Source organism: Somniosus microcephalus, chromosome 5 (genome assembly GCF_052327205.1).
Source record: "Somniosus microcephalus isolate GS21.2 chromosome 5, FLI_Smic_1.0, whole genome shotgun sequence".
Classification (NCBI taxonomy): domain Eukaryota; kingdom Metazoa; phylum Chordata; class Chondrichthyes; order Squaliformes; family Somniosidae; genus Somniosus; species Somniosus microcephalus.
Window position 1 is genome coordinate 3860178 of NC_140991.1, and position 144179 is coordinate 4004356.

Here is a 144179-nt window from a genome sequence, read left to right on the forward strand (position 1 = left end):
CGTCCACAGGATTGTGGCAATCCAGGTGATCAGTCCCATCGCCCCTGGAGAGGTCGACCACGTTCGGGACAGCAATGGTATGGTCATCAGCTTTCTCTCCTCTCTCATTCCACTTGTCCCTCACAACACCAGCCTTTGACACTTTCAATCCAACTTACTAAATTGCTACACTCCTTCCTCCCTTACTGCCCCCCTGTCCTCACGCTAAAGCCACTCTTGTACCTCCCTGCTTTCAGCTGCTGATTCACCAGCTGAGGAGACGAACCCTCAATCTGCCAGTGGGAGTGAAGCCACAGGCGAGGAGGAAGAGGAAGCCGGAGCTTCAGCGAACCCTCTCCCGAGGAAGCCCATGTCCACACTGGGGCCACATCTTCCCTGGAGGGTAGCAGGGGGGAATGGCCTGATGAAGGTGAAGCTCCGGGACCCAGCGGGTTGCAGCAACGCGATGGGGGTAGGGAAGCTCGCGGGCCCTCTCCCCAGAGGAAGAGTAGGCCAGTGAGTCCTGCTGCACTGGACACAGAGGAGGAGCGGCTCATCTCTGAAATGAACACCCAGGCGGTGGACAGGCACACTCAGCTCATGGGTGCTGTGGGAAGGGTGCCCGAAAGCATTGATGCACTGGCAAGGAGTGTGGAGCACAAAGCTGCAGCACAGGTGGACACCACGTAAATGCTCAGTGCTGCAATTCAGTCACTGGCTGCCGTGATCCAATCTCGGACTGCTCTCGTGCAGTCCCAGATTGAGGCAACGCAAGCACTGACTGCTGCCATCATCACTGCTTTGGCCACATTGCCCCGGGGCTCTCACGGTACCCAGGCCAGCAATCTGTGCTCCAGCAGATTGCTCCAGAAGCTGAGGTACTGCCCCGTGGGAGTGCCAGTGTGTCGGCCGAGCAGAGAGGTGCTTTCCACTCTCAAGATGACAGCATTCCTGCTCTCACCACTGGCACTTCCCCATTGCACTTGCCACCACCTGTAGCCCAGACTGCTGCTGCCCATGCAGAGTTGGTGCAGTCTGCAGCCGGGCCCTCCAGGCCCAGAGCTGGTCAAGGGCGTCCTTCAAGGGCGTCTGTAGTCACAGGATCTGACATTCAGCAGCCTTCCACCAGCGTGCTGCAGCCACTGGGGCCCCATTATGGAGGAGCAGTAGAGTGGGAAGGGGGCAAGTGGCCAAGGGAAGGAGATCACCCTCGAAGGGCAAAAGGTAGGAGGTCTGACAAAATGTTGGGAATGTTTTTATTAAAGGCCGAGGTTTGTGTAATTCCTTTTGTTTAGTGTTTTGGCCATTATCTCCAGGTTGTGAGAACCAGTTATGTTAATTGATGATTTGTTGTGTTTGTTTCTATTAGTTTGTCATGAATAAATGACACACACAGAGTTTGTAAAATAAAAAAGATGTTGTATTCAAAATGTACATGTTTGGCCTTTGGAATCATTGCTGCCTCTTCTTCCTCCTCTTCCTCCTCCTCATCTGCTGGTGCACCAAGGCCCGGTGGCATTGGCTGGGTCCTGAGGATTGCCAGGTTATGAAGAATGCAGCACACAACTATGAAGAGGGAGACTCACTCAGGCGAGTACTGCAGGGCTCCTCCTGTGTGCTCCAGACAGTGGAACCGTTGCTTAAGGATGCCGATCGTCTGCTCAATGATGTTCCTGGTGGCGAGATGGCTCTCATTGTACTGCAGCTCAGTAAGGGTGTTGTGGTAATGGAGCCGTGTCATCAGCCAGGTGCAGAGTGGATAACCCTTGTCCCCGAGGAGCCAACCAGCTGGCTGTTGCATTGCCTGGAAAAGCTCTGGCACACCAGTCTGGCGCAGGATGGAAGCATCGTGGCTGCTGCCAGGATAGCGGGCATTGACAGCGAGTATCAGCTTACTGTGGTCACACACCAACTGGACATTTAAGGAGTTGAACCCCTTGCGGTTTCAGAAAACCTCTGCATTTTCATGCGGTGCCCCCAATGCCATATGCGTGCAGTCAATCGCGCCCTGCACCATGGGGAAGCCCGCTATCCTCGCAAAGCACAATGCGGGTTCATGCTGTTTCACCTGGTTCATCGGGAAAGAGATGTACTGGCGTCTCCTTTTATAGATGGTATTTCTGATCTGCCGGATACAGCAATGGACCGCGAACTGGGAGATATTGGCAATGTCCCCAGTAGCAGCTTCAAAGAAGCCGGTGGCATAAAAATTCAGAGCCACTGAGACCTTCACTGCCACCGACAGAGACGTCCTGGTCCTCAGTTGAGGCTGCAGATCTGGCTGCAGCAGGTGGCAGAGCTCAGTGACCACCTCCTTGCTGAAGCGCAGCCTGCACATGCACTGCTCCTCAGACAAATGAATGTAGGAGAATTGTTCCCGGAATATCCTGGGAGGGTAAGGTCTCCTGTGCACAGGCCTGTTGGCCCTCCTCCCTCTGGCCATGATTGCCACCCTCTCTCTGTGTCTCTGATGCCTCCGAATCTGCAGGTGCAGGACGACGCCCCGAATCAGTGCAGCCCCCAAAGTCTCTTGACAGTTGAAGTAATGAAGGTCAAATTCAAAAGAACCTGTAAAGTGCTGCTCAGTAGCCGAAACTACTTCACCCAGCGTTGACTCTCTGCAGAAGTTTCTCTCTCTCTCAGAATCTCTCTCTCTCTGTCAGAAGGAGTGGTGCAAAAATGTCTCCCACAAAAAAAGGCAGGAAGAGGGTGCTTTTAAATACTGCTCCCCCAGTCCCTTACCGACTGGAAAACGTTCCAGTCTCCCTGTCGATGCTTGCAGCAGGCGGAAAGGAGGGGGGAGCCACGCAATATCCGGTCCGGGGCACCACCGGGGCGTTGCACGCTGGACTGACGTCAGGATCTGCGGGCGCAGGAGATCGGGGCGGTAGAGTTTAGCGCTGCCGCAAAAACTCAGGTCAATTTCGCGAGCGGCGCAAACATCGCCGTGCCCGAGCACTAGTTGCATTGTGCCCCATTTGTGCACTCTTAGGGTGCCAACGGGAGGCGCTAAGCAACTGAATTGTTCCCCCTTTATCTATTACTGGAAGCAGTAATGACACTTTCACTAAAAGATAATATTGGAGGAGGCTCATTATGGGGCAAGATTTTAAACAATCTCAAATTCGCTAATCATTGACTTGATGCAACATCTAAGACAGATTAGCAGAGATTGACTGATAAGGTGTTTGTGGAGAGTAGAATATATGGATTACCGATTCACAAAAAGACAAAGGTGATGTCATTTGGGAGGCATCGGGAAGATACTGAGATTACAATTGGAGGGGGAGCCGTTGAACAGGTGGAAAAGGTTGTACACCTTGGTGGGTTAGTGTGCTCCTCTAATTCTGGTGCACCCTCGGAGGTCAAACTCCAAACCATCGTCAACTAAGGGAGTTAGGAGGTAAATTAAAAAATAGGATCTCAAAGGTAGTAATCTCAGGATTGTTACCAGTGCCACGTGCTGGTCAGAGTAGAAATAGAAGGATATTTCAGATGAATACGTGGCTAGCGGAATGGTGCAAGGGGGAGGCATTCCAATTCCTGGGACATTGGAATCGGTTCTGGGGGAGGTGGGACCAGAACAAAATGGACGGTTTGCACCTGGGCAGGACTGGGACCGATGTCCTAGGGGGAGTGTTTGCTAGTGCTGTGGGGGAGGGTTTACGCTAAAATGGCAGGGGGTTGGGAACCTGTGCAGGGAGACAGAAGAAAGGGATACAAGGATAGAAGCAAAAGACAGGAAGGAGAAAAGCAAAAGTGGCAGTCAGAATAATCAAGGGTTTAAATCTAACATGGCCAGAGTAAATAATAATTCTAAAATGTCTAAGAGTGTTAAAAAAACAAGCCTGAAGGCTTTGTGTCTTAATGCGAGGAGCATTCATAATAAGGTGGATGAATTAGTTGTGCAAATAGATGTAAACAGATATGTTATGATTGGGATTACAGAAACATGGCTCCAGGCTGACCAAGGCTGGGAACTCAACATCCAGGAGTATTCAATATTCAGGAAAGATAGGCAAAAAGGAAAAGGAGGTGGGGTAGCATTTCTGGTTAAAGAGGAGATTAACACAATTGTAAGGAAGGATATTAGCTCTGATGATGTAGAATCTGTATGGGTAGAGCTGAGGAATACCAAGGGATAGAAAACGTTACTAGGAGATGTATACAGACCCCAAGACAGTAATACGGAGGTTGGGGATGGCAACAAATGGGAAAATAGAGACATGTGCAATAAGGGCACAGCAGTTATCATGGGTGACTATAATCTACATATAGATTGGGCTAACCAAATTAGTAACAATACTGTGGAGGAGGAATTCCTGGAGTGTATACGGGATGGTTTCCTGGACCAATATGTCGAGGAACCAATTAGAGATCAGGCCATCTTAGGCTGGGTATTAAGTAATGAGAAAGGATTTATTAGCAATCTTTTTGTGCGAGGCCCCTTAGGGTGGAGCGATCATAATATGATTGAATTCTTTATTAAGATGGAGAGTGAAGAATTTGACTCAGAGACTAGGGTCCTGAAATTAAACAAAGGAAACTACGATGGTATGAGGCGTGAGTTGGGTAGGATCGATTGGGGAATGTTACTCAAAGGGTTGACAGTGGATAGGCAATGGCAAACATTTAAAGATCACATGGATGAACTACAGAATTTGTTCATCCCTGTTTGGCATAAAAATAAAACAAAAAAGGTGACTCAACCGTGGCTAACAAGGGAAATTAGGGATAGCATAAGATCCAAGGAGAGGACATATAAATTGGCCAGAAAAAGCAGTAAACCTGAGGATTGGGAGCAGTTTAGGATTCAACAAAAGAGGACAAAGGGATTAATTAAGAGGGGGGAAATAGAGTATGAGAGTAAGCTTGCTTGGAACATAAAAGCTGACAGGAACAGCTTCTATAGATATGTGAAGAGAAAAAGATTGGTGAAGTCAAGCATAGGTCCCTTGCAGGCAGAATCAGGGGAATTTATAATGAGGAACAAAGAAATGGCAGACCAATTAAATACATACTTTGGTCTGTCTTCACAAAGGAGGACACAAATAACCTCCCAGAGTTGTCGGGGAACATAGGGTCTAATGAGAGTGAGGAACTGAAAGAAATCAGTATTTGTAGGGAAATGGTGATAGGGAAATTGATGGGATTGAAGGCCGATAAATCCCCAGGGCCTGATAATCTACATCCTAGGGTACTTAAGGAAGTGGCCCTAGAAATAGTAGATGCATTGCTGGTCATCTTCCAATATTCAATAGACTCTGGCACTGTTCCCATGGATTGGAGGGTAGCTAATATTACCCCACGGTTCAAAAAAGTTGGTAGAGAGAAAACAGGGAATTATAGACCGGTAAGCCTGACATCGGAAGTGGGGAAAATGCTAGAGTCCATTATAAAAGATGTAATAGCAGAGCACGTGGAAAACAGTGACAGGATCGGACAAAGTCAACATGGATTTACAAAAGGTAAATCGTGCTTGCCTAATCTAATGGAATTTTTTGAGGATATTACTGGTAAAATAGATAAGGGAGAACCAGTGGATGTGGTGTATTTGGACTTTCAGAAGGCTTTTGATAAAGTCCCGCATAAGAGATTACCGTGTAAAGTTATGGCACAGGGGATTGGGGGCAAGCTACTGACTTGGATAGAGAACTGCGTTCCTTTAATTCTGACCATGGCACATCCCCGATTTTAATCCTTCCACCACTGCTGGCCGTGCTTTCAGCTGTCTGGGCCCTAAGCTCTGGAATTCCCTTCCTAAACCTCTCCGCCTCTCTACCTCGCCCCTCCTTTAAGACGCTCCTTAAATCTACCTCTTTCACCAAGCCTTTGGTCATCTGCCCCAATATGTGGCTGGGTGGCAAATCTTGTTTGCTAACACTCCTGTGAGGCGCTCTGGGACGATTTACTACATTAAAGGTGCTATATAAATACAAGTTGTTGGCTTTGTTGTTGTGAAGAAGACAACAAAGAAGGATTGGACTTGGATCAGCAGCTTTTGGCAGACGTAGTGGGATACGGAAGGCTGAAGATATTTTGGTGAAACAAAGACGAGAGTTTATGAAGCAATATTATCCCCATATTATTATTCAGATCAGAGAGCTGGAACATGAGAAAAGTTGATGAGCAAAAGACACCAGGAGCAGAGATGAATAGTTGGAGAGGAATAACGGGAGTTTCCGGGATGCAAAAATCAGAATGTTGCACACAGAGGCACCTGGAACAAGAAGCCGAGGAAGACCAAGGAAGACCAAGGAGGTGCTGGATAGACAATGTCAGGAGTGACTTATCACAGAAAGGGATACAGGTGAGTGGAGTGGTCAGTCTAATTTAGAACCCACAACATTGGTGTCAATAAATTCAGCCCCATTGTCGCTACTGAGCTGATGGACGAGGATTTAGTAATAATATTAAACTTGTACAGCAACAATGTTATAAACGCAGAGCAGGACTGAGCCCTTGGGCATGGTGGCAACTCCCAGTAACCTTTTATAAGGTTTAGATTCATTTGGTGCCCCGTAGTTTCTCAATTATATCCTGTGTGTGAGGAATAAACTGAACTTTTTCAGGTTGGCAGGCTGTAACTAGTGGGGTGCCGCAAGGATCAGCGTTGGGGCCTCAGCTATTTACAATATATATTAATGACCTAGATGAAGGGACCGAGTGTAATATACCCAAGTTTGCTGATGATACCAAGCTATGTGGGACAGTAAGCTGTGAGGAGAACACAAAGAGTCTGCAAAGGGATATAGGTAGACTGAGTGACTGGGTAGTAAGGCGGCAGATGAAGTATAATGTAGGGAAATGTGAGGTTATTCACTTTGGTAGGAAGAATAGAGAAACTGAATATGTTTTTAAATGGTGAGAAACTTTCAAATGTTGGTGCTCAGAGAGATTTGAATATCCTCGTGCAAGAAACACAGAAAGCTGGCATGCAGGTACAGCAAGCAATAAGGAAGGCAAATGGCATGTTGGCCTTTATTTCAAGGGGATTGGAATATAAGAGTAAGGAGGTATTGCTACAATTGTACAGGGCATTGGTGAGACCACACCTGGAGTACTGTGCACAGGTTTGGTCTCCTTATCTAAGGAAGGATATACTTGCCTTGGAGGCAACAACGTTTCACTAGATTGATTCCTGGGATGAGAGGGCTGTCCTATGATGAGAGATTGTGTAGAATGGGCCGATACTCTCTGGAGTTTAGAAGAATGAGAGGTGATCTCATTGAAACATACAAGATTCTGACAGGGATGGACAGGGTAAATGCTGAGAGGTTGGTTCCCCTGGCTGGAGTGTCTAGAACTAGGGGGCATAGTCTCAGGATAAGAGGTAGGCCATTTTAAACTGAGATGAGGAGGAATTTCTTCACTCAGAGGGTTGTGAATCTTTGGAATTCTCTGCCCCAGAGGGCTGTACATGCTGAGTCTTTGAGTGTATTCAGATTTTGGACCCATGGGGAAGCAAGGGATATGGAGATCGGGCGGGAAAGTGGAGTTGAGGTCGATGATCAGCTGTGATCTTATTGAATGGCGGAGCAGGCTCGAGGGGCTGTGTGGCCTACTCCTGCTCTTATTTCTTATGTTCATATGAATGGGGCGGATGTCAGCTGCTGTTAGATCATTTGAGTTTTTACAAATCTATCTGGAACCATATGTCCTTTTTAGCGATCGGTACCTGTGGAGTGGCTCAGTGTAGTACGGCCCAGATAGTGCCTGCTCCAGCGTATCCTGCCCTTCTCTGGAGATTGCTGTGGTCTCAGCATTGATTGATGAAGCAGTTACATTTATTGTCCATCCCTCGTTGCCCTGAGACGGTGGTGGTGATGGGTCTTCTCCTTGACCCACTGCAGTCCTTGTGGTGATGGTGCTGCCGTATTGAAGCTCAGCAGAGAATTCCAATACTTTGACCCAGGGACAATGAAGGAACTGTTCTATATAGTTTAGGCGGGGTGGTGTGTGACATGGCGTGGAACACGGAGGTGATGATCTTCCCACACCGTTGCTGCTCTTGTCCTTTCCAACGATGGAGGTAGCAGTGGAGGGAGGTGCTGTTGAAGTAACATTGGCGAGTTGCTGCAGTGCATTGTATGGGCCATGGATACTGCAGCCACAGTGCAGTGGTAATGGAGGGCTGAAGATTAAACCCAGTGGCTGTGAAGCAAACCGACCTGTGCTGGATGGTGTGGAACTGGATAATGGTTTTTAGCTGCAGCTTTATCAACCCAGGCGAGTGTTCCATCACACTCCTGCTGTGAGCGTTATACCTGGAGAGACTTTGATCGGTCAGTAGGTCAGCCAATCGTCAGAGTAGCCAGCCTGGGCCCTGCAATCCAGAGTTACTATGATTGGCCCGGTAACAATACTGGAAGAATTCCTGCTGGCTGGGGTCCTGCTGAGAGTGGTACTATTGAAGGACAGAGATAGTTTGCTGTGCTTTCTTACTCCAGGTGATCATTAGTTGCATTTAAGGGGCATACTGTTTACAACACAGCACCTTGACAAGCTATCCAGGCACTTGAAACAGCAATATGTAGGGGGAAGCAGACAACAAAGGGATTGGTAGCTTGATCAGAATATTAATCAAGGATAGACAGATCCTAATCAACTTTCACCCCCGTCCCCCACTACAGGCAGTGCCTGGGGGGGGGGGGGGGGGGGGGGAGAAGAACGATGGTTATTTGGTTTGCCAAACTGTCCCACATTAACTGGCTTAGATTAATTGAGTATTTCCACTGCCACCCCCTCATTACGATACACTGACTGACTGGATTTACTCTTGCACAAGAAACCACACAACTGAGGAATTGTTTATTAATTACATAAGCAGCACTTAATTAAATCCAGAGAGCAAAGCCATTCGACTACAGCACAGTAATTCATCAGAATCCAGTTTGATTATCAATTTCCAGTTGGGATGAGTAATTTCATCTTAATAAATTGGGACAACTAGTTTACTATCAGACTCCTCAGATAGCTGACACGTTAACATCCTTTGATATTGGAGAGCTAGTCTATTGGATAGAATCGAGATTATAAAGCCACACTTGTGATCTCAGGTGAAGTGTGAGGATGGTGTAGCCTCGACAGGTCAGTGATGGACATTCAGCTGAAGGCTCGGTCTATTCTTCTTCAATGCTCTGCTGCTGGGACCATTCACTATCTACACCATTACCTGGATAAGCGGTCTTCAATCTCACTTCACTTGCTCTTCAGGAAACTCACTGACTAACTGGTGTCGTTATAAAGATTTAGCTAACGGAAGCTCTCACAGCACAAGGGGCGATTTGCCTGGAAATAAACACCACCCTCTACCTACTCTAAAGGACCCCTACAGGTAACAGGTTCATGTCACTACAATACACCCATGCACCTGCTGTAAACATACTGTAGTGTGAAAACACCAACTCACGTTTGGAAATGTCCTGCTCCATTTCACCAATAACCAATCGGAGCCACCTGCTTCAGGTGTCCCTCACTGAAGCAGTTATGTTGGTACTACAGAAGACCTCAAGCTAATGAAGAATTACAGTCCAGAATGCTCAGGTTATGTGTGCAGCCTTGGTGGCTTGAGCCGGCCACTACTGGCAAGGAATACTTTGCATACACGGGCCTGCACTAAAATTATCATCTTAACTTCCCTGAATGCTGGTGGATTTAATTCATTGCGATGACCCGTCCTGCAATTCTTGGGGCATTTTCCTCACAGAAACTATGAACAGAGATTAAGGCAGTGATCAAAACCATGGTCAAAATCAGTTGAGTGAGAAACAGAATCACCAGGGGAGCACCTCAGTGCTTTAGGGCAAGAGTTACATAAGAATTAGGAGCAAGAGTCGTCCATGTGGCCCCTCGAGCCCACTCTGCCATTCACCAAGATCATGGCTGCTCTGCTCTTGGCCTCAACTCCATTTTCCTGCCTGTTCCCATAACCCTCGACTCCCCTGTAGCTCAAATATCTGTATCTCCACCTTGAATATATTCACTGACTCAGCCTCCACAGCACTCGGATACAGAATTACAAAGATTCACAACTCCGGAAATTCCTCCTCATCAGACTTAATGGGCGACCCCTTATCCTAAAACTATGCCCCCTAGTTCTCAATTCCCCATGAGGGGAAACATCCTCAGCATCTACCCTGTCAAGCCCCCTCAGAATCTTATGTTTCAATAAGATGACGTCTCATTCTTCTAAACTCCAATGAATATAGGCCCAACCTACTCAACCTTCCCTCATAAGGCAACCCTTTCATCTCAGGAATCAACCTAGTGAACCTTCTCTGAACAGCCTCCAATGCAAGCATGTCCCTCCTTAAATAAGCTGACCAAAACTGTATGCAGTGCCCTAGGTGTGGTCTCACCAGTGCCCTGTACAGTTGTAGCAAGACTTCCCTACTTGTATACTCCATCCCCTTCAAATAAAGGCCAACATTCCATTTGCCTTCCTATTTACTTGCTGTACCTGCTGGCTAACTTTCATGTACAAGGACTCCCAGATCCTTCTGTAATGCAGCATGATGCAGTCTATCTCCATTTAAATAATATTTTACTTTTCTATTCTTCCTACTAAAGTGGATAACCTCAGTTTCCCACATTATACTCCAGCTGCCAAATCTTTGCCCACTCACTTACCTATCTATATCCCTTTGCAGACCGTCATCCTCAACTTGCTTTCCCACCTATCTTTATAGCATTACAAAGTTGACTACAGTACTGTCCCTCATCCAAGTCATTAATATAGATTGTAAATAGTTGAGACCCCAGCACTGATGCTGTGGCACCCCACCAGTTACAGTTTGCCAATTGCCAAATGACCCATAGAAACAGAGAAGATAGGAGCAGGAGTAGGCCATTCGGCCCCTCGAGCCTGCTCCACCACTCAATGCGATCATGGCTGATCATTCAAATTCAGTACTGGTCCCTGCTTTCTCCCCATATCCCTTTAGCCATAAGAAATATATCCAACTCCTTCTTGAATATATTTAGTGTATTGGCGTCTACTGCCTTCTGTGGTAGAGAATTCCACAGGTTCACCACTCTCGGTGAAGAAATTCCTCCTCATTTCCGTCCTAAATGGCCTACCCCTTATCCTTAGACTGTGACCCCTGGTTCTGGTCTCCCTGACCATCAGGAACATCCTGCCTGCATCTAGTCTGTCCAGTCCTGTCAGAATTTTATAAGTTTCAATGAGATCCCCTCTCATTCTTCTAAATTCCAGTGAGTACAAGCCCAATCTCTCCTCAGAAGTCATTCCTGCCATCCCAGGTATCAGCCTGGTGACTCTTTGCTGAACTCCTTGCATGGCAAGAACATCCTTCCTCAGATAAGGCAACCAAAGCTGCACACAATAGTCAAGGTGTGGTCTCACCAAGGCCCTGTACAACTGCAGTAAGACGTCCTTGTTCCTGTACTCATACCCTCTTGCTACGAAGGCCAACATACCATTTGCCTTCTTAACCACCTGCTGCACCTGCATGCTTACCTTCAGCAACTGGTGCACAAGGACACCCAGGTCTTGTTGCACTTCCCCATCTATTGCCATTCAGATTATAATCTGCCTTTGTTTTTGCCACCAAAGTGGATAACCTCACATTTATCCACGTTATATTGCATCTGCCATGCACTTGCCCAATCATCCAACCAGATATTTCTCAGCATCCTCCTCAGCACACACCCAGCTTTGTGGCATCTGCAAATTTGGAGATATTACATCTAGTTCCCTTGTCTAGATTAATATATATCTAGATCATTAATAGATAGTGAATAGCTGGGGTCCAAGGACAGATCCCTCCAGTACCCCACTAGTCACTGCCTGCCACTCAGAAAAAGAGCCGTTTATTCCAACTCTTTGCTTTCTGTCTGCCAACCAGTTTGCTATCCAAGTCAATACCTTGCCCCCAGTCCCATGTGCCTTAACTGTATACACTAATCTTATGCAGGACCTTATTAAAAGCCTCCTGAAAGTCCATTTATCCCAACTCTTTTCTGTTAGCCAATCCTCTATCCATGCTAATATTACCATCAACACTGAGCTCTTATTTTGTGCAGTAACCTTTAACGTGGCACCTTAGCGAATGACTTTTGGAAATCCAAATCACCCTGCTCATTACATACGCAAAGAATTCATATACATTTGTCAAACACTATTTCCCTTTCATAAAACAGAACATAATAGGAGCAGGAGCAAGCCATTTGGCCCTTTGGCCTGCTTTGCCATTCAATAAGATCATGGCTGATCTTCTACCTCATCTCCACTATCCCCATATCCCTTGATTCCATTGATAGTCAAAAATCCATCGATCTCAGTCTTGAATACACTGACCGACAGCCTCCACAGCCCACTGGGGTGGAGAATGCCAAAGATTCACCACCCTCAGTGAAGACATTTCTCCTCCTCAGTCCTAAAATGGCCAACCCCTTATCTTTAGACTGTGACCCTGGTTTTGGACTCCCCAGCCAGAAGAAACATCCTCCTTGCATCTAGTCTGTCAATCCCCTCAATCTACTAAACTCTAGGGTATATATTCCCAGTCTACTCATGACAAACCCATATCCTAGGAACCCATCTGCTGAACGTTCATTGCACTCCCTCTATGGCAAGTACATCCTTCCTTAGGCAAGATGACCAAAGCTGTACACAATACTCCAGGTGTGGTCTCACCAGGGCCCTATTTAATTGCAGTAAGCCATCTTCACTCATACGCAAATCCTCTTGTAATAAAGGCCAACATACCATTTGCTTTCCTAATTGCTTGCAGTTCCAGCACGTTAACTGATTTGTGTATAAGGACACCCAGGTCCCTCTGAACAAACATCTCCCCAATTGCTCCATTGGTTAACTTCACATTTCTCTACATTATATTCCATTTGCCATGTTCTCGCCCACTCACTAAGCCTGTCTAAATCCCCTTGAAGCCTCCTTGCATCCTCCTCAACTTAGTTCTCACCCAGCTTTAGATCAGCAAACCTGGATATATTCTATTTGGTTCCTCATCCAAATCATTGATTAGATTGTGAATAGCTGAGGCCCAAGCACCGATCCTTGCGGTACCCCACTAGTTACAACCTGCCATCCCAAAAATGACCTGTTTATTGCTGTTGTTTTCTGTCCATTAACCAAGCCTCAATCCATGCTAGTATATTACCCCCAATCCCATGAGCTCTAATTTTGTTTAATAACCTACTGTGGCACCTTAGCAAATGTCTGCTGAAAAGCCAAATACACCACATCCACTGGTTCCCCCTTAACTATTCTGCTAGTTACAACCTCAAAAATCTCCAACAGATTTGTCAAACATGATTTCCTTCAAATCTGTGTTGACTCTGCCCAATCCTGTTATTATTTTCCAAGTGCCATGTTGAGTTCAATGAAGAGGGACCAAGGACCAAGGCAGCTGAATTACATTCTAACTTTGTATTTGACACCAACATTATTCTTGCTCAACCACATTTAGTGCACTCCCTCCATGTATTGAAGATGCAATACTTCACCTTTCCCTACATTGAACCCAATGTGCCACTGACCCATGATCCTGGACAATCCATGGCCCAGAACACACTACCCACAGTCCCAGTTTGGGGGGCTTGGATTGAAATGTTTCAATCTGCATCATTGCTGTGGGTCTTGCAGAAGCCCCACAGTCCCCACTATGGATCTACCGGCACCTGTCAGTGGGTGAAACATGGGGCCTCTGCCCCATTACCACTAACCATGTGCCACAGTGGCTTTGCTTCTGTAACCATCATCTTTCCATAATTCAGGCCACATCTTGAAACTAGATCAATGAAAAGCAGAGCATTTCTTTCATCAATACTCCTGTCAGTTCTGTGCAGCAGCTCAAGCACCACCTGGCTTTGGGAAATCTCTGCCGACTGATCATTGTTAACTCAGGATTCTCCAAAGCCAAACTCAAAGTATCCTGTATTGTCAAAACTAGTTTCTCAGCAACTGAAACTAGACTAGCCAACTGATAATGACCTACCCTCAATCCCCGACTTCCTGTAGAGGTTGTCCCCACAATAAAGGCTCCTTCAGACACCAGTGATTCTGGGGAAAGCCTCTTGTGCAGGAGTTCCACTCCGCACTGTGGGCATCACACCCCACATTGAGTGGGGTGACTGGATTAGTGCTTCCTACAGTTCCAGATCAGTAAGGATAAGAAAGGCCACGACACCTCCACCCTCAATTGATGTGCTAATACTCCCCCTACTGCTTTATTGAATTGACTGGAGTTTTGATCGATACTGGAACTGGATTCCAGACGGATGCTGGAAGGCTGTTCAGAGCAGCTGCTGAAGACCAGGAGTGAGCTTCCCACTGCCGGTCTAGCGAGGCCCAAAACAACCCAACTAGTGGTTGAATAAAAGCAGGAAATAGGCAGGTCAGGCAGCCTCTGTGGAGAGAAACAGAGTTAATGTTTCAGGTCAATGACCTTTCATCAGAATGGGTAAAAGTTAGTGATGTAACAGAGTTTAAGCAAGTACAGGGGCAGGGAAAGGAGTGTGATAGACTTCAAGACAGCCAGGCTGGTGGAATGGGCAGACAGATGAAATTTAACACAAACGTGCAAAGTGAAACATTTGGTAGGAAGAACGAAGACAGGCAATATAAACTAAAGGGTACAATCCTAAAGTGGTTGCATGAACAGAGAGACCTGGGAGTATGTGTGCACAAATCATTGAAGGCGGCAGGGCAGGTTGACAAAGCAATTAAAAAAGCATATGGGATACTGGGCTTTACAAGTAGAGGCATGGAGTACAAAAATCAAGGAAATGAACTTTTAGAAAACACTGGTTTGGCCTCAACTGGAGTATTGTGTCCAATTCTGGGCAGCGCTCTTTGGGAATGATGTGACGGCCCTCGAGAGGGTGCATGGAAGAATGATTCCAGGGATGAGGAGGTCAGTTACATGGATGGCGAGAGAAGCTGGGGTTCTTAGAGCAGAGAAGGTTCAGAGAGCAGATTTGAGAGGTTTTCAAAAGCATGAGGCGTCGAGACAGTAGATAGAGGGGCACTGTCGCCATTGGCAGAACGGGCCAGAGCCAGAGGACACAGATTGAACGTTAGTTGTAAAAGATCCAAAGGAGACATGAGGAAAATCCTTTTTTTGTTTTTTTACTCGGAGTGGTTAATAACTGGAATGCACGGTCTGAAAGGTTGGTGGAGGCCGATTAAATCGTGGATTTCAAAAGGGAATTGGATAAGTTACTGAAAGAAATAAATTGCAGGGCTACAGGGAAAGGGCCGAGGAGTGGGACTAGCTGAAGTGCTCTTGCAAACAGCAGGCACGGGCTCAATGGTGACAGCACAGAAGGAGGCCATTCTCTGATTCTATGAACACAAGATCAGGGTTCATGTATAACAGGGTTTTATTGTCCAACAGACATCTACAGTTCCATGGAGCTGCACTCGGAGCCCACCCTGCGGCGATGGTCCATTTTCCACATGGCAACAGTCCCGACCAACAGGGCCACGGAGAGCAGAGCTACCCCAACCGCTGCTCCAGGAAGAACACGGGAGGGGGAATCAGCAGCAGCATCTGTGGGGAGAAGGGAGGGTTAGATAGGCACCAGTTACTCCATCACTAGACAGTAGCAGGGGCCTCCTTTACCTTTCTCTTCCTGGTGGATCCCAGCAGCCAATCTCTCATCTTCCAGGAAAATGATGGCTCCATCAGAGGTCACCAAGGACCCAACCCGGTCATCGGCGCTTCTTCGCCTCTCTGGGGGAGACAAGAGACAAGAGTTCAAGGTGGGCAATTCAATGTGCAGCTGTCTGAAGCGCTGAATCAGGTGTACAATCCGATGGCCCAATGCAAAAACCCTCGGGCAGTGAGTACCGGAGAGATTGGACTGTAGTTAAACACTGTTCCCTCACTGTCAGACTAAGATTCACTCCTGATTCTCAGAAGGAGCCGCATCAACCCGGCAAGGTTTGCAGTCGTTGACGGGTCCAATGGCCAGGCTGGACTCCTGGGGAAAGAGACCCGTTTTAAGCACGAGTTTGACGAGCGGTTACACTGGACAGACACACATTGCCCAGGTCTCCCCGCCCCCAGATATCGGTTCAGTTCCACCCTGGAACTCCTGGTGACAGCAGGATGCTGGATCAATGTTCAAGGCCAGAGGTGGATTCCATTCAGAACCAGTGCAAGATGTGCTCAGAGCCCCGGAGCCAGATTGCTATTCTGCTGTAGACTAACTGGGATAGAGTTGAGCGGGCAGATTGAGGACACTGCTCCTGTGCCCACTGTTGGGCCCAGTGTCCAGATGCCCCACACCCACCCTTCCCCATCAGGGTTCAGTTTCTAGTCAGATCCCAGCTACTTACTGGGGCTGCAGGGAGCCGTGCAGTTCTCTCGGGTGGAAGGGAAGCAAACTTCAGCACTGCAGTGGAAGTGAACCTGGAAAGAGAGACAGTGCGGTGTGGTCAGTGCCACAGCTCCCAGTCAGGAGATTCATGCTTCTACAGTCAAAGGGTCAACAGGGGCCTCCTCACTGTGAGCAAGACCCAGGGAACAAGTTCAACCAAGAGAGCAAGACTGAAGGAAACTCACCTCCCCGCTGAGAGCCCGGCCCGAAACTCGGTCCCAGAAAGCGAAAGTGCTGACTACAAACCGATTCTGGTGAGTTGGGAACGGCGAATGGGAAGCGGCGTCTACCGGGAGGAGGCGGGTTTTGTAATTGTCTCCAGTAAAGGGGCACCTGGAACAGAGAAAGAGCGGGTTATATGGAGAGGGCACCTGGAACTCCCAACTACAGAGTTACAGCGGCACATCAAAGCAAAGTCCCGAGATTAGACGAGATAAAGAAACCAGGTCATTCAAGTCATCAATCGTCAACCTGGAGCTGATTGGTTTGATTATTGGCCGTTCCTTCACCCAGTCCATGTCGCCCCCCTCCCCGATCACCAGCCTGCCCCAAGGTCCCTCACTCGCTGCCTTACCTGCCCACCAGGAGGTCCCATCGGAGCCCCGAATGCGGCTCGGGGGTGGGGGTCGCCCAGCAGTCATTGAGCACCAGCACAAGGGACGGATCGTTCCGGTTCAGGACTCGAACCTCCACAAACACGGGGTCCCGGAGCACACTCAGGATCGGGTAGTCACTGGCCACGTACCAGCTCCGGTAGCCACCATCTGGAAAGAGAAGACGATGAAGGACGGCCACTATTTGGAGAGAGAGCCTGAAGTTGGACACTAACCATCAGCAGCACTCGCTACCTCTCGCTATTCTCAGCTCCAGAACCAGGATCCCGGCCTCAGTGGCAGGCAGTGGCGGAGAAAGGCTGTAAACTCTGGGCTTCACCTGCAATTCAGACTCCTGGCTCCCCTTGTAACTGCACTGGACATGGAGCCTGCAAGAGAACGGACACGGCTGGAGAATTCAGCTCCTCACCTTCTCTACCCGCTCCATGTGCTCCCAGTCTCACCTGAAGGGGCTGTCCCGGGTCACCGATCCCAAAGCTCCATCCAAGATCTCAAACTGACCCAACACATCCGTTTCATAGACGGCGTTCACCCCGTCCAGCTACAAGAGACAGAAGACCATCATTACAGAGAAATTGAGCAAGTCTGCCATTGCCTTATCACATGTAGTGTCTTTAAGGGCCCCCATTGCCCTTTAGACCCCCTCTTTCCCACCCGACTGACAGCCATTGATGGGGCTCCCAGCCCACAATACCTACCCGCTGAGTAGTGCCACACTCAGTGACTGCGAACTGAAAGAGCACAGTGTCTGCAGAGGCCACGGTCGGACTGCACTCCGCTCCGTGTCCATCCTTCAGATGGACCGTTGTCAGGTTTACAGGAGGCAGCGTCAAATCCTTGGAGATGGCGATCAGGACCCGCCCATCCTTGGTGCACACTGCAGGAGAGAGTCAATGAAAGGCGGTTAGTTGCTGCACGGGGAATGGCAAGGGAACCGTTACCGGGAGGGGGAGAAACTCCGCCCAGCGCAGCACCAGCTTCTAGTTTCCTTCTCTCCCCGTCCACACCCCAATTCTCCATCTAATGGAGACGGGTCACCAACTCCATCCCTACTGGACTGGTTACACAAGACCGGCATCAAATCCACAGCCTGTCCGGTCAGTGCCAGCCAGGGACTGATCTTCACTCTGCCCTCCTATCCTGGGGCGCAATTCAACCATCAGAAGTCCCAAGTCGCATAGAGAAGGAAGGAGAGATCCTGGGTCAGGATCTCAATGATCAGACTTTCAAACTGTAGAACTGAACACACTTCCTAAACCCGCCAGCTCCCGGACTGGAGAGGTTGGAGACTCCAGCTGATGTTTCAGGACAGGAGGAGAGAGAGGATACTGTCCAGGGAATCCCCAGTGCAGTTGGATTGCGACTGGTCCTGGGAAGCCCTGGCCCAGAATATAGGCGAGCCGAGAATACACCCACCTGGCAGATTGTGGAGTGAATAGAAACACGACGGCACATCCCGGCTCCCGGCATCAAAGCAGCAGCCTCTCCGCACACACTCACTGCCTTCAATTCCCCCAAACCCGCAGTCTTGGCGGAATTTGGGAGACAGCCAACATTGATCGGCGGGGAGAAGGAGAGAGGGCGGCTGAGATGAACAGATTGTAAGAAAGAACAAGCCCAGAACCCGCAGCCCCTCCATTCTAACAAGCAAGGCTCCCAGGTAAGTGAGGCTGTAGAGCCGACTCCCCCTTTTTATCCCCTGTTTAACCGGCAGTAAATGAATGGTCTCATTGGCCCACGGGCTCCCCATGTGAACCCGCATTCCCACGGGGCACACGGAGATATTGGGGCCTTGTTTAAACTTATTTTTTTCTTTTTTTGTGTCGAACATATTTATTTAAATATGGTAGTACTAATCTTTTATTTAAATCTGGTAATACTTATTACAATACATCAACTTCATAATAAATCCATTACATTCAGTAACCACAATAAGGCTAATTTTAACAAAAAAGCAACTTTAAGATTAACAATACAAATAAAATAATACATTTTTTCAATATGGTAGTACTAATCTTTTATTTAAATCTGGTAATACTTATTACAATACATCAACTTCATAATAAATCCATTACATTCATTAACCACAGTAAGGCTAATTTTAACAAAAAATCAACTTTAAGATTAACAATACAAATAAAATAATACATTTTTTCAATATGGTAGTACTAATCTTTTATTTAAATCTGGTAATACTTATTACAATACATCAACTTCATAATAAATCCATTACATTCATTAACCACAATAAGGCTAATTTTAACAAAAAATCAACTTTAAGATTAACAATACAAATAAAATAATACATTTTTTCAATATGGTAGTACTTGTCACAACTCATCAATTACATAGTAAATCCATTACATTCATTAGCCGCAATAAAACAAAGCCTTAAAAACAGCTTTAGGACTAACAGTACAAATGCAGTGGTAAATTTTACAGACAAATCAACAATATTAACAGTACAGGTACCCATAGTGAAAAACAATTTTACGCCAGTCCTATTGGCAATGTAGTAACTCTTCATTTTTGCTTGGTATTACCTGCTGTCCTGTTTTAAAATTTTAATATTCATGTACAACATTACTTATGCAACTCATCAGTTACATAGTAAATCCATTACATTCATTGACCACAATAAAAAGGATAAAGCCTCGAAAACAGCTTAATGGTCAACAATATTGATACGCTTATCAATTACTCCATAAAAGACGATGAATCAGGAAGGTGATGAAAAGGCTTTTATTAACTAGAGAACAGAGCATGCCTCTCGTGGGTGGCTGGTTCCAAGAAGGAAGTGAGTCGGCGAAACCCCCACCTTTATACCTGGTCATGTGGGCGGAGTCAGCTGAGGCATGCCTTGGTACACAGTGCCACCCAGAGGTAACAATATACAATAACAGTGGTTTACCACAAATATAAATACAATAATACATTTTTACAGGTAAATCAATAATGTTTACAGTACAAACTGCCACTGTTTAATAAACCAAGAAAAGAAAGAACCCGTATTCGCCAGTCCTACTGGCATCGCTGAATCATTCAGTCATTCATTCCTCTGTTCGTTCGCTCAAGTGTAAATTCCATCGTGAATGTCTGCGTGCGTGCGTGTCATTTGTCTCCCTGCGTGCATGCGTGCGTTCGTTCATCTGTCCAGACAGGCCTCACGCTCACCCAATAGGATGCCGACCTCCATCCTGGGGAGCGAATTTGAAGGGGCTGCTCCTCGATTATTGGCTGCACTTCAGTCCCACGCTCCTGATCTTCGGTCACCCGGTGCGGAAGGGAGCGGGCAGGTCGGCGGACCTCCTCGTGGGACTGCTCCTGGGCGCCAAAGTGGCCATTAACTGGTCCAGGCAGCGGGCGGTCCAGGGGGTCATTCGGCCCGACTGCCTGCCTCCCTTCCGCGGCCACGTTCACCCCTGGCTGGCCCTGGAGATGGAGCACGCGGTGTCCGCCGGCACGCGCGAGGCCTTCCGAGACCGGTGGGCACCGCAGGCACTGGAGTGCTGCATCACCATAAGGAACAGTACTTTAATTTAATTTGTTCAATTTCCTTTTAACCTTTTTCAAAGTTACAGCACATGGTCATAGAACCATCGAATCATAGAATGGTTACAGCGGGGAAGGAGGCCACTCGGCCCGTCGAGCCCGTGCCGGCTCTCTGCAAGAGCACTTCAGCCAGTCCCACTCCCCCGCCCTTTCCCCGTAGCCCTGCACATTTCTTCCCTTCAGATACTTATCCAACTCCCTTTTGAAAGCTGTGATTGCATCTGCCTCCACCACCCTTTCAGGGAGAACATTCCAAATCCTAACCACTCGCTGTGTAAAAAAGTCTTTCTTACGTGGCCTTTGGTTCTTTTGCCAATTACCTTAAATCTGTGTCCTCCGGTTCTCCACCCTTCTGCCAATGGGAACAGTTTCTCTCTATCTACTCTGTCCACACCCCTCATGGATTTGAACACCTCTATCAAATATCCTCTCAATTCTCTCTGCTCCAAGGAGAACAACGCCAGCTTCTTCAGTCTTTCAACGTAACTGTACTCCAGACTGGGGAATGAGGTTGGTCAGGTGGAGCAAGTTTCAATAGGTGAACATTTAGGGAACAGTGATCATAATATCAGAAGATTTTGGTTAGCTATGAAAAAGGACAGGGAGCAATCTAGAGTAAAAATGTTTAACAGGGGGAAATGCAATTTCAGTGGGATGAGAATGGATCTGGCCCTCGTCAACTGGAATCAAAGATTGGCAGGCAAAACTGTAATAAAGAAAAGGCTGCCTTTAAAGAGGAAATAGTTCAGGTGCAGTTGAGGAACTTTCCAACGAGGGGGAAAGGCAGGGCAACTAAAGTCAGGGCTCGCTGGATGATGAAAGAGATAGAGAATATGATGAAGCAGAAAAAAGAGTGTGTATGACAGATGTCAAGTTGCAAATGCATCTGAGAATCTGGCTATATATTGAAAGGTCAGAGGAGAAGTGAAAAATCAAATAAGACGGGAAAAGAGAGGGTATGAGAATAGAATGGCAGCCAACATAAAAGGTAATCCAAAAGTCTTCTATAGGCATATAAGTAGTAAAAGGGTAGTAAGAGGAGTGATGGGACCAAAAAGGAGACCTATTCATGGAGGCAGAAGGTATGGCTGAGGTACTAAATGAATACTTTGCATCTGTCTTCACCAAGGAAGAGGATGCTGCCACAGGCATAGTAAAGGAGGAGGTAGTGGAGATAGTTGATAGGATAAAAATTAATAAAAAAGTGGTATTAGAAAGGCTGGCTGTATTTAAAGTAGATAAATCACCAGGAGTGGATGGGATGCATCCTAGGATGCTTCGGGAATTTAGGGAGGAAATCGCGGTGGTACTGGCCATAATCGTCAAATCCTCCTTAGATACGGTGGTGGTGCCAGAGGACTGGAGAACTGCAAATTTTATTCCCTTGTTCAAAAACGTGTGTAAAGATAAACCCAGCAACTACAGGCCATTCAGTTTGACCTCGGTAGTGGGGAAGCTTTTAGAAACGGTAATCAGGGACAAAATTAACAGTCACTTGGACAAGTGTGGTTTAATTAAGGAAAGCCAGCACGGATTTGTTAAAGGCAAATCGTGTTTAACTAACTTCACGAGTTCTTTGATGAGGCAACAGCGAGGATTGATGAGGGTAATACAGTTGACGTAGTGAACATGGATTTCAAAAAGGCGTTCGACAAAGTGCCACATAATAGGCTTGCCAGCAAAGTTGAAGCCCATGGTATAAAAGGGACAGTGGACATGGATACAGAATTGGCTGAGTGACAGGAAACAGAGGGTAGTGGTGAACGGTTATTTTTTGGACTGGAGGAAGGTATACAGTGGTGATCCTAAGGGGTCGGTTCTAGGACCACTGCTTTTCTTGATACATATTAATGACTTGGACGTGGGTGTACAGAGCACAATTTCAAAATATGCAGATGAGACTAAACTTGGAAGTATAGTGAACAGTGAGGAGGAGAGTGATAGAAGTCAGGAAGACATAGACAGGCAGGTGAAATGGGCGGACACGTGGCAGATGAAATTTAACGCAGAAAAGTGTGAAGTGATACATTTTGTTAGAAAGAATGAGGAGAGGACATATAAACTAACTGGTACAATCCTGAAGGGGGTGCAGGAACAGAGAGACCTGGGGGTATGTGTGCACAAATCGTTGAAGGTGGAAGGACAGGTTGAGAAAGCAGTTAAAAAGGCTTACGGGATTCTGGGCTTCATAAATAGAGGTGTAGAGTACAAAAGTGTGGAAATTGTAGTTGACTTTAAATTGGCAATTGCCAGTAATAAGAAGAGTCAGCTCCACAAGTGTCCCTCTTAAGGAGGCAGCACCAATAGAATTTAGACACCAAGGCCTAGAAATTCAGTATAGCCACGTTTGGGGCGCTACGGCATGGCGTTCGCTAACTTTTGCGCCCGGCGCAACTTAGCACCACCTTCGCCGATATTCAGTTGCATCGCCCCAAGAGGTTGCTGCTGCGCTAAAGCAGGCGATGCACGACTATCATTAGGCGCTAAGCCGGCGATCCAGGGCGCAAACACCGAGGGTGGGCGCAGCGCAGGTGCGGCGAGTTGCTCATCGAGGGCAGACAGTCAGGCGCCGGTCAGCACTTAAAGGGGGAGGGTGGAATTGCTTGGCTGCCACGCCCTGCACACTGCAGCCCTAAGGCAAGACCTGAACACTGCTTCTGGAACAGCTCCATGCCCAGGAGAATGGAGAAGGCCAGGGAGAGAGTGCAGCGCTTCGGCGAGGGTGACCTGAGGCTGCTGGTTGGTGCAGTGGACCGCAGGTGCCATATCCTCTTCCCTGAGGGTGGCAGGAGGCCGCTGCCCTCCGAATATTGGAAAGCATGGAGGGATGTGGCAAACAAGGTCATGTCCAACAGCGTGGTTGGCAGGACACCAACCCAGTGCCGGAAAAAATTCAACGTCCTCACGCGGGTTGTCAGGGTGAGTACCCTTTCCAGTATTCTCCTCATCCCTGCATGTGCACCTCACTTTATGGCCAAACGAGTCTGAAAGCTCTAATGGCCAGCCCTCATCCAGCAGCTATGGGACTGTCATGAAAAGCACTTGCACATTCAGGACTTTAGACACTGTCAGGGCTATTCGACCATGGGAGGCAGTGCGGGCAATATCAGGGCTTGACACTGCACTTAGAGGCGGTCCTTTCTCTTGCAGTCCAAGCTGGCGCATAACAGAAGACAGCAGCGACAGACCGGGGGAGGCCGTCCTGACCTGAAACAGCTGAGCGACCTCGAGCAGAGAGTGGAGCAGATCATGGCAGGCCGACTGAGTGGCCCCGTCGCCACTGGAGATGCTGACCCTGTTCTGGGCACCAATGGTAAGGTCATCACCTTTTTGACCTCTCCCTTTCCACTTGCGCCTCACACCAGCATCCTTTGCCACTATCGAACCAATGCAGTGCACAGCAGCTCTCATGCCTCCCTCGCTGCCGCCCTGTCCTCACTCTAAAGCAACTCTTGTGCCTCCCTGCTTTCAGATGGTGACTCGCCAGGTGAGCAGGCGGCCCCTCAAGCTGACACTGTGTCCGAGTCAGACATAGAGGAGGAGGAAGAGGTGATTGGGCAAAAGATCCATCTGTGTGGAGTTTGCACATTCTCCCCGTGTTTGCGTGGGTTTCCTCCGGGTGCTCCGGTTTCCTCCCACAGTCCAAAGATGTGCGGGTTAGGTTGATTGGCTATGATAAATTGACCCTTATTGTTAGGGGGATTAAATACGTGGGGTTACAAGGATAGGGTGGGATATGTGTTGGTGTAGGGGTTACGGGGATCGGGTGGGATATGTGTCGGTGTAGGGGTTACGGGGATCGGGTGGGATATGTGTCGGTGCAGGCTCGATGGGCCGAAATGGCCTCTATCTGCATTGTGGGTTTTCTGTGATTCTGTGATTCTGTGAAAAGCATGGCAGATGCAGTATAATGTGGATAAATGCGAGGTTATCCACTTTGGTGGCAAAAACAGGAAGGCAGATTATTATCTGAACGGCAATAGATTGGGAGAAGGGGAAGTGCAACGAGACCTGGGTGCCCCTGTGCACCAGTCGCTGGAGGTAAGCATGCAGGTGCAGCAGGCGGTTAAGAAGGCAAATGGTATGTTGCCCTTCATAGCGAGAGGGTTCGAGTACAGGAACAAGGATGTCTTGCTGCAGTTGTACAGGGCCTTGGTGAGACCACACCTTGAGTATTGTGTGCAGTTTTGGTCGCCTTATCTGAGGGAGGATGTTCTTGCCATGGAGGGAGTGCAGTGAATATTCACCAGACTGATACCTGGGATGGCAGGAATGACATATGAGGAGAGATTGGGTCGATTGGGCTTATACTCGCTGGAGTTTAGAAGAATGAGAGGGGATCTCATTGAAACTTATAGAATTATGACAGGACTAGACAGACTAGATGCAGGAAGGATGTTCCCGATGGCCGGGGAGTCCAGAACCAGGGGTCTCAGTCTAAGGATAAGGGGTAAGCCATTTAGGACAGAGATGAGGAGGAATTTCGTCACCCAGAGAGTGGTGAACCTGTGGAATTCTCTACCAGAGAAGGCAGTGGAGGCCAATTCATTAAATATATTCAAGAAGGATTTAGATATATTTCTTAAGGCTAAAGGGATCAAGGGATATGGGGAGAAGGAAGGGACAGGGTACTGAATTTGGATGATTAGCCATGATCTCATTGAATGGCGGAGAAGGCTCGAGGGGCCGAATGGCCTACTCCTGCTCCTATCTTCTATGTTTCTATGACTGTCTGCGAGGGGCGCTGCTGTAGATGAGGCTGCAGTACCGGCGACTGTCGGCGAGGGGGCGCTGCTGAAGATCAGGCTGCAGTACCGGCGACTGTCTGCGAGGGGGGCGCTGCTGTAGATGAGGCTGCGGTACCGGCGACTATCTTTTTTTTTATTCATTGATGGGATGTGGGCGTTGTTGTGTCGGTACCTTTCTACCTAGACACAATTTAGGACTCAGAGATTCAAACATGAAGTGCTTTATTGGAAGGAAAGGAAGTTCTGGAAAGTTCCAAACAAAGAGAGCTAAACTTAACAGAGAACACCCAACCATTTATCTCCTGTGACAGCGGCACCACAGGTGGGAGGAGAACACAAAATACATAACATTTCCTCCCCTCTTAAATGGAAGGTCCACATTATTCCTCAACAGGTAAGTTACTTTCATTGCACTCAACGAACCTAGGGTAGAGGTAGACTGCCTCAACCCCTGACTTTACCCTGGGGTTTATTCTGCCCCAGTCTTGTGGGTAAGTCACTAAGCCTACAGATCCAAGCGTCTTGGAGGCCGCCGCTCTCTGACAGGATACCGGCGGTCATCGCTGGCTTCCACAGCAGTAGGCATTGACACAGGCCTGGATGGAGAAGGTGCCTGTGTCAGTCGAAAGTCAGGAGTTTGCACAGGTGGAACAGTCTCATTGACTTCCTGTGTTGGAGAAGAGCACTGTGGCAAAGGATGCTGGTTTGCGGTATCATCTGGAAACAGTTCAGGCCAAACAGCCGTTGGAGCCTCTGTGGCTGTCTCTGCTCCTACCAACAGTTGATCTGTGTGTCTTCTCCAGACGACGTCCTCAGCAGTCTCAACCGTGTAAGACACAGGGCCTGTCTACACGATCACTGTAGCAGGAACCCATTTCGGTGCAGTGTTGTAGTTTCGAGCTAGGACGTGCTCTCCCGGATGAAACCGTCTCTCCTTGGCTCTTTTCTCTCTCTTTTCAACTTGAGCTTGTTGTTGACGATGGACAACCTGCTCTGCCCTTGGAGGTTTGAGTAAGTCAAAACTTGTCCGCAACTGCCTCTTCATCATGAGCGAAGCGGGGGAAGTTTTGGTTGTGGCATGCGGCTCGTTCCTGTAGGACAACAGGAAGCTGTTCAGACGTTGGTGGATTGTGTCCTGACCTTGCGATGCCTTCAAGGCGTGCTTCAAAGTTTGCATGAACCTTTCTGCCTGGCCGTTAGTAGAGGGATGATAGGGCGCAGACCTGATGTGTTGGACACCATTCACATGCAGGAAGGTTGCAAACTCCTGTGATACAAATTGTGGACCGTTGTCACTTACGAGTTGTTCCAGTGAGCCATAACGGCTGAACATCTCACCAAGTTTCTCAATTGTTTTCTCTGCCATGGTAGACCTCATTACAGCGACCTCCGGCCACTTGCTACGAGCATCTACAACCACCATAAACATCTTCTCTTCGAAAGGACCGGCGAAGTCCACATGTACTCGCTGCCACACTTCTGCAGGCCAATCCCAGGGGTGTAGGGTTGCCAGCTGTGGAACATTCTGGACCCTTTGACATGGGGAACATGTTTTGGCTTTCTCCTCAATATTCCCATTGAAACCTGGCCACCAGAAGTAGCTTCTTGCCATTTCCTTCATCCGAACCATCCCACTGTGGCCTGTATGAAGTTGTTGCAGTATAGATTCCCTCAGAGGTGGCGGAATGATGACACGGCGTCCCCAAAGAAGACAACCTGCCTGGATGGAGAGCTCATTTCTTTTTGAAACGTAAGGTTTCAAACTAGGAGAATCTCCTATAGCTCTCCCTCGAATGACATCGTCCATTACCTCAGACAGGACTGGATCGTTGCGGGTGTACCTTCGCACCTGAACTGCAGTGACAGGTGCTCCCTCCACTTGTCTAAAGTAGAAGATGTCTATCTGACGAGGCTCTGGGGGAGTAACAGGCAAGGGTAGCCTCGAGAGACCGCCTGCGTTGCCGTGCAAGTCTGATTTGCGATATTTGATGTCGTATGTGTGTCCTGACAACAGTAAAGCCCACCTTTGCATCCTGCTTGCAGCGAGAGATGGAATTCCGGTGTGGGGCCCGAAGATTGAAGGCAATGGACGGTGGTCTGTCAGGAGTGTGAACCTTCTCCCAAACAGGTACTGATGAAATTTTCGAATTCCAAAAACGATTCCCAAGGCCTCGCGCTCGATCTGCGCATAGTTACTCTCGGCCTTGTTCAAGGTGCGTGATGCAGAGGCGATAGATTTCTCTTCACCCAAAGGCATGATGTGGGATTTGACTGCTCCCACACCATCTGGTGATGCATCACATGCTAGCTGCATGGGTAGCTTTGGGTCGAAGTGTGTCAGGACCTCCGATTTCAGCAATGCTTTCTTTGCTTGGGCGAAAGCTTCGTTGCACAGTTCAGTCCATTTCCATGTTTTGCCTTGACATAGCAACTGATGTAACGGCTTCAGCAATGTTGCTAAGTCTGGAATAAACTTCCCATAGTAGTTAAGTAGCCCCAGAAATGAACGTAACTGGCTCGCATTCTGGGGTGCTGGGGCCTCCACGATCGCCTTGACCTTTGACGGCGCCTTATGCAGGCCAGTAGCGTCAATCACATGCCCCAGGTACTCAACTGAAGACTGAAAGAATTCACATTTGTCTTTACGAACTCTGAGTCCGTACTCTTTCAGTCGTTGTAGTGTCGCATCCAAGTTCAGAAGATGATCCTCCTCATTTGTCCCAGTGACAAGGATGTCGTCCAGGTAGCACTGGACTCCTGGCAGTCCACTCAAAATCTGATCCATTGCCCTTTGGAATAGAGCAGGGGCCGACGTAATTCCAAACGGAAGACGGCAGTACCTGTATAGCCCTTTGTGTGTCACAATTGTCAGCAGCTCCTATGATTTGTCATCGACATGCATTTGTAGATAAGCCTGGCATAAGTCTATTTTGCTGAACTTTGGCCCTCCGGCCAGGCCCGTAAAAAGATCGTCAATGAGGGGAAGAGGGTACTGTTCCGCAAACAGCACCGGGTTAATAGTCACTTTAAAATCCCCGCAGATTCGAACAGATCCACCCTTTTTCAGGACAGGAACAATGGGTGTGGCCCATTTGCTCATGCTCACAGGCTCCAGGTCTCCATTCTCGACTAAGGCCTCCAAGTTAGCCTCAACTTTTGGCCTAATTGCATAGGGTACAGGTCGGGCTTTGTGAAACTTCGGCTTGCTGTCAGGTTTAAAGTCCAGCCTCACGCTGATCTTTTTCATGCTCCCAAGTTCCCCATTGAAGAGTTCTGCATGTTTGTTTAACACTGCAGTCAGACCTGACTCCCCTTTTGACATCATGCGGACTGCAGGCCAGTCCAGCGTGATTTTCTCTAGCCACGCACATCCCAGTAGCGATGGGTAATTTCCCTTTACCACATGTAGTGGCAGATTTGCAGTCTGTCCGTTCAATTTAACTGTCACCTCAATGACGCCTCTCATGGCCACAGGTTCGCCGGTATACGTCTTTAGCACAATGTTTGTCGGCTGAAGGGTAAGATGCTTTAGCATTTTGTTGTAGACAGTTTCTGAAACAAGGGACACAGCCGCGCCTGTGTCCACCTCCATCCGCACTGATTGTCCCTCCACCAGTGGTGACACTGATATACCTATCAATTCCTCCAATAAAAGGCGAAGAGTTACGAAGGTGACTAAAGGTTTTTATTGACTAAATAACAGAGCCCACTCTCGTGGGTGATCCGATCCAAGCAGGAGGAATACCAGCCAGTCGCTCACCTTTATACCTGGCCTGGTGGGTGGAGCCAAGGCGGAGTCGGCAGTGGTCATCCCAGGTATAGCAGTGTGGCAAGAGGCGACCTCGTACCGTGATACAATAGTGGTCAGTGATACAGTTATAACGAACAGTGGTGAACAGTGCTAACTACTAACAGTGATACGATAGTGAACGTGGTTTACCACATTCACCCCTTGTTTAGAATTAAGTCCGGCGGGGTGAAGTGTACTACCAATTCTGGTAGGTCAGTCTGTCCGGAGGCTTCGTGAGCCTCTCCGATCGCCGCAGCGGTGGTGTTGCCTTATCCGGTGCTGGTGCCTTATCCGGTGTTGATGCTGGTGTTTGCGTGGTCGGCGAGGGCTCGTGGGGTTCCGGCATGCCGTCTACCTGGACTGAGGTTGGGGGGGGTGGTGGCGGTGTTTCCGGATCGGCTGAGGGTGCGAGGTCTCGTAGGGAGACAGTGTCCTCCCGCCCATCTGGGTACGCCACGTAGGCGTACTGGGGGTTGGCGTGCAGGAGGTTCACCCTCTCGACCAGGGGGTCCGTTTTATGGGTCCTCACGTGTTTCCGCAGCCAGACCGGCCCCGGGGCGGTCAGCCAGGTTGGTAGAGTGGTTCCCGTAGTCGACTTCCTGGGGAAAACGAACATTCGTTCATGGGGGGTGGTGTTAGTGGCCGTGCAAAGTAATGACCGGATGGAGTGCAGCGCTGTCGGGAGGACTTCTTGCCAGCGGGAGGTTGGGAGGCCCTTAGACTTTAAGGCTAAGAGGACAGCCTTCCATACCGTCGCGTTCTCTCTTTCCACCTGACCGTTACCTCTGGGGTTGTAGCTGGTGGTCCTGCTTGCTGCAATACCTCTCTCTAGGAGGAATTGCCGGAGTTCCTCGCTCATGAAGGAGGAGCCCCGGTCGCTGTGTATATAGTTCGGGAACCCGAACAAGGCGAAGAGGGCATTCAGGCACTTAATGACCGTGCTACTGGTCATGTCGGGGCAGGGGAAGGCAAAGGGGAAACGGGAGTACTCATCAACGATGTTGAGGAAGTACACATTACGGTCAGAGGACGGGAGGGGCCCCTTAAAGTCGATGCTCAGGCGCTCGAAGGGGCGGGTGGCCTTGATCAGGCTTGCTCGGTCCGGCCTATAGAAGTGCGGTTTGCACTCCGCACAGGTCTGGCAGTTCCTGGTCATGGTCCTGACCTCCTCGATGGAGTAGGTCAGGTTGCGGGCCTTAATGAAATGGTAGAGTCTGGTGACTCCGGGGTGGCAGAGCTGGTCGTGGAGGGTCTGAAGCCTATCGATATGCGCGCTGGCGCATGTCATTCATGAAAGGGCATCAGGGGATTCGTTCAGCTTGCCTGGCCGGTACAAGATCTCATAATCGTAGGTGGAGAGCTCGATTCTCCATCTCAAAATCTTGTCATTCTTGATTTTGCCCTTCAGCTTGTTATTAAACATGAAAGCCACCGAACGCTGGTCGGTGAGGAGGGTAAATCGTTTGCCTGCCAGGTAGTGCCTCCAGCGCCGTACTGCCTCCACGATCGCCTGGGCCTCTTTCTCGACCGACGAATGTCGGATCTCGGGGCCCTGTAGGGTCCTTGAGAAGAAGGCCACTGGCCTCCCCTCCTGGTTTAGGGTGGCGGCTAAGGCGAAGTCGGATGCGTCGCTCTCCACCTGAAAGGGGATGGACTCGTCCACTGCGTGCATCGTGGCCTTGGCTATGTCTCCCTTAATGAGGGAGAAGGCCGCGCACGCCTCCTCCATGAGGGGGAAGGAAGTGGCTTTCAGGAGGGGTCTGGCTTTGTCCGCGTAATTGGGTACCCATTGGGCATAGTAGGCGAAAAGCCCCAGCGTTCTCCTAAGTGCTTTAGGGCAGTGGGGGAGGGGTAGCTCCATGAGGGGGCGCATTCTTTCTGGGTCGGGGCCGATGATTCCGTTCTCCACTACGCAGCCGAAGATGGCAAGGCGCGTGGTGTTAAACACGCATTTCTCCTTATTGTAGGTGAGGTTCAGCCGTTGGGCCGTACGGAGGAATTTCTCCAGATTCGCATCATGTTCCTGCCGGTCGCGGCCGCAGATAGTGATGTTATCTAGGTAGGGGAATGTAGCCTGCAGTTCGTTCTGGTCAACCATCTGGTCCATCTCCCTTTGGAAGACCGAGACCCCATTAGTGACACCGAAGGGGACCCTAAGGAAGTGGTATAGGCGCCCATTCGCCTCGAAGGCGGTATACTGGCGGTCCTCAGGGTGGATAGGGAGTTGGTGGTAGGCCGACTTCAAGTCGATGGTCGAGAATACTTTATACTGTGCAATCTGATTGACCATGTCAGATATGCGGGGGAGGGGGTATGCGTCCAGCTGGGTATATCTGTTTATGGTCTGGCTGTAGTCGATGACCAGGCGGTTTTTATCGCCGGTCTTTACGACTACGACCTGGGCACGCCAGGGGCTGCTGCTCCCCTCGATAATGCCCTCTTTCAGGAGGCGCCGCACCTCAGAGCTAATGAAGGCTCTGTCCCCGGCGCTATACCGCCTGCTCTTGGTAGCGACGGGTTTGCAGTCAGGGGTAAGGTTAGCAAACAGAGAGGGTGGCGGGACCTTGAGGGTGGAGAGGCTGCAGGTGTTACGCGGTGGGCGGTTTAACGTTTGCTGGTTGTTGACTGTGAGTGGGGGGAGGGGTCCACCGTATGCTAGGGTTACGCTTTGGAGGTGGGATTGGAAGTCCAGCCCTAGTAGGACGGCAGCGCAGAGATGGGGGAGGACGAGGAGTTTAAAGTTTTTATACTCCGTGCCCTTAACCGACAGGGTCACGACACAGTAGCCGCTGATGTCCGTGGCGTGGGACCTCGATGCCATCGAGATTCGGCTGCGCGTTGGTAGGACAGAGAGGGAGTAGTGGCTCACCGTGTCTGGGTGGATGAAGCTCTCCGTGCTTCCGCTGTCGAACAGGCAGGTCGTGGCGTGGCCGTTCACTTTGATGTCCATCATTGACTTGGACAGATGGTGCGGGCTGGCTTGGTCCAGGGTGACGGAAGCTAGTGTGTAGCTGAGCGAGTCGTTGTCATCTGCGGGCGAGGTGGTCGGGCGTGGTGAGTAAAATGGCGTCTCCCACGAGGTAGGGCCCCATGAGGCACTATTGGGGTCGGTTGCCTTAATCAAAGATGGCCGCCCCCATGACTCATGTGTGGGGATGCTGGCCTCAGTTGCCCTGAACAAAGATGGCCGCCCCCATGACTCATGTGTGGGGATGCTGGCCTCAGTTGCCCTAAACGAAGATGGCCGCCCCCATAGTTCGCATGCGGCACTGCTGGCCTCTGAGGATCCGCTCCTGCAGGCCTTGGAGAAGTGGCCTTTCTTCAGGCAGGTTTTGCATATGGAGTTCTTCGCTGGGCAGCGCGACCTCGGGTGCTTCTCCTGGCCACAAAAAAAACAGCCGGCGGCCCGATCGCGGATGCCCGATGTCGGGGCCGGTGCCGGGGGTGGCGGGGCCGGTCGGGTCCGGGACGCCGACGCAGAGGTAGGTCCCGGGGGCGGCGCTGGGAAGGGTGCTGTGGTAGGGGTCGGGCCCGAGTCCCAGGGTCGCGAGCAGTACCTGGTGAATGCTTCCTGATCTTGGTGGGCCACTTCCAGGGAGATAGCGAGGGCTTCAGCTTTTTGCATGCTGAGGTCTTTAGCTTCCAGCAGTCTTTGCCGTGAGTACTCGGACTGTAGGCCTTTCAGGAATGCGTCGTGGATATTATCTTCAGTATTTTCGGCTGCCGACACCGATTTAAAGTCACAGTTCCTGGCGAGTGCATATAGTGCCTGTGAGAATTCGGCTACTGATTCTCCTGGCTGTTGCAGCCGTGATCTTAGGAGGTGCCTAGCGTACATGTAGTTTACCGGGGTCCGGTACTTCTGTTTCAGCAGGTTGATGGCGGTCTCGTAGGTAGTCATGTCCTCGATGAGAGTGTATACTCTCGGGCTCAGTTGTGCCTGCAGGACACTTAGTTTGGATGCCTGAGGGACGCTGGATTCTCTCAGGTATGATTCGAAGCAGACCAGCCAGTGTTTAAAGTCTGCGGCTGAGTTTGCTGCTCGTGGGTTCAGGTCCAGGTACGGCGGTCTGAGGGCTCGCAGCCAAGCTGGCTGGTGTGGCTGTGCTCCTGGGAGCTGCACTGGTGGCTCGTCCGCCGGTTGTGACTCGTTGTCGGACATCATTAAATTTAGTCAATAAAATTGATATACCTATCAATTCCTCCAATAAAAGGCGAAGAGTTACGAAGGTGACTAAAGGTTTTTATTGACTAAATAACAGAGCCCACTCTCGTGGGTGATCCGATCGAAGCAGGAGGAATACCAGCCAGTCGCTCACCTTTATACCTGGCCTGGTGGGTGGAGCCAAGGCGGAGTCGGCAGTGGTCATCCCAGGTATAGCAGTGTGGCAAGAGGCGACCTCGTACCGTGATACAATAGTGGTCAGTGATACAGTTATAACGAACAGTGGTGAACAGTGCTAACTACTAACAGTGATACGATAGTGAACGTGGTTTACCACAGGCACCCAGTAGCCATTTGAATCACCTGCAACCATCAGTATGTGCACCTCTTCCTCCTCAGAGGTGTCGCTCCCCTCTGTTTTGCTTGTTCCATCATACTGCACTGAATGAACACTCTTTTTCCTCTCTTGTACAAATACAGACATTTTGCTTCCATGCTTCCCAGCTCTGTCTGTTCTTTTTTTACCTCTACAGGCGCGTTCAATATGACCCTTTTTGCCACAATTTTGGCATTCCAGGTCCGTACACCAGCAGTCATTAGCGTGATGGCCCATTTTCCCACAACGGCAACATGTGCCGTTCCGCACACCTTTAGGCTCAGACGACACCTTGTGAACTCTCCCTGTTGAACTCGACTGGTGAGCCTCCTTTTCTGCCATCTCCATGGAGACACTAACTTCAATGGCCTTTTCAAGAGTAAGGTTGTCCTCAGTAAGAAGGCGCTTCTGTGTGGCTGCATTTTGCAGACCACACACGAGTCTGTCTCTAATGGTGTCCTTCAGCACCTCCTTGAACTCGCAGTGTTCTGATAACCTTTTTAAAGCAGCAATAAATATCGTCACTGATTCCCCCTCCTCTTGATTCCGTTTGTGAAATCTAAATCTCTCAGCAATAACCAGAGGTTTTGGTGAAAAATGTGCTCCAAGAATTTCCACTAGTTGCTTATATGTTTTAGTTCCTGGCTTATCTGGCTGCACGAGGCTGCGAAGTAAATTGAATGTCTTCGGCCCGATTACTCTCAAAAAGGTAGGCACGACCTTTTCATTTGCCACCGCATTCGCCAATACAAAATAGTCAAAACGTTCCGTATATGCGCTCCATTGCTCCACATTTTCATCAAAATCACCGATGTTTCCTAATATAGTAGCCATCTCACGTTTCAAATTAAAATTTCTGTTTACTCGCTGCACCCGTAACGTACACAGATTCATCCGCTCCTTGTTGCCACTTGTTGTGTCGGTACCTTTCTACCTAGACACAATTTAGGACTCAGAGCTCAGAGATTCAAACATGAAGTGCTTTATTGGAAGGAAAGGAAGTTCTGGAAAGTTCCGAACAAAGAGAGCTAAACTTAACAGAGAACACCCAACCATTTATCTCCTGTGACAGCGCCACCACAGGTGGGAGGAGAACACAAAGCACATAACAGGCGTCGCTGGCTGGCTTGGCCTGCATTTAGTGCCCATCCCTAATTGCCCTTAAGAAGATGGTGGTGAGCCACCTTCTTGAACCGCTGCAGTCCATATGGTGTAGGTACACCCACAATGCTGTTAGGAAGGGAGTTCCAGGATTTTGGCCCAGTGACAGTGAAGGAACGGCGATACAGGTCCAAGTCAGGATGGTGTGTGGCTTGGAGGGGAACTTGTAGGTGGTGATGTTCCCATGCGTCTGCTGCCCTTGTCCTTCTAAGTGGTAGAGGTCGCGGGTTTGGAAGGTGCTGTTGAAGGAGCTTTGGCGAGTTGCTGCAGTGCATCTTGTAGATGGTACACACTGCAGCCACAGTGCGCCGGTGGTGGAGGGAGTGAATGTTGAAGGTGGATGGAGTGCCAATCAAGCAGGCTGCTTTATCCTGAATGGTGTCGAGCTTCTTGAGTGTTGTTGGAGCTGCACTCATCCAGGCAAGTGGAGAGTATTCCATCGCACTCCTGACTTGTGCCTTGTAGATGGTGGAAAGGCTTTGGGGAGTCAGGAGGTGAGACATTCGCCGCAGATTTCCCAGCCTCTGGCCTGCTCTTGTAGCCACAGTATTTATATGGCTGGTCCAGTTCAGTTTCTGATCAATGGTAACCCCCAGGATGTTGATAGTGGGGGATTCAGCGATGGTAATGCCATTGAATGTCAAGGGGAGATGGTTAAAGTCTCGCTTGTTGGAGATGGTCATTGCCTGGCACTTGTGTGATGCGAATGTTACTTGCCACTTGTCAGCCCAAGTCTGAATGTTGTTCAGGTCTTGCTGCATATGGACACGGACTGCGTCAGTATCTGACGAGTCTCGAATGGTGCTGCACAGTGTGCAATCATCAGCGAACATCCCCACTTCTGACCTTATGATGGTGTCGAAGTCTCGACTCCCGAGTAAGACTCTTAAACACAAAGTATCGTTAAAGACAGGCTTTATTTGCTTGCAAGGGAAGAGTTGTGTAGACAAGGGCTACATCAGACCTCTTCAAAGTAATACAGGAGTTGTAGTATATTTATACAGTACAGAAGCAAAACAGGCTTTCTATGCCACATGACATAGTATTGAATCATAACTGATTACAAAGGCACAGACCTTGCGAATTATTGAAACAACGTATTCCGGGCTGCGTTAGAATAACGAACGGAAATACCTTGGGATAAGATTAACTAATCCTTTATTATGGGATCTCTCTGTTCCCTCTGTTCTCTCACTGTACCAACTGGGCCTGTGGGCCGATGTTTACCTTATCATGTCCTTGGCTGTTTGTTTGGTAAATGAGGCTCCTTGTTAAGCTTATCACAAACAAGGAGTACGTATATAGCATTCCTAAATTATCTCGTTCCCTTGAAACATGATTAGTGAATCATGCTGTTGGCCATTTTAAAGTTTAAATGGATTTCATTCTATGCCCAGGAAGCCATTTTATGTCTAAATGAGAAACTGTACTTCCACATTGGAGGGAAGGTCATTGATGAAACAGCTGAAGATGGTTGGGCCTAGGACACTGCCCTGAGCAACTCCTGCAGTGATGTCATGTGATTGGGATGAATGACCTCCAACAACCACAGCCAACTTCCTTTGTGCTAGGTATGATTCCAACCAATGGAGAGTTTTCCCCTTGATTCCCATTGACTTCAGTTTTGCTAGAGCTCCTTGATGCCACACTCGATCAAATGCTGCCTTGATGTCAAGGGCAGTCACTGTCACCTCACCTCTTGAGTTCAGCTCTTTTGTCCATGTTTGGACCAAGGCTGTAATGAGGTCAGGAGCTGAGTGGCCCTGGCGGAACCCAAACTGGGCGTCAGTAAGCAGGTTATTGCTGAGTATGTGCCACTTGATAGCACTGTCGACGACACCTTCCATCACTTTGCTGATGATTGAGAGTAGACTGATGGGACGGTAATTGGCCAGGTTGGATTTGTCCTGCTTTTTGTAAACAGGACATACTTGGGCAATTTTCCACATTGCCGGGTAGCTGCCAGTGTTGTAGCTGTACTGGAACAGCTTGGCTAGGGGCGCAGCTAGTTCTGAAGCACAAGTCTTCAGTACTATTGCCGGAATGTTGTCAGGGCCCATAGCCTTTGCAGTATCCAGTGTCTTCAGCTGTTTCTTGACATCACGTGGAGTGAATTGAATGGGCTGAAAACCGCCATCTGTGATGCTGGGGACCTCAGGAGGAGGCCGAGATGGATCATCCACTCGGCAATTCTGGCTGAAGGTAGTTGCAAATGCTTCAGCCTTGTCTTTTGCACTCACATGCTGGGCTCCACCATCAATGAGGATGGGGATATTTTTGGAGCCGCCTCCTCCTGTTAACTGCGAGGGGCGCTGCTGTAGATGAAGCTGCAGTACCGACGACTATCTGCCAGGGGTGCTGCTGTAGATGAGGCTGCGGTACCGGCGACTGTCTGCGAGGAGCGCCGCTGCAGATGAGGTTGCAGTACCGGCGACTGTCTGTGAGGGGCGCTGCTGTAGATGTGGCTGCGGTACCGGTGACTGCCTGCGAGGGGCGCTGCTGTAGATGAGGATGCGGTACCGGCGTCTGTCTGCGAGGGGCGCTGCTGTAGATGAGGCTGCAGTACCGGCTACTGTATGCGAGGGGCGCTGCTGTAGATGAGGCTGCAGTACCGGCTACTGTCTGCGAGGGGCGCTGCTGTAGATGAGGTTGCGGTACCGGCGACTGCCTGCGAGGGGCGCTGCTGTAGAAGAAGCTGCAGTACCGGCGACTGTCTGCGAGGGGCGCTGCTGTAGATGAGGCTGCGGTACCGGCGACTGTCTGCGAGGGGCGCTGCTGTAGATGAGGCTGCGGTACCGGCGACTGTCTGCGAGGGGCGCTGCTGTAGATGAGGCTGCGGTATCGGCGACTGTCTGCGAGGGGCGCTGCTGTCGATGAGGCTGCGGTACCGGCGACTGTCTGCGAGGGGCGCTGCCGTAGATGAGGCTGCAGTACCGGCGACTGTCTGCGAGGGGCGCTGCTGTAGATGAGGCTGCGGTACCGGTGACTGTCTGCGAGGGGCGCTGCCGTAGATGAGGCTGCTGTACCGGCGACTGTCTGCGAGGGGCGCTGCCGTAGATGAGGCTGCGGCACCGGCGACTGTCTGCGAGGGGCGCTGCTGTAGATGAGGCTGCGGTACCGGCGACTGTCTGCGAGGGAAGCTGCCGTAGAAGAGGCTGCAGTACCGGCGACTGTCTGCGAGGGGCGCTGCTGTAGTTGAGGCTGCGGCACCGGCGACTGTCTGCGAGGGGCGCTGCTGTAGGTGAGGCTGCGGTACCGGTGACTGTCTGCGAGGGGCGCTGCTGCAGATGAGGCTGCGGTACCGGCTACTGTCTGCGAGGGGCGCTGCTGTAGATGAGGCTGCGGCACCGGCGACTGTCTGCGAGGGGCGCTGCTGTAGATGAGGCTGCGGTACCGGCGACTGTCTGCGAGGGAAGCTGCTGCAGAAGAGGCTGCAGTACCGGCGACTGTCTGCGAGGGGCGCTGCTGTAGTTGAGGCTGCAGTACCGGTGACTGTCTACGAGGGGCGCTGCTGTAGATGAGGCTGCGGTACCGGTGCCTGTCTGCGAGGGGCGCTGCTGTAGATGAGGCTGCGGTACCAGTGACTGTCTGCGAGGGGCGCTGCTGTAGATGAGGCTGCGGTACCGGTGACTGTCTGCGAGGGGCGCTGCTGTAGATGAGGTTGCGGTACCGGCGACTGTCTGCGAGGGGCGCTGCTGTAGATGAGGCTGCAGTACCAGTGACTGTCTGCGAGGGGCGCTGCTGTAGATGAGGCTGCGGTACCGGCGACTGTCTGCGAGGGGCGCTGCTGTAGATGAGGCTGCGGTACCGGTGACTGTCTGCGAGGGGCGCTGCTGTAGATGAGGCTGCGGTACCGGCGACTGTCTGCGAGGGGCGCTGCTGTAGATGCGGCTGCGGTACCGGCGACTGTCTGCGAGGGGCGCTGCTGTAGATGAGGCTGCGGTACCGGCGACTGTCTGCGAGGGGCGCTGCTGTAGATGAGGCTGCGGTACCGGCGACTGTCTGCGAGGGGCGCTGCTGTAGATGAGGCTGCAGTACCGGTGACTGTCTGCGAGGGGCGCTGCTGTAGAAGAGGCTGCGGTACTGGTTTATTTCTGATAGCAAAATACTGCGGATGCTGGAAATCCGAAATAACAACAGAAACTGGTGGAAAAACTCAGCAGGCCAGGCATCATCCATAGAGAGAGAAACAGAGTCAACGTTTCAGATCAAAACCCTTCGACAGGACTCAGAAAAAACACAGGAAATGAAACAGATTAAAAGGCCAGTTTGGAGGCTGGGAAATTGGGATAAAGAACAAAAGAGAAGTGAAGAGACATTAAGAGATATTCAAAACCAGACGAGATGGTGATGGGACCAGTAAAGAGACAAAAGACGGCTCTAGATTAAGACATGTCGGAAGCACTGGTGTGGAAGGTGGCATTGTCGGAGCAGATGCGGCGGAGACGGAGAAACTGGGAGAATGGAATAGAGTCCTTACAGGAGGCGGGGTGGGTGGAAGTGTAGTCCAGGTAGCTGTGGGAGTCAATGGGCTTATAGTGAATGTTGGTCAGTAACCTATCCCCAGAGATGGAGACGGAGATGTCGAGGAAGGGAAGGGAAGAGTCAGAGATGGACCATGTGAAGGTGAGGGAAGGGTGGAAATTGGGGACAAAGTGAATGAAATTGTCTAGTTCAGGGCGAGAGCAGGAAACGGCACCAATACAGTCATCAATGTACCGGAAAAAGAGGTGAGGGAGGGGACCCGAGTAGGACTGGAACAAAGAGTGTTCCACATATCCCAGGAAAAGGCAGGCATAGCTAGGACCCATGCTGGTACCCATGGCAACACCTTTGATTTGGAGGAAATGAGTGGAGTCAAAGGAGAAGTTGTTCAATGTGAGAACAAGTTCAGCCAGGCAGAGGAAGGTGGTGGTGGATGGGGACTGGTTGGGCCTCTGTTCAAGGAAGAAGCGGAGCGCCCTCAGGCCATCCTGGTGGGGGATGGAGGTGTAGAGGGATTGTACGTCCATGGTGAAAAGGAAGCGGTTGGGGCCAGGAAAGTGGAAACTGTTAAAGTGGCGGAGGGTGTCAGAAGAGTCGCGGATGTAGTTGGGAAGAGACTGGACAAGGGGAGAAAAGATAGAGTCGAGATAGGAAGAGATAAGTTCCGTGGGGCAAAAACAGGCTGAAACGATGGGTCTACCGGGGCAGTCCTGTTTGTGGATCTTGGGAAGGAGGTAGAAGCGGGTTGTGTGGGGTTGGGGAACTATGAGGTTGGTGGCCACGGGGGGAAGATCTGAGGGAGTGCTGCACTGTCGGAGGATCTGTACTGAGGGAGTGCTGCACTGTCGGCAGGTCAGTACTGAGGGAGCGCTGCACTGTCGACGGGTCAGTACTGAGGGAGCGCTGCACTGTCGGAGGGGCAGTACTGAGGGAGCACCACACTGTCAGCGGGTCAGTACTGAGGGAGCACTGCACTGTCGGCGGGGCAGTACTGAGGGAGCGCCGCACTGTCGGAGGGACAGTACTGAGGGAGCGCCACACTGTCGGCGGGTCAGTACTGAGGGAGCACTGCACTGTCGGAGGGGCAGTACTGAGGGAGCACTGCACTGTCAGAGGGGCAGTACTGAGGGAGCGCCGCACTGTCGGAGGGACAGTACTGAGGGAGCGCTGCATTGTCGGAGGGTCATTACTGAGGGAGCGCTGCACTGTTGACGGGTCATTACTGAGGGAGCGCTGCACTGTCGACGGGTCAGTACTGAGGGAGTGCTGCATTGTCAGAGCTGCTATCTCTTTGATGAGACCGTAGCCGAAGGTTCCATTTATGGGTCAGGTAAAGGACACTATTGGAAGGATAGGGAACATTCTGCTCTCCACTACCACCAAACAAATACAGACCAACTGGTTTTACATCCCATTGTTGTCTGTGGGATCTTGCTGTACACCAATGACTGCCATGTTTAACTGCACCAGTGTCAATACTTCAAAAGTGAGCCAGTGGTTGCGATGTTGGGCTATGCTGGTGAAATCCTGGATCACTGCACATCTGTTCTTTCTTCTGGAATTGAGGAAGCCAATTCTAACGCTCTTTATTTGTTCATTTCAGATCTCGGGGTGCGATTTCTCAAGGGCAGCTGATTGGCTTGTGTTGGAAAGACCATTAACAGCAGCTGCATTTACTGATGCATCGCAATGATTTAGTGTAACACTGACTAACTCTAAACTAATCCAAAATAAACTTCTTGAATGTGCTGTACGCAGACCAATCGTGTCCTAATAGTTTTATCATTAAGTCTATAATGGTTCAAAACCGCAAACAAAGGAACACTTTTCCCTGGTATAATCCCATGGAGTCCCAAGTACCCCTATTGTCAGCCTTGGTTCAGTGAGTAGCTCTCTCACCCCTGAGTCAGAGTGTTGTGGGTTCAAGCCCCGCTCCAGAGACTGAAGCCTATAATCCAGACTAACACTTCAGGGCAGTACTGAGGGGGTGCTGCACTGTGGGAGGGGCCATCTCTCTAATGGTGCCCTCTCAGGTGGGCATACAAGATCCCAGGGCACTGTCAACCAAAAGCAGGGGAGTTCACCCAGGTGTGCTGGCCACACATTTACCCCCTCGACCTACATTGTGAAAGCAGATTCTCTCATTGCTGTGTGTGGCAGCTTGCTGTGCACAAATTGGCAGCTGTGTTACCTACACTTCAACAGTGACAACACTTGAAAAATAAAAGTACTTCTCTTGGCTGTAAATCACTTGGGACATTGTGAAAGGTGCTACAGAAATGCAAGTCTGCCCCTTTCCTGCAAGGACCCTTATTGTTTGCCAGTCAGTGAGACCAGCATCAGTCCTTCACCCTGCAGCCACAGGTAGCCCCAGTCTGGGGGTTCCAGCAGTAACTTGGATGGTCAGCAGACTTTGTGGGGGGGGTGGTTAGGGAGCAGCGGGCAGGGCGGGGGTCAATGAGTTTGCGCACCTAGCTTTCTCTTGGGGGCCCAGGACACTCAGCACCAGAGCTCTGAGGGAATTGGTTCCAGAATTATACAGCAGTGAGGCTGAAGCCCCTTCACATGGGCAAACACTGAAGGTCAAATTCTCAGCTTGAACTTTTAAATTTCATACAGACATTCTCTGCATTAACAGCATTCTCTCTGCGCTTCTCACAAGAGCTCCCCCTTGCCCACGTGTAGGGGCGTGTAGCTTCTCTCCACTACTTACACAGGTCCCATGAGAAAGATCAGGGATTTTGAGCCTGTCCCAATGGGTGCAGCAAAAACCTGGTGGCACTACAATCCTCCCTTAGGGAGACCACTAGGAACGCTGGTGTGGGAAATGGAAAGGAGGGTAGATGATGCTGAAGAGGGAGCATTAAATCAGATTTCCCATCCACTGGACATGAAATGGACAGCAAGTCCAAGTTACAAAGCCCTGTGCCATACTTGACCTGGAAGAGACTGATGGGACAGTGTAGAGAGGTTATTGGGCTGAAAGTGGCGTACTGTGGCTGCAGTGTGTACCATCTACAAGATGCACTGCAGCAACTCGCCAAGGCTTCTTTGACAGCACCTCCCAAACCCACGACCTCTTCCACCTAGAAGGACAAGGGCAGCAGGCGCATGGGAACACCACCACCTCCAAATTCCCCTCCAAGTTACACTATCCTGACTTGGAAATATATTGTCGATCCTTCATCGTCACTGGATCAAAGTCCTGGAACTCCCTAATAGCACTGTGGGAGCACTTTCACCACACGGACTGCAGTGGTTCAAGACGGCAGCTCACCACCTCCTCAAGGGCAATTAGGGATGGGCAATAAATGCCAGCCTTGCCAGTGACACCCACATCTCAAACACAATTTTAAAAACTGACCCGAGAATGCTGGCCATCAGTGTCATTTGCCATCGTCTCTCCGGCCCGTGTTCCAGTGCACCATCAGGAACCAATTAGAAATTAGTTTGCATTCCCTTCCTGGGTCCCTCTCAAGTTAGATATTTCATCAGTTTTGCACCAAAAGAGCAAATTGTATCAGTGAGTGAACACTGAACCGAGCCCATTCGATTTATATCCCTCGTTACCAGAGTTAAACCTGAAGCTCAACCTTGGCCATTCCAATTGTCCTAACATTCGCAGCCCTGGGGGCATTGGAGGAAAGAAAGTTCAATGGCCTAGAAATTCAGTATCGCCACGTTTGGGGCGCTACAGCCGGGCGTTCGCTAAATTTAGCGTCCGGCGCAACTTAGCGCCACCTTCGCCGAAATTGAGTTGCATCGCCCCAAGAGGTTGCTGCTGCACTAAAGCAGGCGATGCACGCCTATCATAAGGCGCTAAGCCGGCGAGCCGAGGTGCTAACACCGAGGGCGGGCGCAGCGCAGGTGCGGCAAGTTGCTGATTGAAGGCAGACACGCTGGCGCCGGTCAGCTCTTAAAGGGGGAGGGTCGATTTGTTTGGCTGCCACGCCCTGCACACTGCAGCCCTGAAGCAAGGCCTGACCATTGCTGGTTCAACAGTTCAATGCCCAGGACAATGGAGATGGCTAGGAAGCGAGCGGAGCGCTTCAGCGAGGGTGCCGAGGCTACCGGTTGGCGCAGTGGAGCGCAGGCGACCTGTCCTCTTCCCTGACAGTGGGAGGAGGCTGCTTCCCAGCAAGTACCGAAAAGCCTGGAGGAAGGTGGCAAACAGGGTGACCACCAACAGCATGGTTGCCAGGACTCCAGTTCAATGCAGAAAAAATTTCAACGACCTCACTCGGGTTATCAGGGTGAGTACCCTTTCCACTATCCTCTTCATCCCGGCATGTGCACCTAAGTTTCTGGCCAAAGGGACCTGAAAACCCCAATGCCCAGCCCTCATCCAAGAGCTATGGGACTCTCATGAAAACCACTTGCACATTCAGCACTTTACACACTGTCAGGGCTATTCCACCATGGGAGGCAGTGCAGGCAAGATGAGGGCTTGACACTGTCAGGGCTATTCCACCATGGGAGGCAGTGCAGGCAAGATCAGGGCTTGACACTGTCAGGGCTATTCCACCATGGGAGGCAGTGCAGGCAAGATGAGGGCTTGACACTGTCAGTGCTATTCCACCATGGGAAGCAGTGCAGGCAAGATCAGGGCTTGACATTGTACTCAGAGGCCGTCCTTTCTCTTGCAGGGCAAGCTGGCCCACAATCCCAGGCAGCAGCTACGGACTGGGGGAGGCCATCCTGACCTCAAACAACTCAGCGACCTGGAGCAGCGTGTGGAGCGCATTATGGCAGGCCGGCTGATTGGCCCCGTCGCCAGTGGAGATGCTGACCCTGTTCTGGACAGCAATGGCAAGGTCATCACCTTTTTGACCTCTCTCTTTCCACTTGTGCCTCACACCAGCATCCTTTGCCACTATCGAACCAATGCAGTGCATAGCAGCACTCATGCCTCCCTCGCTGCCGCCCTGTCCTCACTCTAAAGCAACTCTTGTGCCTCCCTGCTTTCAGATGTTGATTCGCCAGGTGAGGAGGCGGCCCCTCAAGCTGCCACTGTCAGTGATTCTGAATTCAAGGAGGAGGAAGAGGAAGCTGGCCCATCAGTGACACCCTCAGCCGAGGCAGCCCATGGCCATGATGGGGACACGTCTTCCCTGGAGGGGAGCAGGGGGGAAGGGTCTGAGGAGAGTGAAGCTCCTGGGCCCAGCGGGCAGCAGCAACGTGGGAGCGGTGGGGAAGCTCGGCGGCCTTCTCCCCGGAGGGTGAGTGCGGCCTCCAGTCCTGCTACGGTGAGCGCAGAGGAGTTGCGGCTCCTTGGTGAAATGGGCATCCAGGCTGAGCGCAGGCACACTGAGCTCATGGCTACAGTGGCAAGGATGCCTGACTCCATAGAGTCACTGGCAAGGAGTGTTCAGGAATTCGGGGCAGCACAGGCCAGGAGTCTGCAGGAATTCAGGGCAGCACAGGCCAGGGGTCTGCAGAAATTCAGTGCAGCACAGGCAAGGAGTCTGCAGGACTTCGCGGCAGCACAGGCTAGGAGTCAGCAGGACTTCGCTGCATCACAGGCGGCTTCCAGCCAAGTGCTCAGTCGTGCCGTGCATTCAATGGCTGGTCTGATGCAGACACAGATCAGGGCCACACGGGCACTAACTGCTGACACCCTCGCTGGATCGGCGAGGCATCGCCGAGGTCTCGCCGTGCCGCAGAAGCCCAGCAGTCTGTGCTTCAGCAGATTGCTGCGCATGCTGCAGTGCTGGCCCGTGCGAATGCCAGTGTATCAGCCGACCAGGGAGTGCCTGTGCTCTGTCAGGTTGGCAGCATTCCTCCTCCACTGCAGCTGCCATCACCCGTAGGACAGACTGCTGCCGCCCAAGCAGAGTTGGAGCAGACAGCAGCCAGGCCCTCCAAGCCCAGAGCTGGTCCAGGCCGTCCCCAAAGGGCATCTGCCGTCTCACCATCTGACCCTCAGCAGCCTTCCCCCAGCCTTGCTGCAGCCACTGGGGTCCCATTGAGGAGGAGCTGCAGGGTGGGAAGGGGCCACTCGCGGAAGTGAGGCAGATCACCCTCGCAGGGAAAAAAGTAGGTGTGGCCATATGTTGTGTTTACATATGAAGGCCGAGAATGTTCTTTTTATATATGAAGGCTGAGACTGTTGGGTTTGTTTTTTATATGAGGGCCAGGAATGTTGTGTTTGTTTTTTATATGCGGGGCAGGAATGTTTGTTTTTTATATGAAGGCCAAGGATCATGGTCATTTTTGTTTAACTGTTTTTTTGATTTTCTGAAGGTTGTGAGAGCCAGTTATGTCTCTGACTGTTTTTTGGGGGGTTTATCTGAATTAGTTTGTCATGCGGGAAGGGCACAGAGTTTGCACAATAAAAAATTCCCTTTATTCACATTGTCCATGTTTGCACTTTGAACTAGTTGTTGCCTTAACCGGCTGAGGGCTTGCGGAGCAGCTCCATTCATGTTCTTTCACTGGCACAAGCCATTCCCGGAAAGGGGGCCTAGAACTGAGTTGCAATAAGCCACCGACGGACGGCCCTTGCACTTTGTGCCTCCCTGCCGTCTTGGTTCTCCTCCTCTGGTGGTCCTCCAATGTCTGCTGGCAGTGGCTGAGTCCTGAGGATAGCCAGGTTGTGCAGCATGCATCACACTACAATGAAATGGGAGACTCACTCAGGCGAGTATGGTAGGGCTCCTGTGGCACATAGAAGATAGGAGCAGGCCATTCGGCCCTTTGAGCCTGCTCCACCATTCAATGAGATCATGGCTGATCATCCAAATTCAGTACCCTGTCCCGGCCTTCTCCCCATATCCCTTTAGCCTGAATATATCCAACTACTTCTTGAATATATTTAATGAACTGGCCTCCACCACCCTCTGTGGCAGAGAATTCCACAGGTTCACCACTCTCTGGGTGAAGAAATTCCTCCTCATTTCAGTCCTAAATGGCTTACCCCTTATCCTTAGACTATGACCCCTGGTTCTGGACTCCCCGGCCATCGGGAGAATCCTTCCTGCATCTAGTCTATCCAGGCCTGACAGAATTTATAGGTTTCAATGAGATCCCCTCTCAATCTTCTAAACTCCAGTGAGTATAAGCCCAATCGACACAATCTCTCCTCATAAGTCATTCCTGCCACCCCAGGTATCATCCTGATGAATCTTTGCTGCACTCCTTCCATGGCAGGAACAGTCTAGACAGTGGAACCGTTACTTGAGCATAGCAATTGTGTGCTCAATGATGTTCCTGGTAGCTTGATGGCTGTCATTGTATCGCTCTTCAGCAGGGGTGCTAGGCGCAGGGAGCGGGGTCATCAGGCAGGTGCACAAAGTATAGCCCTTGTCCCCGAGAAGCCATCCTCATGGGTGAGCCTGGGCTTCGAAAATGTATGCCACAGAAGTCTGGCGCAGGATGAAGGCATCGTGGCTTCTGCCTGGAAAGCAGGCATTAACAGCCAGTATGAGCTGCCTGTGGTCACACACCAACTGGACGTTGAGTGAATGGTAGCCCTTGTGGTTGCGGTAATCCTCAGCATGCTGTAAAGGTGCCCGTCAAGCCACATGCGTGCAGTCAATGGCGCCCTGCACCACGGGGAATCCCGCTATTCTCCCAAATCCCATTGCACGCTCTTGCTGCTTGTCCAGGGTCATGGGGAAGGACATAAGAAGTAGGAGCAGGAGTAGGGCATACGGCCCTTCAGGCCTGCTCCGCCATTCAATAGGATCATGGCTGATCCGAATCTAGATTCACGTCCACTTCCCTGGCCTCTCCCCGTAACCCCTAATTCCCTTATCTGCTAGGAAATTGTCTATCTCCATTTTTAATTTATTTAATGTTGCAGCTTCCACAGCTCTCTGGGGTAGCAAATTCCATAGATTTCCTACCCTGAGTGAAGAAGTTTCTCCTGATCTCAGTTTTGAAAGCGCAGCCCCTTATTCTTAGATTATGCCCCCTAGTTCTAGTCTCACCCATCAGTGGAAACATCCTCCCCGCATCCACCCGATCAAGCCCCCTCACAATCTTATATGTTTCGATAAGATCGCCTCTCATTCTTCTGAACTCCAATGAGTAGAGTCCCAACCTACTCAACCTTTCCTCATACGTCAACCCCCTCATCTCCGGAATCAACCGAATGAACCTTCTCTGAACCGCCTCGAGAGCAAGTATATCTTTTCTTAAATATGGAAACCAAAACTGCATGCAGTATTCCAGGTGTGGCCTCAACAATACCCTGTATAACTGCAGCAAGACTTCCCTGTTTTTATACTCCATCCCCCTTGCAATAAAAGCCAAGATTCCATTGGCCTTCTTGATCACCTGCATACTAACTTTTTGTGTTTCATGCACCAGGACCCCCAGATCTCTTTGTACTGTAGCACTTTGTAGTTTCTCTCCATTTAGATAATAACTTGCTCTTTGATTTTTTCTGCCAAAGTGCATAACCTCACACTTTCCAACATTATATTGCATCTGCCAAATCTCTGCCCACTCACTTAGCCTGTCTATGTCCTTTTGCAGGTTTTTTATGTCCTCCTCACTCATTGCTTTCCCTCACATCTTTGTACCGTCGGCAAACTTGGATATGTTGCACTCGGTCCCTTCCTCCAAATCGTTAATATAGATTGTAAAGAGTTGGGGTCCCAGCACTGACCCCTGCGGAACACCACTAGTTACCGATTGCCAGCCCGAGAATGAACCATTTATCCCAACTCTTTGTTTTCTGTTAGATAGCCAATCTTCCACCTATGCCAGTATATTACCCCCAATCCCATGATTTCTTATCTTGATCAGTAATCTAGTGTGGAACCTTGTCAAATGCCTTTTGGAAGTCCAAATGGACTACATCCACTGGTTCCCCTTTATCCAACCTGTATGTTACATCCTCAAAGAATACGAGCAAATTTGTCAAACATGACTTCTGTAATGAAATGTGTTTGGCTTGCCTGTATTCGTTTTGCACTCATGTATATTACCCTCCCCCACACGGTGTATAGTTTCACTTCCTCTTTCCTGACTAACCTGGAATGTTCCAGGTCTTGGCTCTTGGCTCCGCCCCTGACTTCTCTTACATAAAGATCCCAGGATCTGTATGACTCATTCCTGCGAGCCAGTCAGTGTGTTGAGATGTTAGCTCTGATCTTAGTGATTAAAAGCCAACTTGTTAAAGTCTAAAACTTCTAGTTTTGTGGTTATTGAAGGCACATCAATTTTAATCACTGAAGAATACTAGGGTGGATCGACTCCTAAAACCAGAGCGTCTGGACTTGGATCCATATTCTGCTGAAGCATCAAATCAATTTGGACACTGGCTCAAATGCTTCGAACTCTTCGCGAGGGCCTCATCCGCTAGCAAGGTAGATAAACTGAGTCTACTGACTACTCACGTTAATCATCGGATTTATTCGTCCATCCGGGACGCCACCTCTTACATGGAGGCCATCACTATCCTGAAGGCCCAATACCAGAGGCCAGTAAATGAAGTGTACGCCAGACACCTGCTGGCTACACGCAAGCAGCAACCTGAGGAATCAATGGACGATTTCTTACAGGGCCTAAAGGACTTGGTCCGGGACTGTAACTGCAAGGCCGTGATGGCCAACGCGTACTCTGACGAATTGGTCCGCGATTCCACACCCGTTGACAAAATCCATGATGGACATACAGGTAAACGGGAATTTAACGAAATGTTTAATTGACTGTGGGAGTACCGAGAGTTTTATCCACCCTAGCCTGGTACGGCAGCACTCATTAACGGTAACCCCTACACGGAGCAGAATTGCTATGGCTGCTAAGCCCCACATTTCGGACATTTTGGGCTACTGTGTGGTAACACTGACTGTAAAAGGCACGGACTACAAGGATTTTAAACTCCTCGTGATGCCAGAACTCTGTGTTAATGTAATCTTGGGCCTGGACTTCCAGTGCCACCACGAAAGTGTCACGCTAGCATATGGCGGGTCTCAGCCGCCGCTCACAGTCTGTGGCCTATCAACCTTAAAAATCAGCCCGCCCTCTTTATTCGCTAATCTCGCTCCGAACTGTAGGCCCATAGCGACCAAAAGTAGACGGTACAGTCTGGAAGACAGACACTTTATCAAGGCGGAAGTGGACAGACTCCTGCGGGAAGGCATTATTGAATGCAGTACCAGTCCGTGGCGTGCCCAAGTAGTCATAGTTAAAAATAGCGAAAAGAAACGGATGGTAATTGACTACAGCCAGACTGTTAATATTTATACCCAGCTGGATGCCTACCCTTTACCCCGCATATCAGAAATGGTCAACCAGATCGCGCAATACCGAGTCTTCTCGACTATCGACCTCAAATCCGCGTATCACCAGCTCCCCATTAGAACGGAGGACCGCCCATACACCGCCTTCGAGGCGAACGGATGCCTCTACCATTTTCTCAGAGTGCCCTTCGGGGTAACAAATGGGGTCTCGGTCTTCCAACGTGAGATGGACCGCATGGTTGACGAGAATAAACTACAAGCTACCTACCCCTATCTGGAGAATGTCTCTATCTGCGGGCACAACCAGCAAGACCACGATCTAAATCTTGCGAGATTTTTAAAAACTGCCCTAAAGCTGAATCTAACCTACAACGAAGACAAATGTGTCTTCAACACAACCTGTCTCTGTATCCTCGGCTGTGTGGTGGAAGATGGTGTAATTGGACCGGACCCTGACCGATTACGCCCCCTAAAAAGAACTGCCCCTGCCACACAATCCCAAAGCTTTAAAAAGGTGCCTGGGATTTTTTTCGTATTATGCCCAATGGGTGCCCAATTACTCTGATAAGGCCCGACCCCTCATTAAATCGACGTCCTTCCCACTATCAGCTGAAGCTCGGGAGGCTTTCACCAGTATCAAACAGGACATTGAAAGGGCTGCACTGTGTGCAGTGGACGAAAGCATTCCCTTTCAAGTCGAAAGCGACGCGCCAGGCTTTGCTTTAGCTGCGACCCTCAATCAGGCTGGGAGACCTGTGGCCTTCTTCTCCCGAACCCTTCAGGGACCTGAAATCAGGCACTCTTCTGTCGAGAAGGAGGCACAGGCTATAGTGGAGGCAGTGCGGCACTGGAGACACTACCTAGCCGGCAAACGTTTCACCCTGCTCACCGACCAGCGGTCGGTGGCTTTCATGTTTAATAACAAACAAAAGGGGCAAAATCAAGAATGACAAAATACTCAGGTGGAGGATCGAACTATCCACGTTCGACTATGATATTATGTACAGGCCGGGAGCCCTTAATGAATCACGGGGAATGTGTGCCAGCATTCATACGGAGAAATTACAGGGTCTCCACAACGACCTCTGTCACCCAGGGGGTCACCCGACTATACCATTTTATAAAGTCCCGCAATCTACCCCACTCCATCGAGGTGGTCAGGGCAATGACCAGAGCCTGCCGCATCTGTGCGGAATGCAAGCCTCGTTTCTACAGGCCTGACCGTGCACACCTTATCAAAGCCACACGGCCATTCGAGCGCCTAAGTCTGGACTTCAAGGGACCCCTTCCCTCTGCCGACCGTAACGTATACTTCCTCAATATCATCGATGAATATTCCCGCTTCCCCTTCGCCATTCCCTGCCCAGACATGACCAGTGCCACGGTCATCAAGTGTCTCTGTCATCAAGTGTCTCTGTAATCTATTCTGCATGTTTGGCATGCCGAACTACATACACAGCGATAGGGGGACGTCATTTATGAGTGACGAACTGCGCCAGTTCTTGCTCTCAAAGGGGATAGCCACTAGCAGAACCACTAGCTACAACCCCCGGGGTAATGGGCAAGTGGAAAGGGAGAATGCTACTGTTTGGAAGGCTGTCACGTTAGCCTTAAAGTCAAAAGGCCTTCCGACCTCCCGCTGGCAGGAAGTCCTCCCAGACGTGCTCCACTCCATAAGGTCTCTGTTATGTACAGCCACTAACGCTACCCCTCACGAAAAGATGTTCGTTTTCCCCCGGAAATCTACCTTGGGCATATCTCTACCCGCGTGGCTGATGTCTCCGGGGACAGTACTATTGCGGAAGCACGCGAGAGGCCATAAAACACGGACCCCCTTGTGGAAAAGGTACAGCTCCTCCATGCAAACCCTCAGTACGCCTATATCGAATACTCTGACGGGTGAGAGGACACTGTTTCCATAAAAGACCTCGCTCCCTCGGGGAGCGGAGAGAACGATGAGAGACTACCCGAGGAAGACCTACACCAAAAAGAGACAGGACGCCCAGAGGTATCAATACCCAACTTTAACCTGGAGGACACTGCAGATAACCTGGAAGACACTGCGGAGGCCCGGACAGCGGAGGAACCAGAATCCACTCCCCTAGAGGCACCCCAACCGGCTTTGCGCCAATCACCGAGAACCGCAAAACCTCCTGACAGACTCACTTATACCAACTTTGAAGAAACATCACCCCAATGGGCTAAATCTAAAGAAGGGGTGAATGTAATGAAATGTGTTTGGCTTGCCTGTATTCGTTTTTGCACTCATGTATATTACCCTCCCCCACACAGTGTATAGTTTCACTTCCTCTTTCCTGACTAACCTGGAATGTTCCAGGTCTTGGCTCCGCCCCTGACTTCTCTTACATAAAGATCCCAGGATCTGCAGGACTCATTCCTGCGAGCCAGTCAGTGTGTTGAGATGTTAGCTCTGATCTTAGTGATTAATAGCCAACTTGTTAAAGTCTAAAATTTCTAGTTTTGTGGTTATTGAAGGCACATCAACTTCCCCTTCATAAAACCATGCTGACTCTGTCCTATTAAATTATGTTTATCCAAATGCTCTGTTACTGTTTCCTTAATAATGGACTGCAACATTTTGCCAACCACAGATGTTAGGCTAACTGGTCTATAGTTTCCAGCTTTTTGGTCTACTTCCCTTCTTAAATAAGGGTGTTACATTAGCAGTTTTCCAATCTGCCAGGACCTTTCCCGAGTCCAGGGAGTTCTGGAAAATAATCACCAATGCATCCACAATCCCTACCGCCACTTCTCTCAAAACCCTAGGATGTAAGCCATCAGGTCCGGGGGATTTATCCGCCTTAAGTCCCATTATTTTACTGAGATCATCTCCTTAGTGATTTTAATCGTCTTTAGCTCCTCTCTCCCCCCTCATTGCCCCCTGTTTGTCCAGTGTTGGGATATTTAGTGCCCTCTACCATAAAGACCGATACAAAATATTTGTTCAGCATCTTTGCCATCTCCATGTTCCCCACCAGTAGTGTCGCGGTCCCATCCTCTAAGGGACCAACGTTCACTTTAGCCACCCTTTTTCTTTTCCTAAATATAGCCGTAGAATCTCTTGCTATGTTTTTATATTTTTTGCTAGTTTACTTTCATAATCTATCTTCCCTTTCTTAATTAATCTTTTAGTTATTGTTTGCTGGCTTTTAAATGCTTCCCAATCTTCTATCCTCCCACTAGATTTGGCTACTTTATATGCCCTTGTTTTCAGTTGGATACTATCCTTTATTACTTTACCAAGCCACAGATGGCTGTCTTTTCTTTTACTCCCTTTTTCCTCAGTGGAATATATTTATCTTGAAAGATGTGAAATATCTCCTTGAATGCAGACCACTGCTCTTGTACCGTCTTACACTTTAATCTGTTTTCCCTGTTTTCCCAGTCCACTTTAGTCAATTCTACTCATACCTTCATAGTCTCCTTTATTTAAGCTCAGTATGCTGGTTTGAGATCCAACTCACCCTCAAACAGAATTTGGAATTCAACCATATTATGGTCACGCATTCCAAGGGGATCCTTTACTAGGACATTTTTTATTAATCCGGTCTCATTACACAGGACCAGATCGAAGATTGCCTGCCCCCTGGTTGGTTCAGTTACATACTGCTCAAGGAACCCATCCCTAATACACTCTATGAACTCTTCCTCAAGGCTGCCATGCCCAATTTGATTAGTCCAGTCAATATGAAAGTTAAAATCCCCCATGATTATAGCTGTTCCCTTATTACAAGCCCCAACTATTTCCGGATTTATAATCCGACCCAGAGAGTTACAACTGTTAGGAGGCCTATAGACTACGCCCACTAGTGACTTTCCCCCCCCCCCTTCTTATTCCTCATCTCCACCCAAATTATTTCACTACCCTGATCCTTTGACCCAATATCATTTCTGACTATTGCAGTGATTCCATCCTTGATTAACATAGCAACCCCACCTCCCTTTCCTTCCTGTCTGTCCTTCCTAATAGTTAAATACCCTTGTATGTTTAGTTCCCAGTCATGATTATCTTGCAGCCATGTTTCCGTAATGGCCACCAGATCATACCCATGTGTAGTTATTTGTACCGTCAACTCGTCAATTTTGTTACGAATGCTGCGTGCATTCAGATAAAGAACTTTCAAATATTTTTTGGCAATTTATTCCTGCTTTTACTACTTTACCTTTATTATACATTCTGTCCCTTCCTGACACGCTCTGGTTTTTAATTCCCCCACTGCTACCTTACTCTATTGCCTTCTCTGCTGTCATTTTTAGCTCTTAAAACCTCCCCCCCCCCCCCACTAATTAGTTTAAAGCCCTCTCTACAGCCCTAGTTATTCGATTCGCCAGCACTCGTCCCAGCACTGGCCAAGTGAAGTGCATCCCAACAGAACAGCTCTCCCTTGTCCCAGTACTGATGCCAGTGTCCAAGGAAGCAAAACCCATTTCTCCCACACCAGGCTTTGAGCCACATATTTAACTAATTTTATTTACCCTAGCCAAATTTGCACGTGGCTCAGGTAGTAATCCAGAGATTATTACCCTTGTGGTTCTGCTTTTTAATTTGACCCCTAGCTGCTCAAACTCACTCAGCAGAACCTCGGTCTTCTGACAAGGGCATTGGTCACCTGCTAGATGCAGCAATGTACCGCGAACTGGGAGATATTGGCAATGTCCCCAATAGCAGATTGGAAGGAGCCAGTGGCATAGAAGTTGAGCCACCATCACCTTCACTGCCACCGACAGACATCCTGCTCCTCATCTGTGGCTGCAGATCTCTGCGAAGCAGGTGGCAGATCTCAGTGACCACCTCCCTTCTGCATCACAGCCTCCAAACACTACTCCTCAGACATGTTCAGATATGAGAACTGCTGGCGGTATAGCCTGGGTGGGTAAGGCCTCCTGTGCCAACACCTGTTGGCCCTGCTGTCTGGCCACGATTGGCACTCACGGCATCCAAGTCGTTTGAATGCAATGCAGAAAGCCAACGTTTCCACCCATTGCAGCCCCTATTAGATGTGGTGACTCTAGGCTGTGGCACTGAAAGTTAAATCCAAGTACAAAGCTCTGGCCTAAAGCCAGAAGTACCTGTGCGAGCACTGAGTCAAAGCAGAAAGCTCTCCCCTTGTCTCTCCCAGAAGGATTGGCACAAAATGGCTGCCACTTATAATGCAGGAGGAGTCCCCTTTAAATAGCACCCCCCGCAGCAACTGGGAACCGTTCCCCCTACCAGTCGCTGGGGCGCCAGGCGCACAGAGGGGGTGCCACTGAAGTTCCAGATCAGGGAACACCAAGGGCATTGCACCATGAAATGACTTCAGGATCTGTGCGCGCTTCTGAGTGGGCGCTGCAGTTTTGCGCTGCCGCTAAATCTTGACTGAAGTTCACGAGAGGCGCAGATCGCGCCATGCCTGGGTGCTAGCTGCTTTGCGCCCCACTTCTCCGGCGCTAACAACTGAATTTCTAGCCCAATGTTTCCACTGCCGCTTTAGTGAGGCCCAACCCAACCATTTATTGTAGTTTATCTGTAGAGAATGCCAGTCACATGAACCCACATCACCCCTGAAACAACGGGAGCCTGGAGACCTGTATCTCTGCCAGGCTCCAGTCACAGATCCAGTAATCTCCAAGCATCTGGACTTCAAGACTAAGTGTGATGGAATACTCTCCACTTGCCTGGATGAGTACAGATCCAACACCACTTGAAGCGCTACTCCATCCAGGACAAAGCAGCCCACTTGATTGGCACCCCATCCACCATCTTACACAATCACTGCCCCACCGGTGCACTGTGGACCATCTACAAGATGCACTGCAGCAACTCGCCAAGGCTGCTCCAGCAGCACCTCCCAAACCGGTGACCTCTTCCACCTAGAATGACAAGGGCAGCAAGTGCATGGGAACACCACCACCTACAAATCACAACATCCTGACTTGGTAATACAGTATCGCTATTCCTTCATCACTGGGTCAAAATCCTGAAACTCCCTCCCTAACAGCACTGGGAGTGTATCTTCACCACAGACTGTAGCAGTTCAAGAAGGCACCTCACCACCACCACAAGGGCAATAAACGCTGCCCTTGCAGTGACACCCACATCCCAGGAACGAATAGAAAACTGCTCTGGAACTCAAATTTGGCTGATTTCTTTTTGGGAGGCACAATTGTTAAGGCAGCTGAGAGAAGCGGCCCAATAGATTCCCAAAACAGGCTACCAATTAACACAAGGACAGTAAAATCCAGCCAGAACTTTGAATATAACGAGATCAGGTTTCATGTATAACAGGGGTTTATTATCCAACAGACACATCTACAGTTCCACGGAGCTGCACTCGGAGCCCACCCTGCGGCGATGGTCCATTTTCCACATGGCAACAGTCCCGACCAACAGGGCCACGGAGAGCAGAGCTACCCCAACCGCGACTCCAGGAAGAACACGGGAGGGGGAATCAGCAGCAGCATCTGTGGGGAGAAGGGAGGGTTAGATGGGCACTAGTTACTCCATCACTAGAGTGTAGCAGGGGCCTCCTTTACCTTTCTCTTCCTGGTGGATCCCAGCAGCCAATCTCTCCTCATCTTCCAGGAAAATGATGGCTCCATCAGCAGTCACCAAGGACCCAGCCCGGTCATCGGCGCTTCTTCGCCTCTCTGGGGGAGACAAGAGGCAGAGACAAGACTTCAAGGTGGGCGATTCAATGTGCAGCTGTCTGAAGCCCCAAATCAGATGGTCAATCCGATGGCCCAATGCAAAAACCCTCGGGCAGTGAGTACCGGAGTGAGATTGTACTAGTTAAATACGGTTCCCTCACTGTCAGACTAAGATTCACTCCCTATTCTCAGAAAGACCCGCTTCAACCCAGCAAAGTTTGCAGTCGTTGACGGGTCCAATGGCCAGTCTGGTCTCCTGGGGGCGGGGGAGGGAAAGTGACCCGTTTTAAGCACTAGTTTGACCAGCGGTTACACTGGACATACACACATTGCCCAAGTCTCCCCCAGATATCGGTTCGGTTCCACCCTGGAACTCCCGGTGACAGCAGGATGCTAGATCAATGTTTAAGGCCAGAGGTGGATTCCATTCAGAACCAGTGCAAGATGTGCTCAGAGCCGCTGAGCCAGATTGCCATCCTGCTGTAGACTAACTGGGATAGAGTTGAGCGGGCAGATTGAGGACACTGCTCCTGTGCCCACTGTTGGGCCCAGTGTCCAGATGCCCCACACCCACCCTTCCCCATCAGGGTTCAGTTTCTAGTCAGATCCCAGCTACTTACTGGGGCTGCAGGGAGCCGTGCAGTTCTCTCGGGTGGAAGGGAAGCAAACCTCAGCACTGCAGTGGAAGTGAACCTGGAAAGAGACAGTGCGGTGTGGTCAGTGCCACAGCTCCCAGTCAGGAGATTCATGCTTCTACAGTCAAAGGGTCAACAGGGGCCTCCTCACTGTGAGCAAGACCCAGGGAACAAGTTCAACCAAGAGAGCAAGACTGAAGGAAACTCACCTCCCCGCTCAGAGCCCGGCCCGAAACTCGGTCCCAGAAAGCGAAAGTGCTGACTACAAACCGATTCTGGTGAGTTGGGAACGGCGAATGGGAAGCGGCGTCTACCGGGAGGAGGCGGGTTTTGTAATTGTCTCCAGTAAAGGGGCACCTGGAACAGAGAAAGAGCGGGTTATATGGAGAGGGCACCTGGAACTCCCAACTACAGAGTTACAGCGGCACATCAAAGCAAAGTCCCGAGATTAGACGAGATAAAGAAACCAGTCCATTCAAGTCATCAATCGTCAACCTGGAGCTCAGATTGGTTTGATTATTGGCCGTTCCTTCACCCAGTCCATGTCGCCCCCCTCCCCGATCACCAGCCTGCCCCAAGGTCCCTCACTCGCTGCCTTACCTGCCCACCAGGAGGTCCCATCGGAGCCCCGAATGCGGCTCGGGGGTGGGGGTCGCCCAGCAGTCATTGAGCACCAGCACAAGGGACGGATCGTTCCGGTTCAGGACTCGAACCTCCACAAACACGGGGTCCCGGAGCACACTCAGGATCGGGTAGTCACTGGCCACGTACCAGCTCCGGTAGCCACCATCTGGAAAGAGAAGACGATGAAGGACGGCCACTATTTGGAGAGAGAGCCTGAAGTTGGACACTAACCATCAGCAGCACTCGCTACCTCTCGCTATTCTCAGCTCCAGAACCAGGATCCCGGCCTCAGTGGCAGGCAGTGGCGGAGAAAGGCTGTAAACTCTGGGCTTCACCTGCAATTCAGACTCCTGGCTCCCCTTGTAACTGCACTGGACATGGAGCCTGCAAGAGAACGGACACGGCTGGAGAATTCAGCTCCTCACCTTCTCTACCCGCTCCATGTGCTCCCAGTCTCACCTGAAGGGGCTGTCCCGGGTCACCGATCCCAAAGCTCCATCCAAGATCTCAAACTGACCCAACACATCCGTTTCATAGACGGCGTTCACCCCGTCCAGCTACAAGAGACAGAAGACCATCATTACAGAGAAATTGAGCAAGTCTGCCATTGCCTTATCACATGTAGTGTCTTTAAGGGCCCCCATTGCCCTTTAGACCCCCTCTTTCCCACCCGACTGACAGCCATTGATGGGGCTCCCAGCCCACAATACCTACCCGCTGAGTAGTGCCACACTCAGTGACTGCGAACTGAAAGAGCACAGTGTCTGCAGAGGCCACGGTCGGACTGCACTCCGCTCCGTGTCCATCCTTCAGATGGACCGTTGTCAGGTTTACAGGAGGCAGCGTCAAATCCTTGGAGATGGCGATCAGGACCCGCCCATCCTTGGTGCACACTGCAGGAGAGAGTCAATGAAAGGCGGTTAGTTGCTGCACGGGGAATGGCAAGGGAACCGTTACCGGGAGGGGGAGAAACTCCACCCAGCGCAGCACCAGCTTCTAGTTTCCTTCTCTCCCCGTCCACACCCCAATTCTCCATCTAATGGAGACGGGTCACCAACTCCATCCCTACTGGACTGGTTACACAAGACCGGCATCAAATCCACAGCCTGTCCGGTCAGTGCCAGCCAGGGACTGATCTTCACTCTGCCCTCCTATCCTGGGGCGCAATTCAACCATCAGAAGTCCCAAGTCGCATAGAGAAGGAAGGAGAGATCCTGGGTCAGGATCTCAATGATCAGACTTTCAAACTGTAGAACTGAACACGGTTCCTAAACCCGCCAGCTCCCGGACTGGAGAGGTTGGAGACTCCAGCTGATGTTTCAGGACAGGAGGAGAGAGGATACTGTCCAGGGAATCCCCAATGCAGTTGGATTGCGGCTGGTCCTGGGAAGCCCTGGCCCAGAATATAGGCGAGCCGAGAATACACCCACCTGGCAGATAGTGGAGTGAATAGAAACACGGCGGCACATCCCGGCTCCCGGCATCAAAGCAGCAGCCTCTCCGCACACACTCACTGCCTTCAATTCCCCCAAACCCGCAGTCTTGGCGGAATTTGGGAGACAGCCAACATTGATCGGCGGGGAGAAGGAGAGAGGGCGGCTGAGATGAACAGATTGTAAGAAAGAACAAGCCCAGAACCCGCAGCCCCTCCATTCTAACAAGCAAGGCTCCCAGATAAGTGAGGCTGCAGAGCCGACTCCCCCTTTTTATCCCCTGTTTAACCGGCAGTAAATGAATGGTCTCATTGGCCCACGGGCTCCCCATGTGAACCCGCATTCCCACGGGGCACACGGAGATATTAGGGCCTTGTGTTTTCTGCTCCTTGAGTTGAGGGAACTGTGTTTTTTAACAAAATATAGATGTGTATTTATTTGAAGTTGTAAAGTATGATTAAATTTACATCGGTTGAATACAATGTCTGTTCTTTAAGAGGCGGTACATGTTTCTTTCCTTATATTCTGTTTCAGTTCATCAATAAAGAAAGGCTGAACTTGTCTCGTTCCCATAGACCCAGATTGTCCATGTTTATACGGAGTGTGAGAGGTTGCAGTCCCTCTTCCATTATTTGAAGGGGCTGATCCTCGATTTTTGTCTGCACTTCAGTCCCACTCTCCTGATCTACGGCCACCCAGTGCGGAGGGGAGCGGGCGGGTCAGGGACCTCCTCGTGGGACTGCTCCTGGGCCTGGCCAAAGTGGCCATTAACTGGTCCAGGCAGCAGGCGGTCCAGGGGGTCATTCGGCCCACCTGTCTTCCACGGCCACGTTCACCCCTGGGTGGCCCTGGAGATGGAGCACGCGGTGTCTGCCGGCACGCTCGAGGCCTTCCGAGACCGGTGGGCACCGCAGGCACTGGAGTGCTGCATCACCATAAGGAACAGTACTTTAATTTAATTTGTTCAATTTCCTTTTAACCTTTTTTAAAGTTACAGCACATGGTCATAGAATCATCGAATCATAGAATGGTTACAGCAGGAAAGGAGGCCATTCGGCCCGTCGAGCCCGTGCCGGCTCTCTGCAAGAGCACTTCAGCCAGTCCCACTCCCCCGCCCTTTCCCCGTAGCCCTGCACATTTCTTCCCTTCAGATACTTATCCAACTCCCTTTTCAAAGCTGTGATTGAATCTGCCTCCACCACCCTTTCAGGGAGAACATTCCAAATCTTAACCACTCGCTGCGTAAAAAAGTCTTTCTTACGTGGCCTTTGGTTCTTTTGCCAATCACCTTAAATCTCTGTCCTCCGGTTCTCCACCCTTCTGCCAATGGGAACAGTTTCTCTCTATCTACTCTGTCCACACCCCTCATGGATTTGAACACCTCTATCAAATCTCCTCTCAATTTTCTCTGCTCCAAGGAGAACAACGCCAGCTTCTTCAGTCTTTCAACATAACTGTACTCCAGACTGGGGAATGAGTTTGGTCAGGTGGAGCAAGTTTCAATAGGTGAACATTTAGGGAACAGTAATCATAGTATCAGAAGGTTTTGGTTAGCTATGAAAAAGGACAGGGAGCAATCTAGAGTAAAAATGTTTAACAGGGGGAAATGCAATTTCAGTGGGATGAGAACGGATCTGGCCCGGGTAAACTGGAATCAAAGATTGGCAGGCAAAACTGTAATGAACAATAGGCTGCCTTTAAAGAGGAAATAGTTCAGGTGCAGTTGAGGTACTTTCCAACGAGGGGGAAAGGCAGGACAACTAAAGTCAGGGCTCGCTGGATGATGAAAGAGATAGAGAATATGATGAAGCAGAAAAAGAGCGAATATGACAGATGTCAAGTTGCAAATGCATCTGAGAATCAGGCTCTATATAGAAAGTTCAGAGGAGAAGTGAAAAATCAAATAAGACGGGCAAAGAGAGGGTATGAGAATAGAATTGCAACCAACATAAAAGGTAATCCAAAAGTCTTCTATAGGCATATAAATAGTAAAAGGGTAGTAAGAGGAGGGATGGGGATGATTAGGGACCAAAAAGGAGACCTATTCATGGAGGCAGAGGGTATGGTTGAGGTACTAAATGAGTACTATGCATCAGTCTTCACCAAGGAAGAGGATGCTGCCATAGACATTGTAAAGGAGGAGGCAGTGGAGATACTTGATAGGATATAAATTGATAAAAAGTGGCATTAGAAAGGCTGGCTGTATTTTAAGTAGATAAATCACCAGGAGCGGATGGGATGCCTCCTAGGATGCTGCGGGAATTTAGGGAAGAAATCGCGGCGATACTGGCCATAATCTTCCAATCCTCCTTAGATACGGGGGCGGTGCCAGAGGACTGGAGAACTGCAAATATTATTCCCTTGTTCAAAAAAGTGTGTAAAGATAAACCCAGCAACTACAGCCCATTCAGTTTGACCTCGGTAGTGGGGAAGCTTTTAGAAACAGTAATCAGGGACAAAATTAACAGTCGCTTGGAAAGTGTGGTTTAATTAAGGAAAGCCAGCATGGATTTGTTAAAGGCAAATCATGTTTAACTAACTTGTTTGAGTTTTTTGATGAGGTAACAGGGAGGATTGATGAGGATAATGCAGTTGACGTAGTGAACATGGATTTCAAAAAGTCGTTCGAAAAAGTGCCACATAATATGCTTGCCAGCAAAGTTGAAGCCCATGGAATAAAAGGGACAGTGGACATGGATATGGAATTGGCTGAGTGACAGGAAACAGAGATTACAGGGATTACAGCAACAACTAGACCTACTCGACAAATACTGCCAAAATTGGGCTCTAACAGTAAATCTAAAGAAAACCAACATCATGATTTTTCAAAAAAGGCCCAGATGTCAGGAAAACAAATACCAGTTTACCCTCAGTGATACCACTATAGGACACACTATGAGCTACACCTACCTTGGTCTAACTATTACAGCATCAGGGAGCTTCAGCATAGCAGTGAATGCACTAAAAGAAAAAGCCCGAAGAGCCCTATATGCAATAAAAAGAAAATTCTACAACATCCAAATCCCAATCAAAATCTGGCTCAAAATATTTGACAGCATAATCCTGCCCATTGCACTGTACGGTAGTGAAGTATGGGGCCCGCTAAATCACCAAAGCTACACTAAATGGGAAAAACACACAATAGAAGCCCTACATGCAGAATTCTGCCGAAGCATCCTTCGCACCCAAAGAAAAACGCCAACAAATGCATGCAGAGCCGAACTAGGCAGATACCCACTGATAATAAACATCCAAAAACGAGCACTAAACTTCCTAAATCACCTCAAATCTAGCTCCCCAGACACCCTTCATCACAAAGCCTTTCAGACCCAAGAGCTAAACCCAGAAAAGAGTCCCCTGAGTCAGCTGCTACTGAAACTAAGTACTCAGCCGGACCCTGACCAGCCCCAGACCAACACAGCCGTCCAAACACCAATCCGAGTGAACCAAATCATTAAACAATGCAAAGAAACCTACCTGGAACATTGGAACAAAATAACCGAAAGCCAAAGCAGATTAGAATGTTACCGGGCCCTAAAAAGAGAATGTAAACTGGCAGACTACCTCACGACCATCAGAGACACAAAACAGAGACAGACCCTCACCAGGTACAGACTAAGCGACCACCAACTGGAAATTGAAAAAGGCAGATACAAGAAATCCTGGCAGCCTAGAGAGAATAGAATATGCGATCAATGTCTGGCCGGCGAGGTTGAAACAGAAATGCATTTCCTCCTAAAATGCGAAAAATTCAACACATCAAGAAACATATTATTCAACAAGCTAAGCCAAACAACCCCAGATTTCAAGGAATTGGATGACCTGTCAAAATTGAGATTAGTCCTGGGAGAAGGAGACAGACCATACCTTGGGGCCAAATATGTAACAACATGTCACAACCTGAGGACTGTTTAAAATTAAGATTGTTTAAAATTAATATTGAACGTACCAAATGAAGTAGAAAGACTGTTTAAAATTAATATTGTTTAAAAGTAATATTGTATGTACCCAACAAATGTCAAATCGATTGACACCTACAGAATGTTGGAAAACTGTACCTTTTTGCTATGTAAGCTTTGGCAATATGGTTCTCTGTAAACTTTCATGCCAATAAAGCATTTGAATTGGAATTGGAATTGGAATTGGAGTAGTGGTGAACGGTTGTTTTTTGGACTGGAACAAGGTATACAGTGGTGTTCCTAAGGGGTCGGTTCTAGGACCACTGCTTTTCTTGATACATATTAATGACTTGGACATGGGTGTACAGGGCACAATTTCAAAATTTGCAGATGAGACTAAACTTGGAAGTATAGTGAACAGTGAGGAGGAGAGTGACAGAAGTCAGGAAGACAGACAGGCAGGTGAAATGGGCGGACACGTGACAGATGAAATTTAGAACGGAAAATTGTGAAGTGATAGATTTTGGTAGAAAGAATGAGGAGAGGACATATAAACTAAATGGTCCAATCCTGAAGGGGGTGCAGGAACAGAGATACCTGGGGGTATGTGTGCACAAATCGTTGAAGGTGGAAGGACAGGTTGAGAAAGCAGTTAAAAAGGCTTACGGGATTCTGGGCTTCATAAATAGCGGTATAGAGTACAAAAGTGTGGAAATTGTAGTTGACTTGAAATTGGCAATTGCCGGTAATAAAAAGAGTCAGCTCCACAAGTGTCCCTCTTAAGGAGGCAGCAATAATAGAATTTAGACACCGAGTCTCATTAACTCGAGAAACGTATAATTCTAAATGATAATCGTGTTGTTTGTGTCAATGAGACACTCGGTACCTTGCGGTGCAGAGAGGCAGCTTCCATCCCGTGGACATTGGGGAACATTGATTCAGCACCACACCTAACCCCTCTCAGAGACCCCATCTCCTGGAATCAGAGTGATACAGCACCGAAGGAGGCTGTTCGGCCCATCGTGTTTGTGTCGGCCTTTGAAAGAGCTATCCAATAAATCCCAGTCCCTGCTCTGTCCCCATGGCCCTGCTAATTGCTCCTGTTCAAGCACATATCCAATTACCTTGGGAGTGGTATTTCTGAATCTGCTTCCGTCATCCTTTCAGGCAGCGCATTCCAGATCACAACAACTCGCTGCGTAAACAAATTCTCCTCATCTCCCCCCTGGTCTTTGGCAATTGTTTGAAATCAGCGTCCTCTTGTTGCTGACCCTACTGCCAGTGGGAACAGTCTCTTCATATAATCTCTATGAAAACCCCTCATAATTTTGAACATCTATATTAAATGTTCCATTAACCTTCTCTGCTCTAAGGAGAAAAACCCTCAGTTTCTGCAGTCTCTCCACATAACGGAAGACTTTCATCCCTGGAACCATTCCAGTAAATCTCCTCTGCACCCTCTCGAAGGCCTGGACATCCTTCCTAAAGTGCGGTGCCCATTACTGGATGCAATACTACAGCTAAGGCCTAACCAGTGATTTTTGAAGCTTTACCATTACTTCCTTTACTTTGTCCCTTTATTTATAAAGCAAAGGATTTTTAAGAGCCATATGAACTTCAAAGATTCGTGTACGTACACCCCCAGATCGCTCTGTTCCTGCATTCCTTTAAAACGATACCATTTAGTCCATATTGCCTCTGCTCATTTTTCCTCCTAAAATGAAACACTTCACACTTCTCTGCATTAAATGTCATCTGCCATGTGTCTGCCCATTTCACCAATCTCTCTCTGTCCTCCTGAAATCTGTTACTATCCTCCTCACTGTTTACTACATTTCTGAGTTTGGTGTCATCTGCAAACTCTGAAATGATGCCTCCTTTACCCAAGTCCAGGTCAGTAATAGATCTCAAGAAGAGCAGTGGTCCCAATACCGCCCCCTGGGGGACACCACTGTAAACCTCCCTCCAGTCTGATAAATATCCCTTCACCACTACTCTCTGCTTTCTGTCTCATAGCCAATTTAGTTTCCAAGCTGTCACTGCCCCTTTAATCCTGCTGTCTCCTTATAACCCCAGTGTAGTGGAAGGATATCTTTTCAAACTCCCCCAGAGATCCCATCTCCTGGAATGGTCTCGGTGTGATCCCTGTAGTGGACAGATCCCTGTTCAAACTCCTCCTGTTAAAGGCTCTGAGAATCAGAGGGTGCATCACTAGTCCAAATGGAAATGACAATGTCAGCAACACCTGCCATGGTACAAGCCCTGGCCCGTGGCTGAATGGAATTCCAGCCGTGGCCAGAATCTGGTTGATGCAATGTTCATTCTGAAATGTAGGACTGAAACTTGTAGACCCCGGAAAATGTAACAGAGCACGGCGGGGCCCCTGGGTTTACTGCCACCTCCCAATAACCTATTATACGGTTTACAGTCATTTGTGTCCGTAGATTGTGAGTGATGTCCACTGTACAAGAGACATGGTTCGGAGAAATTTACAGAACACAATATCCACTTTACAACAACAACTTGCATTTATATAGCGCCTTAACGCAGCAACACGTCCCAAGGCCCTTCCCAAAGTTATCACACAGCAGGCCTTTGACCGTGTGTGGCGAGAAGGTCTCTGGCATGCCTTGTGGATGTTCGGTGTTCCTGAGAAACTTGTCAGACTGCGAGAGAATATCTCCCAGAAGTCCTTGTGTGCGCTGGAGTGGACAGGGAACTAGCGGAATGGTTTGGATCAACAGTTGGGGTGAGATAAGGGTGCTCATTGTCACCTGATAGATTTAGGGGGAGAAATTCGGTGTCGCCCCGTTAGCGGCTCAATTATCGGCCGGGCCCAAAGTTTAGCGCCTGGCGCTAATTATCGCCTCCGACTGGAAACTTGGTGTTTATCACCCCTGGAGGTGATTGGAGCGCTAAATCAGGTGCTACACACCTGTCTTAAGGCGCAAAGGCCGAGGAGCGAGGCGCTAACTCAGGGCGCGGGTGAAGCGCAGGTGATGTCAGGTAGCAATGGAACACAGACACACTGGCACCGGCCAGTTCTTAAAGGGGAGGGTGGATCTTGCTCTCTGTAGTGTCCGTGTGTAGATGAAGACAGGAGTTGTTTCATAGGTATTTACTAAGCAAGTCTGGGGGGGGGGGGTTCTAAAGGATATACACAATACACAGGCTTATATAGCCCAAGTGGCAATTACCGGCATTACGCACACCTGGGGCTCTTAAAGGCACATACACCATAATTGCTCTTAAAGGCACATACACCACAATTCCTCCCCTTCTAGCTAACTAGTACATCATATTTTAAGCAATTATTAATTACATGTTATATGCAAAATAATATACATTGCTTTATTAATTAATTATAAGTTTGTCTCTCAGGAGGCTTCCTGACTCGGTCCGGATAACGCCTCGGGGGTGTAGTAGTTTCTGGTGGTGTAGTAGGTTCTTCTGGCAAGGCTGATTCGGCTTGAAGGCCAGTGTCGGGTTCATCGGGCTCCAGTATCACCGGATCGGAGGTAGATATGGGTATCTCTACTTCATCGTTAGATGTATAGAGTGGTGGTGTAGGTTGTCCCTTTTCGGATGACTTGATGATTTGGTCAGCATGGCGCCTTATTATGCTGTCTCCGATGTCCACGGTATACATCAGTGGTCCTAGTCGTGTGCAGATAGTTCCAGGCTGCCATTTCTCGGTACGGTAGTCCCGGGCCAAAACCGGTTGGCCTATCTGGAAGGCCCTAGTTGGCCTTTCATTCATGCCCTGAAACTGCCGGTTCTCCACGTCCCTTCGGATGTTGGGCTTGACCAAATCCAGCCGGCATCTTAGGTTTCTATTGTAGAACATCATGGCGGGAGTTTGGTTAGTAACCATATGTGTTGCATTCCTATATGCAAATAAGAAGTTATCCACCTTGTGCTGAAGTTTTATATCTTCATTACCCATGGCCTTGATGGCCTTCTTGAAGGTCTGGACAAACCTTTCAGCCAATCCATTGGTGGCGGGATGGTATGGGGCGGACGTGTAGTGCTTTACCCCATTGTTCTTTAAGAACTTTCTGAATTCTTCGGACACAAATTGCGGTCCATTATCCGAACATATCTGCTCCGGCAGCCCATTCCTGGCAAATATGGTCCTTAATACTGTGATGGTTTTTTCCGTGGTGGTGGAGGACATCTTTATTACCTCCGGCCACTTGGAGTGTGCATCAACTGCGATTAAGAACATTGAGTCCATAAATGGACCAGCAAAGTCGATGTGCACCCTTTGCCAGGGGGATGAGGGCCACTCCCATGGATGTAGAGGGGCCTGTGGCGGAGCATTTTGGACCTTCTGGCATCCTAGGCAGCTCTTGGTCATGTCTTCGATGTCTCCATCGATACCTGGCCACCATACAAACGCCCTAGCTAGGTTCTTCATTTTCACTCCACCCAGATGCCCCTCGTGAAGCTCCTTTAGCACTTTATCCTGGAGTTTGGGTGGAATCACCACTCTGGATCCACACATCAAGGTTCCTCGGCACACTGACAGCTGTTCTCTTCTTTGTGAGAATGCTGGCAACAGTGGTTCGCCATGTGCTGGCCATCCCTTCACTGTTAAATCGTAGACCCGTGAGAGAGTAGGGTCATTTCTTGTCTCCCTTTCAATGGCAAAATTTGTCACCGGTAGACATTCCACTATGGTAGAGTGGAATATCTCTACTGGGTCTACTGTAGGTGCCTCTTCTATCGTTGGCAACGGTAGGCGTGATAAACCGTCAGCATTCCCATGCTGTTTTGAGCCTTTGTATTCAATGTTGTATTGGTGTGCCCCTAGAAAAAGGGACCACCTCTGTAGTCTTTGTGCCGTCATAATGGGGACACCTTTTTTAGGGTTGAATATGGAGATGAGGGGTTGATGGTCAGTCAGCAAGGTAAATTTTTGTCTGTGTAGGTAATGGTTGAATTTCTTCACTCCCCATACCAGGCTGAGTGCTTCCCTGTCTATCTGGGCATAGTTACGCTCAGCTGAGTTCAATGAGCGTGACGCAAAAGCTATCGGCCGTTCCGAGCCATCAGGGAATCTATGGGACAATACCGCTCCTATGCCGTAAGGGGATGCATCGCACGCCAGTCTGATTGGTAGTGATGGGTTGTAATGAGCCAAACTTTTCTCGGATGTGATTAAGTCTTTACATTTATGGAAGGCACGTTTACAGTCTTCGTTCCATTTCCAAATCACTCCTGTCTGTAGAAGATCATTAAGAGGGTGTAGAATAGTTGATAAGTTCGGTAAAAATTTATGATAGTAATTTATTAATCCCAGGAATGACCTTAATTGTGAAACATTTTCAGGTGCTGGGGCTTTTATAACTGCTTCAATTTTTTCAGGTGACTTATGCAACCCTTCCTTATTAATTATGTGGCCACAATATGATATCTGATTTTGGAAAAATTCACACTTGGGGCGATTTGCTCGTAGGCCCCGTTCTTTCAGCCTAGTGAGCACCTGCTCCAAATTGGCAAGGTGCTCGTTGTCATTTTCTCCTGTTATAAGGATGTCGTCTAGGTAGCATTGAGTCCCCGGAATCCCTTGCAGGACTTGCTCCATAGCTCTTTGCCAGATAGCTGGAGCTGATGCTATTCCAAAAACCAGTCGATTGTACTGGTACAGGCCTTTGTGTGTGTTTATTGTGAGATACTTTTTAGAGGTCTCCTCAACCTCCATCTGTAGATATGCCTGTGCCAAGTCAATTTTTGTGAAACGTTTCCCTCCGGATAGTGAGGCGAAAATATCTTCTATCCTCGGAAGAGGATACTGTACCGTGTGAAGGACCGGGTTTACAGTCACCTTAAAGTCCCCACAGATGCGAATTTTTTTCTGTTCCTCAGAGTTATTTTTCAATGTTTTTTTCATGACTGGAACAATGGGTGTTGCCCATTCGCTCCAATCTATTTTGGATAATATGCCTGCCTTTTCCAAATTCTTCAGCTCTGCCTCGACTGCCGGACGTATTGCGTATGGCACCGGTGTTGCCTTAAAAATTTTTGGAATTGCTGTATCTTCCACTTTTATTGAGGCGGTGATGCCTTTCAAGGTTCCTAGTTTCTCTTGAAACACTTCTTTGGCGTTGGCCAAGATGTCTTTTAATCGTTCAGGTATGATGTCATCATTGTTTTTTTCCTTACTGGTCACCGTCAGTGCCTGAATGGAGTGCCAGTCTAAACGTATCTTCCTTATCCATTCACGTCCCAACAACGGTGGACCACCGTCTTGTAGAATGTATAAATACAACTTTTGTATTTCTTTGCCGTTGTATACCACAGGCACCCTTATTTTTCCTTTGGGGTAGACTTTCTGCCCCGTATATGTTTTTAAGATAATGGATGTGTCTTTTAGAGGTATATGCGAAAATAGCCTCTCGTAATCTCGTCGATTTATTACGGTTAGAGCCGATCCTGTATCTAGCTCCATTTTAACTGGGGACCCTGCTATTGTGAGGGTAACCCAAATGGTTTGGTAATCCTCTTTGGCAAGTACATTATGTAATTTGAGACAGCTTAGTCTCTTGTTTCCGGAGTCGCTATCGCTATTCTGGTCTTCGGAGCTATTGTCCGTCATCATTTGTACCTTCCTGTACTTTTCTTTATTGATTTTTTGTTTTCTGTCAGTGGATTTATTTTGTCCAGATTGGCATACCCGTGCAATGTGTCCAATCTTACCACATCGCCTGCATGCTTTGCCCTTGAACCAGCAGTCCCTCTGGTTATGGGTGGATCTGCCACAGCGATAACATCTTCCGAACTCCTGTGTCATTTTATGGGTGCCGAAGTCCTGTGTCTCTTGTTGTATCTCTGCAGCTCCTTTTGCTGCCGCTTCGTATGATACAGCCATACTGAAAGCTTTGTCCAATGTTAAATCTTTTTCAGAAAGCAGTCTTTTTTGTGTTCCTTCACTTAAGAGACCGCAAACAAATTTGTCTCGAAGTTAATCCGATAGTCCTGCTCCGAATTGGCAGTACTTTGATAGCTTTCTTAATTCGTTTAGGTAATCAGCGTTACTTTCATTCTTGTGTTGATTTCTCTTGAAGAACTTGAATCGTTCCGCTATCAGCAGCGGTGTTGGGTTTACATGCTCCTGCAGGGTATCAACAATTTCTTTAAAAGTCTTGTCCTTTGGTTTGGCTGGAGTGATTAAATTTCGTAACAGTCCGTATGTCTTCGCGCCCATTAAGTTCAGAAGTACTGAAGCTTTTTTTTCATCTGTTATTCCATTTGCAGTGCAATAAACCTCTACTCTTTCCACGTATGTGGTCCAATCTTCTATTTCGCCATCAAAAGCCTCAATATTACCAGATTTAGGCATTTCAGAAAAGATATGGTGCTTCCCGTGCTTTTTTTTTCTTCTCTCTGTAGCAACGATATGGCGCTTCCCGCGCTTTCCCGCCGCTGCTACCGATAACAACGCTGTTTTACTGTGGTTTCCGTTTATTCACTGTTGGAGACTCGTTCCCGACGGAGGTCTAAACGCTGACCTGCTTGCCGCGCCGGCCGTCTCTCGAGTGCACCCTCCCAGTCCCTTATTGCTTGCCTCTGATTTCGCTGCCTGTCTCAGCTGTAGAGCCCGCCACTGGAGCTCCAGCCTGACGCCCAGGAAGGATTAGCGCAGTACCTGTCACCAGCTTGGCCAGCTGGTGAAACCACAGTTTCTTTTACTTCCTTGAGTCTTCTGGACGCTGGAGGAATCGATGTCCTTGAGGTGCTGCCGAATTGCAGGTAAGTCCGTTTCCACTTCGTCGCCACTGTAGTGTCCGTGTGTAGATAAAGACACTGAAGACAGGAGTTGGTTCATAGGTATTTACTAAGCAAGTGTGGGGGGGGGTTTCTAAAGGATATACACAATACACAGGCTTATATAGCCCAAGTGGCAATTACCGGCATTACCCACACCTGGCGCTCTTAAAGGCACATACACCATAATTGCTCTTAAAGGCACATACACCACACTCTCCAGCCACACCCTGCTCATTGCAGGCTTGAATCTCGGCCTGGACAGACCTGTGCCTAAATTTTTCAGCCAAGGACTATGGAGAGGGTAAGAGAACGAGCTCAGCGCTTCAGTGATTGGAGGCTCTGATTGGTGCGGTGGAGTGCAGAAGAGCTATACTGCAGCCTGAGAGTGGGAGGAGGCTATTGCCGCGTGACTACAGAAGAGTCTGGAGGGAGGTGGCTCATCACGTCTCCTCCAGGAGCATGGTGACCAGGACCCACATCCAATGTCGCAAAAAGTTCAACGACCTCACTCGGGTGTTCAGGGTGAGTGGCTGTTGTTCAGTACCTCTCCATCCCTCCATCTCAACCTCACTCTATGGCCAGAGGGTCTTAAAACCCCAATGTCCAACACTCAACCAAGACCTATGGCCATTTCATAAAACACACACGCACATTCCACACCTTGCACACATTGAGGGCTATTCAACTATGGGAGGCACAACAGGCAAGACCATGGCTGCACATTTACTCAGACACCGTCATTTTTCTTGCAGGCCAAGCTATGTCCTAACAGGCCACAGCAGCAACAGACGGGTGGAAGGCCGCCTCAGCTGCAACCCCTCAGCGATCTTGAGGCGCTCGTCCACAGGATTGTGGCAATCCAGGTGATCAGTCCCATCGCCCCTGGAGAGGTCGACCACGTTCGGGACAGCAATAGTATGGTCATCAGCTTTCTCTCCTCTCTCATTCCACTTGTCCCTCACAACACCAGCCTTTGACACTTTCAATCCAACTTACTAAATTGCTACACTCCTTCCTCCCTTACTGCCCCCCTGTCCTCACGCTAAAGCCACTCTTGTACCTCCCTGCTTTCAGCTGCTGATTCACCAGCTGAGGAGACGAACCCTCAATCTGCCAGTGGGAGTGAAGCCACAGGCGAGGAGGAAGAGGAAGCCGGAGCTTCAGCGAACCCTCTCCCGAGGAAGCCCATGTCCACACTGGGGCCACATCTTCCCTGGAGGGTAGCAGGGGGGAATGGCCTGATGAAGGTGAAGCTCCGGGACCCAGCGGGTTGCAGCAACGCGATGGGGGTAGGGAAGCTCGCGGGCCCTCTCCCCAGAGGAAGAGTAGGCCAGTGAGTCCTGCTGCACTGGACACAGAGGAGGAGCGGCTCATCTCTGAAATGAACACCCAGGCGGTGGACAGGCACACTCAGCTCATGGGTGCTGTGGGAAGGGTGCCCGAAAGCATTGATGCACTGGCAAGGAGTGTGGAGCACAAAGCTGCAGCACAGGTGGACACCACGTAAATGCTCAGTGCTGCAATTCAGTCACTGGCTGCCGTGATCCAATCTCGGACTGCTCTCGTGCAGTCCCAGATTGAGGCAACACAAGCACTGACTGCTGCCATCATCACTGCTTTGGCCACATTGCCCCGGGGCTCTCACGGTACCCAGGCCAGCAATCTGTGCTCCAGCAGATTGCTCCAGAAGCTGAGGTACTGCCCCGTGGGAGTGCCAGTGTGTCGGCCGAGCAGAGAGGTGCTTTCCACTCTCAAGATGACAGCATTCCTGCTCTCACCACTGGCACTTCCCCATTGCACTTGCCACCACCTGTAGCCCAGACTGCTGCTGCCCATGCAGAGTTGGTGCAGTCTGCAGCCGGGCCCTCCAGGCCCAGAGCTGGTCAAGGGCGTCCTTCAAGGGCGTCTGTAGTCACAGGATCTGACATTCAGCAGCCTTCCACCAGCGTGCTGCAGCCACTGGGGCCCCATTATGGAGGAGCAGTAGAGTGGGAAGGGGGCAAGTGGCCAAGGGAAGGAGATCACCCTCGAAGGGCAAAAGGTAGGAGGTCTGACAAAATGTTGGGAATGTTTTTATTAAAGGCCGAGGTTTGTGTAATTCCTTTTGTTTAGTGTTTTGGCCATTATCTCCAGGTTGTGAGAACCAGTTATGTTAATTGATGATTTGTTGTGTTTGTTTCTATTAGTTTGTCATGAATAAATGACACACACAGAGTTTGTAAAATAAAAAAGATGTTGTATTCAAAATGTACATGTTTGGCCTTTGGAATCATTGCTGCCTCTTCTTCCTCCTCTTCCTCCTCCTCATCTGCTGGTGCACCAAGGCCCGGTGGCATTGGCTGGGTCCTGAGGATTGCCAGGTTATGAAGAATGCAGCACACAACTATGAAGAGGGAGACTCACTCAGGCGAGTACTGCAGGGCTCCTCCTGTGTGCTCCAGACAGTGGAACCGTTGCTTAAGGATGCCGATCGTCTGCTCAATGATGTTCCTGGTGGCGAGATGGCTCTCATTGTACTGCAGCTCAGTAAGGGTGTTGTGGTAATACATAGATACATAGAAGATAGGAGCAGGAGTAGGCCATTCGGCCCTTCGTGCCTGCTCCGCCATTCGATGAGATCATGGCTGATCCTTTAATTCAGTATCCCGTCCCCGCCTTCTCTCCGTAACCCTTAACCCCTTTTGCCCGTAGAAATATATCTAATTCCCTCTTAAATATATTTAATGAGCTGGCGTACACTGCCCTCTGTGGCAATGAGTTCCACAGGTTCACCACTCTCTGAGTGAAGAAATTCCCCCTCATCTCTGTCCTAAATGGTTTAGCCCTTATCCTTAAATTATGTCCTCTAGTTCTGTTCTCACCCGCCAAGGGAAACATTCCTTCTGCATCCAGTCTGTCTAGACCTGTCAGAATTTTATACACTTCTATGAGGTCCCCTCTCAATCTTCTAAACTCCAGTGTGTACATCCCTAAACTACATAGTCTCTCCTCATAGGTCATTCCCGCCATTCCTGGTATCAGCCTGGTGAATCGCCGCTGCACCCCCTCCATGGCAAGAACATCCTTCCTCAGATGAGGCGACCAAAACTGTACACAGTACTCGAGGTGTGGTCTCACCAGTGCCCTGTACAGCTGCAGCAAGGTATCCCTGTTCCTGTATTCTAGCCCTTTTGCTATGAAGGCCAGCATACCGTTTGCCTTCTTGACCGCCTGTTGCACCTGCATGCTCGCCTTCAGTGACTGGTGTACAAGAACACCCAGGTCTCTCTGTACTTCCCCCTCTCCCAATCTATTGCCATTTAAATAATAATTTGCCCTCCCGTTCCTGCACCCAAGGTGGATAACTTCGCACTTGTCCACATTATAGTGCATCTGCCATTTATCCGCCCAATCGCCCAGTCTGTCCAAATCGCTCTGGAGCTTCCTGGTCTCTTCCTCTGAGCCCACCCCCCCTCCTAGTTTAGTGTCGTCTGCAAATTTGGAAATGCTGCATCCGACTCCCTGTTCCAGGTCATTAATGTAAATTGTGAACAGCTGGGGGCCCAGGAAAGATCCCTGTGGTACCCCACTTGTTACTGCCTGCCATTCAGAAAATGAGCCGTTTATTCCAACTCTCTGTTTTCTATCTGACAGCCAGTTCCCTATCCACGCCAAAACTTTCCCCTTTATCCCATGAGCCTCAATTTTCCATGCTAATCTTTTATGTGGGACCTTATCGAAGGCCTTTTGGAAGTCCAGGTACACCACATCTACTGGCTCTCCCCCATCTATTCTACCAGTTACTCCCTCAAAAAATTCCAATAGATTAGTCAAGCACGATTTACCCTTTGTAAATCCATGTTGACTCTGTCCTATCCTGTCCCCATTTGCTAAGTGCTCCGCTATTTCATCCTTAATGATGGACTCCAGCATTTTGCCCACAACTGATGTAAGGCTTACAGGTCTGTAATTACCTGCTTTTTCCCTACCCCCCTTTTTGAATAGTGGGGTAACGTTAGCTACCCTCCAATCCATTGGCACTGTTCCCGAGTCTAATGAATTCTGAAAAATCATCCTTAGTGCATCCGCTATCTCTAGGGCCACCTCCTTCAGTACCCTAGGATGCATGTTATCAGGCCCTGGGGATTTGTCCACCTTCAATCCCTTTAGCTTCCTTAACACCATATCCTTAGAGATATTGATTTGCGTCAGTTCCTCCTTTGCCAATGTCCCTATTTTTCCCGATATCCCAGGGAGGTTTTTTGTGTCTTCCTTCGTAAAGACTGACCCAAAGTATGCATTTAGTTGATCTGCCATTTCCTTATTTCCCATTATATATTCCCCCGTATCTGACTGCAATGGACCAACTTTGGTTTTCACCAGTCTTTTCCTTTTGATATATTTATAAAAGCTTTTGGAGTTAGTTTTTATATTTTCCGCCAGCTTGTTTTCGTAAGCTATTTTGCCCCTCTTGATCATGCCCTTTGCCCTCCTTTGCTCTATCTTAAACTGTTCCCAATCTTCCGCTCTGGCGCTTTTTTTGGCTATTTTATACGCCCTATCTTTGGATTTTATGCTGTCTCTAATTTCCCCTGTTATCCACGGTTGAGTCACCTTTTTAGATTTCCTTTTATGCCAGATTGGTATAAACAATTTTTGCAATTTTGTCATTCTATCTTTAAATGTTTGCCATTGTTTATCTACCTCCAGTCCTCCCAGGAACGTTGTCCAATCAGACCTACTCAGTTCCCGTCTCATGGCATCATAATTCCCCTTGTTTAAATTCAGGACCTTAGTCTCTGAGTCAATTTCTTCGCTCTCCATTTCGAGTGAGAAATCGATCATGTTATGATCGCTCTGACCCAAGGGTCCCCGTACAACAAGATTACTGATTAGTCCCTTCTCATTGCACAGTACCCAGTCCAATATAGCCTGTTCCCGAGTTGGTTCCTCGACATATTGATCCAGATAACCATCCCTTAAACACTCAAGGAATTCCTCCTCCTCATTATTTTTACTGATTAGGCTAGTCCAATCTATATGTAAGTTAAAGTCACCTATGATGACAGCTGTGCTCTTATTGCACGCTTCTCTAATTTCCCTCGTGATGCCCTCCCTAACCTCTATTTTACTATTTGGAGGCCTATATACCACTCCTATTAATGTTTTTCGCCCCTCGCTATTTCTTAGCTCCACCCATATAGATTCTGTATTAACTGAGTTAATATCCTTCTTTTCAATTGCATTTATCCCCTCTTTTACTAGCAATGCTACCCCTCCTCCCTTTCTTTTTTGTCGATCCTTCCTAAATACTGAATACCCCTGTATGTTAAGCTCCCAGCCCTGCTCACCCTGCAACCATGTCATGCAATTGAAAAGAAGGATATTAACTCAGTTAATACAGAATCTATATGGGTGGAGCCGTGTCATCAGCCAGGTGCAGAGTGGATAACCCTTGTCCCCGAGGAGCCAACCAGCTGGCTGTTGCATTGCCTGGAAAAGCTCTGGCACACCAGTCTGGCGCAGGATGGAAGCATCGTGGCTGCTGCCAGGATAGCGGGCATTGACAGCGAGTATCAGCTTACTGTGGTCACACACCAACTGGACATTTAAGGAGTTGAACCCCTTGCGGTTTCAGAAAACCTCTGCATTTTCATGCGGTGCCCCCAATGCCATATGCGTGCAGTCAATCGCGCCCTGCACCATGGGGAAGCCCGCTATCCTCGCAAAGCACAATGCGGGTTCATGCTGTTTCACCTGGTTCATCGGGAAAGAGATGTACTGGCGTCTCCTTTTATAGATGGTATTTCTGATCTGCCGGATACAGCAATGGACCGCGAACTGGGAGATATTGGCAATGTCCCCAGTAGCAGCTTCAAAGAAGCCGGTGGCATAAAAATTCAGAGCCACTGAGACCTTCACTGCCACCGACAGAGACGTCCTGGTCCTCAGTTGAGGCTGCAGATCTGGCTGCAGCAGGTGGCAGAGCTCAGTGACCACCTCCTTGCTGAAGCGCAGCCTGCACATGCACTGCTCCTCAGACAAATGAATGTAGGAGAATTGTTCCCGGAATATCCTGGGAGGGTAAGGTCTCCTGTGCACAGGCCTGTTGGCCCTCCTCCCTCTGGCCATGATTGCCACCCTCTCTCTGTGTCTCTGATGCCTCCGAATCTGCAGGTGCAGGACGACGCCCCGAATCAGTGCAGCCCCCAAAGTCTCTTGACAGTTGAAGTAATGAAGGTCAAATTCAAAAGAACCTGTAAAGTGCTGCTCAGTAGCCGAAACTACTTCACCCAGCGTTGACTCTCTGCAGAAGTTTCTCTCTCTCTCAGAATCTCTCTCTCTCTGTCAGAAGGAGTGGTGCAAAAATGTCTCCCACAAAAAAAGGCAGGAAGAGGGTGCTTTTAAATACTGCTCCCCCAGTCCCTTACCGACTGGAAAACGTTCCAGTCTCCCTGTCGATGCTTGCAGCAGGCGGAAAGGAGGGGGGAGCCACGCAATATCCGGTCCGGGGCACCACCGGGGCGTTGCACGCTGGACTGACGTCAGGATCTGCGGGCGCAGGAGATCGGGGCGGTAGAGTTTAGCGCTGCCGCAAAAACTCAGGTCAATTTCGCGAGCGGCGCAAACATCGCCGTGCCCGAGCACTAGTTGCATTGTGCCCCATTTGTGCACTCTTAGGGTGCCAACGGGAGGCGCTAAGCAACTGAATTGTTCCCCCTTTATCTATTACTGGAAGCAGTAATGACACTTTCACTAAAAGATAATATTGGAGGAGGCTCATTATGGGGCAAGATTTTAAACAATCTCAAATTCGCTAATCATTGACTTGATGCAACATCTAAGACAGATTAGCAGAGATTGACTGATAAGGTGTTTGTGGAGAGTAGAATATATGGATTACCGATTCACAAAAAGACAAAGGTGATGTCATTTGGGAGGCATCGGGAAGATACTGAGATTACAATTGGAGGGGGAGCCGTTGAACAGGTGGAAAAGGTTGTACACCTTGGTGGGTTAGTGTGCTCCTCTAATTCTGGTGCACCCTCGGAGGTCAAACTCCAAACCATCGTCAACTAAGGGAGTTAGGAGGTAAATTAAAAAATAGGATCTCAAAGGTAGTAATCTCAGGATTGTTACCAGTGCCACGTGCTGGTCAGAGTAGAAATAGAAGGATATTTCAGATGAATACGTGGCTAGCGGAATGGTGCAAGGGGGAGGCATTCCAATTCCTGGGACATTGGAATCGGTTCTGGGGGAGGTGGGACCAGAACAAAATGGACGGTTTGCACCTGGGCAGGACTGGGACCGATGTCCTAGGGGGAGTGTTTGCTAGTGCTGTGGGGGAGGGTTTACGCTAAAATGGCAGGGGGTTGGGAACCTGTGCAGGGAGACAGAAGAAAGGGATACAAGGATAGAAGCAAAAGACAGGAAGGAGAAAAGCAAAAGTGGCAGTCAGAATAATCAAGGGTTTAAATCTAACATGGCCAGAGTAAATAATAATTCTAAAATGTCTAAGAGTGTTAAAAAAACAAGCCTGAAGGCTTTGTGTCTTAATGCGAGGAGCATTCATAATAAGGTGGATGAATTAGTTGTGCAAATAGATGTAAACAGATATGTTATGATTGGGATTACAGAAACATGGCTCCAGGCTGACCAAGGCTGGGAACTCAACATCCAGGAGTATTCAATATTCAGGAAAGATAGGCAAAAAGGAAAAGGAGGTGGGGTAGCATTTCTGGTTAAAGAGGAGATTAACACAATTGTAAGGAAGGATATTAGCTCTGATGATGTAGAATCTGTATGGGTAGAGCTGAGGAATACCAAGGGATAGAAAACGTTACTAGGAGATGTATACAGACCCCAAGACAGTAATACGGAGGTTGGGGATGGCAACAAATGGGAAAATAGAGACATGTGCAATAAGGGCACAGCAGTTATCATGGGTGACTATAATCTACATATAGATTGGGCTAACCAAATTAGTAACAATACTGTGGAGGAGGAATTCCTGGAGTGTATACGGGATGGTTTCCTGGACCAATATGTCGAGGAACCAATTAGAGATCAGGCCATCTTAGGCTGGGTATTAAGTAATGAGAAAGGATTTATTAGCAATCTTTTTGTGCGAGGCCCCTTAGGGTGGAGCGATCATAATATGATTGAATTCTTTATTAAGATGGAGAGTGAAGAATTTGACTCAGAGACTAGGGTCCTGAAATTAAACAAAGGAAACTACGATGGTATGAGGCGTGAGTTGGGTAGGATCGATTGGGGAATGTTACTCAAAGGGTTGACAGTGGATAGGCAATGGCAAACATTTAAAGATCACATGGATGAACTACAGAATTTGTTCATCCCTGTTTGGCATAAAAATAAAACAAAAAAGGTGACTCAACCGTGGCTAACAAGGGAAATTAGGGATAGCATAAGATCCAAGGAGAGGACATATAAATTGGCCAGAAAAAGCAGTAAACCTGAGGATTGGGAGCAGTTTAGGATTCAACAAAAGAGGACAAAGGGATTAATTAAGAGGGGGGAAATAGAGTATGAGAGTAAGCTTGCTTGGAACATAAAAGCTGACAGGAACAGCTTCTATAGATATGTGAAGAGAAAAAGATTGGTGAAGTCAAGCATAGGTCCCTTGCAGGCAGAATCAGGGGAATTTATAATGGGGAACAAAGAAATGGCAGACCAATTAAATACATACTTTGGTCTGTCTTCACAAAGGAGGACACAAATAACCTCCCAGAGTTGTCGGGGAACATAGGGTCTAATGAGAGTGAGGAACTGAAAGAAATCAGTATTTGTAGGGAAATGGTGATAGGGAAATTGATGGGATTGAAGGCCGATAAATCCCCAGGGCCTGATAATCTACATCCTAGGGTACTTAAGGAAGTGGCCCTAGAAATAGTAGATGCATTGCTGGTCATCTTCCAATATTCAATAGACTCTGGCACAGTTCCCATGGATTGGAGGGTAGCTAATATTACCCCACGGTTCAAAAAAGTTGGTAGAGAGAAAACAGGGAATTATAGACCGGTAAGCCTGACATCGGAAGTGGGGAAAATGCTAGAGTCCATTATAAAAGATGTAATAGCAGAGCACGTGGAAAACAGTGACAGGATCGGACAAAGTCAACATGGATTTACAAAAGGTAAATCGTGCTTGCCTAATCTACTGGAATTTTTTGAGGATATTACTGGTAAAATAGATAAGGGAGAACCAGTGGATGTGGTGTATTTGGACTTTCAGAAGGCTTTTGATAAAGTCCCGCATAAGAGATTACCGTGTAAAGTTATGGCACAGGGGATTGGGGGCAAGCTACTGACTTGGATAGAGAACTGCGTTCCTTTAATTCTGACCATGGCACATCCCCGATTTTAATCCTTCCACCACTGCTGGCCGTGCTTTCAGCTGTCTGGGCCCTAAGCTCTGGAATTCCCTTCCTAAACCTCTCCGCCTCTCTACCTCGCCCCTCCTTTAAGACGCTCCTTAAATCTACCTCTTTCACCAAGCCTTTGGTCATCTGCCCCAATATGTGGCTGGGTGGCAAATCTTGTTTGCTAACACTCCTGTGAGGCGCTCTGGGACGATTTACTACATTAAAGGTGCTATATAAATACAAGTTGTTGGCTTTGTTGTTGTGAAGAAGACAACAAAGAAGGATTGGACTTGGATCAGCAGCTTTTGGCAGACGTAGTGGGATACGGAAGGCTGAAGATATTTTGGTGAAACAAAGACGAGAGTTTATGAAGCAATATTATCCCCATATTATTATTCAGATCAGAGAGCTGGAACATGAGAAAAGTTGATGAGCAAAAGACACCAGGAGCAGAGATGAATAGTTGGAGAGGAATAACGGGAGTTTCCGGGATGCAAAAATCAGAATGTTGCACACAGAGGCACCTGGAACAAGAAGCCGAGGAAGACCAAGGAAGACCAAGGAGGTGCTGGATAGACAATGTCAGGAGTGACTTATCACAGAAAGGGATACAGGTGAGTGGAGTGGTCAGTCTAATTTAGAACCCACAACATTGGTGTCAATAAATTCAGCCCCATTGTCGCTACTGAGCTGATGGACGAGGATTTAGTAATAATATTAAACTTGTACAGCAACAATGTTATAAACGCAGAGCAGGACTGAGCCCTTGGGCATGGTGGCAACTCCCAGTAACCTTTTATAAGGTTTAGATTCATTTGGTGCCCCGTAGTTTCTCAATTATATCCTGTGTGTGAGGAATAAACTGAACTTTTTCAGGTTGGCAGGCTGTAACTAGTGGGGTGCCGCAAGGATCAGCGTTGGGGCCTCAGCTATTTACAATATATATTAATGACCTAGATGAAGGGACCGAGTGTAATATACCCAAGTTTGCTGATGATACCAAGCTATGTGGGACAGTAAGCTGTGAGGAGAACACAAAGAGTCTGCAAAGGGATATAGGTAGACTGAGTGACTGGGTAGTAAGGCGGCAGATGAAGTATAATGTAGGGAAATGTGAGGTTATTCACTTTGGTAGGAAGAATAGAGAAACTGAATATGTTTTTAAATGGTGAGAAACTTTCAAATGTTGGTGCTCAGAGAGATTTGAATATCCTCGTGCAAGAAACACAGAAAGCTGGCATGCAGGTACAGCAAGCAATAAGGAAGGCAAATGGCATGTTGGCCTTTATTTCAAGGGGATTGGAATATAAGAGTAAGGAGGTATTGCTACAATTGTACAGGGCATTGGTGAGACCACACCTGGAGTACTGTGCACAGGTTTGGTCTCCTTATCTAAGGAAGGATATACTTGCCTTGGAGGCAACAACGTTTCACTAGATTGATTCCTGGGATGAGAGGGCTGTCCTATGATGAGAGATTGTGTAGAATGGGCCGATACTCTCTGGAGTTTAGAAGAATGAGAGGTGATCTCATTGAAACATACAAGATTCTGACAGGGATGGACAGGGTAAATGCTGAGAGGTTGGTTCCCCTGGCTGGAGTGTCTAGAACTAGGGGGCATAGTCTCAGGATAAGAGGTAGGCCATTTTAAACTGAGATGAGGAGGAATTTCTTCACTCAGAGGGTTGTGAATCTTTGGAATTCTCTGCCCCAGAGGGCTGTACATGCTGAGTCTTTGAGTGTATTCAGATTTTGGACCCATGGGGAAGCAAGGGATATGGAGATCGGGCGGGAAAGTGGAGTTGAGGTCGATGATCAGCTGTGATCTTATTGAATGGCGGAGCAGGCTCGAGGGGCTGTGTGGCCTACTCCTGCTCTTATTTCTTATGTTCATATGAATGGGGCGGATGTCAGCTGCTGTTAGATCATTTGAGTTTTTACAAATCTATCTGGAACCATATGTCCTTTTTAGCGATCGGTACCTGTGGAGTGGCTCAGTGTAGTACGGCCCAGATAGTGCCTGCTCCAGCGTATCCTGCCCTTCTCTGGAGATTGCTGTGGTCTCAGCATTGATTGATGAAGCAGTTACATTTATTGTCCATCCCTCGTTGCCCTGAGACGGTGGTGGTGATGGGTCTTCTCCTTGACCCACTGCAGTCCTTGTGGTGATGGTGCTGCCGTATTGAAGCTCAGCAGAGAATTCCAATACTTTGACCCAGGGACAATGAAGGAACTGTTCTATATAGTTTAGGCGGGGTGGTGTGTGACATGGCGTGGAACACGGAGGTGATGATCTTCCCACACCGTTGCTGCTCTTGTCCTTTCCAACGATGGAGGTAGCAGTGGAGGGAGGTGCTGTTGAAGTAACATTGGCGAGTTGCTGCAGTGCATTGTATGGGCTATGGATACTGCAGCCACAGTGCAGTGGTAATGGAGGGCTGAAGATTAAACCCAGTGGCTGTGAAGCAAACCGACCTGTGCTGGATGGTGTGGAACTGGATAATGGTTTTTAGCTGCAGCTTTATCAACCCAGGCGAGTGTTCCATCACACTCCTGCTGTGAGCGTTATACCTGGAGAGACTTTGATCGGTCAGTAGGTCAGCCAATCGTCAGAGTAGCCAGCCTGGGCCCTGCAATCCAGAGTTACTATGATTGGCCCGGTAACAATACTGGAAGAATTCCTGCTGGCTGGGGTCCTGCTGAGAGTGGTACTATTGAAGGACAGAGATAGTTTGCTGTGCTTTCTTACTCCAGGTGATCATTAGTTGCATTTAAGGGGCATACTGTTTACAACACAGCACCTTGACAAGCTATCCAGGCACTTGAAACAGCAATATGTAGGGGGAAGCAGACAACAAAGGGATTGGTAGCTTGATCAGAATATTAATCAAGGATAGACAGATCCTAATCAACTTTCACCCCCGTCCCCCACTACAGGCAGTGCCTGGGGGGGGGGGGGGGGAGAAGAACGATGGTTATTTGGTTTGCCAAACTGTCCCACATTAACTGGCTTAGATTAATTGAGTATTTCCACTGCCACCCCCTCATTACGATACACTGACTGACTGGATTTACTCTTGCACAAGAAACCACACAACTGAGGAATTGTTTATTAATTACATAAGCAGCACTTAATTAAATCCAGAGAGCAAAGCCATTCGACTACAGCACAGTAATTCATCAGAATCCAGTTTGATTATCAATTTCCAGTTGGGATGAGTAATTTCATCTTAATAAATTGGGACAACTAGTTTACTATCAGACTCCTCAGATAGCTGACACGTTAACATCCTTTGATATTGGAGAGCTAGTCTATTGGATAGAATCGAGATTATAAAGCCACACTTGTGATCTCAGGTGAAGTGTGAGGATGGTGTAGCCTCGACAGGTCAGTGATGGACATTCAGCTGAAGGCTCGGTCTATTCTTCTTCAATGCTCTGCTGCTGGGACCATTCACTATCTACACCATTACCTGGATAAGCGGTCTTCAATCTCACTTCACTTGCTCTTCAGGAAACTCACTGACTAACTGGTGTCGTTATAAAGATTTAGCTAACAGAAGCTCTCACAGCACAAGGGGCGATTTGCCTGGAAATAAACACCACCCTCTACCTACTCTAAAAGACCCCTACAGGTAACAGGTTCATGTCACTACAATACACCCATGCACCTGCTGTAAACATACTGTAGTGTGAAAACACCAACTCACGTTTGGAAATGTCCTGCTCCATTTCACCAATAACCAATCGGAGCCACCTGCTTCAGGTGTCCCTCACTGAAGCAGTTATGTTGGTACTACAGAAGACCTCAAGCTAATGAAGAATTACAGTCCAGAATGCTCAGGTTATGTGTGCAGCCTTGGTGGCTTGAGCCGGCCACTACTGGCAAGGAATACTTTGCATACACGGGCCTGCACTAAAATTATCATCTTAACTTCCCTGAATGCTGGTGGATTTAATTCATTGCGATGACCCGTCCTGCAATTCTTGGGGCATTTTCCTCACAGAAACTATGAACAGAGATTAAGGCAGTGATCAAAACCATGGTCAAAATCAGTTGAGTGAGAAACAGAATCACCAGGGGAGCACCTCAGTGCTTTAGGGCAAGAGTTACATAAGAATTAGGAGCAAGAGTCGTCCATGTGGCCCCTCGAGCCCACTCTGCCATTCACCAAGATCATGGCTGCTCTGCTCTTGGCCTCAACTCCATTTTCCTGCCTGTTCCCATAACCCTCGACTCCCCTGTAGCTCAAATATCTGTATCTCCACCTTGAATATATTCACTGACTCAGCCTCCACAGCACTCGGATACAGAATTACAAAGATTCACAACTCCGGAAATTCCTCCTCATCAGACTTAATGGGCGACCCCTTATCCTAAAACTATGCCCCCTAGTTCTCAATTCCCCATGAGGGGAAGCATCCTCAGCATCTACCCTGTCAAGCCCCCTCAGAATCTTATGTTTCAATAAGATGACGTCTCATTCTTCTAAACTCCAATGAATATAGGCCCAACCTACTCAACCTTCCCTCATAAGGCAACCCTTTCATCTCAGGAATCAACCTAGTGAACCTTCTCTGAACAGCCTCCAATGCAAGCATGTCCCTCCTTAAATAAGCTGACCAAAACTGTATGCAGTGCCCTAGGTGTGGTCTCACCAGTGCCCTGTACAGTTGTAGCAAGACTTCCCTACTTGTATACTCCATCCCCTTCAAATAAAGGCCAACATTCCATTTGCCTTCCTATTTACTTGCTGTACCTGCTGGCTAACTTTCATGTACAAGGACTCCCAGATCCTTCTGTAATGCAGCATGATGCAGTCTATCTCCATTTAAATAATATTTTACTTTTCTATTCTTCCTACTAAAGTGGATAACCTCAGTTTCCCACATTATACTCCAGCTGCCAAATCTTTGCCCACTCACTTACCTATCTATATCCCTTTGCAGACTGTCATCCTCAACTTGCTTTCCCACCTATCTTTATAGCATTACAAAGTTGACTACAGTACTGTCCCTCATCCAAGTCATTAATATAGATTGTAAATAGTTGAGACCCCAGCACTGATGCTGTGGCACCCCACCAGTTACAGTTTGCCAATTGCCAAATGACCCATAGAAACAGAGAAGATAGGAGCAGGAGTAGGCCATTCGGCCCCTCGAGCCTGCTCCACCACTCAATGCGATCATGGCTGATCATTCAAATTCAGTACTGGTCCCTGCTTTCTCCCCATATCCCTTTAGCCATAAGAAATATATCCAACTCCTTCTTGAATATATTTAGTGTATTGGCGTCTACTGCCTTCTGTGGTAGAGAATTCCACAGGTTCACCACTCTCGGTGAAGAAATTCCTCCTCATTTCCGTCCTAAATGGCCTACCCCTTATCCTTAGACTGTGACCCCTGGTTCTGGTCTCCCTGACCATCAGGAACATCCTGCCTGCATCTAGTCTGTCCAGTCCTGTCAGAATTTTATAAGTTTCAATGAGATCCCCTCTCATTCTTCTAAATTCCAGTGAGTACAAGCCCAATCTCTCCTCAGAAGTCATTCCTGCCATCCCAGGTATCAGCCTGGTGACTCTTTGCTGAACTCCTTGCATGGCAAGAACATCCTTCCTCAGATAAGGCAACCAAAGCTGCACACAATACTCAAGGTGTGGTCTCACCAAGGCCCTGTACAACTGCAGTAAGACGTCCTTGTTCCTGTACTCATACCCTCTTGCTACGAAGGCCAACATACCATTTGCCTTCTTAACCACCTGCTGCACCTGCATGCTTACCTTCAGCAACTGGTGCACAAGGACACCCAGGTCTTGTTGCACTTCCCCATCTATTGCCATTCAGATTATAATCTGCCTTTGTTTTTGCCACCAAAGTGGATAACCTCACATTTATCCACGTTATATTGCATCTGCCATGCACTTGCCCAATCATCCAACCAGATATTTCTCAGCATCCTCCTCAGCACACACCCAGCTTTGTGGCATCTGCAAATTTGGAGATATTACATCTAGTTCCCTTGTCTAGATTAATATATATCTAGATCATTAATAGATAGTGAATAGCTGGGGTCCAAGGACCGATCCCTCCAGTACCCCACTAGTCACTGCCTGCCACTCAGAAAAAGAGCCGTTTATTCCAACTCTTTGCTTTCTGTCTGCCAACCAGTTTGCTATCCAAGTCAATACCTTGCCCCCAGTCCCATGTGCCTTAACTGTATACACTAATCTTATGCAGGACCTTATTAAAAGCCTCCTGAAAGTCCATTTATCCCAACTCTTTTCTGTTAGCCAATCCTCTATCCATGCTAATATTACCATCAACACTGAGCTCTTATTTTGTGCAGTAACCTTTAACGTGGCACCTTAGCGAATGACTTTTGGAAATCCAAATCACCCTGCTCATTACATACGCAAAGAATTCATATACATTTGTCAAACACTATTTCCCTTTCATAAAACAGAACATAATAGGAGCAGGAGCAAGCCATTTGGCCCTTTGGCCTGCTTTGCCATTCAATAAGATCATGGCTGATCTTCTACCTCATCTCCACTATCCCCATATCCCTTGATTCCATTGATAGTCAAAAATCCATCGATCTCAGTCTTGAATACACTGACCGACAGCCTCCACAGCCCACTGGGGTGGAGAATGCCAAAGATTCACCACCCTCAGTGAAGACATTTCTCCTCCTCAGTCCTAAAATGGCCAACCCCTTATCTTTAGACTGTGACCCTGGTTTTGGACTCCCCAGCCAGAAGAAACATCCTCCTTGCATCTAGTCTGTCAATCCCCTCAATCTACTAAACTCTAGGGTATATATTCCCAGTCTACTCATGACAAACCCATATCCTAGGAACCCATCTGCTGAACGTTCATTGCACTCCCTCTATGGCAAGTACATCCTTCCTTAGGCAAGATGACCAAAGCTGTACACAATACTCCAGGTGTGGTCTCACCAGGGCCCTATTTAATTGCAGTAAGCCATCTTCACTCATACTCAAATCCTCTTGTAATAAAGGCCAACATACCATTTGCTTTCCTAATTGCTTGCAGTTCCAGCACGTTAACTGATTTGTGTATAAGGACACCCAGGTCCCTCTGAACAAACATCTCCCCAATTGCTCCATTGGTTAACTTCACATTTCTCTACATTATATTCCATTTGCCATGTTCTCGCCCACTCACTAAGCCTGTCTAAATCCCCTTGAAGCCTCCTTGCATCCTCCTCAACTTAGTTCTCACCCAGCTTTAGATCAGCAAACCTGGATATATTCTATTTGGTTCCTCATCCAAATCATTGATTAGATTGTGAATAGCTGAGGCCCAAGCACCGATCCTTGCGGTACCCCACTAGTTACAACCTGCCATCCCAAAAATGACCTGTTTATTGCTGTTGTTTTCTGTCCATTAACCAAGCCTCAATCCATGCTAGTATATTACCTCCAATCCCATGAGCTCTAATTTTGTTTAATAACCTACTGTGGCACCTTAGCAAATGTCTGCTGAAAAGCCAAATACACCACATCCACTGGTTTCCCCCTTAACTATTCTGCTAGTTACAACCTCAAAAATCTCCAACAGATTTGTCAAACATGATTTCCTTCAAATCTGTGTTGACTCTGCCCAATCCTGTTATTATTTTCCAAGTGCCATGTTGAGTTCAATGAAGAGGGACCAAGGACCAAGGCAGCTGAATTACATTCTAACTTTGTATTTGACACCAACATTATTCTTGCTCAACCACATTTAGTGCACTCCTTCCATGTATTGAAGATGCAATACTTCACCTTTCCCTACATTGAACCCAATGTGCCACTGACCCATGATCCTGGACAATCCATGGCCCAGAACACACTACCCACAGTCCCAGTTTGGGGGGCTTGGATTGAAATGTTTCAATCTGCATCATTGCTGTGGGTCTTGCAGAAGCCCCACAGTCCCCACTATGGATCTACCGGCACCTGTCAGTGGGTGAAACATGGGGCCTCTGCCCCATTACCACTAACCATGTGCCACAGTGGCTTTGCTTCTGTAACCATCATCTTTCCATAATTCAGGCCACATCTTGAAACTAGATCAATGAAAAGCAGAGCATTTCTTTCATCAATACTCCTGTCAGTTCTGTGCAGCAGCTCAAGCACCACCTGGCTTTGGGAAATCTCTGCCGACTGATCATTGTTAACTCAGGATTCTCCAAAGCCAAACTCAAAGTATCCTGTATTGTCAAAACTAGTTTCTCAGCAACTGAAACTAGACTAGCCAACTGATAATGACCTACCCTCAATCCCCGACTTCCTGTAGAGGTTGTCCCCACAATAAAGGCTCCTTCAGACACCAGTGATTCTGGGGAAAGCCTCTTGTGCAGGAGTTCCACTCCGCACTGTGGGCATCACACCCCACATTGAGTGGGGTGACTGGATTAGTGCTTCCTACAGTTCCAGATCAGTAAGGATAAGAAAGGCCACGACACCTCCACCCTCAATTGATGTGCTAATACTCCCCCTACTGCTTTATTGAATTGACTGGAGTTTTGATCGATACTGGAACTGGATTCCAGACGGATGCTGGAAGGCTGTTCAGAGCAGCTGCTGAAGACCAGGAGTGAGCTTCCCACTGCCGGTCTAGCGAGGCCCAAAACAACCCAACTAGTGGTTGAATAAAAGCAGGAAATAGGCAGGTCAGGCAGCCTCTGTGGAGAGAAACAGAGTTAATGTTTCAGGTCAATGACCTTTCATCAGAATGGGTAAAAGTTAGTGATGTAACAGAGTTTAAGCAAGTACAGGGGCAGGGAAAGGAGTGTGATAGACTTCAAGACAGCCAGGCTGGTGGAATGGGCAGACAGATGAAATTTAACACAAACGTGCAAAGTGAAACATTTGGTAGGAAGAACGAAGACAGGCAATATAAACTAAAGGGTACAATCCTAAAGTGGTTGCATGAACAGAGAGACCTGGGAGTATGTGTGCACAAATCATTGAAGGCGGCAGGGCAGGTTGACAAAGCAATTAAAAAAGCATATGGGATACTGGGCTTTACAAGTAGAGGCATGGAGTACAAAAATCAAGGAAATGAACTTTTAGAAAACACTGGTTTGGCCTCAACTGGAGTATTGTGTCCAATTCTGGGCAGCGCTCTTTGGGAATGATGTGACGGCCCTCGAGAGGGTGCATGGAAGAATGATTCCAGGGATGAGGAGGTCAGTTACATGGATGGCGAGAGAAGCTGGGGTTCTTAGAGCAGAGAAGGTTCAGAGAGCAGATTTGAGAGGTTTTCAAAAGCATGAGGCGTCGAGACAGTAGATAGAGGGGCACTGTCGCCATTGGCAGAACGGGCCAGAGCCAGAGGACACAGATTGAACGTTAGTTGTAAAAGATCCAAAGGAGACATGAGGAAAATCCTTTTTTTGTTTTTTTACTCGGAGTGGTTAATAACTGGAATGCACGGTCTGAAAGGTTGGTGGAGGCCGATTAAATCGTGGATTTCAAAAGGGAATTGGATAAGTTACTGAAAGAAATAAATTGCAGGGCTACAGGGAAAGGGCCGAGGAGTGGGACTAGCTGAAGTGCTCTTGCAAACAGCAGGCACGGGCTCAATGGTGACAGCACAGAAGGAGGCCATTCTCTGATTCTATGAACACAAGATCAGGGTTCATGTATAACAGGGTTTTATTGTCCAACAGACATCTACAGTTCCATGGAGCTGCACTCGGAGCCCACCCTGCGGCGATGGTCCATTTTCCACATGGCAACAGTCCCGACCAACAGGGCCACGGAGAGCAGAGCTACCCCAACCGCTGCTCCAGGAAGAACACGGGAGGGGGAATCAGCAGCAGCATCTGTGGGGAGAAGGGAGGGTTAGATAGGCACCAGTTACTCCATCACTAGACAGTAGCAGGGGCCTCCTTTACCTTTCTCTTCCTGGTGGATCCCAGCAGCCAATCTCTCATCTTCCAGGAAAATGATGGCTCCATCAGAGGTCACCAAGGACCCAACCCGGTCATCGGCGCTTCTTCGCCTCTCTGGGGGAGACAAGAGACAAGAGTTCAAGGTGGGCAATTCAATGTGCAGCTGTCTGAAGCGCTGAATCAGGTGTACAATCCGATGGCCCAATGCAAAAACCCTCGGGCAGTGAGTACCGGAGAGATTGGACTGTAGTTAAACACTGTTCCCTCACTGTCAGACTAAGATTCACTCCTGATTCTCAGAAGGAGCCGCATCAACCCGGCAAGGTTTGCAGTCGTTGACGGGTCCAATGGCCAGGCTGGACTCCTGGGGAAAGAGACCCGTTTTAAGCACGAGTTTGACGAGCGGTTACACTGGACAGACACACATTGCCCAGGTCTCCCCGCCCCCAGATATCGGTTCAGTTCCACCCTGGAACTCCTGGTGACAGCAGGATGCTGGATCAATGTTCAAGGCCAGAGGTGGATTCCATTCAGAACCAGTGCAAGATGTGCTCAGAGCCCCGGAGCCAGATTGCTATTCTGCTGTAGACTAACTGGGATAGAGTTGAGCGGGCAGATTGAGGACACTGCTCCTGTGCCCACTGTTGGGCCCAGTGTCCAGATGCCCCACACCCACCCTTCCCCCCATCAGGGTTCAGTTTCTAGTCAGATCCCAGCTACTTACTGGGGCTGCAGGGAGCCGTGCAGTTCTCTCGGGTGGAAGGGAAGCAAACTTCAGCACTGCAGTGGAAGTGAACCTGGAAAGAGAGACAGTGCGGTGTGGTCAGTGCCACAGCTCCCAGTCAGGAGATTCATGCTTCTACAGTCAAAGGGTCAACAGGGGCCTCCTCACTGTGAGCAAGACCCAGGGAACAAGTTCAACCAAGAGAGCAAGACTGAAGGAAACTCACCTCCCCGCTGAGAGCCCGGCCCGAAACTCGGTCCCAGAAAGCGAAAGTGCTGACTACAAACCGATTCTGGTGAGTTGGGAACGGCGAATGGGAAGCGGCGTCTACCGGGAGGAGGCGGGTTTTGTAATTGTCACCAGTAAAGGGGCACCTGGAACAGAGAAAGAGCGGGTTATATGGAGAGGGCACCTGGAACTCCCAACTACAGAGTTACAGCGGCACATCAAAGCAAAGTCCCGAGATTAGACGAGATAAAGAAACCAGGTCATTCAAGTCATCAATCGTCAACCTGGAGCTCAGATTGGTTTGATTATTGGCCGTTCCTTCACCCAGTCCATGTCGCCCCCCTCCCCGATCACCAGCCTGCCCCAAGGTCCCTCACTCGCTGCCTTACCTGCCCACCAGGAGGTCCCATCGGAGCCCCGAATGCGGCTCGGGGGTGGGGGTCGCCCAGCAGTCATTGAGCACCAGCACAAGGGACGGATCGTTCCGGTTCAGGACTCGAACCTCCACAAACACGGGGTCCCGGAGCACACTCAGGATCGGGTAGTCACTGGCCACGTACCAGCTCCGGTAGCCACCATCTGGAAAGAGAAGACGATGAAGGACGGCCACTATTTGGAGAGAGAGCCTGAAGTTGGACACTAACCATCAGCAGCACTCGCTACCTCTCGCTATTCTCAGCTCCAGAACCAGGATCCCGGCCTCAGTGGCAGGCAGTGGCGGAGAAAGGCTGTAAACTCTGGGCTTCACCTGCAATTCAGACTCCTGGCTCCCCTTGTAACTGCACTGGACATGGAGCCTGCAAGAGAACGGACACGGCTGGAGAATTCAGCTCCTCACCTTCTCTACCCGCTCCATGTGCTCCCAGTCTCACCTGAAGGGGCTGTCCCGGGTCACCGATCCCAAAGCTCCATCCAAGATCTCAAACTGACCCAACACATCCGTTTCATAGACGGCGTTCACCCCGTCCAGCTACAAGAGACAGAAGACCATCATTACAGAGAAATTGAGCAAGTCTGCCATTGCCTTATCACATGTAGTGTCTTTAAGGGCCCCCATTGCCCTTTAGACCCCCTCTTTCCCACCCGACTGACAGCCATTGATGGGGCTCCCAGCCCACAATACCTACCCGCTGAGTAGTGCCACACTCAGTGACTGCGAACTGAAAGAGCACAGTGTCTGCAGAGGCCACGGTCGGACTGCACTCCGCTCCGTGTCCATCCTTCAGATGGACCGTTGTCAGGTTTACAGGAGGCAGCGTCAAATCCTTGGAGATGGCGATCAGGACCCGCCCATCCTTGGTGCACACTGCAGGAGAGAGTCAATGAAAGGCGGTTAGTTGCTGCACGGGGAATGGCAAGGGAACCGTTACCGGGAGGGGGAGAAACTCCGCCCAGCGCAGCACCAGCTTCTAGTTTCCTTCTCTCCCCGTCCACACCCCAATTCTCCATCTAATGGAGACGGGTCACCAACTCCATCCCTACTGGACTGGTTACACAAGACCGGCATCAAATCCACAGCCTGTCCGGTCAGTGCCAGCCAGGGACTGATCTTCACTCTGCCCTCCTATCCTGGGGCGCAATTCAACCATCAGAAGTCCCAAGTCGCATAGAGAAGGAAGGAGAGATCCTGGGTCAGGATCTCAATGATCAGACTTTCAAACTGTAGAACTGAACACACTTCCTAAACCCGCCAGCTCCCGGACTGGAGAGGTTGGAGACTCCAGCTGATGTTTCAGGACAGGAGGAGAGAGAGGATACTGTCCAGGGAATCCCCAGTGCAGTTGGATTGCGACTGGTCCTGGGAAGCCCTGGCCCAGAATATAGGCGAGCCGAGAATACACCCACCTGGCAGATTGTGGAGTGAATAGAAACACGACGGCACATCCCGGCTCCCGGCATCAAAGCAGCAGCCTCTCCGCACACACTCACTGCCTTCAATTCCCCCAAACCCGCAGTCTTGGCGGAATTTGGGAGACAGCCAACATTGATCGGCGGGGAGAAGGAGAGAGGGCGGCTGAGATGAACAGATTGTAAGAAAGAACAAGCCCAGAACCCGCAGCCCCTCCATTCTAACAAGCAAGGCTCCCAGGTAAGTGAGGCTGTAGAGCCGACTCCCCCTTTTTATCCCCTGTTTAACCGGCAGTAAATGAATGGTCTCATTGGCCCACGGGCTCCCCATGTGAACCCGCATTCCCACGGGGCACACGGAGATATTGGGGCCTTGTTTAAACTTATTTTTTTCTTTTTTTGTGTCGAACATATTTATTTAAATATGGTAGTACTAATCTTTTATTTAAATCTGGTAATACTTATTACAATACATCAACTTCATAATAAATCCATTACATTCAGTAACCACAATAAGGCTAATTTTAACAAAAAAGCAACTTTAAGATTAACAATACAAATAAAATAATACATTTTTTCAATATGGTAGTACTAATCTTTTATTTAAATCTGGTAATACTTATTACAATACATCAACTTCATAATAAATCCATTACATTCATTAACCACAGTAAGGCTAATTTTAACAAAAAATCAACTTTAAGATTAACAATACAAATAAAATAATACATTTTTTCAATATGGTAGTACTAATCTTTTATTTAAATCTGGTAATACTTATTACAATACATCAACTTCATAATAAATCCATTACATTCATTAACCACAATAAGGCTAATTTTAACAAAAAATCAACTTTAAGATTAACAATACAAATAAAATAATACATTTTTTCAATATGGTAGTACTTGTCACAACTCATCAATTACATAGTAAATCCATTACATTCATTAGCCGCAATAAAACAAAGCCTTAAAAACAGCTTTAGGACTAACAGTACAAATGCAGTGGTAAATTTTACAGACAAATCAACAATATTAACAGTACAGGTACCCATAGTGAAAAACAATTTTACGCCAGTCCTATTGGCAATGTAGGGGATTGTAAGGGGAATAGATAGGGGTTTCTGTGGTCGCGACCGAGACTCCAGGATGGTATGTTGCCTCCCTGGTGCAAGGGTCAAGGATGTCTCGGCGCGGGTGCAGAACATTCTGGAGGGGGAGGGGGAACAGCCAGTTGTCGTGATACATGTTGGTACCAACGACGTAGCTAAAAAAAGGGAAGAGGTCCTACAAGTAGAATTTAGGGAGTTAGGAGCCAAGCTAAAAAGTAGGACCTCGAAGGTAGTAATCTCTGGATTACTACCAGTGCCACGTGCTAGTAAGAGTACAGAGAACAGGATAGTTAGGCTAAATACGTGGCTTGAGCAGTGGTGTAAGAGGGAGGGTTTTAAATTTTTGAGGCATTGGAACCAGTTTTGTGGTAGGTGTGACCTATACAAAAGGGACGGTCTACACCTGTGCAGAGATGGAACTGATGTTCTCGGGGTAATTTTTGATAAAGCAGTTCGGGAGCATTTAAACTAGTATGGCAGGGGGCTAGAAACCTATGTAGTGAAATAGAGGAAAGTGAAAGGCAGACAGAAATAAATGGTAAAAGGGTGAGGAACAAAAAACAAAGGGCCAAACTAATTCATAAAAAATGTGAGCATAAAAAAAGCCTGAGGGTTTTATACCTTAATGCGAGAAGCATCAGGAACAAGGTAGATGAATTAGCTGTGGAAATAGAGGTTAATAATTATGATCTAATTGGGATTACGGAAACATGGTTGCAGGGTGAGCAGGGCTGGGAGCTTAACATACAGGGGTATTCAGTATTTAGGAAGGATCGACAAAAAAGAAAGGGAGGAGGGGTAGCATTGCTAGTAAAAGAGGGGATAAATGCAATTGAAAGGAAGGATATTAACTCAGTTAATACAGAATCTATATGGGTGGAGCTAAGAAATAGCGAGGGGCGAAAAACATTAATAGGAGTGGTATATAGGCCTCCAAATAGTAAAATAGAGGTTAGGGAGGGCATCACGAGGGAAATTAGAGAAGCGTGCAATAAGAGCACAGCTGTCATCATAGGTGACTTTAACTTACATATAGATTGGACTAGCCTAATCAGTAAAAATAATGAGGAGGAGGAATTCCTTGAGTGTTTAAGGGATGGTTATCTGGATCAATATGTCGAGGAACCAACTCGGGAACAGGCTATATTGGACTGGGTACTGTGCAATGAGAAGGGACTAATCAGTAATCTTGTTGTACGGGGACCCTTGGGTCAGAGCGATCATAACATGATCGATTTCTCACTCGAAATGGAGAGCGAAGAAATTGACTCAGAGACTAAGGTCCTGAATTTAAACAAGGGGAATTATGATGCCATGAGACGGGAACTGAGTAGGTCTGATTGGACAACGTTCCTGAGAGGACTGGAGGTAGATAAACAATGGCAAACATTTAAAGATAGAATGACAAAATTGCAAAAATTGTTTATACCAATCTGGCATAAAAGGAAATCTAAAAAGGTGACTCAACCGTGGATAACAGGGGAAATTAGAGACAGCATAAAATCCAAAGATAGGGCGTATAAAATAGCCAAAAAAAGCGCCAGAGCGGAAGATTGGGAACAGTTTAAGATAGAGCAAAGGAGGGCAAAGGGCATGATCAAGAGGGGCAAAATAGCTTACGAAAACAAGCTGGCGGAAAATATAAAAACTAACTCCAAAAGCTTTTATAAATATATCAAAAGGAAAAGACTGGTGAAAACCAAAGTTGGTCCATTGCAGTCAGATACGGGGGAATATATAATGGGAAATAAGGAAATGGCAGATCAACTAAATGCATACTTTGGGTCAGTCTTTACGAAGGAAGACACAAAAAACCTCCCTGGGATATCGGGAAAAATAGGGACATTGGCAAAGGAGGAACTGACGCAAATCAATATCTCTAAGGATATGGTGTTAAGGAAGCTAAAGGGATTGAAGGTGGACAAATCCCCAGGGCCTGATAACATGCATCCTAGGGTACTGAAGGAGGTGGCCCTAGAGATAGCGGATGCACTAAGGATGATTTTTCAGAATTCATTAGACTCGGGAACAGTGCCGATGGATTGGAGGGTAGCTAACGTTACCCCACTATTCAAAAAGGGGGGTAGGGAAAAAGCAGGTAATTACAGACCTGTAAGCCTTACATCAGTTGTGGGCAAAATGCTGGAGTCCATCATTAAGGATGAAATAGCGGAGCACTTAGCAAATGGGGACAGGATAGGACAGAGTCAACATGGATTTACAAAGGGTAAATCGTGCTTGACTAATCTATTGGAATTTTTTGAGGGAGTAACTGGTAGAATAGATGGGGGAGAGCCAGTAGATGTGGTGTACCTGGACTTCCAAAAGGCCTTCGATAAGGTCCCACATAAAAGATTAGCATGGAAAATTGAGGCTCATGGGATAAAGGGGAAAGTTTTGGCGTGGATAGGGAACTGGCTGTCAGATAGAAAACAGAGAGTTGGAATAAACGGCTCATTTTCTGAATGGCAGGCAGTAACAAGTGGGGTACCACAGGGATCTGTCCTGGGCCCCCAGCTGTTCACAATTTACATTAATGACCTGGATCAGGGAGTCGGATGCAGCATTTCCAAATTTGCAGACGACACTAAACTAGGAGGTGGGGTGGGCTCAGAGGAAGAGACCAGGAAGCTCCAGAGCGATTTGGACAGACTGGGCGATTGGGCGGATAAATGGCAGATGCACTATAATGTGGACAAGTGCGAAGTTATCCACCTTGGGTGCAGGAACGGGAGGGCAAATTATTATTTAAATGGCAATAGATTGGGAGAGGGGGAAGTACAGAGAGACCTGGGTGTTCTTGTACACCAGTCACTGAAGGCGAGCATGCAGGTGCAACAGGCGGTCAAGAAGGCAAACGGTATGCTGGCCTTCATAGCAAAAGGGTTAGAATACAGGAACAGGGATACCTTGCTGCAGCTGTACAGGGCACTGGTGAGACCACACCTCGAGTACTGTGTACAGTTTTGGTCGCCTCATCTGAGGAAGGATGTTCTTGCCATGGAGGGGGTGCAGCGGCGATTCACCAGGCTGATACCAGGAATGGCGGGAATGACCTATGAGGAGAGACTATGTAGTTTAGGGATGTACACACTGGAGTTTAGAAGATTGAGAGGGGACCTCATAGAAGTGTATAAAATTCTGACAGGTCTAGACAGACTGGATGCAGAAGGAATGTTTCCCTTGGCGGGTGAGAACAGAACTAGAGGACATAATTTAAGGATAAGGGCTAAACCATTTAGGACAGAGATGAGGGGGAATTTCTTCACTCAGAGAGTGGTGAACCTGTGGAACTCATTGCCACAGAGGGCAGTGTACGCCAGCTCATTAAATATATTTAAGAGGGAATTAGATATATTTCTACGGGCAAAAGGGGTTAAGGGTTACGGAGAGAAGGCGGGGACGGGATACTGAATTAAAGGATCAGCCATGATCTCATTAAATGGCGGAGCAGGCACGAAGGGCCGAATGGCCTACTCCTGCTCCTATCTTCTATGTATCTATGTATCTATGTAGTAACTCTTCATTTTTGCTTGGTATTACCTGCTGTCCTGTTTTAAAATTTTAATATTCATGTACAACATTACTTATGCAACTCATCAGTTACATAGTAAATCCATTACATTCATTGACCACAATAAAAAGGATAAAGCCTCGAAAACAGCTTAATGGTCAACAATATTGATACGCTTATCAATTACTCCATAAAAGACGATGAATCAGGAAGGTGATGAAAAGGCTTTTATTAACTAGAGAACAGAGCATGCCTCTCGTGGGTGGCTGGTTCCAAGAAGGAAGTGAGTCGGCGAAACCCCCACCTTTATACCTGGTCATGTGGGCGGAGTCAGCTGAGGCATGCCTTGGTACACAGTGCCACCCAGAGGTAACAATATACAATAACAGTGGTTTACCACAAATATAAATACAATAATACATTTTTACAGGTAAATCAATAATGTTTACAGTACAAACTGCCACTGTTTAATAAACCAAGAAAAGAAAGAACCCGTATTCGCCAGTCCTACTGGCATCGCTGAATCATTCAGTCATTCATTCCTCTGTTCGTTCGCTCAAGTGTAAATTCCATCGTGAATGTCTGCGTGCGTGCGTGTCATTTGTCTCCCTGCGTGCATGCGTGCGTTCGTTCATCTGTCCAGACAGGCCTCACGCTCACCCAATAGGATGCCGACCTCCATCCTGGGGAGCGAATTTGAAGGGGCTGCTCCTCGATTATTGGCTGCACTTCAGTCCCACGCTCCTGATCTTCGGTCACCCGGTGCGGAAGGGAGCGGGCAGGTCGGCGGACCTCCTCGTGGGACTGCTCCTGGGCGCCAAAGTGGCCATTAACTGGTCCAGGCAGCGGGCGGTCCAGGGGGTCGTTCGGCCCGACTGCCTGCCTCCCTTCCGCGGCCACGTTCACCCCTGGCTGGCCCTGGAGATGGAGCACGCGGTGTCCGCCGGCACGCGCGAGGCCTTCCGAGACCGGTGGGCACCGCAGGCACTGGAGTGCTGCATCACCATAAGGAACAGTACTTTAATTTAATTTGTTCAATTTCCTTTTAACCTTTTTCAAAGTTACAGCACATGGTCATAGAACCATCGAATCATAGAATGGTTACAGCGGGGAAGGAGGCCACTCGGCCCGTCGAGCCCGTGCCGGCTCTCTGCAAGAGCACTTCAGCCAGTCCCACTCCCCCGCCCTTTCCCCGTAGCCCTGCACATTTCTTCCCTTCAGATACTTATCCAACTCCCTTTTGAAAGCTGTGATTGCATCTGCCTCCACCACCCTTTCAGGGAGAACATTCCAAATCCTAACCACTCGCTGTGTAAAAAAGTCTTTCTTACGTGGCCTTTGGTTCTTTTGCCAATTACCTTAAATCTGTGTCCTCCGGTTCTCCACCCTTCTGCCAATGGGAACAGTTTCTCTCTATCTACTCTGTCCACACCCCTCATGGATTTGAACACCTCTATCAAATATCCTCTCAATTCTCTCTGCTCCAAGGAGAACAACGCCAGCTTCTTCAGTCTTTCAACGTAACTGTACTCCAGACTGGGGAATGAGGTTGGTCAGGTGGAGCAAGTTTCAATAGGTGAACATTTAGGGAACAGTGATCATAATATCAGAAGGTTTTGGTTAGCTATGAAAAAGGACAGGGAGCAATCTAGAGTAAAAATGTTTAACAGGGGGAAATGCAATTTCAGTGGGATGAGAATGGATCTGGCCCTCGTCAACTGGAATCAAAGATTGGCAGGCAAAACTGTAATAAACAAAAGGCTGCCTTTAAAGAGGAAATAGTTCAGGTGCAGTTGAGGAACTTTCCAACGAGGGGGAAAGGCAGGGCAACTAAAGTCAGGGCTCGCTGGATGATGAAAGAGATAGAGAATATGATGAAGCAGAAAAAAGAGTGTGTATGACAGATGTCAAGTTGCAAATGCATCTGAGAATCTGGCTATATATTGAAAGGTCAGAGGAGAAGTGAAAAATCAAATAAGACGGGAAAAGAGAGGGTATGAGAATAGAATGGCAGCCAACATAAAAGGTAATCCAAAAGTCTTCTATAGGCATATAAGTAGTAAAAGGGTAGTAAGAGGAGTGATGGGACCAAAAAGGAGACCTATTCATGGAGGCAGAAGGTATGGCTGAGGTACTAAATGAATACTTTGCATCTGTCTTCACCAAGGAAGAGGATGCTGCCACAGGCATAGTAAAGGAGGAGGTAGTGGAGATAGTTGATAGGATAAAAATTAATAAAAAAGTGGTATTAGAAAGGCTGGCTGTATTTAAAGTAGATAAATCACCAGGAGTGGATGGGATGCATCCTAGGATGCTTCGGGAATTTAGGGAGGAAATCGCGGTGGTACTGGCCATAATCGTCAAATCCTCCTTAGATACGGTGGTGGTGCCAGAGGACTGGAGAACTGCAAATTTTATTCCCTTGTTCAAAAACGTGTGTAAAGATAAACCCAGCAACTACAGGCCATTCAGTTTGACCTCGGTAGTGGGGAAGCTTTTAGAAACGGTAATCAGGGACAAAATTAACAGTCACTTGGACAAGTGTGGTTTAATTAAGGAAAGCCAGCACGGATTTGTTAAAGGCAAATCGTGTTTAACTAACTTCACGAGTTCTTTGATGAGGCAACAGCGAGGATTGATGAGGGTAATACAGTTGACGTAGTGAACATGGATTTCAAAAAGGCGTTCGACAAAGTGCCACATAATAGGCTTGCCAGCAAAGTTGAAGCCCATGGTATAAAAGGGACAGTGGACATGGATACAGAATTGGCTGAGTGACAGGAAACAGAGGGTAGTGGTGAACGGTTATTTTTTGGACTGGAGGAAGGTATACAGTGGTGATCCTAAGGGGTCGGTTCTAGGACCACTGCTTTTCTTGATACATATTAATGACTTGGACGTGGGTGTACAGAGCACAATTTCAAAATATGCAGATGAGACTAAACTTGGAAGTATAGTGAACAGTGAGGAGGAGAGTGATAGAAGTCAGGAAGACATAGACAGGCAGGTGAAATGGGCGGACACGTGGCAGATGAAATTTAACGCAGAAAAGTGTGAAGTGATACATTTTGTTAGAAAGAATGAGGAGAGGACATATAAACTAACTGGTACAATCCTGAAGGGGGTGCAGGAACAGAGAGACCTGGGGGTATGTGTGCACAAATCGTTGAAGGTGGAAGGACAGGTTGAGAAAGCAGTTAAAAAGGCTTACGGGATTCTGGGCTTCATAAATAGAGGTGTAGAGTACAAAAGTGTGGAAATTGTAGTTGACTTTAAATTGGCAATTGCCAGTAATAAGAAGAGTCAGCTCCACAAGTGTCCCTCTTAAGGAGGCAGCACCAATAGAATTTAGACACCAAGGCCTAGAAATTCAGTATAGCCACGTTTGGGGCGCTACGGCATGGCGTTCGCTAACTTTTGCGCCCGGCGCAACTTAGCACCACCTTCGCCGATATTCAGTTGCATCGCCCCAAGAGGTTGCTGCTGCGCTAAAGCAGGCGATGCACGACTATCATTAGGCGCTAAGCCGGCGATCCAGGGCGCAAACACCGAGGGTGGGCGCAGCGCAGGTGCGGCGAGTTGCTCATCGAGGGCAGACAGTCAGGCGCCGGTCAGCACTTAAAGGGGGAGGGTGGAATTGCTTGGCTGCCACGCCCTGCACACTGCAGCCCTAAGGCAAGACCTGAACACTGCTTCTGGAACAGCTCCATGCCCAGGAGAATGGAGAAGGCCAGGGAGAGAGTGCAGCGCTTCGGCGAGGGTGACCTGAGGCTGCTGGTTGGTGCAGTGGACCGCAGGTGCCATATCCTCTTCCCTGAGGGTGGCAGGAGGCCGCTGCCCTCCGAATATTGGAAAGCATGGAGGGATGTGGCAAACAAGGTCATGTCCAACAGCGTGGTTGGCAGGACACCAACCCAGTGCCGGAAAAAATTCAACGTCCTCACGCGGGTTGTCAGGGTGAGTACCCTTTCCAGTATTCTCCTCATCCCTGCATGTGCACCTCACTTTATGGCCAAACGAGTCTGAAAGCTCTAATGGCCAGCCCTCATCCAGCAGCTATGGGACTGTCATGAAAAGCACTTGCACATTCAGGACTTTAGACACTGTCAGGGCTATTCGACCATGGGAGGCAGTGCGGGCAATATCAGGGCTTGACACTGCACTTAGAGGCGGTCCTTTCTCTTGCAGTCCAAGCTGGCGCATAACAGAAGACAGCAGCGACAGACCGGGGGAGGCCGTCCTGACCTGAAACAGCTGAGCGACCTCGAGCAGAGAGTGGAGCAGATCATGGCAGGCCGGCTGAGTGGCCCCGTCGCCACTGGAGATGCTGACCCTGTTCTGGGCACCAATGGTAAGGTCATCACCTTTTTGACCTCTCCCTTTCCACTTGCGCCTCACACCAGCATCCTTTGCCACTATCGAACCAATGCAGTGCACAGCAGCTCTCATGCCTCCCTCGCTGCCGCCCTGTCCTCACTCTAAAGCAACTCTTGTGCCTCCCTGCTTTCAGATGGTGACTCGCCAGGTGAGCAGGCGGCCCCTCAAGCTGACACTGTGTCCGAGTCAGACATAGAGGAGGAGGAAGAGGTGATTGGGCAAAAGATCCATCTGTGTGGAGTTTGCACATTCTCCCCGTGTTTGCGTGGGTTTCCTCCGGGTGCTCCGGTTTCCTCCCACAGTCCAAAGATGTGCGGGTTAGGTTGATTGGCTATGATAAATTGACCCTTATTGTTAGGGGGATTAAATACGTGGGGTTACAAGGATAGGGTGGGATATGTGTTGGTGTAGGGGTTACGGGGATCGGGTGGGATATGTGTCGGTGTAGGGGTTACGGGGATCGGGTGGGATATGTGTCGGTGCAGGCTCGATGGGCCGAAATGGCCTCTATCTGCATTGTGGGTTTTCTGTGATTCTGTGATTCTGTGAAAAGCATGGCAGATGCAGTATAATGTGGATAAATGCGAGGTTATCCACTTTGGTGGCAAAAACAGGAAGGCAGATTATTATCTGAACGGCAATAGATTGGGAGAAGGGGAAGTGCAACGAGACCTGGGTGCCCCTGTGCACCAGTCGCTGGAGGTAAGCATGCAGGTGCAGCAGGCGGTTAAGAAGGCAAATGGTATGTTGCCCTTCATAGCGAGAGGGTTCGAGTACAGGAACAAGGATGTCTTGCTGCAGTTGTACAGGGCCTTGGTGAGACCACACCTTGAGTATTGTGTGCAGTTTTGGTCGCCTTATCTGAGGGAGGATGTTCTTGCCATGGAGGGAGTGCAGTGAATATTCACCAGACTGATACCTGGGATGGCAGGAATGACATATGAGGAGAGATTGGGTCGATTGGGCTTATACTCGCTGGAGTTTAGAAGAATGAGAGGGGATCTCATTGAAACTTATAGAATTATGACAGGACTAGACAGACTAGATGCAGGAAGGATGTTCCCGATGGCCGGGGAGTCCAGAACCAGGGGTCTCAGTCTAAGGATAAGGGGTAAGCCATTTAGGACAGAGATGAGGAGGAATTTCGTCACCCAGAGAGTGGTGAACCTGTGGAATTCTCTACCAGAGAAGGCAGTGGAGGCCAATTCATTAAATATATTCAAGAAGGATTTAGATATATTTCTTAAGGCTAAAGGGATCAAGGGATATGGGGAGAAGGAAGGGACAGGGTACTGAATTTGGATGATTAGCCATGATCTCATTGAATGGCGGAGAAGGCTCGAGGGGCCGAATGGCCTACTCCTGCTCCTATCTTCTATGTTTCTATGACTGTCTGCGAGGGGCGCTGCTGTAGATGAGGCTGCAGTACCGGCGACTGTCGGCGAGGGGGCGCTGCTGAAGATCAGGCTGCAGTACCGGCGACTGTCTGCGAGGGGGGCGCTGCTGTAGATGAGGCTGCGGTACCGGCGACTATCTTTTTTTTTATTCATTGATGGGATGTGGGCGTTGTTGTGTCGGTACCTTTCTACCTAGACACAATTTAGGACTCAGAGATTCAAACATGAAGTGCTTTATTGGAAGGAAAGGAAGTTCTGGAAAGTTCCAAACAAAGAGAGCTAAACTTAACAGAGAACACCCAACCATTTATCTCCTGTGACAGCGGCACCACAGGTGGGAGGAGAACACAAAATACATAACATTTCCTCCCCTCTTAAATGGAAGGTCCACATTATTCCTCAACAGGTAAGTTACTTTCATTGCACTCAACGAACCTAGGGTAGAGGTAGACTGCCTCAACCCCTGACTTTACCCTGGGGTTTATTCTGCCCCAGTCTTGTGGGTAAGTCACTAAGCCTACAGATCCAAGCGTCTTGGAGGCCGCCGCTCTCTGACAGGATACCGGCGGTCATCGCTGGCTTCCACAGCAGTAGGCATTGACACAGGCCTGGATGGAGAAGGTGCCTGTGTCAGTCGAAAGTCAGGAGTTTGCACAGGTGGAACAGTCTCATTGACTTCCTGTGTTGGAGAAGAGCACTGTGGCAAAGGATGCTGGTTTGCGGTATCATCTGGAAACAGTTCAGGCCAAACAGCCGTTGGAGCCTCTGTGGCTGTCTCTGCTCCTACCAACAGTTGATCTGTGTGTCTTCTCCAGACGACGTCCTCAGCAGTCTCAACCGTGTAAGACACAGGGCCCGTCTACACGATCACTGTAGCAGGAACCCATTTCGGTGCAGTGTTGTAGTTTCGAGCTAGGACGTGCTCTCCCGGATGAAACCGTCTCTCCTTGGCTCTTTTCTCTCTCTTTTCAACTTGAGCTTGTTGTTGACGATGGACAACCTGCTCTGCCCTTGGAGGTTTGAGTAAGTCAAAACTTGTCCGCAACTGCCTCTTCATCATGAGCGAAGCGGGGGAAGTTTTGGTTGTGGCATGCGGCTCGTTCCTGTAGGACAACAGGAAGCTGTTCAGACGTTGGTGGATTGTGTCCTGACCTTGCGATGCCTTCAAGGCGTGCTTCAAAGTTTGCATGAACCTTTCTGCCTGGCCGTTAGTAGAGGGATGATAGGGCGCAGACCTGATGTGTTGGACACCATTCACATGCAGGAAGGTTGCAAACTCCTGTGATACAAATTGTGGACCGTTGTCACTTACGAGTTGTTCCAGTGAGCCATAACGGCTGAACATCTCACCAAGTTTCTCAATTGTTTTCTCTGCCATGGTAGACCTCATTACAGCGACCTCCGGCCACTTGCTACGAGCATCTACAACCACCATAAACATCTTCTCTTCGAAAGGACCGGCGAAGTCCACATGTACTCGCTGCCACACTTCTGCAGGCCAATCCCAGGGGTGTAGGGTTGCCAGCTGTGGAACATTCTGGACCCTTTGACATGGGGAACATGTTTTGGCTTTCTCCTCAATATTCCCATTGAAACCTGGCCACCAGAAGTAGCTTCTTGCCATTTCCTTCATCCGAACCATCCCACTGTGGCCTGTATGAAGTTGTTGCAGTATAGATTCCCTCAGAGGTGGCGGAATGATGACACGGCGTCCCCAAAGAAGACAACCTGCCTGGATGGAGAGCTCATTTCTTTTTGAAACGTAAGGTTTCAAACTAGGAGAATCTCCTATAGCTCTCCCTCGAATGACATCGTCCATTACCTCAGACAGGACTGGATCGTTGCGGGTGTACCTTCGCACCTGAACTGCAGTGACAGGTGCTCCCTCCACTTGTCTAAAGTAGAAGATGTCTATCTGACGAGGCTCTGGGGGAGTAACAGGCAAGGGTAGCCTCGAGAGACCGCCTGCGTTGCCGTGCAAGTCTGATTTGCGATATTTGATGTCGTATGTGTGTCCTGACAACAGTAAAGCCCACCTTTGCATCCTGCTTGCAGCGAGAGATGGAATTCCGGTGTGGGGCCCGAAGATTGAAGTCAATGGACGGTGGTCTGTCAGGAGTGTGAACCTTATCCCAAACAGGTACTGATGAAATTTTCGAATTCCAAAAACGATTCCCAAGGCCTCGCGCTCGATCTGCGCATAGTTACTCTCGGCCTTGTTCAAGGTGCGTGATGCAGAGGCGATAGATTTCTCTTCACCCAAAGGCATGATGTGGGATTTGACTGCTCCCACACCATCTGGTGATGCATCACATGCTAGCTGCATGGGTAGCTTTGGGTCGAAGTGTGTCAGGACCTCCGATTTCAGCAATGCTTTCTTTGCTTGGGCGAAAGCTTCGTTGCACAGTTCAGTCCATTTCCATGTTTTGCCTTGACATAGCAACTGATGTAACGGCTTCAGCAATGTTGCTAAGTCTGGAATAAACTTCCCATAGTAGTTAAGTAGCCCCAGAAATGAACGTAACTGGCTCGCATTCTGGGGTGCTGGGGCCTCCACGATCGCCTTGACCTTTGACGGCGCCTTATGCAGGCCAGTAGCGTCAATCACATGCCCCAGGTACTCAACTGAAGACTGAAAGAATTCACATTTGTCTTTACGAACTCTGAGTCCGTACTCTTTCAGTCGTTGTAGTGTCGCATCCAAGTTCAGAAGATGATCCTCCTCATTTGTCCCAGTGACAAGGATGTCGTCCAGGTAGCACTGGACTCCTGGCAGTCCACTCAAAATCTGATCCATTGCCCTTTGGAATAGAGCAGGGGCCGACGTAATTCCAAACGGAAGATGGCAGTACCTGTATAGCCCTTTGTGTGTCACAATTGTCAGCAGCTCCTATGATTTGTCATCGACATGCATTTGTAGATAAGCCTGGCATAAGTCTATTTTGCTGAACTTTGGCCCTCCGGCCAGGCCCGTAAAAAGATCGTCAATGAGGGGAAGAGGGTACTGTTCCGCAAACAGCACCGGGTTAATAGTCACTTTAAAATCCCCGCAGATTCGAACAGATCCACCCTTTTTCAGGACAGGAACAATGGGTGTGGCCCATTTGCTCATGCTCACAGGCTCCAGGTCTCCATTCTCGACTAAGGCCTCCAAGTTAGCCTCAACTTTTGGCCTAATTGCATAGGGTACAGGTCGGGCTTTGTGAAACTTCGGCTTGCTGTCAGGTTTAAAGTCCAGCCTCACGCTGATCTTTTTCATGCTCCCAAGTTCCCCATTGAAGAGTTCTGCATGTTTGTTTAACACTGCAGTCAGACCTGACTCCCCTTTTGACATCATGCGGACTGCAGGCCAGTCCAGCGTGATTTTCTCTAGCCACGCACATCCCAGTAGCGATGGGTAATTTCCCTTTACCACATGTAGTGGCAGTTTTGCAGTCTGTCCGTTCAATTTAACTGTCACCTCAATGACGCCTCTCATGGCCACAGGTTCGCCGGTATACGTCTTTAGCACAATGTTTGTCGGCTGAAGGGTAAGATGCTTTAGCATTTTGTTGTAGACAGTTTCTGAAACAAGGGACACAGCCGCGCCTGTGTCCACCTCCATCCGCACTGATTGTCCCTCCACCAGTGGTGACACTGATATACCTATCAATTCCTCCAATAAAAGGCGAAGAGTTACGAAGGTGACTAAAGGTTTTTATTGACTAAATAACAGAGCCCACTCTCGTGGGTGATCCGATCCAAGCAGGAGGAATACCAGCCAGTCGCTCACCTTTATACCTGGCCTGGTGGGTGGAGCCAAGGCGGAGTCGGCAGTGGTCATCCCAGGTATAGCAGTGTGGCAAGAGGCGACCTCGTACCGTGATACAATAGTGGTCAGTGACACAGTTATAACGAACAGTGGTGAACAGTGCTAACTACTAACAGTGATACGATAGTGAACGTGGTTTACCACACTCACCCCTTCTTTAGAATTAAGTCCGGCGGGGTGAAGTGTACTACCAATTCTGGTAGGTCAGTCTGTCCGGAGGCTTCGTGAGCCTCTCCGATCGCCGCAGCGGTGGTGTTGCCTTATCCGGTGCTGGTGCCTTATCCGGTGTTGATGCTGGTGTTTGCGTGGTCGGCGAGGGCTCGTGGGGTTCCGGCATGCCGTCTACCTGGACTGAGGTTGGGGGGGGTGGTGGCGGTGTTTCCGGATCGGCTGAGGGTGCGAGGTCTCGTAGGGAGACAGTGTCCTCCCGCCCATCTGGGTACGCCACGTAGGCGTACTGGGGGTTGGCGTGCAGGAGGTTCACCCTCTCGACCAGGGGGTCCGTTTTATGGGTCCTCACGTGTTTCCGCAGCCAGACCGGCCCTGGGGCGGTCAGCCAGGTTGGTAGAGTGGTTCCCGTAGTCGACTTCCTGGGGAAAACGAACATTCGTTCATGGGGGGTGGTGTTAGTGGCCGTGCAAAGTAATGACCGGATGGAGTGCAGCGCTGTCGGGAGGACTTCTTGCCAGCGGGAGGTTGGGAGGCCCTTAGACTTTAAGGCTAAGAGGACAGCCTTCCATACCATCGCGTTCTCTCTTTCCACCTGACCGTTACCTCTGGGGTTGTAGCTGGTGGTCCTGCTTGCTGCAATACCTCTCTCTAGGAGGAATTGCCGGAGTTCCTCGCTCATGAAGGAGGAGCCCCGGTCGCTGTGTATATAGTTTGGGAACCCGAACAAGGCGAAGAGGGCATTCAGGCACTTAATGACCGTGCTACTGGTCATGTCGGGGCAGGGGAAGGCAAAGGGGAAACGGGAGTACTCATCAACGATGTTGAGGAAGTACACATTACGGTCAGAGGACGGGAGGGGCCCCTTAAAGTCGATGCTCAGGCGCTCGAAGGGGCGGGTATCCTTGATCAGGCTTGCTCGGTCCGGCCTATAGAAGTGCGGTTTGCACTCCGCACAGGTCTGGCAGTTCCTGGTCATGGTCCTGACCTCCTCGATGGAGTAGGTCAGGTTGCGGGCCTTAATGAAATGGTAGAGTCTGGTGACTCCGGGGTGGCAGAGCTGGTCGTGGAGGGTCTGAAGCCTATCGATATGCGCGCTGGCGCATGTCATTCATGAAAGGGCATCAGGGGATTCGTTCAGCTTGCCTGGCCGGTACAAGATCTCATAATCGTAGGTGGAGAGCTCGATTCTCCATCTCAAAATCTTGTCATTCTTGATTTTGCCCTTCAGCTTGTTATTAAACATGAAAGCCACCGAACGCTGGTCGGTGAGGAGGGTAAATCGTTTGCCTGCCAGGTAGTGCCTCCAGCGCCGTACTGCCTCCACGATCGCCTGGGCCTCTTTCTCGACCGACGAATGTCGGATCTCGGGGCCCTGTAGGGTCCTTGAGAAGAAGGCCACTGGCCTCCCCTCCTGGTTTAGGGTGGCGGCTAAGGCAAAGTCGGATGCGTCGCTCTCCACCTGAAAGGGGATGGACTCGTCCACTGCGTGCATCGTGGCCTTGGCTATGTCTCCCTTAATGAGGGAGAAGGCCGCGCACACCTCCTCCATGAGGGGGAAGGAAGTGGCTTTCAGGAGGGGTCTGGCTTTGTCCGCGTAATTGGGTACCCATTGGGCATAGTAGGCGAAAAGCCCCAGGGTTCTCCTAAGTGCTTTAGGGCAGTGGGGGAGGGGTAGCTCCATGAGGGGGCGCATTCTTTCTGGGTCGGGGCCGATGATTCCGTTCTCCACTACGCAGCCGAAGATGGCAAGGCGCGTGGTGTTAAACACGCATTTCTCCTTATTGTAGGTGAGGTTCAGCCGTTGGGCCGTACGGAGGAATTTCTCCAGATTCGCATCATGTTCCTGCCGGTCGCGGCCGCAGATAGTGACGTTATCTAGGTAGGGGAATGTAGCCTGCAGTTCGTTCTGGTCAACCATCTGGTCCATCTCCCTTTGGAAGACCGAGACCCCATTAGTGACACCGAAGGGGACCCTAAGGAAGTGGTATAGGCGCCCATTCGCCTCGAAGGCGGTATACTGGCGGTCCTCAGGGTGGATAGGGAGTTGGTGGTAGGCCGACTTCAAGTCGATGGTCGAGAATACTTTATACTGTGCAATCTGATTGACCATGTCAGATATGCGGGGGAGGGGGTATGCGTCCAGCTGGGTATATCTGTTTATGGTCTGGCTGTAGTCGATGACCAGGCGGTTTTTATCGCCGGTCTTTACGACTACGACCTGGGCACGCCAGGGGCTGCTGCTCCCCTCGATAATGCCCTCTTTCAGGAGGCGCCGCACCTCAGAGCTAATGAAGGCTCTGTCCCCGGCGCTATACCGCCTGCTCTTGGTAGCGACGGGTTTGCAGTCAGGGGTAAGGTTAGCAAACAGAGAGGGTGGCGGGACCTTGAGGGTGGAGAGGCTGCAGGTGTTACGCGGTGGGCGGTTTAACGTTTGCTGGTTGTTGACTGTGAGTGGGGGGAGGGGTCCACCGTATGCTAGGGTTACGCTTTGGAGGTGGGATTGGAAGTCCAGCCCTAGTAGGACGGCAGCGCAGAGATGGGGGAGGACGAGGAGTTTAAAGTTTTTATACTCCGTGCCCTTAACCGACAGGGTCACGACACAGTAGCCGCTGATGTCCGTGGCGTGGGACCTCGATGCCATCGAGATTCGGCTGCGCGTTGGTAGGACAGAGAGGGAGTAGTGGCTCACCGTGTCTGGGTGGATGAAGCTCTCCGTGCTTCCGCTGTCGAACAGGCAGGTCGTGGCATGGCCGTTCACTTTGATATCCATCATTGACTTGGACAGATGGTGCGGGCTGGCTTGGTCCAGGGTGACGGAAGCTAGTGTGTAGCTGAGCGAGTCGTTGTCATCTGCGGGCGAGGTGGTCGGGCGTGGTGAGTAAAATGGCGTCTCCCACGAGGTAGGGCCCCATGAGGCACTATTGGGGTCGGTTGCCTTAATCAAAGATGGCCGCCCCCATGACTCATGTGTGGGGATGCTGGCCTCAATTGCCCTGAACAAAGATGGCCGCCCCCATGACTCATGTGTGGGGATGCTGGCCTCAGTTGCCCTAAATGAAGATGGCCGCCCCCATAGTTCGCATGCGGCACTGCTGGCCTCTGAGGATCCGCTCCTGCAGGCCTTGGAGAAGTGGCCTTTCTTCAGGCAGGTTTTGCATATGGAGTTCTTCGCTGGGCAGCGCGAACTCGGGTGCTTCTCCTGGCCACAAAAAAAACAGCCGGCGGCCCGATCGCGGATGCCCGATGTCGGGGCCGGTGCCGGGGGTGGCGGGACCGGTCGGGTCCGGGACGCCGACGCAGAGGTAGGTCCCGGGGGCGGCGCTGGGAAGGGTGCTGTGGTAGGGGTCGGGCCCGAGTCCCAGGGTCGCGAGCAGTACCTGGTGAATGCTTCCTGATCTTGGTGGGCCACTTCCAGGGAGATAGCGAGGGCTTCAGCTTTTTCCATGCTGAGGTCTTTAGCTTCCAGCAGTCTTTGCCGTGAGTACTCGGACCGTAGGCCTTTCAGGAATGCGTCGTGGATATTATCTTCAGTATTTTCGGCTGCCGACACCGATTTAAAGTCACAGTTCCTGGCGAGTGCATATAGCGCCTGTGAGAATTCGGCTACTGATTCTCCTGGCTGTTGCAGCCGTGATCTTAGGAGGTGCCTAGCGTACATGTAGTTTACCGGGGTCCGGTACTTCTGTTTCAGCAGGTTGATGGCGGTCTCGTAGGTAGTCATGTCCTCGATGAGAGTGTATACTCTCGGGCTCAGTTGTGCCTGCAGGACACTTAGTTTGGATGCCTGAGGGACGCTGGATTCTCTCAGGTATGATTCGAAGCAGACCAGCCAGTGTTTAAAGTCTGCGGCTGAGTTTGCTGCTCGTGGGTTCAGGTCCAGGTACGGCGGTCTGAGGGCTCGCAGCCAAGCTGGCTGGTGTGGCTGTGCTCCTGGGAGCTGCACTGGTGGCTCGTCCGCCGGTTGTGACTCGTTGTCGGACATCATTAAATTTAGTCAATAAAATTGATATACCTATCAATTCCTCCAATAAAAGGCGAAGAGTTACGAAGGTGACTAAAGGTTTTTATTGACTAAATAACAGAGCCCACTCTCGTGGGTGATCCGATCGAAGCAGGAGGAATACCAGCCAGTCGCTCACCTTTATACCTGGCCTGGTGGGTGGAGCCAAGGCGGAGTCGGCAGTGGTCATCCCAGGTATAGCAGTGTGGCAAGAGGCGACCTCGTACCGTGATACAATAGTGGTCAGTGATACAGTTATAACGAACAGTGGTGAACAGTGCTAACTACTAACAGTGATACGATAGTGAACGTGGTTTACCACAGGCACCCAGTAGCCATTTGAATCACCTGCAACCATCAGTATGTGCACCTCTTCCTCCTCAGAGGTGTCGCTCCCCTCTGTTTTGCTTGTTCCATCATACTGCACTGAATGAACACTCTTTTTCCTCTCTTGTACAAATACAGACATTTTGCTTCCATGCTTCCCAGCTCTGTCTGTTCTTTTTTTACCTCTACAGGCGCGTTCAATATGACCCTTTTTGCCACAATTTTGGCATTCCAGGTCCGTACACCAGCAGTCATTAGCGTGATGGCCCATTTTCCCACAACGGCAACATGTGCCGTTCCGCACACCTTTAGGCTCAGACGACACCTTGTGAACTCTCCCTGTTGAACTCGACTGGTGAGCCTCCTTTTCTGCCATCTCCATGGAGACACTAACTTCAATGGCCTTTTCAAGAGTAAGGTTGTCCTCAGTAAGAAGGCGCTTCTGTGTGGCTGCATTTTGCAGACCACACACGAGTCTGTCTCTAATGGTGTCCTTCAGCACCTCCTTGAACTCGCAGTGTTCTGATAACCTTTTTAAAGCAGCAATAAATATCGTCACTGATTCCCCCTCCTCTTGATTCCGTTTGTGAAATCTAAATCTCTCAGCAATAACCAGAGGTTTTGGTGAAAAATGTGCTCCAAGAATTTCCACTAGTTGCTTATATGTTTTAGTTCCTGGCTTATCTGGCTGCACGAGGCTGCGAAGTAAATTGAATGTCTTCGGCCCGATTACTCTCAAAAAGGTAGGCACGACCTTTTCATTTGCCACCGCATTCGCCAATACAAAATAGTCAAAACGTTCCGTATATGCGCTCCATTGCTCCACATTTTCATCAAAATCACCGATGTTTCCTAATATAGTAGCCATCTCACGTTTCAAATTAAAATTTCTGTTTACTCGCTGCACCCGTAACGTACACAGATTCATCCGCTCCTTGTTGCCACTTGTTGTGTCGGTACCTTTCTACCTAGACACAATTTAGGACTCAGAGCTCAGAGATTCAAACATGAAGTGCTTTATTGGAAGGAAAGGAAGTTCTGGAAAGTTCCGAACAAAGAGAGCTAAACTTAACAGAGAACACCCAACCATTTATCTCCTGTGACAGCGCCACCACAGGTGGGAGGAGAACACAAAGCACATAACAGGCGTCGCTGGCTGGCTTGGCCTGCATTTAGTGCCCATCCCTAATTGCCCTTAAGAAGATGGTGGTGAGCCACCTTCTTGAACCGCTGCAGTCCATATGGTGTAGGTACACCCACAATGCTGTTAGGAAGGGAGTTCCAGGATTTTGGCCCAGTGACAGTGAAGGAACGGCGATACAGGTCCAAGTCAGGATGGTGTGTGGCTTGGAGGGGAACTTGTAGGTGGTGATGTTCCCATGCGTCTGCTGCCCTTGTCCTTCTAAGTGGTAGAGGTCGCGGGTTTGGAAGGTGCTGTTGAAGGAGCTTTGGCGAGTTGCTGCAGTGCATCTTGTAGATGGTACACACTGCAGCCACAGTGCGCCGGTGGTGGAGGGAGTGAATGTTGAAGGTGGATGGAGTGCCAATCAAGCAGGCTGCTTTATCCTGAATGGTGTCGAGCTTCTTGAGTGTTGTTGGAGCTGCACTCATCCAGGCAAGTGGAGAGTATTCCATCGCACTCCTGACTTGTGCCTTGTAGATGGTGGAAAGGCTTTGGGGAGTCAGGAGGTGAGACATTCGCCGCAGATTTCCCAGCCTCTGGCCTGCTCTTGTAGCCACAGTATTTATATGGCTGGTCCAGTTCAGTTTCTGATCAATGGTAACCCCCAGGATGTTGATAGTGGGGGATTCAGCGATGGTAATGCCATTGAATGTCAAGGGGAGATGGTTAAAGTCTCGCTTGTTGGAGATGGTCATTGCCTGGCACTTGTGTGATGCGAATGTTACTTGCCACTTGTCAGCCCAAGTCTGAATGTTGTTCAGGTCTTGCTGCATATGGACACGGACTGCGTCAGTATCTGACGAGTCTCGAATGGTGCTGCACAGTGTGCAATCATCAGCGAACATCCCCACTTCTGACCTTATGATGGTGTCGAAGTCTCGACTCCCGAGTAAGACTCTTAAACACAAAGTATCGTTAAAGACAGGCTTTATTTGCTTGCAAGGGAAGAGTTGTGTAGACAAGGGCTACATCAGACCTCTTCAAAGTAATACAGGAGTTGTAGTATATTTATACAGTACAGAAGCAAAACAGGCTTTCTATGCCACATGACATAGTATTGAATCATAACTGATTACAAAGGCACAGACCTTGCGAATTATTGAAACAACGTATTCCGGGCTGCGTTAGAATAACGAACGGAAATACCTTGGGATAAGATTAACTAATCCTTTATTATGGGATCTCTCTGTTCCCTCTGTTCTCTCACTGTACCAACTGGGCCTGTGGGCTGATGTTTACCTTATCATGTCCTTGGCTGTTTGTTTGGTAAATGAGGCTCCTTGTTAAGCTTATCACAAACAAGGAGTACGTATATAGCATTCCTAAATTATCTCGTTCCCTTGAAACATGATTAGTGAATCATGCTGTTGGCCATTTTAAAGTTTAAATGGATTTCATTCTATGCCCAGGAAGCCATTTTATGTCTAAATGAGAAACTGTACTTCCACATTGGAGGGAAGGTCATTGATGAAACAGCTGAAGATGGTTGGGCCTAGGACACTGCCCTGAGCAACTCCTGCAGTGATGTAATGTGATTGGGATGAATGACCTCCAACAACCACAGCCAACTTCCTTTGTGCTAGGTATGATTCCAACCAATGGAGAGTTTTCCCCTTGATTCCCATTGACTTCAGTTTTGCTAGAGCTCCTTGATGCCACACTCGATCAAATGCTGCCTTGATGTCAAGGGCAGTCACTGTCACCTCACCTCTTGAGTTCAGCTCTTTTGTCCATGTTTGGACCAAGGCTGTAATGAGGTCAGGAGCTGAGTGGCCCTGGCGGAACCCAAACTGGGCGTCAGTAAGCAGGTTATTGCTGAGTATGTGCCACTTGATAGCACTGTCGACGACACCTTCCATCACTTTGCTGATGATTGAGAGTAGACTGATGGGACAGTAATTGGCCAGGTTGGATTTGTCCTGCTTTTTGTAAACAGGACATACTTGGGCAATTTTCCACATTGCCGGGTAGCTGCCAGTGTTGTAGCTGTACTGGAACAGCTTGGCTAGGGGCGCAGCTAGTTCTGAAGCACAAGTCTTCAGTACTATTGCCGGAATGTTGTCAGGGCCCATAGCCTTTGCAGTATCCAGTGTCTTCAGCCGTTTCTTGACATCACGTGGAGTGAATTGAATGGGCTGAAAACCGCCATCTGTGATGCTGGGGACCTCAGGAGGAGGCCGAGATGGATCATCCACTCGGCAATTCTGGCTGAAGGTAGTTGCAAATGCTTCAGCCTTGTCTTTTGCACTCACATGCTGGGCTCCACCATCAATGAGGATGGGGATATTTTTGGAGCCGCCTCCTCCTGTTAACTGCGAGGGGCGCTGCTGTAGATGAAGCTGCAGTACCGACGACTATCTGCGAGGGGTGCTGCTGTAGATGAGGCTGCGGTACCGGCGACTGTCTGCGAGGAGCGCCGCTGCAGATGAGGTTGCAGTACCGGCGACTGTCTGTGAGGGGCGCTGCTGTAGATGTGGCTGCGGTACCGGTGACTGCCTGCGAGGGGCGCTGCTGTAGATGAGGATGCGGTACCGGCGTCTGTCTGCGAGGGGCGCTGCTGTAGATGAGGCTGCAGTACCGGCTACTGTATGCGAGGGGCGCTGCTGTAGATGAGGCTGCAGTACCGGCTACTGTCTGCGAGGGGCGCTGCTGTAGATGAGGTTGCGGTACCGGCGACTGCCTGCGAGGGGCGCTGCTGTAGAAGAAGCTGCAGTACCGGCGACTGTCTGCGAGGGGCGCTGCTGTAGATGAGGCTGCGGTACCGGCGACTGTCTGCGAGGGGCGCTGCTGTAGATGAGGCTGCGGTACCGGCGACTGTCTGCGAGGGGCGCTGCTGTAGATGAGGCTGCGGTATCGGCGACTGTCTGCGAGGGGCGCTGCTGTCGATGAGGCTGCGGTACCGGCGACTGTCTGCGAGGGGCGCTGCCGTAGATGAGGCTGCAGTACCGGCGACTGTCTGCGAGGGGCGCTGCTGTAGATGAGGCTGCGGTACCGGTGACTGTCTGCGAGGGGCGCTGCCGTAGATGAGGCTGCTGTACCGGCGACTGTCTGCGAGGGGCGCTGCCGTAGATGAGGCTGCGGCACCGGCGACTGTCTGCGAGGGGCGCTGCTGTAGATGAGGCTGCGGTACCGGCGACTGTCTGCGAGGGAAGCTGCCGTAGAAGAGGCTGCAGTACCGGCGACTGTCTGCGAGGGGCGCTGCTGTAGTTGAGGCTGCGGCACCGGCGACTGTCTGCGAGGGGCGCTGCTGTAGGTGAGGCTGCGGTACCGGTGACTGTCTGCGAGGGGCGCTGCTGCAGATGAGGCTGCGGTACCGGCTACTGTCTGCGAGGGGCGCTGCTGTAGATGAGGCTGCGGCACCGGCGACTGTCTGCGAGGGGCGCTGCTGTAGATGAGGCTGCGGTACCGGCGACTGTCTGCGAGGGAAGCTGCTGCAGAAGAGGCTGCAGTACCGGCGACTGTCTGCGAGGGGCGCTGCTGTAGTTGAGGCTGCAGTACCGGTGACTGTCTACGAGGGGCGCTGCTGTAGATGAGGCTGCGGTACCGGTGCCTGTCTGCGAGGGGCGCTGCTGTAGATGAGGCTGCGGTACCAGTGACTGTCTGCGAGGGGCGCTGCTGTAGATGAGGCTGCGGTACCGGTGACTGTCTGCGAGGGGCGCTGCTGTAGATGAGGTTGCGGTACCGGCGACTGTCTGCGAGGGGCGCTGCTGTAGATGAGGCTGCAGTACCAGTGACTGTCTGCGAGGGGCGCTGCTGTAGATGAGGCTGCGGTACCGGCGACTGTCTGCGAGGGGCGCTGCTGTAGATGAGGCTGCGGTACCGGTGACTGTCTGCGAGGGGCGCTGCTGTAGATGAGGCTGCGGTACCGGCGACTGTCTGCGAGGGGCGCTGCTGTAGATGCGGCTGCGGTACCGGCGACTGTCTGCGAGGGGCGCTGCTGTAGATGAGGCTGCGGTACCGGCGACTGTCTGCGAGGGGCGCTGCTGTAGATGAGGCTGCGGTACCGGCGACTGTCTGCGAGGGGCGCTGCTGTAGATGAGGCTGCAGTACCGGTGACTGTCTGCGAGGGGCGCTGCTGTAGAAGAGGCTGCGGTACTGGTTTATTTCTGATAGCAAAATACTGCGGATGCTGGAAATCCGAAATAACAACAGAAACTCGTGGAAAAACTCAGCAGGCCAGGCATCATCCATAGAGAGAGAAACAGAGTCAACGTTTCAGATCAAAACCCTTCGACAGGACTCAGAAAAAACACAGGAAATGAAACAGATTAAAAGGCCAGTTTGGAGGCTGGGAAATGGGGATAAAGAACAAAAGAGAAGTGAAGAGACATTAAGAGATATTCAAAACCAGACGAGATGGTGATGGGACCAGTAAAGAGACAAAAGATGGCTCTAGATTAAGACATGTCGGAAGCACTGGTGTGGAAGGTGGCATCGTCGGAGCAGATGCGGCGGAGACGGAGAAACTGGGAGAATGGAATAGAGTCCTTACAGGAGGCGGGGTGGGTGGAAGTGTAGTCCAGGTAGCTGTGGGAGTCAATGGGCTTATAGTGAATGTTGGTCAGTAACCTATCCCCAGAGATGGAGACGGAGATGTCGAGGAAGGGAAGGGAAGAGTCAGAGATGGACCATGTGAAGGTGAGGGAAGGGTGGAAATTGGGGACAAAGTGAATGAAATTGTCTAGTTCAGGGCGAGAGCAGGAAACGGCACCAATACAGTCATCAATGTACCGGAAAAAGAGGTGAGGGAGGGGACCCGAGTAGGACTGGAACAAAGAGTGTTCCACATATCCCAGGAAAAGGCAGGCATAGCTAGGACCCATGCTGGTACCCATGGCAACACCTTTGATTTGGAGGAAATGAGTGGAGTCAAAGGAGAAGTTGTTCAATGTGAGAACAAGTTCAGCCAGGCAGAGGAAGGTGGTGGTGGATGGGGACTGGTTGGGCCTCTGTTCAAGGAAGGAAGCGGAGCGCCCTCAGGCCATCCTGGTGGGGGATGGAGGTGTAGAGGGATTGTACGTCCATGGTGAAAAGGAAGCGGTTGGGGCCAGGAAAGTGGAAACTGTTAAAGTGGCGGAGGGTGTCAGAAGAGTCGCGGATGTAGGTGGGAAGAGACTGGACAAGGGGAGAAAAGATAGAGTCGAGAAAGGAAGAGATAAGTTCCGTGGGGCAAAAACAGGCTGAAACGATGGGTCTACCGGGGCAGTCCTGTTTGTGGATCTTGGGAAGGAGGTAGAAGCGGGTTGTGTGGGGTTGGGGAACTATGAGGTTGGTGGCCACGGGGGGAAGATCTGAGGGAGTGCTGCACTGTCGGAGGATCTGTACTGAGGGAGTGCTGCACTGTCGGCAGGTCAGTACTGAGGGAGCGCTGCACTGTCGACGGGTCAGTACTGAGGGAGCGCTGCACTGTCGGAGGGGCAGTACTGAGGGAGCGCCACACTGTCAGCGGGTCAGTACTGAGTGAGCACTGCACTGTCGGCGGGGCAGTACTGAGGGAGCGCCGCACTGTCGGAGGGACAGTACTGAGGGAGCGCCACACTGTCGGCGGGTCAGTACTGAGGGAGCACTGCACTGTCGGAGGGGCAGTACTGAGGGAGCACTGCACTGTCAGAGGGGCAGTACTGAGGGAGCGCCGCACTGTCGGAGGGACAGTACTGAGGGAGCGCTGCATTGTCGGAGGGTCATTACTGAGGGAGCGCTGCACTGTTGACGGGTCATTACTGAGGGAGCGCTGCACTGTCGACGGGTCAGTACTGAGGGAGTGCTGCATTGTCAGAGCTGCTATCTCTTTGATGAGACCGTAGCCGAAGGTTCCATTTATGGGTCAGGTAAAGGACACTATTGGAAGGATAGGGAACATTCTGCTCTCCACTACCACCAAACAAATACAGACCAACTGGTTTTACATCCCATTGTTGTCTGTGGGATCTTGCTGTACACCAATGACTGCCATGTTTAACTGCACCAGTGTCAATACTTCAAAAGTGAGCCACTGGTTGCGATGTTGGGCTATGCTGGTGAAATCCTGGATCACTGCACATCTGTTCTTTCTTCTGGAATTGAGGAAGCCAATTCTAACGCTCTTTATTTGTTCATTTCAGATCTCGGGGTGCGATTTCTCAAGGGCAGCTGATTGGCTTGTGTTGGAAAGACCATTAACAGCAGCTGCATTTACTGATGCATCGCAATGATTTAGTGTAACACTGACTAACTCTAAACTAATCCAAAATAAACTTCTTGAATGTGCTGTACGCAGACCAATCGTGTCCTAATAGTTTTATCATTAAGTCTATAATGGTTCAAAACCGCAAACAAAGGAACACTTTTCCCTGGTATAATCCCATGGAGTCCCAAGTACCCCTATTGTCAGCCTTGGTTCAGTGAGTAGCTCTCTCACCCCTGAGTCAGAGTGTTGTGGGTTCAAGCCCCGCTCCAGAGACTGAAGCCTATAATCCAGACTAACACTTCAGGGCAGTACTGAGGGGGTGCTGCACTGTGGGAGGGGCCATCTCTCTAATGGTGCCCTCTCAGGTGGGCATACAAGATCCCAGGGCACTGTCAACCAAAAGCAGGGGAGTTCACCCAGGTGTGCTGGCCACACATTTACCCCCTCGACCTACATTGTGAAAGCAGATTCTCTCATTGCTGTGTGTGGCAGCTTGCTGTGCACAAATTGGCAGCTGTGTTACCTACACTTCAACAGTGACAACACTTGAAAAATAAAAGTACTTCTCTTGGCTGTAAATCACTTGGGACATTGTGAAAGGTGCTACAGAAATGCAAGTCTGCCCCTTTCCTGCAAGGACCCTTATTGTTTGCCAGTCAGTGAGACCAGCATCAGTCCTTCACCCTGCAGCCACAGGTAGCCCCAGTCTGGGGGTTCCAGCAGTAACTTGGATGGTCAGCAGACTTTGTGGGGGGGGTGGTTAGGGAGCAGCGGGCAGGGCGGGGGTCAATGAGTTTGCGCACCTAGCTTTCTCTTGGGGGCCCAGGACACTCAGCACCAGAGCTCTGAGGGAATTGGTTCCAGAATTATACAGCAGTGAGGCTGAAGCCCCTTCACATGGGCAAACACTGAAGGTCAAATTCTCAGCTTGAACTTTTAAATTTCATACAGACATTCTGTGCATTAACAGCATTCTCTCTGCGCTTCTCACAAGAGCTCCCCCTTGCCCACGTGTAGGGGCGTGTAGCTTCTCTCCACTACTTACACAGGTCCCATGAGAAAGATCAGGGATTTTGAGCCTGTCCCAATGGGTGCAGCAAAAACCTGGTGGCACTACAATCCTCCCTTAGGGAGACCACTAGGAACGCTGGTGTGGGAAATGGAAAGGAGGGTAGATGATGCTGAAGAGGGAGCATTAAATCAGATTTCCCATCCACTGGACATGAAATGGACAGCAAGTCCAAGTTACAAAGCCCTGTGCCATACTTGACCTGGAAGAGACTGATGGGACAGTGTAGAGAGGTTATTGGGCTGAAAGTGGCGTACTGTGGCTGCAGTGTGTACCATCTACAAGATGCACTGCAGCAACTCGCCAAGGCTTCTTTGACAGCACCTCCCAAACCCACGACCTCTTCCACCTAGAAGGACAAGGGCAGCAGGCGCATGGGAACACCACCACCTCCAAATTCCCCTCCAAGTTACACTATCCTGACTTGGAAATATATTGTCGATCCTTCATCGTCACTGGATCAAAGTCCTGGAACTCCCTAATAGCACTGTGGGAGCACTTTCACCACACGGACTGCAGTGGTTCAAGACGGCAGCTCACCACCTCCTCAAGGGCAATTAGGGATGGGCAATAAATGCCAGCCTTGCCAGTGACACCCACATCTCAAACACAATTTTAAAAACTGACCCGAGAATGCTGGCCATCAGTGTCATTTGCCATCGTCTCTCCGGCCCGTGTTCCAGTGCACCATCAGGAACCAATTAGAAATTAGTTTGCATTCCCTTCCTGGGTCCCTCTCAAGTTAGATATTTCATCAGTTTTGCACCAAAAGAGCAAATTGTATCAGTGAGTGAACACTGAACCGAGCCCATTCGATTTATATCCCTCGTTACCAGAGTTAAACCTGAAGCTCAACCTTGGCCATTCCAATTGTCCTAACATTTGCAGCCCTGGGGGCATTGGAGGAAAGAAAGTTCAATGGCCTAGAAATTCAGTATCGCCACGTTTGGGGCGCTACAGCCGGGCGTTCGCTAAATTTAGCGTCCGGCGCAACTTAGCGCCACCTTCGCCGAAATTGAGTTGCATCGCCCCAAGAGGTTGCTGCTGCACTAAAGCAGGCGATGCACGCCTATCATAAGGCGCTAAGCCGGCGAGCCGAGGTGCTAACACCGAGGGCGGGCGCAGCGCAGGTGCGGCAAGTTGCTGATTGAAGGCAGACACGCTGGCGCCGGTCAGCTCTTAAAGGGGGAGGGTCGATTTGTTTGGCTGCCACGCCCTGCACACTGCAGCCCTGAAGCAAGGCCTGACCATTGCTGGTTCAACAGTTCAATGCCCAGGACAATGGAGATGGCTAGGAAGCGAGCGGAGCGCTTCAGCGAGGGTGCCGAGGCTACCGGTTGGCGCAGTGGAGCGCAGGCGACCTGTCCTCTTCCCTGACAGTGGGAGGAGGCTGCTTCCCAGCAAGTACCGAAAAGCCTGGAGGAAGGTGGCAAACAGGGTGACCACCAACAGCATGGTTGCCAGGACTCCAGTTCAATGCAGAAAAAATTTCAACGACCTCACTCGGGTTATCAGGGTGAGTACCCTTTCCACTATCCTCTTCATCCCGGCATGTGCACCTAAGTTTCTGGCCAAAGGGACCTGAAAACCCCAATGCCCAGCCCTCATCCAAGAGCTATGGGACTCTCATGAAAACCACTTGCACATTCAGCACTTTACACACTGTCAGGGCTATTCCACCATGGGAGGCAGTGCAGGCAAGATGAGGGCTTGACACTGTCAGGGCTATTCCACCATGGGAGGCAGTGCAGGCAAGATCAGGGCTTGACACTGTCAGGGCTATTCCACCATGGGAGGCAGTGCAGGCAAGATGAGGGCTTGACACTGTCAGTGCTATTCCACCATGGGAAGCAGTGCAGGCAAGATCAGGGCTTGACATTGTACTCAGAGGCCGTCCTTTCTCTTGCAGGGCAAGCTGGCCCACAATCCCAGGCAGCAGCTACGGACTGGGGGAGGCCATCCTGACCTCAAACAACTCAGCGACCTGGAGCAGCGTGTGGAGCGCATTATGGCAGGCCGGCTGATTGGCCCCATCGCCAGTGGAGATGCTGACCCTGTTCTGGACAGCAATGGCAAGGTCATCACCTTTTTGACCTCTCTCTTTCCACTTGTGCCTCACACCAGCATCCTTTGCCACTATCGAACCAATGCAGTGCATAGCAGCACTCATGCCTCCCTCGCTGCCGCCCTGTCCTCACTCTAAAGCAACTCTTGTGCCTCCCTGCTTTCAGATGTTGATTCGCCAGGTGAGGAGGCGGCCCCTCAAGCTGCCACTGTCAGTGATTCTGAATTCAAGGAGGAGGAAGAGGAAGCTGGCCCATCAGTGACACCCTCAGCCGAGGCAGCCCATGGCCATGATGGGGACACGTCTTCCCTGGAGGGGAGCAGGGGGGAAGGGTCTGAGGAGAGTGAAGCTCCTGGGCCCAGCGGGCAGCAGCAACGTGGGAGCGGTGGGGAAGCTCGGCGGCCTTCTCCCCGGAGGGTGAGTGCGGCCTCCAGTCCTGCTACGGTGAGCGCAGAGGAGTTGCGGCTCCTTGGTGAAATGGGCATCCAGGCTGAGCGCAGGCACACTGAGCTCATGGCTACAGTGGCAAGGATGCCTGACTCCATAGAGTCACTGGCAAGGAGTGTTCAGGAATTCGGGGCAGCACAGGCCAGGAGTCTGCAGGAATTCAGGGCAGCACAGGCCAGGGGTCTGCAGAAATTCAGTGCAGCACAGGCAAGGAGTCTGCAGGACTTCGCGGCAGCACAGGCTAGGAGTCAGCAGGACTTCGCTGCATCACAGGCGGCTTCCAGCCAAGTGCTCAGTCGTGCCGTGCATTCAATGGCTGGTCTGATGCAGACACAGATCAGGGCCACACGGGCACTAACTGCTGACACCCTCGCTGGATCGGCGAGGCATCGCCGAGGTCTCGCCGTGCCGCAGAAGCCCAGCAGTCTGTGCTTCAGCAGATTGCTGCGCATGCTGCAGTGCTGGCCCGTGCGAATGCCAGTGTATCAGCCGACCAGGGAGTGCCTGTGCTCTGTCAGGTTGGCAGCATTCCTCCTCCACTGCAGCTGCCATCACCCGTAGGACAGACTGCTGCCGCCCAAGCAGAGTTGGAGCAGACAGCAGCCAGGCCCTCCAAGCCCAGAGCTGGTCCAGGCCGTCCCCAAAGGGCATCTGCCGTCTCACCATCTGACCCTCAGCAGCCTTCCCCCAGCCTTGCTGCAGCCACTGGGGTCCCATTGAGGAGGAGCTGCAGGGCGGGAAGGGGCCACTCGCGGAAGTGAGGCAGATCACCCTCGCAGGGAAAAAAGTAGGTGTGGCCAAATGTTGTGTTTACATATGAAGGCCGAGAATGTTCTTTTTATATATGAAGGCTGAGACTGTTGGGTTTGTTTTTTATATGAGGGCCAGGAATGTTGTGTTTGTTTTTTATATGCGGGGCAGGAATGTTTGTTTTTTATATGAAGGCCAAGGATCATGGTCATTTTTGTTTAACTGTTTTTTTGATTTTCTGAAGGTTGTGAGAGCCAGTTATGTCTCTGACTGTTTTTTGGGGGGTTTATCTGAATTAGTTTGTCATGCGGGAAGGGCACAGAGTTTGCACAATAAAAAATTCCCTTTATTCACATTGTCCATGTTTGCACTTTGAACTAGTTGTTGCCTTAACCGGCTGAGGGCTTGCGGAGCAGCTCCATTCATGTTCTTTCACTGGCACAAGCCATTCCCGGAAAGGGGGCCTAGAACTGAGTTGCAATAAGCCACCGACGGACGGCCCTTGCACTTTGTGCCTCCCTGCCGTCTTGGTTCTCCTCCTCTGGTGGTCCTCCAATGTCTGCTGGCAGTGGCTGAGTCCTGAGGATAGCCAGGTTGTGCAGCATGCATCACACTACAATGAAATGGGAGACTCACTCAGGCGAGTATGGTAGGGCTCCTGTGGCACATAGAAGATAGGAGCAGGCCATTCGGCCCTTTGAGCCTGCTCCACCATTCAATGAGATCATGGCTGATCATCCAAATTCAGTACCCTGTCCCGGCCTTCTCCCCATATCCCTTTAGCCTGAATATATCCAACTACTTCTTGAATATATTTAATGAACTGGCCTCCACCACCCTCTGTGGCAGAGAATTCCACAGGTTCACCACTCTCTGGGTGAAGAAATTCCTCCTCATTTCAGTCCTAAATGGCTTACCCCTTATCCTTAGACTATGACCCCTGGTTCTGGACTCCCCGGCCATCGGGAGAATCCTTCCTGCATCTAGTCTATCCAGGCCTGACAGAATTTATAGGTTTCAATGAGATCCCCTCTCAATCTTCTAAACTCCAGTGAGTATAAGCCCAATCGACACAATCTCTCCTCATAAGTCATTCCTGCCACCCCAGGTATCATCCTGATGAATCTTTGCTGCACTCCTTCCATGGCAGGAACAGTCTAGACAGTGGAACCGTTACTTGAGCATAGCAATTGTGTGCTCAATGATGTTCCTGGTAGCTTGATGGCTGTCATTGTATCGCTCTTCAGCAGGGGTGCTAGGCGCAGGGAGCGGGGTCATCAGGCAGGTGCACAAAGGATAGCCCTTGTCCCCGAGAAGCCATCCTCATGGGTGAGCCTGGGCTTCGAAAATGTATGCCACAGAAGTCTGGCGCAGGATGAAGGCATCGTGGCTTCTGCCTGGAAAGCAGGCATTAACAGCCAGTATGAGCTGCCTGTGGTCACACACCAACTGGACGTTGAGTGAATGGTAGCCCTTGTGGTTGCGGTAATCCTCAGCATGCTGTAAAGGTGCCCGTCAAGCCACATGCGTGCAGTCAATGGCGCCCTGCACCACGGGGAATCCCGCTATTCTCCCAAATCCCATTGCACGCTCTTGCTGCTTGTCCAGGGTCATGGGGAAGGACATAAGAAGTAGGAGCAGGAGTAGGGCATACGGCCCTTCAGGCCTGCTCCGCCATTCAATAGGATCATGGCTGATCCGAATCTAGATTCACGTCCACTTCCCTGGCCTCTCCCCGTAACCCCTAATTCCCTTATCTGCTAGGAAATTGTCTATCTCCATTTTTAATTTATTTAATGTTGCAGCTTCCACAGCTCTCTGGGGTAGCAAATTCCATAGATTTCCTACCCTGAGTGAAGAAGTTTCTCCTGATCTCAGTTTTGAAAGCGCAGCCCCTTATTCTTAGATTATGCCCCCTAGTTCTAGTCTCACCCATCAGTGGAAACATCCTCCCCGCATCCACCCGATCAAGCCCCCTCACAATCTTATATGTTTCGATAAGATCGCCTCTCATTCTTCTGAACTCCAATGAGTAGAGTCCCAACCTACTCAACCTTTCCTCATACGTCAACCCCCTCATCTCCGGAATCAACCGAATGAACCTTCTCTGAACCGCCTCGAGAGCAAGTATATCTTTTCTTAAATATGGAAACCAAAACTGCATGCAGTATTCCAGGTGTGGCCTCAACAATACCCTGTATAACTGCAGCAAGACTTCCCTGTTTTTATACTCCATCCCCCTTGCAATAAAAGCCAAGATTCCATTGGCCTTCTTGATCACCTGCATACTAACTTTTTGTGTTGCATGCACCAGGACCCCCAGATCTCTTTGTACTGTAGCACTTTGTAGTTTCTCTCCATTTAGATAATAACTTGCTCTTTGATTTTTTCTGCCAAAGTGCATAACCTCACACTTTCCAACATTATATTGCATCTGCCAAATCTCTGCCCACTCACTTAGCCTGTCTATGTCCTTTTGCAGGTTTTTTATGTCCTCCTCACTCATTGCTTTCCCTCACATCTTTGTACCGTCGGCAAACTTGGATATGTTGCACTCGGTCCCTTCCTCCAAATCGTTAATATAGATTGTAAAGAGTTGGGGTCCCAGCACTGACCCCTGCGGAACACCACTAGTTACCGATTGCCAGCCCGAGAATGAACCATTTATCCCAACTCTTTGTTTTCTGTTAGATAGCCAATCTTCCACCTATGCCAGTATATTACCCCCAATCCCATGATTTCTTATCTTGATCAGTAATCTAGTGTGGAACCTTGTCAAATGCCTTTTGGAAGTCCAAATGGACTACATCCACTGGTTCCCCTTTATCCAACCTGTATGTTACATCCTCAAAGAATACGAGCAAATTTGTCAAACATGACTTCTGTAATGAAATGTGTTTGGCTTGCCTGTATTCGTTTTGCACTCATGTATATTACCCTCCCCCACACGGTGTATAGTTTCACTTCCTCTTTCCTGACTAACCTGGAATGTTCCAGGTCTTGGCTCTTGGCTCCGCCCCTGACTTCTCTTACATAAAGATCCCAGGATCTGTATGACTCATTCCTGCGAGCCAGTCAGTGTGTTGAGATGTTAGCTCTGATCTTAGTGATTAAAAGCCAACTTGTTAAAGTCTAAAACTTCTAGTTTTGTGGTTATTGAAGGCACATCAATTTTAATCACTGAAGAATACTAGGGTGGATCGACTCCTAAAACCAGAGCGTCTGGACTTGGATCCATATTCTGCTGAAGCATCAAATCAATTTGGACACTGGCTCAAATGCTTCGAACTCTTCGCGAGGGCCTCATCCGCTAGCAAGGTAGATAAACTGAGTCTACTGACTACTCACGTTAATCATCGGATTTATTCGTCCATCCGGGACGCCACCTCTTACATGGAGGCCATCACTATCCTGAAGGCCCAATACCAGAGGCCAGTAAATGAAGTGTACGCCAGACACCTGCTGGCTACACGCAAGCAGCAACCTGAGGAATCAATGGACGATTTCTTACAGGGCCTAAAGGACTTGGTCCGGGACTGTAACTGCAAGGCCGTGATGGCCAACGCGTACTCTGACGAATTGGTCCGCGATTCCACACCCGTTGACAAAATCCATGATGGACATACAGGTAAACGGGAATTTAACGAAATGTTTAATTGACTGTGGGAGTACCGAGAGTTTTATCCACCCTAGCCTGGTACGGCAGCACTCATTAACGGTAACCCCTACACGGAGCAGAATTGCTATGGCTGCTAAGCCCCACATTTCGGACATTTTGGGCTACTGTGTGGTAACACTGACTGTAAAAGGCACGGACTACAAGGATTTTAAACTCCTCGTGATGCCAGAACTCTGTGTTAATGTAATCTTGGGCCTGGACTTCCAGTGCCACCACGAAAGTGTCACGCTAGCATATGGCGGGTCTCAGCCGCCGCTCACAGTCTGTGGCCTATCAACCTTAAAAATCAGCCCGCCCTCTTTATTCGCTAATCTCGCTCCGAACTGTAGGCCCATAGCGACCAAAAGTAGACGGTACAGTCTGGAAGACAGACACTTTATCAAGGCGGAAGTGGACAGACTCCTGCGGGAAGGCATTATTGAATGCAGTACCAGTCCGTGGCGTGCCCAAGTAGTCATAGTTAAAAATAGCGAAAAGAAACGGATGGTAATTGACTACAGCCAGACTGTTAATATTTATACCCAGCTGGATGCCTACCCTTTACCCCGCATATCAGAAATGGTCAACCAGATCACGCAATACCGAGTCTTCTCGACTATCGACCTCAAATCCGCGTATCACCAGCTCCCCATTAGAACGGAGGACCGCCCATACACCGCCTTCGAGGCGAACGGATGCCTCTACCATTTTCTCAGAGTGCCCTTCGGGGTAACAAATGGGGTCTCGGTCTTCCAACGTGAGATGGACCGCATGGTTGACGAGAATAAGCTACAAGCTACCTACCCCTATCTGGAGAATGTCTCTATCTGCGGGCACAACCAGCAAGACCACGATCTAAATCTTGCGAGATTTTTAAAAACTGCCCTAAAGCTGAATCTAACCTACAACGAAGACAAATGTGTCTTCAACACAACCTGTCTCTGTATCCTCGGCTGTGTGGTGGAAGATGGTGTAATTGGACCGGACCCTGACCGATTACGCCCCCTAAAAAGAACTGCCCCTGCCACACAATCCCAAAGCTTTAAAAAGGTGCCTGGGATTTTTTTCGTATTATGCCCAATGGGTGCCCAATTACTCTGATAAGGCCCGACCCCTCATTAAATCGACGTCCTTCCCACTATCAGCTGAAGCTCGGGAGGCTTTCACCAGTATCAAACAGGACATTGAAAGGGCTGCACTGTGTGCAGTGGACGAAAGCATTCCCTTTCAAGTCGAAAGCGACGCGCCAGGCTTTGCTTTAGCTGCGACCCTCAATCAGGCTGGGAGACCTGTGGCCTTCTTCTCCCGAACCCTTCAGGGACCTGAAATCAGGCACTCTTCTGTCGAGAAGGAGGCACAGGCTATAGTGGAGGCAGTGCGGCACTGGAGACACTACCTAGCCGGCAAACGTTTCACCCTGCTCACCGACCAGCGGTCGGTGGCTTTCATGTTTAATAACAAACAAAAGGGGCAAAATCAAGAATGACAAAATACTCAGGTGGAGGATCGAACTATCCACGTTCGACTATGATATTATGTACAGGCCGGGAGCCCTTAATGAATCACGGGGAATGTGTGCCAGCATTCATACGGAGAAATTACAGGGTCTCCACAACGACCTCTGTCACCCAGGGGGTCACCCGACTATACCATTTTATAAAGTCCCGCAATCTACCCCACTCCATCGAGGTGGTCAGGGCAATGACCAGAGCCTGCCGCATCTGTGCGGAATGCAAGCCTCGTTTCTACAGGCCTGACCGTGCACACCTTATCAAAGCCACACGGCCATTCGAGCGCCTAAGTCTGGACTTCAAGGGACCCCTTCCCTCTGCCGACCGTAACGTATACTTCCTCAATATCATCGATGAATATTCCCGCTTCCCCTTCGCCATTCCCTGCCCAGACATGACCAGTGCCACGGTCATCAAGTGTCTCTGTCATCAAGTGTCTCTGTAATCTATTCTGCATGTTTGGCATGCCGAACTACATACACAGCGATAGGGGGACGTCATTTATGAGTGACGAACTGCGCCAGTTCTTGCTCTCAAAGGGGATAGCCACTAGCAGAACCACTAGCTACAACCCCCGGGGTAATGGGCAAGTGGAAAGGGAGAATGCTACTGTTTGGAAGGCTGTCACGTTAGCCTTAAAGTCAAAAGGCCTTCCGACCTCCCGCTGGCAGGAAGTCCTCCCAGACGTGCTCCACTCCATAAGGTCTCTGTTATGTACAGCCACTAACGCTACCCCTCACGAAAAGATGTTCGTTTTCCCCCGGAAATCTACCTTGGGCATATCTCTACCCGCGTGGCTGATGTCTCCGGGGACAGTACTATTGCGGAAGCACGCGAGAGGCCATAAAACACGGACCCCCTTGTGGAAAAGGTACAGCTCCTCCATGCAAACCCTCAGTACGCCTATATCGAATACTCTGACGGGTGAGAGGACACTGTTTCCATAAAAGACCTCGCTCCCTCGGGGAGCGGAGAGAACGATGAGAGACTACCCGAGGAAGACCTACACCAAAAAGAGACAGGACGCCCAGAGGTATCAATACCCAACTTTAACCTGGAGGACACTGCAGATAACCTGGAAGACACTGCGGAGGCCCGGACAGCGGAGGAACCAGAATCCACTCCCCTAGAGGCACCCCAACCGGCTTTGCGCCAATCACCGAGAACCGCAAAACCTCCTGACAGACTCACTTATACCAACTTTGAAGAAACATCACCCCAATGGGCTAAATCTAAAGAAGGGGTGAATGTAATGAAATGTGTTTGGCTTGCCTGTATTCGTTTTTGCACTCATGTATATTACCCTCCCCCACACAGTGTATAGTTTCACTTCCTCTTTCCTGACTAACCTGGAATGTTCCAGGTCTTGGCTCCGCCCCTGACTTCTCTTACATAAAGATCCCAGGATCTGCAGGACTCATTCCTGCGAGCCAGTCAGTGTGTTGAGATGTTAGCTCTGATCTTAGTGATTAATAGCCAACTTGTTAAAGTCTAAAATTTCTAGTTTTGTGGTTATTGAAGGCACATCAACTTCCCCTTCATAAAACCATGCTGACTCTGTCCTATTAAATTATGTTTATCCAAATGCTCTGTTACTGTTTCCTTAATAATGGACTGCAACATTTTGCCAACCACAGATGTTAGGCTAACTGGTCTATAGTTTCCAGCTTTTTGGTCTACTTCCCTTCTTAAATAAGGGTGTTACATTAGCAGTTTTCCAATCTGCCAGGACCTTTCCCGAGTCCAGGGAGTTCTGGAAAATAATCACCAATGCATCCACAATCCCTACCGCCACTTCTCTCAAAACCCTAGGATGTAAGCCATCAGGTCCGGGGGATTTATCCGCCTTAAGTCCCATTATTTTACTGAGATCATCTCCTTAGTGATTTTAATCGTCTTTAGCTCCTCTCTCCCCCCTCATTGCCCCCTGTTTGTCCAGTGTTGGGATATTTAGTGCCCTCTACCATAAAGACTGATACAAAATATTTGTTCAGCATCTTTGCCATCTCCATGTTCCCCACCAGTAGTGTCGCGGTCCCATCCTCTAAGGGACCAACGTTCACTTTAGCCACCCTTTTTCTTTTCCTAAATATAGCCGTAGAATCTCTTGCTATGTTTTTATATTTTTTGCTAGTTTACTTTCATAATCTATCTTCCCTTTCTTAATTAATCTTTTAGTTATTGTTTGCTGGCTTTTAAATGCTTCCCAATCTTCTATCCTCCCACTAGATTTGGCTACTTTATATGCCCTTGTTTTCAGTTGGATACTATCCTTTATTACTTTACCAAGCCACAGATGGCTGTCTTTTCTTTTACTCCCTTTTTCCTCAGTGGAATATATTTATCTTGAAAGATGTGAAATATCTCCTTGAATGCAGACCACTGCTCTTGTACCGTCTTACACTTTAATCTGTTTTCCCTGTTTTCCCAGTCCACTTTAGTCAATTCTACTCATACCTTCATAGTCTCCTTTATTTAAGCTCAGTATGCTGGTTTGAGATCCAACTCACCCTCAAACAGAATTTGGAATTCAACCATATTATGGTCACGCATTCCAAGGGGATCCTTTACTAGGACATTTTTTATTAATCCGGTCTCATTACACAGGACCAGATCGAAGATTGCCTGCCCCCTGGTTGGTTCAGTTACATACTGCTCAAGGAACCCATCCCTAATACACTCTATGAACTCTTCCTCAAGGCTGCCATGCCCAATTTGATTAGTCCAGTCAATATGAAAGTTAAAATCCCCCATGATTATAGCTGTTCCCTTATTACAAGCCCCAACTATTTCCGGATTTATAATCCGACCCAGAGAGTTACAACTGTTAGGAGGCCTATAGACTACGCCCACTAGTGACTTTCCCCCCCCCCTTCTTATTCCTCATCTCCACCCAAATTATTTCACTACCCTGATCCTTTGACCCAATATCATTTCTGACTATTGCAGTGATTCCATCCTTGATTAACATAGCAACCCCACCTCCCTTTCCTTCCTGTCTGTCCTTCCTAATAGTTAAATACCCTTGTATGTTTAGTTCCCAGTCATGATTATCTTGCAGCCATGTTTCCGTAATGGCCACCAGATCATACCCATGTGTAGTTATTTGTACCGTCAACTCGTCAATTTTGTTACGAATGCTGCGTGCATTCAGATAAAGAACTTTCAAATATTTTTTGGCAATTTATTCCTGCTTTTACTACTTTACCTTTATTATACATTCTGTCCCTTCCTGACACGCTCTGGTTTTTAATTCCCCCACTGCTACCTTACTCTATTGCCTTCTCTGCTGTCATTTTTAGCTCTTAAAACCTCCCCCCCCCCCCACTAATTAGTTTAAAGCCCTCTCTACAGCCCTAGTTATTCGATTCGCCAGCACTCGTCCCAGCACTGGCCAAGTGAAGTGCATCCCAACAGAACAGCTCTCCCTTGTCCCAGTACTGATGCCAGTGTCCAAGGAAGCAAAACCCATTTCTCCCACACCAGGCTTTGAGCCACATATTTAACTAATTTTATTTACCCTAGCCAAATTTGCACGTGGCTCAGGTAGTAATCCAGAGATTATTACCCTTGTGGTTCTGCTTTTTAATTTGACCCCTAGCTGCTCAAACTCACTCAGCAGAACCTCGGTCTTCTGACAAGGGCATTGGTCACCTGCTAGATGCAGCAATGTACCGCGAACTGGGAGATATTGGCAATGTCCCCAATAGCAGATTGGAAGGAGCCAGTGGCATAGAAGTTGAGCCACCATCACCTTCACTGCCACCAACAGACATCCTGCTCCTCATCTGTGGCTGCAGATCTCTGCGAAGCAGATGGCAGATCTCAGTGACCACCTCCCTTCTGCATCACAGCCTCCAAACACTACTCCTCAGACATGTTCAGATATGAGAACTGCTGGCGGTATAGCCTGGGTGGGTAAGGCCTCCTGTGCCAACACCTGTTGGCCCTGCTGTCTGGCCACGATTGGCACTCACGGCATCCAAGTCGTTTGAATGCAATGCAGAAAGCCAACGTTTCCACCCATTGCAGCCCCTATTAGACGTGGTGACTCTAGGCTGTGGCACTGAAAGTTAAATCCAAGTACAAAGCTCTGGCCTAAAGCCAGAAGTACCTGTGCGAGCACTGAGTCAAAGCAGAAAGCTCTCCCCTTGTCTCTCCCAGAAGGATTGGCACAAAATGGCTGCCACTTATAATGCAGGAGGAGTCCCCTTTAAATAGCACCCCCCGCAGCAACTGGGAACCGTTCCCCCTACCAGTCGCTGGGGCGCCAGGCGCACAGAGGGGGTGCCACTGAAGTTCCAGATCAGGGAACACCAAGGGCATTGCACCATGAAATGACTTCAGGATCTGTGCGCGCTTCTGAGTGGGCGCTGCAGTTTTGCGCTGCCGCTAAATCTTGACTGAAGTTCACGAGAGGCGCAGATCGCGCCATGCCTGGGTGCTAGCTGCTTTGCGCCCCACTTCTCCGGCGCTAACAACTGAATTTCTAGCCCAATGTTTCCACTGCCGCTTTAGTGAGGCCCAACCCAACCATTTATTGTAGTTTATCTGTAGAGAATGCCAGTCACATGAACCCACATCACCCCTGAAACAACGGGAGCCTGGAGACCTGTATCTCTGCCAGGCTCCAGTCACAGATCCAGTAATCTCCAAGCATCTGGACTTCAAGACTAAGTGTGATGGAATACTCTCCACTTGCCTGGATGAGTACAGATCCAACACCACTTGAAGCGCTACTCCATCCAGGACAAAGCAGCTCACTTGATTGGCACCCCATCCACCATCTTACACAATCACTGCCCCACCGGTGCACTGTGGACCATCTACAAGATGCACTGCAGCAACTCGCCAAGGCTGCTCCAGCAGCACCTCCCAAACCGGTGACCTCTTCCACCTAGAATGACAAGGGCAGCAAGTGCATGGGAACACCACCACCTACAAATCACAACATCCTGACTTGGTAATACAGTATCGCTATTCCTTCATCACTGGGTCAAAATCCTGAAACTCCCTCCCTAACAGCACTGGGAGTGTATCTTCACCACAGACTGTAGCAGTTCAAGAAGGCACCTCACCACCACCACAAGGGCAATAAACGCTGCCCTTGCAGTGACACCCACATCCCAGGAACGAATAGAAAACTGCTCTGGAACTCAAATTTGGCTGATTTCTTTTTGGGAGGCACAATTGTTAAGGCAGCTGAGAGAAGCGGCCCAATAGATTCCCAAAACAGGCTACCAATTAACACAAGCACAGTAAAATCCAGCCAGAACTTTGAATATAACGAGATCAGGTTTCATGTATAACAGGGGTTTATTATCCAACAGACACATCTACAGTTCCACGGAGCTGCACTCGGAGCCCACCCTGCGGCGATGGTCCATTTTCCACATGGCAACAGTCCCGACCAACAGGGCCACGGAGAGCAGAGCTACCCCAACCGCGACTCCAGGAAGAACACGGGAGGGGGAATCAGCAGCAGCATCTGTGGGGAGAAGGGAGGGTTAGATGGGCACTAGTTACTCCATCACTAGAGTGTAGCAGGGGCCTCCTTTACCTTTCTCTTCCTGGTGGATCCCAGCAGCCAATCTCTCCTCATCTTCCAGGAAAATGATGGCTCCATCAGCAGTCACCAAGGACCCAGCCCGGTCATCGGCGCTTCTTCGCCTCTCTGGGGGAGACAAGAGGCAGAGACAAGACTTCAAGGTGGGCGATTCAATGTGCAGCTGTCTGAAGCCCCAAATCAGATGGTCAATCCGATGGCCCAATGCAAAAACCCTCGGGCAGTGAGTACCGGAGTGAGATTGTACTAGTTAAATACGGTTCCCTCACTGTCAGACTAAGATTCACTCCCTATTCTCAGAAAGACCCGCTTCAACCCAGCAAAGTTTGCAGTCGTTGACGGGTCCAATGGCCAGTCTGGTCTCCTGGGGGCGGGGGAGGGAAAGTGACCCGTTTTAAGCACTAGTTTGACCAGCGGTTACACTGGACATACACACATTGCCCAAGTCTCCCCCAGATATCGGTTCGGTTCCACCCTGGAACTCCCGGTGACAGCAGGATGCTAGATCAATGTTTAAGGCCAGAGGTGGATTCCATTCAGAACCAGTGCAAGATGTGCTCAGAGCCGCTGAGCCAGATTGCCATCCTGCTGTAGACTAACTGGGATAGAGTTGAGCGGGCAGATTGAGGACACTGCTCCTGTGCCCACTGTTGGGCCCAGTGTCCAGATGCCCCACACCCACCCTTCCCCATCAGGGTTCAGTTTCTAGTCAGATCCCAGCTACTTACTGGGGCTGCAGGGAGCCGTGCAGTTCTCTCGGGTGGAAGGGAAGCAAACCTCAGCACTGCAGTGGAAGTGAACCTGGAAAGAGACAGTGCGGTCTGGTCAGTGCCACAGCTCCCAGTCAGGAGATTCATGCTTCTACAGTCAAAGGGTCAACAGGGGCCTCCTCACTGTGAGCAAGACCCAGGGAACAAGTTCAACCAAGAGAGCAAGACTGAAGGAAACTCACCTCCCCGCTCAGAGCCCGGCCCGAAACTCGGTCCCAGAAAGCGAAAGTGCTGACTACAAACCGATTCTGGTGAGTTGGGAACGGCGAATGGGAAGCGGCGTCTACCGGGAGGAGGCGGGTTTTGTAATTGTCTCCAGTAAAGGGGCACCTGGAACAGAGAAAGAGCGGGTTATATGGAGAGGGCACCTGGAACTCCCAACTACAGAGTTACAGCGGCACATCAAAGCAAAGTCCCGAGATTAGACGAGATAAAGAAACCAGTCCATTCAAGTCATCAATCGTCAACCTGGAGCTCAGATTGGTTTGATTATTGGCCGTTCCTTCACCCAGTCCATGTCGCCCCCCTCCCCGATCACCAGCCTGCCCCAAGGTCCCTCACTCGCTGCCTTACCTGCCCACCAGGAGGTCCCATCGGAGCCCCGAATGCGGCTCGGGGGTGGGGGTCGCCCAGCAGTCATTGAGCACCAGCACAAGGGACGGATCGTTCCGGTTCAGGACTCGAACCTCCACAAACACGGGGTCCCGGAGCACACTCAGGATCGGGTAGTCACTGGCCACGTACCAGCTCCGGTAGCCACCATCTGGAAAGAGAAGACGATGAAGGACGGCCACTATTTGGAGAGAGAGCCTGAAGTTGGACACTAACCATCAGCAGCACTCGCTACCTCTCGCTATTCTCAGCTCCAGAACCAGGATCCCGGCCTCAGTGGCAGGCAGTGGCGGAGAAAGGCTGTAAACTCTGGGCTTCACCTGCAATTCAGACTCCTGGCTCCCCTTGTAACTGCACTGGACATGGAGCCTGCAAGAGAACGGACACGGCTGGAGAATTCAGCTCCTCACCTTCTCTACCCGCTCCATGTGCTCCCAGTCTCACCTGAAGGGGCTGTCCCGGGTCACCGATCCCAAAGCTCCATCCAAGATCTCAAACTGACCCAACACATCCGTTTCATAGACGGCGTTCACCCCGTCCAGCTACAAGAGACAGAAGACCATCATTACAGAGAAATTGAGCAAGTCTGCCATTGCCTTATCACATGTAGTGTCTTTAAGGGCCCCCATTGCCCTTTAGACCCCCTCTTTCCCACCCGACTGACAGCCATTGATGGGGCTCCCAGCCCACAATACCTACCCGCTGAGTAGTGCCACACTCAGTGACTGCGAACTGAAAGAGCACAGTGTCTGCAGAGGCCACGGTCGGACTGCACTCCGCTCCGTGTCCATCCTTCAGATGGACCGTTGTCAGGTTTACAGGAGGCAGCGTCAAATCCTTGGAGATGGCGATCAGGACCCGCCCATCCTTGGTGCACACTGCAGGAGAGAGTCAATGAAAGGCGGTTAGTTGCTGCACGGGGAATGGCAAGGGAACCGTTACCGGGAGGGGGAGAAACTCCACCCAGCGCAGCACCAGCTTCTAGTTTCCTTCTCTCCCCGTCCACACCCCAATTCTCCATCTAATGGAGACGGGTCACCAACTCCATCCCTACTGGACTGGTTACACAAGACCGGCATCAAATCCACAGCCTGTCCGGTCAGTGCCAGCCAGGGACTGATCTTCACTCTGCCCTCCTATCCTGGGGCGCAATTCAACCATCAGAAGTCCCAAGTCGCATAGAGAAGGAAGGAGAGATCCTGGGTCAGGATCTCAATGATCAGACTTTCAAACTGTAGAACTGAACACGGTTCCTAAACCCGCCAGCTCCCGGACTGGAGAGGTTGGAGACTCCAGCTGATGTTTCAGGACAGGAGGAGAGAGGATACTGTCCAGGGAATCCCCAATGCAGTTGGATTGCGGCTGGTCCTGGGAAGCCCTGGCCCAGAATATAGGCGAGCCGAGAATACACCCACCTGGCAGATAGTGGAGTGAATAGAAACACGGCGGCACATCCCGGCTCCCGGCATCAAAGCAGCAGCCTCTCCGCACACACTCACTGCCTTCAATTCCCCCAAATCCGCAGTCTTGGCGGAATTTGGGAGACAGCCAACATTGATCGGCGGGGAGAAGGAGAGAGGGCGGCTGAGATGAACAGATTGTAAGAAAGAACAAGCCCAGAACCCGCAGCCCCTCCATTCTAACAAGCAAGGCTCCCAGATAAGTGAGGCTGCAGAGCCGACTCCCCCTTTTTATCCCCTGTTTAACCGGCAGTAAATGAATGGTCTCATTGGCCCACGGGCTCCCCATGTGAACCCGCATTCCCACGGGGCACACGGAGATATTAGGGCCTTGTGTTTTCTGCTCCTTGAGTTGAGGGAACTGTGTTTTTTAACAAAATATAGATGTGTATTTATTTGAAGTTGTAAAGTATGATTAAATTTACATCGGTTGAATACAATGTCTGTTCTTTAAGAGGCGGTACATGTTTCTTTCCTTATATTCTGTTTCAGTTCATCAATAAAGAAAGGCTGAACTTGTCTCGTTCCCATAGACCCAGATTGTCCATGTTTATACGGAGTGTGAGAGGTTGCAGTCCCTCTTCCATTATTTGAAGGGGCTGATCCTCGATTTTTGTCTGCACTTCAGTCCCACTCTCCTGATCTACGGCCACCCAGTGCGGAGGGGAGCGGGCGGGTCAGGGACCTCCTCGTGGGACTGCTCCTGGGCCTGGCCAAAGTGGCCATTAACTGGTCCAGGCAGCAGGCGGTCCAGGGGGTCATTCGGCCCACCTGTCTTCCACGGCCACGTTCACCCCTGGGTGGCCCTGGAGATGGAGCACGCGGTGTCTGCCGGCACGCTCGAGGCCTTCCGAGACCGGTGGGCACCGCAGGCACTGGAGTGCTGCATCACCATAAGGAACAGTACTTTAATTTAATTTGTTCAATTTCCTTTTAACCTTTTTTAAAGTTACAGCACATGGTCATAGAATCATCGAATCATAGAATGGTTACAGCAGGAAAGGAGGCCATTCGGCCCGTCGAGCCCGTGCCGGCTCTCTGCAAGAGCACTTCAGCCAGTCCCACTCCCCCGCCCTTTCCCCGTAGCCCTGCACATTTCTTCCCTTCAGATACTTATCCAACTCCCTTTTCAAAGCTGTGATTGAATCTGCCTCCACCACCCTTTCAGGGAGAACATTCCAAATCTTAACCACTCGCTGCGTAAAAAAGTCTTTCTTACGTGGCCTTTGGTTCTTTTGCCAATCACCTTAAATCTCTGTCCTCCGGTTCTCCACCCTTCTGCCAATGGGAACAGTTTCTCTCTATCTACTCTGTCCACACCCCTCATGGATTTGAACACCTCTATCAAATCTCCTCTCAATTTTCTCTGCTCCAAGGAGAACAACGCCAGCTTCTTCAGTCTTTCAACATAACTGTACTCCAGACTGGGGAATGAGTTTGGTCAGGTGGAGCAAGTTTCAATAGGTGAACATTTAGGGAACAGTAATCATAGTATCAGAAGGTTTTGGTTAGCTATGAAAAAGGACAGGGAGCAATCTAGAGTAAAAATGTTTAACAGGGGGAAATGCAATTTCAGTGGGATGAGAACGGATCTGGCCCGGGTAAACTGGAATCAAAGATTGGCAGGCAAAACTGTAATGAACAATAGGCTGCCTTTAAAGAGGAAATAGTTCAGGTGCAGTTGAGGTACTTTCCAACGAGGGGGAAAGGCAGGACAACTAAAGTCAGGGCTCGCTGGATGATGAAAGAGATAGAGAATATGATGAAGCAGAAAAAGAGCGAATATGACAGATGTCAAGTTGCAAATGCATCTGAGAATCAGGCTCTATATAGAAAGTTCAGAGGAGAAGTGAAAAATCAAATAAGACGGGCAAAGAGAGGGTATGAGAATAGAATTGCAACCAACATAAAAGGTAATCCAAAAGTCTTCTATAGGCATATAAATAGTAAAAGGGTAGTAAGAGGAGGGATGGGGATGATTAGGGACCAAAAAGGAGACCTATTCATGGAGGCAGAGGGTATGGTTGAGGTACTAAATGAGTACTATGCATCAGTCTTCACCAAGGAAGAGGATGCTGCCATAGACATTGTAAAGGAGGAGGCAGTGGAGATACTTGATAGGATATAAATTGATAAAAAGTGGCATTAGAAAGGCTGGCTGTATTTTAAGTAGATAAATCACCAGGAGCGGATGGGATGCCTCCTAGGATGCTGCGGGAATTTAGGGAAGAAATCGCGGCGATACTGGCCATAATCTTCCAATCCTCCTTAGATACGGGGGCGGTGCCAGAGGACTGGAGAACTGCAAATATTATTCCCTTGTTCAAAAAAGTGTGTAAAGATAAACCCAGCAACTACAGCCCATTCAGTTTGACCTCGGTAGTGGGGAAGCTTTTAGAAACAGTAATCAGGGACAAAATTAACAGTCGCTTGGAAAGTGTGGTTTAATTAAGGAAAGCCAGCATGGATTTGTTAAAGGCAAATCATGTTTAACTAACTTGTTTGAGTTTTTTGATGAGGTAACAGGGAGGATTGATGAGGATAATGCAGTTGACGTAGTGAACATGGATTTCAAAAAGTCGTTCGAAAAAGTGCCACATAATATGCTTGCCAGCAAAGTTGAAGCCCATGGAATAAAAGGGACAGTGGACATGGATATGGAATTGGCTGAGTGACAGGAAACAGAGATTACAGGGATTACAGCAACAACTAGACCTACTCGACAAATACTGCCAAAATTGGGCTCTAACAGTAAATCTAAAGAAAACCAACAACATGATTTTTCAAAAAAGGCCCAGATGTCAGGAAAACAAATACCAGTTTACCCTCAGTGATACCACTATAGGACACACTATGAGCTACACCTACCTTGGTCTAACTATTACAGCATCAGGGAGCTTCAGCATAGCAGTGAATGCACTAAAAGAAAAAGCCCGAAGAGCCCTATATGCAATAAAAAGAAAATTCTACAACATCCAAATCCCAATCAAAATCTGGCTCAAAATATTTGACAGCATAATCCTGCCCATTGCACTGTACGGTAGTGAAGTATGGGGCCCGCTAAATCACCAAAGCTACACTAAATGGGAAAAACACACAATAGAAGCCCTACATGCAGAATTCTGCCGAAGCATCCTTCGCACCCAAAGAAAAACGCCAACAAATGCATGCAGAGCCGAACTAGGCAGATACCCACTGATAATAAACATCCAAAAACGAGCACTAAACTTCCTAAATCACCTCAAATCTAGCTCCCCAGACACCCTTCATCACAAAGCCTTTCAGACCCAAGAGCTAAACCCAGAAAAGAGTCCCCTGAGTCAGCTGCTACTGAAACTAAGTACTCAGCCGGACCCTGACCAGCCCCAGACCAACACAGCCGTCCAAACACCAATCCGAGTGAACCAAATCATTAAACAATGCAAAGAAACCTACCTGGAACATTGGAACAAAATAACCGAAAGCCAAAGCAGATTAGAATGTTACCGGGCCCTAAAAAGAGAATGTAAACTGGCAGACTACCTCACGACCATCAGAGACACAAAACAGAGACAGACCCTCACCAGGTACAGACTAAGCGACCACCAACTGGAAATTGAAAAAGGCAGATACAAGAAATCCTGGCAGCCTAGAGAGAATAGAATATGCGATCAATGTCTGGCCGGCGAGGTTGAAACAGAAATGCATTTCCTCCTAAAATGCGAAAAATTCAACACATCAAGAAACATATTATTCAACAAGCTAAGCCAAACAACCCCAGATTTCAAGGAATTGGATGACCTGTCAAAATTGAGATTAGTCCTGGGAGAAGGAGACAGACCATACCTTGGGGCCAAATATGTAACAACATGTCACAACCTGAGGACTGTTTAAAATTAAGATTGTTTAAAATTAATATTGAACGTACCAAATGAAGTAGAAAGACTGTTTAAAATTAATATTGTTTAAAAGTAATATTGTATGTACCCAACAAATGTCAAATCGATTGACACCTACAGAATGTTGGAAAACTGTACCTTTTTGCTATGTAAGCTTTGGCAATATGGTTCTCTGTAAACTTTCATGCCAATAAAGCATTTGAATTGGAATTGGAATTGGAATTGGAGTAGTGGTGAACGGTTGTTTTTTGGACTGGAACAAGGTATACAGTGGTGTTCCTAAGGGGTCGGTTCTAGGACCACTGCTTTTCTTGATACATATTAATGACTTGGACATGGGTGTACAGGGCACAATTTCAAAATTTGCAGATGAGACTAAACTTGGAAGTATAGTGAACAGTGAGGAGGAGAGTGACAGAAGTCAGGAAGACAGACAGGCAGGTGAAATGGGCGGACACGTGACAGATGAAATTTAGAACGGAAAATTGTGAAGTGATAGATTTTGGTAGAAAGAATGAGGAGAGGACATATAAACTAAATGGTCCAATCCTGAAGGGGGTGCAGGAACAGAGATACCTGGGGGTATGTGTGCACAAATCGTTGAAGGTGGAAGGACAGGTTGAGAAAGCAGTTAAAAAGGCTTACGGGATTCTGGGCTTCATAAATAGCGGTATAGAGTACAAAAGTGTGGAAATTGTAGTTGACTTGAAATTGGCAATTGCCGGTAATAAAAAGAGTCAGCTCCACAAGTGTCCCTCTTAAGGAGGCAGCAATAATAGAATTTAGACACCGAGTCTCATTAACTCGAGAAACGTATAATTCTAAATGATAATCGTGTTGTTTGTGTCAATGAGACACTCGGTACCTTGCGGTGCAGAGAGGCAGCTTCCATCCCGTGGACATTGGGGAACATTGATTCAGCACCACACCTAACCCCTCTCAGAGACCCCATCTCCTGGAATCAGAGTGATACAGCACCGAAGGAGGCTGTTCGGCCCATCGTGTTTGTGTCGGCCTTTGAAAGAGCTATCCAATAAATCCCAGTCCCTGCTCTGTCCCCATGGCCCTGCTAATTGCTCCTGTTCAAGCACATATCCAATTACCTTGGGAGTGGTATTTCTGAATCTGCTTCCGTCATCCTTTCAGGCAGCGCATTCCAGATCACAACAACTCGCTGCGTAAACAAATTCTCCTCATCTCCCCCCTGGTCTTTGGCAATTGTTTGAAATCAGCGTCCTCTTGTTGCTGACCCTACTGCCAGTGGGAACAGTCTCTTCATATAATCTCTATGAAAACCCCTCATAATTTTGAACATCTATATTAAATGTTCCATTAACCTTCTCTGCTCTAAGGAGAAAAACCCTCAGTTTCTGCAGTCTCTCCACATAACGGAAGACTTTCATCCCTGGAACCATTCCAGTAAATCTCCTCTGCACCCTCTCGAAGGCCTGGACATCCTTCCTAAAGTGCGGTGCCCATTACTGGATGCAATACTACAGCTAAGGCCTAACCAGTGATTTTTGAAGCTTTACCATTACTTCCTTTACTTTGTCCCTTTATTTATAAAGCAAAGGATTTTTAAGAGCCATATGAACTTCAAAGATTCGTGTACGTACACCCCCAGATCGCTCTGTTCCTGCATTCCTTTAAAACTATACCATTTAGTCCATATTGCCTCTGCTCATTTTTCCTCCTAAAATGAAACACTTCACACTTCTCTGCATTAAATGTCATCTGCCATGTGTCTGCCCATTTCACCAATCTCTCTCTGTCCTCCTGAAATCTGTTACTATCCTCCTCACTGTTTACTACATTTCTGAGTTTGGTGTCATCTGCAAACTCTGAAATGATGCCTCCTTTACCCAAGTCCAGGTCAGTAATAGATCTCAAGAAGAGCAGTGGTCCCAATACCGCCCCCTGGGGGACACCACTGTAAACCTCCCTCCAGTCTGATAAATATCCCTTCACCACTACTCTCTGCTTTCTGTCTCATAGCCAATTTAGTTTCCAAGCTGTCACTGCCCCTTTAATCCTGCTGTCTCCTTATAACCCCAGTGTAGTGGAAGGATATCTTTTCAAACTCCCCCAGAGATCCCATCTCCTGGAATGGTCTCGGTGTGATCCCTGTAGTGGACAGATCCCTGTTCAAACTCCTCCTGTTAAAGGCTCTGAGAATCAGAGGGTGCATCACTAGTCCAAATGGAAATGACAATGTCAGCAACACCTGCCATGGTACAAGCCCTGGCCCGTGGCTGAATGGAATTCCAGCCGTGGCCAGAATCTGGTTACATAGAAACATACATAGAAGATAGGAGCAGGAGTAGGCCATTCGGCCCTTCGTGCCTGCTCCGCCATTTAATGAGATCATGGCTGATCCTTTAATTCAGTATCCCGTCCCCGCCTTCTCTCCGTAACCCTTAACCCCTTTTGCCCGTAGAAATATATCTAATTCCCTCTTAAATATATTTAATGAGCTGGCGTACACTGCCCTCTGTGGCAATGAGTTCCACAGGTTCACCACTCTCTGAGTGAAGAAATTCCCCCTCATCTCTGTCCTAAATGGTTTAGCCCTTATCCTTAAATTATGTCCTCTAGTTCTGTTCTCACCCGCCAAGGGAAACATTCCTTCTGCATCCAGTCTGTCTAGACCTGTCAGAATTTTATACACTTCTATGAGGTCCCCTCTCAATCTTCTAAACTCCAGTGTGTACATCCCTAAACTACATAGTCTCTCCTCATAGGTCATTCCCGCCATTCCTGGTATCAGCCTGGTGAATCGCCGCTGCACCCCCTCCATGGCAAGAACATCCTTCCTCAGATGAGGCGACCAAAACTGTACACAGTACTCGAGGTGTGGTCTCACCAGTGCCCTGTACAGCTGCAGCAAGGTATCCCTGTTCCTGTATTCTAACCCTTTTGCTATGAAGGCCAGCATACCGTTTGCCTTCTTGACCGCCTGTTGCACCTGCATGCTCGCCTTCAGTGACTGGTGTACAAGAACACCCAGGTCTCTCTGTACTTCCCCCTCTCCCAATCTATTGCCATTTAAATAATAATTTGCCCTCCCGTTCCTGCACCCAAGGTGGATAACTTCGCACTTGTCCACATTATAGTGCATCTGCCATTTATCCGCCCAATCGCCCAGTCTGTCCAAATCGCTCTGGAGCTTCCTGGTCTCTTCCTCTGAGCCCACCCCACCTCCTAGTTTAGTGTCGTCTGCAAATTTGGAAATGCTGCATCCGACTCCCTGATCCAGGTCATTAATGTAAATTGTGAACAGCTGGGGGCCCAGGACAGATCCCTGTGGTACCCCACTTGTTACTGCCTGCCATTCAGAAAATGAGCCGTTTATTCCAACTCTCTGTTTTCTATCTGACAGCCAGTTCCCTATCCACGCCAAAACTTTCCCCTTTATCCCATGAGCCTCAATTTTCCATGCTAATCTTTTATGTGGGACCTTATCGAAGGCCTTTTGGAAGTCCAGGTACACCACATCTACTGGCTCTCCCCCATCTATTCTACCAGTTACTCCCTCAAAAAATTCCAATAGATTAGTCAAGCACGATTTACCCTTTGTAAATCCATGTTGACTCTGTCCTATCCTGTCCCCATTTGCTAAGTGCTCCGCTATTTCATCCTTAATGATGGACTCCAGCATTTTGCCCACAACTGATGTAAGGCTTACAGGTCTGTAATTACCTGCTTTTTCCCTACCCCCCTTTTTGAATAGTGGGGTAACGTTAGCTACCCTCCAATCCATCGGCACTGTTCCCGAGTCTAATGAATTCTGAAAAATCATCCTTAGTGCATCCG

The 144179-nt window shown here is 49.3% G+C and overlaps 2 protein-coding genes and 1 long non-coding RNA gene across 3 annotated transcripts; all 3 read right to left on the reverse strand.

Moving 5' to 3' along the window:
* Nucleotides 1-14699: 14699 nt before the first annotated feature.
* On the reverse strand, nucleotides 14700-59004 carry LOC147116810 (uncharacterized). The gene is made up of 16 exons (XM_085987230.1): nucleotides 58775-59004; nucleotides 58059-58237; nucleotides 57804-57901; nucleotides 57595-57728; nucleotides 57321-57510; nucleotides 56930-57077; nucleotides 56706-56778; nucleotides 55972-56085; nucleotides 17663-17841; nucleotides 17408-17505; nucleotides 17199-17332; nucleotides 16925-17114; nucleotides 16536-16683; nucleotides 16310-16382; nucleotides 15591-15701; nucleotides 14700-15518 (listed from the first exon to the last, which is right to left on the reverse strand). The coding sequence occupies exons 1-16, from the start codon at nucleotides 58995-58997 to the stop codon at nucleotides 15367-15369; spliced, it is 2244 nt and encodes a 747-aa protein (XP_085843356.1). The 5' UTR covers nucleotides 58998-59004; the 3' UTR covers nucleotides 14700-15366.
* A 29828-nt stretch (nucleotides 59005-88832) lies between these two features.
* Nucleotides 88833-90503, reverse strand: LOC147116811 (uncharacterized). The gene is made up of 2 exons (XR_015078317.1): nucleotides 90445-90503; nucleotides 88833-89834 (listed from the first exon to the last, which is right to left on the reverse strand). It is a non-coding gene; the product is annotated as an uncharacterized LOC147116811 (long non-coding RNA).
* A 42874-nt stretch (nucleotides 90504-133377) lies between these two features.
* On the reverse strand, nucleotides 133378-136673 carry LOC147116812 (uncharacterized). Its single transcript, XM_085987232.1, has 5 exons — nucleotides 136444-136673; nucleotides 135728-135906; nucleotides 134375-134447; nucleotides 133641-133754; nucleotides 133378-133568 (listed from the first exon to the last, which is right to left on the reverse strand). The coding sequence occupies exons 1-5, from the start codon at nucleotides 136664-136666 to the stop codon at nucleotides 133417-133419; spliced, it is 741 nt and encodes a 246-aa protein (XP_085843358.1). The 5' UTR covers nucleotides 136667-136673; the 3' UTR covers nucleotides 133378-133416.
* Between the last annotated feature and the right edge of the window lie 7506 nt (nucleotides 136674-144179).

Bases quoted from the DNA above. Each gene is read 5' to 3' on its own strand.
- LOC147116812 (XM_085987232.1), bottom strand. From the start codon at position 136,666: ATGGAGGGGCTGCGGGTTCTGGGCTTGTTCTTTCTTACAATCTGTTCA. The intron at 133,755-134,374 runs GTAAGTAGCTGG...TGTCTCCCCCAG, and splicing joins CACGGCTCCCTGCAGCCCCA to AGAGGCGAAGAAGCGCCGAT. The intron at 133,569-133,640 runs GTAAAGGAGGCC...TTCTCCCCACAG, and splicing joins GATCCACCAGGAAGAGAAAG to ATGCTGCTGCTGATTCCCCC.
- LOC147116810 (XM_085987230.1), bottom strand. From the start codon at position 58,997: ATGGAGGGGCTGCGGGTTCTGGGCTTGTTCTTTCTTACAATCTGTTCA. The intron at 58,238-58,774 runs GTGGGTGTATTC...TCTCTCCTGCAG, and splicing joins TTCACTCCACTATCTGCCAG to TGTGCACCAAGGATGGGCGG. The intron at 15,519-15,590 runs GTAAAGGAGGCC...TTCTCCCCACAG, and splicing joins GATCCACCAGGAAGAGAAAG to ATGCTGCTGCTGATTCCCCC.